The sequence below is a fragment of the Dryobates pubescens genome, chromosome 1 (genome assembly GCF_014839835.1).
Source record: "Dryobates pubescens isolate bDryPub1 chromosome 1, bDryPub1.pri, whole genome shotgun sequence".
Lineage (NCBI taxonomy): Eukaryota > Metazoa > Chordata > Aves > Piciformes > Picidae > Dryobates > Dryobates pubescens.
In genome coordinates this window covers 28,110,841-28,255,019 of record NC_071612.1, presented here as the reverse complement: position 1 = coordinate 28,255,019, position 144,179 = coordinate 28,110,841, and the positions used below count along the sequence as shown (strand labels likewise).

Sequence of the window (144,179 nt, the reverse complement as noted above, 5' to 3'; positions counted from 1 at the left end):
AAACACATCCTCCAGCTCCTGCCTCGAAATCCAGCCCCACAGCAGAGACTACCGGTGCCCCGGACATACCCATACACGTTTTGAAACCACCGCTCCCTGTCATCTTCACAGGTTAGCTGCAGACTGCTTAATAAGCACAGAGGGAGAGTGGGGGAGGGTAGAAAGAAGAAACGCCAAAAACGAACAAAAAAAGGATCCGATCCTTCTCCTTCACTTGCAGCAGCAAGGCCAGAACTGAATCCCGGAGAGCCGCAGCTACCGCGGCATCGGCTTCTCCCGGTATGCCCCACCGCAGGCCGGGCCCCGCAACGGCCCCGGGCTTCCCCCTGCGGCCCCGCCGGCGCTGCCTCTGCCCCGGGCTGGGGCCGAACCCTGTGTGACACCTGCGGGCACCGAGCCCCTGTCTACCCCACCACAAAGACGCTGGTGTTGGTGCCCCCCCCCGCCACCCGGCCGTCCTCGCTAATCCCCGCAGCTACTGAAGTGCAGCTCCCGGGGAGCAGCGCAGAGCTGCGGCACCGGCAGCCCCGATCCGCCACCACCACCACTGCAGCCGCGCCGCAGGTCGGCGCAGGGCGGCCGAGAGCCGCCGCCCCGCCGGCAGGGAAGGCGAGGCCAGGCGAAAGGAGAGGGACCGCCCGCGCCCCGGGGCAGCACCTTCTCGCATCACCGATGCTCTCGGGAAGCGAGGCGGCCCTCCCCGCCGCGCACCCGCACCCTCGCCCGCCAACCACCACCACGGGGTACCCGCATGCCGAGAACCCGGCGGCGACCCGCGGCCTGTGCCGGCAAGGCGAGCCCAGTGGTACCGCCCAGAGAGTGACGACGCGTTACCTGGCCGGGCTCCGCCAGCGCCCGGGGCGCTCTCCGTCCGCCGGCGGGGGCAAGGGACCCTCCTGGCCCCCTGCGGCGCCGCCACCGCCCTGCTGCTGCGCCGGGTAGCTCCCTGCGTCGCCCCGGCGTAGGGTGAATAATCCGTGCGGGGCGGCGGTAGCACCCCAGTCTGTCAGTCTGTCCGGCAGCCCGTGTCAGTCAGTCACTCACGCTGCGGCCGGGCGCGTGTGTGTGTGTGCGCGCAGCGGGCGGATTGGCGGCGGGCGGGGGCGGGCCGGGGCGGTGCTTCCGCGCGGAGCCGATGCGGGGAGTGCTGCGAGACGGCCGCTGCGTGTCCGCCCGCCCGCGAGGAGCGAGTCCGTACGTGTGGCGTGTCGTGAGGGGATGTCGTGCGTGTAAGCACGCGTGTCTCGGGGGGTGCCGGGTGCCCTCGTGTCCGTTCCTGGCCAGGCGTGTCCTCCACCGCTGCGTTGCCACCTGCCGGCTCTGCCCGCTGCCGCTGCGGGACCGGTGAGGCGCAGTACCCCACCGGGCTCAGCGCCAGCGCGGGGGCGGCCTGAGCCAAGCGGAGGAGCTTCCCCGGCCTCCACAGGCGGGAGACGAACGGGTGGGGGGAGGGGGTAAACGTCGGAGTCTCCCCGATAGGAGTTCGGCGCCGCTGTGGTGTGTTCACACTCACCATCTGCTCAAGCATTTGGATTTATTTTTTTCCTTTTCCCGTAAGGCGGTGGAGCCGTCTGATTTCACTTCCTGATCCTCTTTTCTGTTACGTGTTTTGTAATTTTCCAGATGCGTTATCGCCATCCCAGGGCATCGCCGATCGTAGGGAAGGAACGAGGAAACGGTGTTTTAGAAGCTGTCTTCATGCCGAGGGCGCGTCTGGTCCGCACCGCTGTAATAGCAGGAATGATTCCCCGGCAATACTGGATTAGGGCATTCAGTTATCTGTCATTTAAACGCATGAATTAAGTTTTGTAATTCAGAAAGAAAAGGTAAATCAGAAGAGTAACCATGTTCTCTGCAACTAATATTAAGGAATATGATTGAGTTTTCATCCTGCTTTTCTTGCCAATTTGTAGAGGATCCTTCCTGCATCATATACCAACCTGATCTATTGCCTTAGGAGGGACATCATTCAAGTAAAAGGAGTGACAGTTCATGAGTGACAGACTGCAGGTGCACCCTGTCATCCCATATTACAAAAAATAATATGCAATTCAATGAACTGAAGAATCACAGAATCACCCAGGCCAGCAAGGACCTCCACGATCATCCAGTCCAGCCATTTAGCCCACTCCAAGTCTGTCACTACACCATGTCCCCAGGCACCAGATCTGGATGGCTTTTAAACACATCCAGGGATGGTGACTCAACCACCTCCCTGGGAAACACATGGACTTTGCAAACTTAAATCTCCACGAGAACAAAGTACGCTCTTCGTTCTGTAACATTGTTGCTCATCCTGAAATGGAGCAATCTAAAGAAATTTTAACTACTAGGCTTATTCAGAAAAATACAGATCAGAACAGAGTTAATGAGAGTTGTGAAGAATTTTGAGCAAAACACATTTCCACAAAATACAGTTGCAGTGTAATAGCAACAAGATTCTGCTTAAATTCTAAATAAGAACTGTATGGCAGCACAGAAGCAGTTGTGTCTGTGTCACATTTGGCATGAAAGTATCAGGAAACTCAATCTTTACAAAAAGCTAAACTTTCAAACAAAATATATCTCCTATCAATCTGTTCAACATGGTCACAACACTGTTCTATGAAATGTAATATCCAAACCTAAAGCTGTTGCTGTTTCTTCTTGGGACAGGTAATAAACCTAAACCAGATAAAATGTTCTATGGTCATGGAGGAAGTTTTGGGGTACACAGCACACAGTGGAACCACAACAATGCTACGTGAAAAGAAATAGATTTTTAGTAACCTGGCATCCACATGTAAAAGGAAAACAAATCTCATGTGAGACTGGCTCAAGAGTAGATATTCGTTATTGTAAGTACCTACCTTCACAGTTTGACAATTCAAGCTAGCATATAGTGACAAGATCATTTCACTGAGAGCTAGCTCACAGCTCAGCAAAGCATTTAAGTGTGTGCTCCTCCTCTCCACAGGCATGAGTTGCCTCAGTGAAGACTAGGGTGTTCATTGTAAACAAAATTACGCCCCTGTTTAGCCACTTTATTGAGACAGCCTGGAAGTTAGAGGCAATCATCTTTGCTGAATCAGGGTGCTCCTAAGAGCTTTATGTGATTGCCAAAGTCGTCTCACTTCCTCTTTCTTCCTTGTATTCAGCAGAAGATTCCCAGAGCCTTCTAATGTTTATCTCTGACTCTCTGGGCCATCTCTGTAAGCTCTCCTGCCTGCCATTGCCCTGAATGGTGAGTCCCTATGATTAAGCGGTGCTTCCAGAAAGTGATGCTGAGGAGGCTTTGATCAGCCCAGTGACACAAGCAGCTAGAGGCTGTACAAAATAATGGCAGCTGTTCCCACATTAAATTGCATTCTAGTGAACTGGGTGGGGGGGAAGCCCCAAACATTGTAATAACCTTAAGCATCAAGCAGTAGCTGTTTTGAAGTGGGTTTGCTAATTGAGAACCCAATCGATCACTATGGAAGCTATGGAAAGAGGAACACTTGTGGCCACCACACCCTGGACCTGCCCAAGCACATGCATGGAATTGGGAGCTTGCCACCACTACAGACAGTCCACATCAGGTAAAACAGCTTTACCTGTTTTGTAGGAGCGTTTTATGACCCTCAGAGGAACCCCTTCTCAGAAGACAGCTAATTATGTCAAGCAGTGACTCACAGCCATTGTCTGGATAGCACTGGGCCATCCTGGAGCACTCTTGGAGGTCCAAGGGATGCATGACTGTATTGACTTCACTAAAGGTTTTTCTCTAACAGTATTAATTGGGACAGGTTGGCATTGGGGTTGTTGCTACACCACAGCAACCATGGCCAGATCCCGGTTTACCTTACCACCACAAAAGAGGCCAAAGCTGTCCTCCTGTACTTAATTGTTTCCTAAGAGTGGAGGCACCTGTTCAGTTGAGCATTGTCACTGTAATCAATAACTATTGGTTTTGTATTGCATACAATCATATCCACTTATGCTTGTGGAGCAAGGATTAATCAAGTGACCTTTCACTTGCTGTATAGTCCCATGTGAGTGCACTGTACTGAATAAATAGGCACCCAGACTGATCTGTTTGTTGAAAATGATGAATTTTATCATGCCGACACTGAAATCTCAAAGGAGGTTCAAGTCCACGTTAGTTAAGAATAAAAGAACAGTAATCTGAAACAGTTTTAAAATGGATGTTTGTGGGTTTTGTTCCCTGCATTTAAACAGGCTGTAAATTGATTTATGCTCTCTGTCACTGGGCTCCCTCAGCATCAATGGCACAAATGACACCATGTTTTAGGAATATAATCACCGTCACTACCGAGGCCACAGAGAACAACTGCCAACAGAAATACAGAACTTCTATTCATCCAGTAAGATCAACACTCCTTACATTCTCAACATTTTTATTTTTTTGTTCAATTTAATAAACTAATTTGACTGTCTGCATAGTGAGACTGCCATGAATTTACCTTTGATGAAAATTCTCCAGTTTGGCATTAAAAAGTGGTCAATCCTCATACCCTTGCTTTTCCCCTGGATGGGTCTGTTAAAACAGCTTAATTCATGTACTTTGGCTTTGCTGTTTCTTTTCAAACAGTGAACACAGGTAGTGTCATTTTCATTTCAGGAAACTCTGATGTCAGTGAATGTGTAACTGCTGCAGAAGGGCTGCAAAATGATTTCTCTTTCACAAGCCAGCTTTATGGATATGTGTTTTTTAGCCAGTTCAATTTTAAGCACCTTAATAATGCAAACTTTATGCATTACTGTTAGCAGTATAATCAAAATGGTAAAAACTTGATCTGTTCTGGTATTTGTATAAATTGGCTTAACAGTATAGTTTGTTTACAGTTCCACATAGATAGCTCATAGCCAGACAATGCAGTTTTATTTAACCATAAATGTATTTCAGTGTTTCACTGGCAAAACTCTCTGGGTGATTAAAAAAACCCACATTCCTAACTCAGAGGGACATTTTACCAGTAAAATCTGTGCACACTGGATGAAGGTCTGATCCTGCAGTAGGTGAGAAAACTCCTGATTCTCCACTGTAACACCTGAAGGATGAATACATAAATATGAAGGACTCCAAAGAAGTTGAATATTGTATTTTCTCAAACAGTATTTGATAAAAGCATCCGATGGTTATCTTATGTGTTTCCATGTAGTTTCATGTGGGCCACAGAAGTCTGCATGAAGTCAGTTTTACACTTTATTCTGACCCCTTTCACTTAGAGAATCTCCATGGCAAAATATTTCAGTTCTCCAGGCTACCATGGTTTATTTGTTTGTAATTTGTCTGTTCAGCTTTGTAATCTTTGTACTTGACTTGTGAAAATATTTTGGTTTGTGTGAGGATTTTTTAAAAGGTTCTTCTTATAATGTTTACATGTTTGGAAAAATTGAAGTTGACAGGCATTCTTTTCAGCCTTGTTATTTCTCTGTTGTACAAAATGGGAATAAGAAGGAAACCTGCTGAAAGGGAAAAGTGTATTTTATTTTAAACAGATTGAGTATTAGCACTGAAAACAGTCTGAAGATGGTATTCTGTCAGAAAATAGAGGATTAAAGTAAGAATAATGTATGCATCCTTTTATCATATCTGTGGCTGTAATGCATCATCACAGCAGGAGCTTTCCACAATACCACTGAACCTGGAGGGCTAAGCAAATTGTGCTTTTAAGACTCATTAATTAGATTTGCCTTAGGCAAATAGCACCTAAAAGTTGTTTGTTAGCATAAAATTTGAAAGTTTTCCTCGTGTTTAGTAAGCAGCATCTTGTATAGAGGATGTCCAGCTGTATAGATGAATACATTGAAGTGTGTGAGTTACACCCATGTATTATGCAGTGTAACACCTAAAAGTTAATAGAAAACTTCCAGCACAGATGGACTAAGGGCCCTAAGGGTCCGTTGTTACAGCTTTTACAGGCACTCCAGACAATGGTTTTGCTCAGTACCATTCACCCAGGCAGAGCAATGCCACCTTTCAAGCACCCTCTTCCCAAATTCTCCTTTCACTTCTGCTGTAAATGTAAGTTCTCCCCTGAATTGCCCATTCTATTTACTCATCAACCAATAAAGACTTTACAGAGCAGAAAACATTCATTTCTTCTTTAGCTTGGTAAGTTAAAACAAACAAACAAACAACAACAAAAAAACCCCAAAAAACCCCAAAACACCAAACCCATAAGTCTGCTAGTAAGAAACTAGAGAAAAACATCAGCTCCAAATCTCCTCAAGCACAAAAAAAAGCACATTTGTTTTTTAGATCTTTAGTAATTACACAAACAAACCTATAACAGACCTTGAATGTCAATACAACAGTACCCAAGGTACCCAAGTCAAAAATTCAGCATTAGCATTCAGACCTAATCTGATTTATTATTTTTTTTAGTTCAGGAGGCAGATTGTTTATGGGTTTCTACAATACAGTGTTTGAATACTCAGCAAGCAGATTCTTGTGTCCTGTCTGAAGCTGGAGCTGGACAGTGGACATATGGGACTAAATGAACTGCCAGCCTCACATTGAAAGCTCCTTGCTGAGCAGGGATTGTAAGAAAGCATTCTCGGTTTGACCCTCCTGCCTTGTCCTCAGCACCATACTTGCTTGGTATTTGGTACAACATGTAGTACAGTCTTAGGCAGATATTTATAGAGGGGCACTGCATGGAGATTTCCAAATTTTATACCAAATTCTGCAGGAGGTTGGTGCCTTTCATTTAACTTCAGATTGTTATTGAGCCAGGGACAGCTCCACTTCATCAGCCATTGCACTAGCTCATGAGATCCCAAGGCTCTGGGAGGGAAGGCGTCAAACCACAAGCTCTCACAATGTGCAGTGAAATGCAGATACAATGACATGCTAAGAGGCATCCATATTCTCATTCATATCTATTATACCTAGGTTCATATTTCATATTCATGGAAGAGGGCATTTTCTTTATTAAAACTCATTTTAGAGTCAGTTCCCAAAAATATTCTAGTCTCTACCAGGGATGGATAGTCACTGAAACTCATGCTGTGATTCTGATTGAAGCATGAGGTTTGGTGCTAGTGTCTGGAAATCTAGTCTGCTTAATGAATTTATTGGGCTTTGGCTCACATCCTAAAGGATATTTATTGCTCCATGATGTACTCTGTTATTATATATTATTATTGTTATGAACATCACAAGCACCCATGATGTATGGCTCTCTCACAGTCAGTATGAGGAAAAAATCAGCACACTTCCCCAAATATAGAAGCACTCAGTGTTGCCTCATGCGCTGAATATTTGAACAGGCTCATATTTTGGCTCAGGTCCCTGAAGCAAATATCTCTTCCCAGGGTGCATACATCTGGGGAAGAGGATCTACAGTAACAGGACAAGTCGGGTGTTTAGCAAAAGGCACCAGCTCCTTACTGCTCTTCTCCTGTGGAAGTTTCTTTCCGAATGGGTGATTGGTTTGAATGATCAGAAGGATGAAACCAGACAGGTCTGTTAATCTCAGCTTGGACAACTTGTTTGGTAACTGGCACTAAGCAGCCAAATACTAAGTAGTGTGGATTTCAAAAGCATTAGCAAACACAGCAACATAGGGGATGCATGTAGAAAGGTACCACAGGCTGAGTTCCACAGTGCCCAAACATTGTGAAATACATGCACTTCATGATTTGATCAACGCAAAAAACCTTTTCAAAACACAAAACTTATTATTTTACTAAAATATAGTGAAAAATAATTCATGTGTCACAATGTTTCCTGACTTTTATATCCCTATTTACTCCTCCCCTGAGTATAGTTTTATATTAATCACAACCATCTTTGAATCATATACAGATAATAAATAATCTCCTTCTGAGATACATTGGCAGAGTAGTTATGAAATAAACATAGATGTTTTTCACCAGCTCTATGTAATGTACTGTGGTTTTCAAATTACTTTAACTCTTCTGTGCCTAGACCACAGACAATAAGTGCCACAGGAATGGGTGTTAAATGAAAATGGAAAATTAAAACCTGAGTGTTGTGGTGAGTAAATGTGCCAGTGTATTAAATACGTGTTCATTAACACACAGAAATGCAGAGGCTTTCCTCTCCCAAGGGCAGCAGTAAGTTATGCCTGAACAAGCAACATGGATTTATGTCCCTAAATGCTTCTCTCTTCAATAAACATTTGTATACCTGCCATGAAACCTGAGGAATCACATGTACTTGAGTTAATTCCAAGATACTGAATCAATCTTCGGGAAAGAAACCCCACAACCAAACAACACAAACCCAAAAAAACCACCCACCAAAAACTACTGGATTTTAAAAAAATTATCTTAACAAAATGCTAGGGTGAGACAAAATATTCTTTGAAAATATTCTTGAAAATATTCTTTTCAAGCAGACATCATCACTTATCTCTGTTTTAGTCCAGCAGGACTCTGATCTTCAATGAAAATTTTGGGGAGTGAATAGGTCTGAGAGATTCTGGACAGTATATAGGAGCTAGGGACCTAAATCCTATTGAAATACTGGGAATTGGATAGTAACTCCCATAGACTTCCTCGATATTCCATCTGGAATGGATGTCCTCTTTAAGAGAACACTTTATATGGACTCTGTATCTTTTGTAAAGGATAAGCCTTTTGAAAATACCAACTGGTGACCTGTGGTCATTTGAGGCTGTGCCTTTAAGAACAAACACTGCTGGAACACACTGGCTAATGTTTTCGGTACTAGAACCAAAAACATTCTGATATTCTAAACGAATTTCATTGGTGGATAAACAAAAATTCAACTTTAGATTGTGAAGATTTGAAATTTTTTTTTCCCTCAGTTCAGTTTTGTTTGGGAGTTGGGGGGGAGTTTCAGCCTGTTCTCCCTGCCTGCTTCTTCTGCGAACTGCTGGAGCTGGCCTTCAGATAAGCAAAAACTAATCCTGCATGGGCTTTTGAAGCTTACTAACAACTCTTTTCCTTAGTAACTTGCCTTTCTCTCTCTCTAACCCCTTTTTGGGGAAAAAGGGAGGTAGGGGGGGAGAGAGGGGATTCCAAGGAGGGGATCCCTTCCTTGGGGAGGGATTTTTGTCGTGTTATTTCTCTTTGCTGTGTATTTCTGTGTATATATTGTAAATACCTGTATATATTGTGTTATATATAACCTGCTTTCCATATACGCTTGTAAATATATAGCTTGCTCTTCGACTGGGCTAGTTGTGGTTTCTTACTCTGTGGAGGAGGGAGAGCTAAGCCCTCTCTCAACCTACCAATTGACCATAGATTTTATTTAGGAGTTATGACTGTCATCTGCATTGTAAGATCACAACCTTCTAGCCCTTGTAGAAGATACATTGACTCAGTGAAAGAGAAAGCTTGCCGTGGAAGCTCAGGAGCAAAGATATTTTACTAATATTTAAATGAAGAACACAAACTTGTATCTGCTGAGCTTGATGGCAAAGGTTCCACTAACTTTAATGGGAGCAGCACTGGAGTCTCATCAACAGATGAATAAACGCAGCACTAAACACATACCCTGTGTAAAGATGGTGCTCTAATTGCAGTCCCAAGATTTTCTCCCTGCCTTTTTGCCAAACAATGGAATATAGGCTTTAGCTATTAGGAACAGAGAAGGCTTGAAGCTATATTTTAAGCTATCTATCATACAGCTAGAACAAAAAATCCAGAGGAGATGGTGATTACACTCTAATAGCTTTAAAGAGGGAAAGGCAATTAAACATATTTGGGGCCTGATCTACAGAAAGCACCCAGAGTTACTGAACTACCATTCCTTGGCTCCCATTGCTCCCACAGCAGAAGAGGTAGCAATAAAGATTAGATGTTCTCCTACAATGATGACTTTTTAGTAATTAAAAAAAATACTAGTAAGATATAAAAGTTTATTTAACTCTATGTGAATTCTAAATCAACAAATACATAGAGCACATTTCTGTAAGCAGAGGCAGAATTTTATCCTACTCCAGCCTATGCCAGCTAGGTTTTCCACAAAGACATGCCCTCAGAAGCACTGAACAGAACAAATGATTTATGATTTGCAAATGGAGAAATGTGTCTTTCAAAATTACTTAAACTTGCCTTCAAAATGAATGCAGAAATTCCTGAATTATCATTGATAATACATGCTGTGTTCAAACAAGACACACTGGTAGGCTCAACTATCAACACTACTATGTTTTAGCCTTTAAATAGTGTGAAAAAAGAGGGTGAGACAAGAAAGGCAGCAGAAGTGCTAATGCAATTGTTTGATGTGTATATGCGAGAGGCAGAGAGGAGGAGGGAAGCATTCTGCTAGGCGGGCTGCTGGCACTGGGAATCACTGTGCTTTATCCTTCTCTGGCACCTTCTTTAATGGAAAATAATTACAGTTGTATGTAAAAATCATACTCTTGACTTTATTGGTCTAATGTTGCCATTACTTAGATCTTCACTGAATGGTCCATTCTACATGTTTGTGTTTTTTCTGACCCTCACTGTATGCTGTAGCCACTGAAGAGAGCTGTGGATGCATCTGCCCCTGCACCATTCAGTATGGCAGCTTGCCAGTGGAGAGTGACTGACTTCACTTCAAAATGTTTTCCATTTAATTAGCCTGAAAAAAACCCAGCAGCCCCATTATCTAAAAGAACCATGTGGGTTCTCTTCACAGAGAGGAAAATAACACCACGGACATCCTCTGGTGCAGTTGTTTTACCAGAAGACTGATCAGTGTATTCTGACAATAACAGGTTTGGCTATAAAGCTTTGACATCCATGAGTGGCCTACTGGAAGGATATTGTGTTAGAATTTCAAGCCCTTAAAGCCTGGGTTCAGTCCGTTTTCTTACAAGAAAGCTTCCTCATAGCCTGATGCCTGAACCTTTCTCATGCCCCTGTGCAGCTTTAGAAACCCTCAGTGAGACACTGGGTAAAACACTTCAAAGGAGTCAGCATTTGAGGCCTAGCAAACAGGTGAGGAAATATGAATCAAGTATGTCTTCAACACAGGGTCTGGCTTTGCAGTGCCCTGTATCTACCAAGTGCAATTGGAAAATTACCTTTTACTTCAATTTTGGGTCCCCTGCAATCTATTTGTTCCTTAGACTTGATCTAGATTCACTTGTTCCAATTCCTCTTACTTTAATGTAACTACACATGAAGATGGGCTGATGGCTGACGCAGGTTGAGCAGAACAGTTTCTTTTGTTCTAATAAAATGCCTAAACATATTGTTTCTGCATGTTGTACATAAGCCAGTCCCCTGATTAAAGTGCACAATTTGAAATGCACACTGAAATGTTTTACTTCTGCAAGCCAGAGGAAAACAAAACAAGCAATTGAAAGTGGCTTTCCTCTGCAATAGAAAGCCCACTAAATCAATACAATAAGTGTGCATGTGTGTAGAAGTTTTATGCAGTATTGTCTAGAACTTCCTTATCACAGTGTGGGAATGTGCCCTGACCAACCACAGGATGAACTTCTGGAAACTCAGATTCTATGATTTACCCAGTACTTAAAGGAGATATGATAGTCAGCACTGGCTAGAAAACTCATTTGTGCCCATTCTTGCAACATTTATAGAAGAAAGCTTCCTGACACACACTGCAGAGTAAAATTCTATTTAAAACAAAACAAAACACCAAAAGCAAGAGCAAACACAACAAGCAAACAAACCAATCAACCTACACCACAAAAACACAGGACAAAGCACAGGGTTTCTGTGAACCAGGCAGGACAGGAAGGTGAATGTGGCCTCTCATATGGCTTTAATCACAAACCACTGGAGAATGGAAAATGTTGTGCTGTGCCCTTCCAACCAGTCCCCACTGGGCAGGAATACTATAGGTCAGAAGGGATCTCAGGAGGTCACCTGGTCCAAGCCCTGCCAAAGCAGGGCCAACTTCAAAGATACCTACCTAATGTCACAGTTTGGAACAATCTCCCACTTTTGATTTCACCTAAAGGAGTGGGTGATATGTTCTTTCTTGTAACTTCCAACCCAGATCAATCTATGAATCAATAAACCTTTACATTTTCCTTCTGCACCAGCCTTGTTTCAATAGAATAGAATAGAATAGAATAGAATAGAATAGAATAGAATAGAATAGAATAGAATAGAATAGAATAGACCAGGTTGGAAGAGACCTTCAAGATCATCGAGTCCAACCTATAACCCAACACCATCTAATCAACTAAACCATGCAACCAAGTACCCTATCAAGTCTCCTCCTAGACACCTCCAATGTTGGTGACCCCACCACCTCCCTGGGCAGCACATTCCAATGGGCAATCACTCTCTCTCTGTAGAATTTCTTCCTAACATCCAGTCTGAACCTCCCCTGGTGCAGCTTGAGACTGTGTCCTCTTGTTCTGATGCTGGTTGCCTGAGAGAAGACACCAGCCCCCACCTGTCTACAACCTCACTTCAGGGAGTTGTAGACAGCAAGAAGGTCTCCCCTGAGTCTCCTCTTCTCTAGGCTAAGCAACTCCAGCTCCCTCAGCCTCTCCTTACAGGGCTGTCCTCCAGACCCCTCCCCAGCTTTGTTGCCCTTTTCTGGACACCTTCCAGCAACTCAACATCTTTCCTAAACAGAGGAGCCCAGAACTGGACACAGGACTCAAGGTGTAGCCTAACCAGGGCTGAGTACAGGGCACAATGACTTCCCTGCTCCTGCTGGCCACACTGTTGCTGATCCAGGCCAGGATGCCACTGGCCTTCTTGGCCACCTGGGTATACTGCTGGGCACACTCCTCACTGTTCCAAGCACTTGGCTTGGCTGATTTTAGAGGATCCCTTCCTCAGAATTGTTAACATTTTTTTTACCCCAGCAGGGCCTGGAGGCCAAATTTAGGCCCAAATGCTGAATACATATGAAGTGTTGAGACCCAAAGCAAAACCCCAAGAAGGCATCTCTGACCTACTGAGCACCTTGGCTCATCTGCAAGTGCTGCAGCATCATGGAGCAGCTTTACCATGACAGACGTGGCTGTTAGCCATCCAAGATGTTGAATCAGCTTTACTGGGTAAAGTCATTAGGCAAAGGAGAGACCAGAGTCAGTGGCTCTGGCACCAGAGAAGTAGCATTGCTTTTCCCTCTGGTATGCTCCAGCAAATAGCAGAGTCACTGTATTGGCAGCTTTTCAGGGTGCTTTTGTGAAGCACACTGCTTGCTGATGACCAACATCAGCTATTACAAAAAAGTTTTACAAACCTGAAGAAATCTTCACAATGGAAAGCATGGGCTGAAACCTCAGCTAGGAGCTACCCATTTGGAAACAGGCTCAGACCAAATCCCATTACTACATGAATTATTATTTGAATTAAGAAATTGAAGAACAGGGTGATGATTATGGTAGAGAAATTGTAGGTGCAGTAGGAGAAAGTATGACTCAATACTTCTCACCTTAATGTATGACAGACCTTGTGATTTGGTAGCGAGCTGTGGAGGAAGGGCTGTGAACTAACCAGGCTCTTCATAAGCTGACAAAAATTCTCAGGAAACTAAGGAAAAAATAACTAATAAAACTATTTGAACATTTGAAGGGTAGCTATGCAGCTAATAAATTACAGTGGGATAGGAGCAAGGGATAGAAAGTTTCAAACTTTCACATAAACTTTTTCCTTTTTTGGTTGCAGAGCCCGAGCTCCAGCCAGAGACAAGCTGAATCAACCCATGCTTTATGGCACAACCTTAGATGAGTCAGCTGATTATCTTGTTTCACAAATATTTCACCTGCCTGAAAATCTGTGATGATTTAGTTCACAATGCAACTATCAAAAATAATAGACATGCAAGAGAATTTGATGTGTCTGGTTATTAACAAACCAGTTAATAGGGAATGCTGATCCAGTAGCTAAAAGGTTGTTTTCCCCAAAGGGGTAGTGAGCAATGCTGAAGGTTTGGTGCAGATGTAGTAAATGTGACAGCCAGAGCTCACCACTGCTCTGCTGACACACAGCCGTGGGGCAGTCCTGTGCCAAAAATAACTACTCTTTGATCTAGTTAGTGAGCAGACTGTAAGCCACGGCAGAACCAGATATTCAAGTTTGCCCACCTTCTGGGAAACTGAACACCATCTCTTTGACCCGATCACCTCCTCTCACTGAAGAAGAGGCCAGGCTGGGTGCATAAGATGGGTGCTTGCGTGGAGAGGAGAGGAGGGTCCCACTCAACCCTCAGGGCTGGAAAGCTGCTTTGCCCTGGATGTGCTGTCAGTGTTTACTGCCACCCCACTGATCTAAGAGTGTCTGAGCAGAGTTTCTCACTGTCCAGCATCCTCCTCACCCTTCAGATGTGCAGGTTGAAGACAGAATCTAGGACAAACCTTCAAACCAGAAATCCCTTTCCAGCATTGTCAGTGTATTTGTGTCTGGACAAATGGCCTCATCTGTGGGTCAGAGCTGTTAAGTGACCCTCTCAAACTAGTCAACCAGTAAGTAACCAGCATCCAAATAACTTTACCTTTTCTACATTGGTGGGGAGAAAAGTGCAGGTTCGACACAAAGCTCAGTGTTTCTATTTGAACCATGACAACACTGTGTTGACAAATGTGTGCTCCCCATCCCCTCTGCAGGTGGGGAGCAAAGACAGCAGGGTCTGTTGTGCAGCAGAACCAGATGCCTGAGGAACACCCCTGCCCCACACAATGGGCTCTCCTGTGAGCCCTACAGCCACAGAGCAACTGGGAAGCAACCCCACGATCATAGAAGCAAGGAGTAAAGACAAGGCGGCCCTTCAGGAGAGCCTGGGAATGGGCCAGAGGAAAAGCTCTGGCTCCAGTAGATTTTTTGTTACCAAACCCTAATGAGCTTTAAGAATCAGTTCAATCTTACATTTTAAATGATGCAAAACTTGTACCTGACTTTTCCATAGCATCTTCTAATTTCTTCTTAAATGATCTGTGACACATACATTTGAATCCCATTTATGGAGGGAAAAGGAAAAAAACCAAAAAACACCACTAAACCAAACCAGACTCTTTCCTGAAGAACATGTCTTTTTTAGGAGAAAGAGAACACCTAACAAGCAAACTGATGCAAACCCGTGTTCACAAGTAACAGCTAGTAACAACACTGCACGTGAGAGGTTTCCTTCTGTCTGCTAACCCTGAGAAAAGTGAAAGTGTTTCTGTGGTATGAACCAAAAATACCTTTGGAAAAGAAAGGCTATGTATTTAATTATTCTATGTCACTGTGCGTTCAATTAAATCTATCATAGCTGACAAAGCTAACTTTGCACCTTCGTGTTGTTTTGTAATTTAAATCCACTATGTGATTCCAAATAATTGTCAACCACACAAAGGTGGTTTCTTTGACATTTGCTAAGATATGGCTGCAAAATCTCTTTAGTGTGGATCATTTCACCTCACTGAGTAGAACTACTGCCTGGAAACTAAGCTTTAAAGCATGACCCTTACCATTGTGCCTAATGTGAAAATGCAATATTCCACATAGCTTAGAGGATGATATTCCCTCTGCCAGACAAAACACACACAAGCACATATACTCCACTCTCTACCCCAGGTTCATGCTGCAATGTAACAAAGAGCTGTTCACAGATACTTAAATTCTATTCACAGGGAGGGGGAAAGCTAGAGAAGAAGAAAAATTCTAAGATGAAGATAGGCACATCTGCCAGCATGGTTTTTAGACTATCTCAGAAAGACAATCTTTGAAGTCCAGTTATATTGAAAGCCCAGTGGTAATTCCATAGCCATAAAGATATGGAGCACTTTTTGGTTAAAATAGCTTCTGGCATATAGGTGATGTTTCATGGCTAAATAGGCCTTAGAGGCTGAGAGAGAAGGAACCTCAACCAGGTTCTCTGACTTGGTTCTCATTTTCCAGTGTTGCACATAATGAATTCCCAAACAAAAAGTACAGCCTTGTAGGAATCTCAGATTTTCCTTATTTCATGAGAAAAACATTACACATTAGACTCTGAAGCACACGGTTAGGTAGCTTGCCAGTGGTTATCTGATTGTGTGCAACAACTGACAGTGATTGTCTATGAAGCTAATCACTTTGCAGTGTCATCAAAATTAGCCGTTCAAGTTTTATCTGACATGCAAATTAAGAAGCATGAAGAAATTAAAGCAAAAGATATTGCAATTTTTAAATTTTTTTTTTAGTAAGAGGCAGATGCAGGGAGAATCTCAAAATGGTGTTTCATCTTTTCCTTTTTGTTTTATGCCTACAGCATGACTATGTTTTACACAGGCTTCCTCAGTCTACATAAAATAACATAACTGAGATACTATACCTTAGTGCCTCCAATAGAGTACCAGTTGGGCTGTGCCAGACGGTGCTTAAAAGGACCAAGAAAGATGCCTTCCTGCAGTTTTCTTTGGCATTCAAGGTTCTCAGAGCCAAACCTGTCCTTGGTTTCTGCTACAGTTCATGGGAGGTGATGATGGTTTGGGGGTCTGCACATTTTCCACTGTTGAAAAGGAATACAATAGTTCCTTTATTTATAATCAATATGTCAATATTAATCAAGATATTAATAACCTTTATTAATATGAAAATTGCCAAAACTTCTTAGATGGGTTGGATGTACAGCTAGAATATATTTACCATGGGAATGTGCAGGATTTGGGCAACTATAACAATTTATCCATTTTATGCAAACCAGGAGGAATATAACAGAAAGAGAACACCCTGGGAGCAAAATGGCTCAGCCACAGTGGGGTAAGACTTGATAAGAGCCATTAAGCCAAAAAGGCAATGAATTAATTACTCACAGCTGGCTGTAGTCAAGTAGGGAGTGCTGTTGCTGTGTACTAGAGGCTTTGGGGTGCTCCCATGCACCAGGCACAGCAGGTTGCAGGCAGGAAGGCCATGCGGTCTCGGGGCTGGTCTGGCTCCAGCGGACAGTGGGCTGCTAACGACGCTGTCACGACGGGTGTTTGCTTTGTCCTGGGTGAATTGAGGCTTGGCTCTGGCTCCTAAGCTGGTGGCTTCTCTTGTAGGTGGTGGTGTGCGTGCTCATGGCTTTATCCCTGGCTCTGGACTGGGCAGCTCGAGGCTATGCAACTCGAGGCAACGCAACTCGAGGCAACTTCAAGCCAGACAAGGTCCAAGCAGGTTCAAGTACGCAAGGCTTCAGCAAGGCTTGAGCAAGGGTAAGCAAGGCCTTAGCAAGGGTAAGCAAGGCAAGAGCAAGGCACAGGTGACTAGAAATCGATTGCTTGGACCAGTAGGGCATGAAACCAGTACATAGTTACCCAATGAGAAGGGGTTCTGCCAGGCTGTGTCCAGAACCCCTGCCCTTACCATAGACCACAGGGTTGTTTACCAGACACCCATGGTCCTGTCCCTCTGTTCCTTTCCCCGCATTACCCCAACTTTCTGCAGGAAGGAGGGGGGAGCAGGGGACCATGTCTAGACACCTGGGTTTGGGTTTGTGCTGGGGCCGTTTGGCCCTACCATGACATCCACCCATAGCAACTTCCCTTCAGGTCAACTCACAGAAGCATCCTTTGTGCCTTGTCTGGAAGAAATAGGCATAATTGCAGAAAAACATAGCACTGGTATCCTCTCCCATTCCAGGGCAAAGCAGAAGCTTTGTATTCTGAGCTACAAATACTTCTTAACCTTGCCTTTGGTTTTCCATCTTCTTTTTCAATTTGCCATGTTTTCAGTGTTGGTCCCTGCACTTAAAGCAATTACCTCATTAACAAAGGCCAAGTACCAGATGTATTTTCTTTAGTGCCTAAAGTCCCAAGTTTTGCAGTAAATCTGACTGCTCAGCTAACCTTAAATAACCATAAGCAGCTACTGCCACTGCAGCTACTGTGTACTGCTTTGTCCACAACAAAACCAATCTTGCAGATACTGGCTCACGAAAGAGCAGCATTTACTATAACAGAAGCAGGGCTGGACCATGTGCCAGGTGTCTCTTTTTATGCTGCACATGCTAAACTGTCAAGTTAAGCAGTCATCACTGCAGATGAGTAACAAAAATCCTGTTTCCATTATTCTTTTTCAGTCACTTATTTTCCTGAAAGTTCAAGTCTTATATTCTTTTCAGAGAACTACACCTCTTGAAGACTTTGTTGTAAATACCTGTGGTATGGAGTACGCTAGCGAGGGTTAGTAATAATTAAAGCAAATTGTGGCACTCAATTATGAAGAAACAGAATAAACATCAACAGCACCATCTACATTGAAATACATTGTTGATAGCTGTGGTATAGAAGCATCAGATATTTCTTGTAGCTGCCTGTGGGCTTACCACTTAAGCAATTAAGAGTATGTATGAATTCACAGTAAACTATTTTAAGAGTACAATGATTAGTGCTGCTATGTAATTGCACAGCACAAGTGGCAATGCAGCCAGCATGTGTGTAAGCACGAGGGACAAAAAAAAAATTAACAATCAGTACTGTTTCAGGACCATACCAGATTAATTCATTTAAGAGAGACTTAAATTGTTATGCCCTGCTTGTGAGTTCTACATTTGCATCATCAGACAAATGCTTATCCTTGGAATTCATTCTGCTCAATACTCTGCTTTTCATAAAGCCGGCAGCTTGCCTTCATTCATGAACTACCCCATTGTGAACCAGATGACACTTGACAAAGCATCTTTATATTTCATCTTTTTAGCAAAACAGAGCATCAGTTGCCAAAGATCACCAAGTCAATATGAGAATGCAGATAAATGAAAGCACAAGGATCAGCAGAAAATGCGGTCAACCACTTCCATTGTTATTTCAAGCAGGTGAGGAGACAGCCCTGCATTGCAGGTCTGTAGTTCACACTTCCATCTCATGGTTACCGAGCTGAGCTGAGCTGATCCGTGCGGATGACCTCAGGGTGACTTGCAGTCACAGGCACAAACAATGGCTGGGAGCTACTGGCTCTGCATGTGGATCTTCCACCAGGACTGGCAGCAACCTTCATGTACGTACCTCTGTTTAAAATTGAGCAAAGACACTGCCTCGTCTTGGCAAAGCTTTTCATGTTTCAGTAAATGAGATAATATGCATTTTAAATAGTACTGTAAATGGTAATTTTGTATTTACTGGATTAAAGTAGCAGTAAGAATACTTATGATTTTACTCTTTTTGATCTGATGCAGCTGTAAAAAAAAAGGCATAAAAAAAAGTTAGCCAAGGATCAGACCATCAAGTTACTAACTCTGGTAGATCCATGTGTTAATAGGTTGGAAATATCCCACCAAACCAACTGAACGAGTTGAGGTAATGGTACAAAAAGCTTTAGAAGTTCTACCAGAACCTGGAAAATAAAAATTTGAGTCTAGTTTGTTGTTTTTTTCCAAATTATATTTTATCTTATTGGCAACTAAAAAGTAATTTAATTTATATCTATCAAATTGCATCTTTGTCATAGTATCTGGCTTCCTCAGAGCTCTCCCAGTGACCAGATTTAGAGATTGTTCAACAGCACTGCCTCAAGCATGACCCCAATCATAGCCGGAGGCCATTGCTCAGATCTCCAGCAACAGGAGGCAGCTTACAACAAACACAGACAGACATTTGCAGACAGACTGTCAGCACCAGGGTGCCAGGAAGCTTCAAAGAAGCTCTGTGCATGAGAGGAAGCTGGACATGAAAGGCAAGTCCACAGCCATTCTTACTTCTTCCTGTTATCACTGTACCTGTACGTTGCCCATGTGTGTGCTCAGAAGCACCTGTTGGGAGAAGAACTATCAATAAACCCCCTCAGTATCAATATCCCAAAGATGGTTATGAGAAAAGGGGAACGGTCCGTTACCAGTCTTAGCTGGTAAATAGGAAAATAGGGAAATAGGGAAGGGCTGGTGGGTGATGTGGTCAGAGGATGTGTAGGCTCCAGCAACCATGAAATAATTGAATTTTCAGTACTCAGTCAATCTGAGAGGGGCAGCAACAAAACCTCCACTCTGGACTTCCAGAGGGCGGACTTCAGGTTACTCAAGGAATTAACTCAGAAGGTTCCTTGGGAAACAGCCCTTAAAACCAAAGGGGTCCAGGAGAGCTGGACCTACTTCAAGAAAGAACTCTTGGAGGAACAGGAACAGGCTGTGCCAATGTGCCAGAAGATGAGCTCAGGGGCAGACAGCCTGGATGGGCAATGAACTTCTAAAAGAACTAAGGGGGAAAAAAAGAGGGTGTATCATCTTTGGAAGAAAGGGGATGCAATCCATGGAATGTTTAAGGATGTTGCTAGGTCATGTAGGAAGAAAACTAGGGAGGCAAAAGCCCATTTAGAGCTTAGCCTGGCACTGCTGTGAAGGACAACAAAAAAACCTTCTATAAATATATTAATAGCAAGAGGAGGGCAAGGACAACCTCCACTCCTTGGTGGACATAGAGGGGAATGTTGTAACAAAAGATGAGGAAAAGGCAGAGGTAATTAACACCTTCATTGCCTCAATTTTTAATAGCAGGACAGAATGTCTTCTAGACAGCTGGCCTGCAGAGCTGGCAGATGGAGCCAGGGAGCAGCATAGTTTCCCTGTGTTCCAGGAGGAGGTAGGTGGAGATCTCCTAAGCTGTTTGGATCCCCACAAGTTCATGGGACCAGACAGGATCCATCCTAGGGTGCTGAGAGAGCTGGCAGATGAGCTGCCAAGCCACTCTCCATCATTTTCCAGCAGTCCTGGCTCACTGGAGAGGTCCCAGAAGATTGGAAGCTGCCAACGTGGTGCCCATCCACAAGAAGGGCAGGTTGGATGAGCCAGGGAATTACAGGCCTGTCAGCCTGACCTCAGTGCCAGGCAAGGTTATGGAACAGGTCATTTTGAGTGCAATCACACAGCACTTACAGGATGGCCAAGGGATCAGGCCCAGCCAGCATGGATTTAAGAAGGACATGTCGTGCCTCACCAACCTGATCTCCTTCTATGCCCAGGTGACTGCCTGGTGGACGTGGGGAGGCCTGTAGATGAGGTGTACCTGGACTTCAGCAAAGCCTTTGACACTGTCCCCCACAGTAAACTGCTGGCTAAGCTGTCAGCTCGTGGCTTGGACAGCGACACTCTGTGCTGGATTAGGAACTGGCTGGAGGCTGAGCCCAGAGAGTGGTGGTGAATGGTGCCACATCCAGCTGGTGGCCAGTCACCAGTGGCATCCCCCAGGGATCAGTGCTGGGCCCCATCCTCTTTAACATCTTCATTGATGATCTGGATTTGCAGATGACACCAAGTTAGGAGCAGATGTTGGTCAGTTAAAGGGTTGAAAGGCTCTGCAGAGGGACCTCGACCAACTGGACAGATGGGCAGAGTCCAATGGGATGGCATTTAATAAGTCCAAGTGCCAGGTGCTGCACTTTGGCCACGGCAACCCCATGCAGAGCTACAGGCTGGGGTCAGAGTGGCTGGAGAGGCTCCCAAACACAGAGGGACCTGGGGGTGCTGATTGACAGCCACCTAAACATGAGCCTTCAGTGTGCCCAGGCAGCCAAGAGGGCCAATGGCATCCTGGCCTGCATCAGGAACAGTGTGGCCAGCAGGAGCAGGGAGGTCATTGTGCCCCTGTACACTGCACTGGTTAGGCCGCACCTCGAGTCCTGTGTCCAGTTCTGGGCCCCTCAGTTTAGGAAGGAGGTTGACTTGCTGGAGCAGGTCCAGAGAAGAGGAACAAAGTTGGTGAGGGGTTTGGAACACAAGCCCTACGAGGAGAGGCTGAGGGAGCTGGGGTTGCTTAGCCTGGAGAAGAGGAGACTCAGGGGTGACCTTATTACTGTCTACAACTACCTGAAGCGAGGTTGTAGACAGACGGATGTTGGTCTCTTCTCCCAGGCAGCCAGCACCAGAACAAGAGGACACAGTCTCAGGCTGTGCCAGGGGAGGTTCAGGCTGGATGTTAGGAAAAAGTTCTATACAGAGAGAGTGATTGCCCATTGGAATGGGCTGCCTGGGGAGGTGGTGGAGTCGCCATCATTGGAGGTGTTCAGGAAGAGACTTGATGGGGTGCTTGGTGCCATGGGTTAGTTGTTTAGGTGGTATTGGATTGGTTGATGGGTTGGACGCGATGATCTTGAAGGTCTCTTCCAACCTGGTTTATTCTATGTATTCTAATGGGAAAGTTACAGTTTCACTGTCCCTGGAGGTGTTCAAGAGGAGATTGGACGGGGCACTTGGTGCCATGGTCTAGTCATGTGGTCTGTGGAGACAGGTTGGACTCGATGATCCTTGGGGTCTCTTCCAACCTTAGTTATACTATGATACTGTGAAAAATGAAGTCTCTCTGCATTTGCTATGACTCTTCTGTCTAAATACACTCAGCTCCTTCCTTAGGCTGATCCCACCTATGATATAGGAGTAGAAACATTTGTGTATCTGTCACTTAATATGCATTTAGGTGGCTGGGATTTATTTCACTCTTTCCCAATATATTTAGAAACAACTCCGGTTTGCCAGTCAATAGAGGATCACACCAGCCCTAACCATAGATGTTTTCACTTAAGCATGTGATAAACAAAAGAATTCCTTAATACATTTATTTCAGTAGCAGACAGTATTCAGTGTTGAAAAGAAGCATAAAAAAAAAACCTAAAATCACCCCCAGAAGTGTGCAAAGCAACTGTGTGTCCACACAAAGCAAGCTTTAAATCATTTTCATATTCTGTAGATTGACTCCCCAAGTCCACACTCTTCACCCAACTGTCACAGCACAGACTCAGACTGAAGGACACAGGGAATTTCAGACCTACATCTCCTCTGCCCTCTCTCAGAGAGGTCAGTGGCACATGAAATAGTGTAGTGACAATGTGACATACAAGAGTGTCTGCATAACACAAAGGAGATTTTGCATCTGATTCTATAGGGACAAGCACCAAATACCTTTGAAATGCCCATTATCCCATGTGGGCTGTCAGATGCTTGCTGATGAACAGAGTCACTTGATAATAAAAACATATTTTGTCAGATAAGGCACAGGGATAGGGAAATGTTTTCACTAGGCACTTAAATCACTCTTTTAGAACTGCACAGCCTTTTTCAGTTTGTGATGATGCCTCTAGATCCTGAGCCTAGGAAGGTCTCCTGTGTTAACCAAAGCCATTGATGTCACACAATATTTTTCTCAAGTTCAGATAATTGTTTCTCAGAAGTTTGTACCAACTATAGTAGACAACTCTAACTTCTAGATAGCTGCTTTAACTGGCATGGGAAACAGCATTTCATCCTGCTTCAGAAGTGTAAGCTGGCAGTTCCCTTCACGTATCAAAGAACAAAATGATATCTGTGATATTTTTAAGTTGAGGAGTTATGGTGAGTATTTCATGAACTCACGTACTTTCTTAGATTTGGTATTAAAATCTGATCTAGAAACACCTACATTAAAAGTAGCCTTTGTGTAAGCCCTAGCTTCTCCTTTAAAAGATACCCACATCAAAGGATGGCAAATGAACCCAAATCCATTTTTTTCCTGCAGGCATTTTTATTGCAATGGCTAATTGCTCTTAAAAAATAAATATTAAAATTTGTAATTAGCTTTCTTGATTACTGAGAATAGTTTGACCCTTATGCTATTCATTTTTCATGTTCCTTTTAATAAGCAATAGGCAGGGGAGCTGAGGAGGGGAAGCAATCTATGTTCTCTGAAGGAGGAGAGTGAAAATGAGAAAGTCTCCAGAAAAAACCAGATCTGATACCAAATGACATGATTTTCACAATGTGAAAACCAAGAGAGCTCCACAGAGCTCACTAATTTCACCAATTGAAAACAAAATCTTGTTATCAACTAGTCTTAATCCCTAGGTTATTTGGGTTTCTGCAAGTACCCATCAATGGATGAAATACCTGAGCAAAGTCTGGAAAAAGGCTTGCAGCTTTTCCATTGACATTTCTGTAGCTTGCAGAGAGTGTCCCAATAATCACTTAAATTTACTCCAGGTGGGATTTTCACATATATATTGGCAAAGGACTCTTGTCATATATATATATATCCACACACATATATACATACATATATATATATAACATGGATGCTCACATAAGACACTTTCTTAGTCATAGTTCAAATCAGCTTACAGAGCTCTGAAAATGCAAGTTAAATCTGGAGAGTTGTAACTTCACAGGTTTGAAATGTTGTACTGTTGAACAGTAATTCACACACTGCGATTGCCCTATATAATTAAGCCATACACCACTCTAGAACCTGAAGGCTGTAGAGAGGTTGAAACCCAACATTTAGCTCCCTACATCAAGAAGCTGGTGGAGGAGCAGGGAAGGGATCAGCAGCTTTGTCACTTACTAGAAGAGAGGTATCTGTGATAATGACTGGTTAGATATTCTCCAGCTTCAACAGCCTTTCACAGGCCAGTGACTAAGAATAAATAAATAATAAAAAGCATGGGTTATTTCACAGGCTCCTGTCTGCACGTGTGCCTGCTGGAACACAGACAAATGATCACGTTTTCAAAATAGGAATGATATTTTAGCAGGAGCAGCAGCAGGATTGTTCCTGATGGGGCCTGTCTTTTCAGAACAGGCAAAACATGGCAACTTGGGTCCCACAGAGTTAATGGCATACTCATTTTTGGCACCTCAGAGTTGTGCAATATGGCAGAAAAGTTAGGGTGCTTTCCTGCCAATTGGTAGATGAGTTCTTGTTTAAATCCACATTAGCAAAAACAGTTACTTTCTAGCACTTTCAGGAGCTGGAAGCATTGCACATCTGAAGTAACAGTAAGTGGAAAGTTTTAGAAAGAGCTGATGAACTCATCATCTATTTTCTGCAAAAATGTCTCCAGCAAGCAACACACATCCTTCATTTTAGACTCCATCACTCATTGCATACGACATGGAGGGGACAGACGAACCCAGTGCAGAAGGGAAAGGAAATCCATCAAGACCCTAAGACTGGGGTAACTTTTCTGCAGGAAGGAGTCACATGTCAGGTAAGGAGATCCTAGAAGACAGAGCCTTGTTTAAGTATCATCTCTGGTGATGCATACAAAAAAGTAGGATGATCTATATGTACATGCATGCTACACGGCAAACGCATTTGGTGTAGGTACACAGCTGAACTCCAGAATAGCAATCTTTTAACTCTATGATTGTGGGATAGGAGGGCAGCCAGAATAACTGATTCAAAACACAGGATTCACAGCTGCCTGGTCTTGTGAACACTTGCTTAAGGGGTGCTTTGACTAGGGTGGTTGCCCAGACAAAAAGCACTCCTTCTAGATCTGGTTTTTCAAACCTACAATATCTATGTTAGTGGCATTAACTTCACGGGAAAGCCTTCCTAACTGCTTCTGCAGAGAAGGGAGCTTAGGCAGCTCTTCAGGCACAGCTCCTCTCCAAGCTGACTCTCCAATACCTCGATTTATCATACCTCATTTCAAAAGCGGTTTGTAGGGATGGAATGTTAAGAGGCAACACTTTTCACCACATCTTCCTTCCAGATTTCTTCTGTATTCTCATTTCGGTTCTCCTAGATAAGCATGCATTTTAATTTCACATTCTCCTAATTAGCTATTATCATAGCTGGAATATTACAGAAGAAGTTGAGACTGGTGTGAAATTTCACATCTCCTCAGCATACCAATTTGTCAATTAGGCAGCACATAAGCACAGCCTTGCATGGTGACTGTGCAAACACTCCAGACTGCCAACAGTTTTATACAGAAAATGCAACTAATGCAAAAAAGTGTCTACAGGAAAGTGTAACTGTTTGCTACTTTCTTCAATTATTTTGCTGTGGTTACAACCCAGTCCTTGCATGCCAGGCAAGGTACCATTTCTTCATTGATCCCTTTTTGCCTGACCAAGGAAGACATTCTCTTTTCATCGTTCTTTAGATTTACCTTTGCACTGCTGTTTCAGCATTTCTGTGTGCATCAGTAATACTCACAAAGAGCCGTAAAGCAAAGCGGTTGACTGCTTCTAGTTCTACTTTCTAGATGCTGAGAGCAATCGTAAGGGCCTCTTCCCACCCCACTCTCTCTCCTCTTTGGGCCTTGCTTATGGTAGGTACAGGTATGTATGAGCTCAAGCCTACTTATCCCATTACACAGCAGATAGAAGACACACCTGCTACAGAGCAGTTAAGCAGTAAGAAAAGTAAAATCTCTTTCAGCTGTTAGTAAGAACCTGGTGATGCAGCCATGTCTTGCTAGTAAAGACATCAATCAAAACACCAGAGCACCTTGAGGAGACAATACTAAAACTCATTTCCATTAAAAAAAATCCCTCCCCAATATCTTTATAAGCTGGAACAAAGCTGATCTAACTTTTGCCAGGCATCACAATCTGAGAAAAAATTCTTCCCACCTGAGATTTGTTACAGCTTTTAACTATTCCAGAACTGTAAGCACCAGGGCCAGCCCACTTAGGCAAACCTTTTCTCCACAAAACAAGTACAGCTATACCTGCTTTGAAAGAGAGGAGAAAGACTAAAGGAATAAAACTTTTCTTATCCTCATTTGGTCAGTCCTCATGGTAGCCCTCAAGTGATAATATAGAAACTGTCCTATGAGTTAATATTAAAGCAAGACCCAAAGGCTTCTCAGCTGAAGCAGCACCCTGTTTGAATCTCTCAGTTGAACTGATTCACAGCACCCAGGGCTTATTTTATTACAGACCAGGACTAACTACTCAGTTGTGGCCATTTTTAGCTTATTTCAGGAACAAAATGGGTTATTGCCCTCAAGTCAAATTTGACAGCTACATTTGCCATAAATCAGATGAGCAGAAGGGGAAATGTTTTGGAAAATAAAGAGGTTTGCAGATCATTTAAAATGGATACAGCATGTTCATTTCATTCACAAAAGATGGCTAAATAAGCTGAAAGCAAAATTCTTCATCTTGCAGAGAAGAAATGTTTGACATTGGGCAACACTTCTATTCTTCATTTTTGTTTGTACTTCTTGCCTTTTTTTTAAGTTGTGAATGTGAAGATCAAATCATTAAGATGGAAAGAAATCAGATACTACAGAAGGTTGGGGGAGTGAAGGCTGGAATCTCATTCCACTAATACTTGGGTGTAGTGCAGAAATTAATTAATTTTCATTGTGTTCTTTTTGAGACAAGGAGATGATAGTATCTCTCTTACACAGCAAAGGAACTGGAACACAGAGACACTTTCACCACAGGGATCTCGTTTGATCGATGTAGCAGATGATTTTTCAGAACATGCAGCATTATATAGCACTCAGTGTAGTTAAAGTCCTTTACAAACTGTTTTCTCTTTTAAAAGTACAACACGATCAGTCAGCTCTTGTAAACGGTGTGTTCAGAGCATTCTCATGCCAGAAGATGAATTAACAGTTAATTGCAGAGGGCTTTGGAAAAAAAAAATTCAGACTAAAAATGCCCCCATCGTTTCTGTAACCCTTGAGATGATCAAGCACTTAGTAAAGCAAAAGGAAAGACAAACTTCTGCAGACAAAACATTCTGCATGTGACTGAAGGCTGGGTGGTCTGCTTTTGGTGTGGGCTATCCCTCATTTGCTGAGATCTGTATCTGATGTTAAAAACACCATAGGAACTAATTAGTGGATAGTGGAGTGTGCAGTAGGGAAATCCTACCTTTTGCCCTCCGCTTTTCAAGTTTAAACTCATGCCCATTCCCTTCTAATTGCATAGTATGGATTACCTAAATGCCAACATAAGCTGCGTGAAAAAGATAACACTGAACTGGAAGATGAATGAAAAGGATCTGACCTTCTTAGTCAAGGTCATTGGTGGTGCTGTCATTCTGACAAGCTAGGCATAAAGATGTCCTGTGCGATCAAGACACCCAGGCTATTCAGCTGCACAAAAACACACTTCAGTTCCCACTATATAATCCATGCACACACTTTTAAAATGTGTATGGTAGGTTAAAGCCACCCATCCTGAGCTGTCTGAACACAGGGCTGTGTACCAGGGTGATCCTGCCCAGGGAAGAAAGGAAGGTACTGGAAAGAGTTGCTGCAAGCAAGGTTGCTGTAAACATCACTCCCACTGGACAAGCAGGAGAATCCGGGTCTGAATTTCTCAGCTTTATGCAGGAAATTTTCTGCTCTCTGCTTGTCACTGAGCTCAGGAAGATTGGAGATGTGAGTGATACAGCAAAGCAGCCTCAGCCTCTGCTGCAAAAGTGTCAGTGAAGATGTGGAAAGCACCACTGAATTCCCCAGAGGTGATGTACCAGAAGCAGGATCAAACTTCAGCTGCTGTGCTACTTCTCAGGCTGGGGCCAAAGCCAAGGGCGAAACAACTCTCAGTGCCCACCAGAAATCCTCCTAAAGCCTTCTGTAGATTCTCACTACACTGTCCCACTAGTTCTCAGGCAAACTGTAGCAAAACTAAAACACCTAAAGGGAAATTGTCTGCTCTGTGCATCTGGGACTTTGCAGAGTCAGATTAAATGAGCCCATGTGGGTTTATTGTGGGGTGTAAAGTTCAGGGGAAATTACTCTCACTTTCCCAACCAGTGGGTTGAAAGCAAGCTCAGCCCTCATAACAATCCCTGAATTTAATAAAGCCTTAATCTTTATTCTCAAGGAAATCTCTTATATATACACAGTTGACAGGACAGAATGCAAAGTTGCACTGAACTTGAGGTTTGCTGCACATTTTTCATTCCTTAGGCTCTACAAATAAATGTCAACATATCCAGGAAAGACAATATTATATTGTGCAGGTTCCTGTAAAATCCAGGCAAGCATTTTTAGTACATAGACAACACACCTGTGTCTAAAAGACTGCAGCAAAGTAACACACAATTGGCAAAGCTTGCAAGGACCCACATCTAACACAGGGACAACCACCATGGGCTGCCCAGGCTGACTGGCAGGAAATTACACACCGAGCGCACTGGGATGGCTGTCCCCAGTCAACACCAGCAACTGGGGAGAGGGCTGGGCTGCCAGTGGAAATGCAGCCAGCTAGAGCACGAAAGGCATCAGCCCTCCAAGGGCAATGGGAGCCTCCCACCAGAGCTGAAAGCAGACCTCTACTCGTGTGGAGAAACTGGACTGCAAATAAATAATTCCTTGGGATTAAGATTAAATGAAAAGAAGTTGATTCCATTGAACAAAAGAAGTGATTCATGCTCTTGAGGTTCTACTAAAAATCTTTTGAGCTCCTATTTATGCTGCAGCAATGTCAGAACATGTATTTATCTGATAGGGACAATCTTTCCAGCTTCAGAAGGAAATGCAGAGTTCCCCATTGCAGATATCAAAATTATATGGTGGTCTCTGTCTTGTTCTGTGTGTTTGCTTCTCAGTAATGTAGTATCACCTGTGCAGTAGCCTCTGGGCCAGGCTAAACGTTTGTGCGTCCACACTTGATATTCTGATCAGCACAGCTCCTCTGCTTCTGTTTATTCGTTCACAAGTGTAACAGAGGATCAAAGAATCATAGAACTGTAGAATCACAGAATGGTCTGTGTTGGAAGAGACCTCCAAAGGTCATCCAGTCCAACCCCCTTTGCAGTCAGCAGGGACATCCTCAACTAGATCAGGTTGCCCAGAGCCCTGTCCAGCCTCACCTGGAATATCTCCAGGGAAGGAGCCTCAACCACCTCCCTGGGCAACCTGTTCCAGTTTTCACCATCCTATTGGTGCAGAACTTGTTCCTAACAAACAATCTAAATCTGCTCTGCTCTAGATTGAAGCCATTCTCCCTGGTCCTGTCCCTGCAGGCCTTTGCAAAGAGTCTCTCTCCATCCTTCCTGTAGCCCCCTTCAGGTACTGGCAGGCTGCTATTAGGTCTCCCCAGAGCCTTCTCTTCTCCAGGCTGAACACCCCTAGCTCCCTCAGCCTGTCCTTGTAGCAGAGCTGCTCCAAGCCCCTGATCATTCTTGTGGTGCTCCTCTGGACCTGCTCCATCAGGTCTCCAGATCCTTTCTGTATCAAAGGCTCCAGACCTGCACACAGTACTCCAGGTGAGGTCTCAGCAGAGCAGAGCAAAGTGGCAGAATCACCTCTCTGGATCTGCTGGCAACACTGCTTTGGATGTAACCCAGGACGTGATTTGCTTTCTGTGCTGCAAGCTCACACTGCCTGCTCATGTCCAGCTTCTCCTCCATCAGCACCCTCAAGTCCTTTCCCTCAGGGCTGCTTTCTATCACCTCCTCCCCCAGTCTATATTGATAGTGAGGATTGTTCCAGCCCAGGTGCAGAACGCTTACTCTTGTTGAACCTCATGAGGTTCACCTGGGCACCACCTCTCCAGCCTGTCCAGGTCCCTCTGGATGCCATCCTGTCCCTCTGTTGTATCAACAACACCACTCAGCTTGGTGTCATCTGCAAACTTGCTGATGGTGCCTGGATCCCTCTATGTCAGTGATACAAATATTAACCAGCACAGGTCCCCGTATGGACCCCCGAGGGACACCACTGTCACTGCTCTCCTCTGGACTTCAAGCCATTGAGCACCACCCTCTGGATGTGACCATCCAACCAAATCCTTATCCACTGAACATCCACCCAGCAAATTGACATCTCTCCAACTTGGCCAGCAGGATGCTGTGGGGACAGTGTCAAAGGCCTTGCAGCAGTCCAGACAGATCACATCCACAGGTTGTCCCTTATCCACTGACACAGTCACTTTGTCATAGAAAGCCACTAGGTTGGTCAGGCAGGACCAGCCCTTCTGGTTGCCCTGAATCACTTCCCTGTCCTCCACATGCCTCAGCATGGAGTCTAGTAGGGTCTGTTTAATGATCTTCACAGTCACAGGGGTGAGGCTGACAGGTCAGTGGTTCCCAGGGTCCTCCTTTGTACCCTTTTAAAAATGGGCGTGAGGTTTCACAGTATCACAGTATCACCAAGGTTGGAAGAGACCTCGAGAATCATTGAGTCCAACCTGTCCTTTCTTCCAGTCCCCAGGGGCTTCACCTGACTTCCAGGACTTTTCAAATGTCATGGAGAGTGGCTTGGCAACTACATCAGATAATTCCCACAGGACTCTCGGATGCATTTCTTCAGGTCCCATGGACTTGTATATCTCCAGGTTCCTCAGCTGATCATGCACCTTGTCTTCACTTACAGTGGGAGGGACTTTGTCTCCCTGGTCTCCAACTTGTAGTCCATCAACACAAGAGCTAGGAGGAGAGGGGTTGCCAGTGAAGACTGAGGCAAAAAGCTTGTTGAGAATCTCAGCCTTCTCCTCATCTGTTGACACAAGTTCCATCCTGTTACTCATCAGGGGGAAATGTTCTCTAACCTTCCTTTTCTGGTTTCTGCACCTGTAGAAGCCTTGCTTGTTTTTCTTTACATCCCTTGCCAAGTTCAGTTCCATCTGTGCCTTGGCCTTCCTCATCCCTATGCAGCTAGGCAATGTCCCTGTATGCTTTCCGGGATCCCAGTACCTCCTTCCATTTCCTGTGTAGCCCCAATTTGCCCTTTAGTTTGACCAGAAGGTCACAGCTCAGCCATAGTGTTCTCTTGCCCTCCTTGCCCAATTTATTACATGTGGGGATTGAGACCTCTCATGCTCTGTTTAGAGCATCCTTTAAGATAGAATAGAATAGAATAGAATAGAATAGAATAGAATAGAATAGAATAGAATAGAATAGAATAGACCAGGTTGGAAGAGACCTTCGAGATCATCATGTCCAACCTATCATCCAACACTACCCAATCAACTAAACCATACAACCAAGCATCCTGTCAAGCCTCGCCCTGAACACCCCCAGCGACGGTGACCCCACCACCTCCTCAGGCAGCCCATTCCAGTGGGCAGTCACTCTCTCTGTGTAAAACTTCCTCCTAACCTTCAGCCTAGACCTCCCCTGATGCAGCCTGAGACTGTGCCCTCTTGTTCTGGTACTGGTTGCCTGGGAGAAGAGACCAACCTCCGCCTCACTACAACCCCCCTTCAGGTAGTTGTAGAGAGCAATAAGGTCACCCCTGAGTCTCCTCCTCTCCAGGCTAAGCAACCCCAGCTCCCTCAATCTCTCCTCATAGGGCTTGTGCTCCAAGCCCCTCACCAACCTTGTTGCCCTTTTCTGGACAGATCTGCCAGCTCTGTTCCCTTTCCTTGTCCCTGAGGGCCATTTCCCACAGGGTCCTATTTACTAACTCCTTGAAGAGCTGGAAGTTTGCCTTCCTAAAATTTAGAGTCCTAAATCTGCTTCTTGTAGGCTTCATCCCCTTTAGGACAGTGACCTGCACCAGTGCATGATCACTGCAGCCCTGGCTGCCTTCAACTCTGACATCCCTGATGACTTGCAGCCCCTCAGGAAGGGCTGTAAGTAATGCAGCAGATATTTAAATAAATGGATCTTCACACTCTAGTGGAATGTTCCTCTCTCTGTGCCTTCACATTTATTTCACAATCTTACCAGCAAGGTCTGTAGCTGCTCATGGTGCTTTCACACACCCTCAGGAATGTAATAGATGTACCAAATAAGCAGGTTGATGGATAGAGATTTACAATGCCGGAGAGCAGACAAGGCACATCCCTATTCCTGAAACTCCTAAATAACATTTTTTATATATTAAAGAGGTTTTTGCTCTCTGTGAATCCACTGAAGCTACAAGCTGAGACTCAACAGCTCACAGACAACACATTTCATCTTATTTTCAGATCTCGTTTATCATGAGTCCGAAGGCAGAAAAGTCTAAAATTCACTGCAAAGCTAGGAGATCTGGGAAAATAATCTCGTTGGCCGTTTAATTTTCACTTAACTGCAGTCTCAAGGACAAGATGGAACATGTGTTTTTTCCCCAGTGACCTATCCACTTTAATCCTTGCCTACAGTTTATCAACTATTCTTCTCAAGCCTGGCATATTTGAAATAAAATATTCTCTCCTCTGATTTCACACAGATATACTCTTTCTTCTGGATTTCAGGTCAAGGAAGGCATTAACTACACTCTACGCAACAGAAGTCTTTGAAATGCTATGTAAGCTGTTAGGAAAATTAATGTATTCAACTCTCTGCAAACCTTCTTCTTCCTTAATCCTCATTTTGAGGTTGGTAAATCTTCTTTTCCTTGGTGACTCTACCTCTATAGATAATCCGAGACATCCAATATCATATATGTGACAACACAGAAAATGACTTGGTTGCTAGGATGGCAGCTAGGCTGAAGGAAGGTGGTCAGCAACTGTGCTAGTTTCAGGCTGTGACTAGAAAATGTTCCACAGATCTTGAACAGAAAGTGGTAGAATGTAAACAAATCACCATTGGATGTAAAAAGAAAAATAAGGATAAACTCTAAATAATCCCATTGGCCAGATAACAAACTAACTTTCTCTCTTTCCAGCTTCCTCGCTCTGGCAGATACCAGCTCTAGCTTCTGCTGGCTTTGCTGGCCTTGGGTGCGTTGCTTTTTTTGAGGCTAAGTGCTAACAAACAATTCTCTGCTCTTTTTTTCTCTCCTTTACCGTGTGCAGGTTGGCGAAGGGAGCAGGGAAGGGGAGCTATCAGTCGCCCCCTGGTTTTGTCCAGGGGGGCTCTTGTGTTGTATATGTATGTAAATATTATATATTTTGTACCTGCTCACTGCATTCCATATTGTAGTTTTGCTTGTAAATACAGCTTCATTAGCTTTCCAACTGCACTGGTCTGGGAATTTTATGCTGGGGGGAATTTTCAACCCACCACAGCAATAGAAAGAAGTCCTGTGTTGTTTTCTGCATTTGGAAAAATTCAAGAGTCATAAGCTTAAAAAAACATTAAAAATCTGGCATGCTTCAGATTTCGTTAGTTACATGCAGTTATGTTAACTTCATAACGAAAAGAAACCAGAAAAAAACCAACCACTTCAACTTTATTGTGAAACCTGCCTTCAACTTACATTCACTTTCTGTCTAGATTTCTAGAAATCACTTTTCTCCTGCTTTGATTGTCAGGCAGAAGGCTTTCACTGCATCTCTGTACAACATACTTCATGGCAGCTGGGAATCTTTCAGTGCTATAGAAAAAAATCAGTTAAAGACTATTACTTTAACAGGAAAAACACACTCCACAGGCTTTCGTGCAGAAATCATCCACCGGGACTAATCTGAATACATGAGAAAACAAATGGCTTCTGAGAGGTACAGAAGTAATCAAAGGAATTGCCTGGATTGGAAAGGGAGTCAAAAGCAACAACAGACTCTCTGTGATGGACTGCTGCCCATGCAGGCTGAAGATTATATTTGAAAGGTGCTTTTAGAGCTGCTAAAATGATGAAAGATTGCTGTCCCAAATGAGAGAGCATTTCTGGACTATCACTAGGGAAGCAGCATCTGAATTTACCTTGTCATTTGGCTCATGCTGGGCAGGGCTGAGGCGGCTTGATTTTCTGAGATGTCCCTCTCTCTGCCTTGCAATAGTTATGTCATTACAGCATGCTGTACACACAATCCTCTTTGGAGGTTTTGCATGTTGGATGAAGAAAAGTCAATATATTCCTAATAATAATAATTTTCAAAATGGTTAGCCAAGTTGCCTTTAAAAGCAAGTCCATGTTACAATTACGTTGACAGTGACAGACATTTCATGAGCTGCCATGAAAACATTTGATGGGAGGTGCCTTAAATATGGTCCTCCTGTGATACTAGCTGTTGGTGTATTTCTGCCCTAGATAATTATGCAAGAACTTCCTTCCCCCCATCTTTACTAAATTAGACTCTGCTTCACATTAATCTGCTCCATATGGTCATTAGCTGAGTTGTATTTCTTATGCAGGATAATAAGATGAGATTTATTGTGGATATACCACAAATCCAGATGTGGCTGCATGGTCATGGGTTGAAAAAGTCAATTTCCCTCTGTGCCTGCGCTTCATTCCTGTGTCAGATTTTGCTTCTGAGTAGCCAAGTAATACAGCAATGCAGTCTGACAGAGGGCACAGCTGAATGCACACCATAAATGCCAAATTAATAAAGCTGGAGGTTTTTCAGATGAATAAGGCCAGAGGCTTGTTTTCAGATCTAAGAAGGCAAACACAGTGCAAGTGAATGATAGGTATGGGTGGAAGGATTACAAATTTCTCAGTTCCACACAAATTGCCTTAATTAGACAAGGCTTTCTTCTCTCTTCATCTCTCCCTTTCTTGTTTGCAATTATTTTGCTCAGCAGTGAGTATATGCTCTGTCTGCTACAGGGTAATGAATAAAACCAGCTGTGTGTCTGTGTTTCCACAGCAATTGAAGAAAAAGGCAAATAGCATTTTGTTTTCTCCTTTTGCAGTCATGCACTTCTGATACAAGTAGTGGGTTTTAGACATTTAGCCCAGTGGATGGCAAGAATGTTACAGTGATTAAATATTGTCACATCTGCTTAGAAGTGATGCATAGTTCCTAAAAAGAAAATCTAGGTCATGATAGCTTGTTAGCCACCTTGTTAGCCACCACTGGCAGGATATGGTCACTTACAGATCCATGCTAGAGACTGAAAGTCAAGGTGAGATGTGGGAGTTGTTAATAATAGGACTGAGATGAAGTCTTGCATTTGCAAATAGAGATCTGGTGCAGTGTCTCAGCTAGTGTGCAAGCAGGGAATGAAAGTGGAAAAAAAATACACAGCGAGAGGATTAAGCAAATAATGATCCTGTTATAAGCATCATGCAGCCATGTCATGAACTATGACACTCTCCCCAAAAATTAAGAGCTCTCTGCATATTCAAGGTTACCCTACCAGCCATGGTGCTCTGTGAACAATACAAGTGCTATAGCAACATCACCTTCACCGTGCCTCCAGGTTCTGGGACGGGGCATTTTGTGTCTGCAGCATCCTTGCAATTGAGGAGAAGAGTGGGCAGTTGCTGCAGCAAAAACAAGGGAACTCCAGAGCTGATGAGATTTTATGTGCCTCTGGTCTGTATTTCCTGCTGTCAGTTTGAAAACACATTTGGAAGAGACAGCGTATGGTAGGAAGAAGGTCATGATGTTTCCTTTTGTGTGGATTTACAGAGAAAACACCAAATGGCTCCTTGCTCTCTACAATCTACACCCACACAGAGCAGGTGAATCAGTGCTTGCCTTTGCCTGCTTGGGTTTTCACCAGCAGTTTGACAGAGAGCAACTCTCTGGATAAAGAGAACACTCATAAATCTTTGCCAGCCATAGGTATTTGAGTAGAAGAGGCTGACACAGATGCAGCTGATACAGCTCTATGCTCGTGGGTTTTCCTTCCATTCCACTTGGGGGGTGTCTTATTTTGCTCTTTTGTGATTTGTTCTCCTCTAACTACCAATTTTAGAGATTGGGAGGTTTCAATATGATGAGAGCTCTAGGGAAATAAGCAACAGAATTGCTTATGCCATTTCCTTTGGGATTACTTCTGTGTTTTCATTCTAATACTAGTGATTTGGTCATGTAAATAGAGACTATGTGAAAGAATACAGAAGATGTTAAGCTACAGAATTTCCTCCCTCTCATGAGCACAGACTGGCACCTTAGCTGGAAATCTTTCAGATGTAGGAGACTGAGAAGGGGTAAAGGAGATTTCTTTTGAATGATGTAGACTGGTCTCCATTTTCAGATTTCAGTCTGATCACTCTGGTTCACAGCAGCAGTGAAGAGACCAACCTCTGGGGGAAGCTTCTGTAAGAAGACAGACCTGACTGCCAGTGTGGTGGCAGCCTCTCCAGCTATGGCTCTGTCAGTACCAAATCTATCAAGGCCTTTGTGTCACATTGAAACTAATGGCAGGGTTTAATTTTTCCTTGAACAAGAAGCAGGCATTTCATAGGAAAAAATTATGCAGCAACATGGAATATGCCATCAAACATGGCAGGATTCTGAAATACTTTGGAATATCTTCTTTCCTTCCTCCATGATAAATGTGCCTCTTCTGTAGTCTCATCTTTGTGGTTCTTGATTTACAATGTGAACACATTTTCAGCAGTAAAAATGGATAGAGCTCACATTTTGCCAGCAGTAGAGAGCAATTACTCCCGAGGCTGATGTGCTCTGGACCTCTTTAAGGGGTCACAGGCTGAAGAGTGAAGGAGATCTGCGATGTGTTCAGGGTACACCTCTGAAGTTCTCCTTATTTTCAGAGCTACCCAAAGAGAAGGAAAGAACCACCATATGGTGGCTGGCTAAAAACACACATGTACCATTTCTTCACAGAGAGCTGAAAGGAAGAGACACACTTAAAACAGAAAGAGAAAAATAAGAACAAAGCAGAAAATAAACAGCAGTGGACAGGAGAAGGTCGAGAAAGAAAAAGATGCATGATGACTATTGCCTTCTAACAAACTAAGGGTGATAATAAAAGCCTGTTTAATGGAATGAGCATAAAAGAAGCAGCAAGGAAAAGCAGGTCCACTGATAAATGAGTGGGATAATCAAATTAACAAGAATTTTATAAAGTCAGGGTTCATGAACCCTGGGTTCATGGATCACTCAGAATAGAAAAATGGGGAAGAAGTATGAGAGATTGTGCATTAATGAAGACCTGGATGATAGGAAAGAAACACCTGACCCAAGTGAAGCAATCATATTGTGGAATTTTTAGGTGTATTGAAATCTCCATCTTCACCGTTGTTCTAATTCAAGCTACAAAGTGTTCAAGCAAGCTAAGAAAAAGTGCTGCCATGAGAAGGCCCAGTTCAAGGGCTGATAGAGAGAACAGTGTCCATTATCACTGTTTCCTGGCCTTCAGTGGCTTTAGATTCACACCTGAGCAATTGAGCTGGTCATGATGGGTGTTCAGTCCTGCAAGGGGGAGACATCTCCTCTGACAAAACCAGCACTGCAATGGGCAATAAAATTTAAATACAATAGTTGCTTTCTTATTTGCCATGTGCCCTGAAGATGCTCATGGTTAAGTGTATGCTTTGCTCAACCTGGGGCTTGATTGCTCTGCAGTTTTCAGGACTGATTGCATCTCAATTTGGTATTTTCACCTTCCCAAGTTTTGTAGCTTTAATTTCTGGTAGCTGACACACAGAAGCTGCCATGTTCTGCAATACACCTTTCCCAAAAAGGGAGGAGAGAATTAGGATGATAAATACATTGTTATGAGAGATGAATTTGATTTTTCTTCTCCCACCACCCCACATACTCATAGCAGGAGCCATAAGCTTCTGATCAAGGTAAAACAGAGTGCAAAAAGAGAAAAAAAAAAAAAAAAAAGAAAAAGAGAGAGTAACTGGTAATTGGTTCTTCTAATAATACTTTTGGGGATAGCCAGACTTCTTGAAGCACATTGTAAGTGAACATCAAAACAGTGGTTTCTGTAAACAGAGGTTTCTACCTATGTTAAAAAGAAAATACATTGATGCTTGTTGAACTTCACACAAGAGGGTTTCTGTATTTGAATTAGAAATGTGCAAAAGAGAGAATAGTAGGAACTACAAGGCTGCTTTGTGGCTTGATACTTACTATATATGTGGAATTGACAGACAGATTTGTGATTGCTAATTAAGAAGGTGACAATTCCTTTGCTATGAAGACATATCTATTCAAATTCATGTATTTGCCCATTAAAAGGGGATTATAACATTATTAACCTCTGTATGTCCCAGTTAGCAATCATATTAAAAGATTTCTATGCCCTGCTAGGAAAACAATTAGTATAAATAGTTTTCCATTTGCAAACTATTACAAATAAGGCAGTCTGGCAAGCTGAAACTCAGATCATCACCCTCATGATCCCTCCAAGCCAGCTGTTTTCTTTACAGAGGAGAAAGCACACATAGACACGTTTGTCCCGAATAGTGTAAGGCTGCTGGAACTGGAGGGTGGTTTGTTTAGGGATTTTGGCTTTTTCTAAAATGTGGATTGTCCTGTAACAGATTACAGCTGATCTCAGTAGGAAGCCTGAGGGAGTTCCCTGTGGAAGCAGAGCTGCAGCCTCTGGCGCTGCTGGCTGGTACTTGGTTTAGTCCCTTCCCTCTGCCTATCACCATCCTCTTGGTCAGAAGGGAAGCTGGAGACAAACTTGCTATTTTCCAGCAGATCAGCTCTAGTGGTTGTGCTGTATAATGTCCTTTTGCTCCAAAAGTTTGTCTGGAAGGCCTTAGATTCACGCCTAGATGTCTATAGCTATGTCACCGCACTGTAGAGCTGCTCCGTTGCTGGACCACTAGCATGTCTTCTTCAGTGAAGAGGGACTATGTGTATAACACAGTAAACCAATGCCTTAGTCCTGCAAGCCTGATTTCATCCTTTCCCCCAATACTTTCATTTCAAGCAACTCATCAGTCTGATAAAATGACTTTTCAGTTACTGGAAAGGAACTAGTAATTAGCTCCACTAAGGACAGGTACTAATTCTTCCACAAGAATATTTTAGATGGTGCTTACTAGGCTCAAAAACAAAGCCAACCTAATGATCCCATTCAAGAGGCAGTCATGCCAGAGAGATTTGCAGGTTTCTGACCAGTAAGAAGCTTGTGAAAACCTGCCAGAAGTCCCAGGTTAGTTTAACACTAGCTTCATGTGAAGTATGAGCACTCTGGGATTGCACAAGTGGAATAAAATTGCATCTATTGAAAAATCATCTAACAATTTTACTCTGTTTGTGTGTGCGTGTTAAGACTATTGCAAAGCAGAAACTCATTTATTACCAGACTAAAAGAAAGGAGCATAGTCCCTGGTATTTCAAATGAATGACTGTTTGCCAAAAACCTGATCATCTAGGGAGCTATCCTTGCTTCTTTTTTTCCAGACAATCTCCTGACAAAACAATTGTATTGCATCTTTTATGAAATACTAATTCATTTCAACTGACCTGTCTTCTTTTGGTTGTGTTTTGGGGTTTTGGTGGTGGTGGTTGGTTTTGGTTTTGGTTTTGGTTTTTTAATCAGCAGTGCTGTCCGATAGAATTTCAGAAATTCCTCTTACCTGATCTGAGAGCAAAGGGTCACTATATATTTTTAAAATAAAATTTAAGGAGGACTTTTGTATCAGCCTCTTTTCAGCAGGATTTATAATCCACTCGCCTAGATTTCTAAAATTATTCCTGTCTAACTACGTGTACTAATTCAATGCAACTTTTATTTGAAGTCTTAGTTTTCTGTTCCTCATGAAGACAATTGAAAATTTAGTTCCAGGACTTGCTTGGTGGTATTGTGCTGTGAAATGTATCTGGACTCCAGACTCACCAGGTGAGGCATTCGGCTGACGTGGCAATGTGAGAGAGATGGGCACCATTCATTAAAGTGTTGGTGGCTTTCCATCTACAATACAGGACACAGCTTGTTTTACCATGAAAGCTGAGTGTGGAAGCTTAGGTGTTGAGCAAGTAAATGTCTAACAGTTCATGTCTAGGTAAACCTTTTCAAAGGTACAATGGATGCATCCACTAGAGCTCCCATCTGTGTGTTTGAATGTTCTCACATCCAAGAATCACTTACTGGCCTCATTCTGAAATGTGTGAGCTCTCCTGCTTTGTAATGCATTCAGTGCATTCAAACACCACATCTTCTGTTTCTGCTTCAAAGTAGAGGAACAAAAACTTCAAGCAACATTCCTAATACAGAAAAAAGCAGCATGTACTGTCCATCCAGCTTTTCATCTCACTACAATAATTCTTATGCAGATAATTTTGGTAATCTTGGTTGGGTATCTTATGGTTTCAGAATATTTTGAATGCAGCACAGTAGTCGATGGAAAGGCAAGACCTCTGTGGAGAGATATAAATTAGACAGTGAGTGTAGAATGTTCACCTAGAGACTCTATTGATCATAGAAGATTACCTTAATCATAGATGAAAGAATGCCAATACTAGTTAAATGCAAACAATGATTGGTAGGGGGCATGGTGTGTGTGTGCTTTTTATATATATTTTTTTTTTAATTTTTTAAAAAATATTTATATATATATGATATATATATATACACACACAGCAGAAACATATAAAGGGAGAGCTTTATGAATGTTACTTTAGGAAGATAATAATTGCAAAGTAGTGGCACCGATTCTTTCCCAAAATGTCTACCATAAAGCATTGGTACTGTGCTTCTGAGCCTCTAGGGAAAGAGTAAAAGCAGAGCTGTGATAATAACCTGATAAAAATAAACTAAACAGGCAGGGAAATGTAGTTACAGGCCAAGAGGAGAACTCACATTCATTTACAAGTCTTGCATGAGGGTGGCAGGATGAATGTATAATACAAGATCAGCAGATCCTGCTACAAGTCTGAACTAGACCTGGCAAAAGGATGAAATAATTATTTGGAAAGGATTCAAGTAATTAAAAATCCGTCTTGGCTTCAATGAGCTACAATGAAACAAGGCAATTTTGAAATCCCTAGGAAAGGAATATTCTGGGAAGAAAAGTGTTTTATTTGGAAGCTCTGTTTCTGAATAAAGAAAACATTTCATTCTGAAAATATTAGATAAGACAGTAATAAAACTGAAACCGGAAAGAAAAGTCATTACAGTTATAAGTAATTCATTTCACAATGTCAAAATGGCACCAAGCTTTGATCTTTTCAGCATCACTCTTGCAGAACAGGAGGGTGGCAGAGATTTGGGAAAGAAAGAGGGCACCTCTGCTCTAGAGGAGGAATGTACCAAGAGGAATTAGAGCATCAGAGGGCTTCTGATCATGCCAACTGAAGCGGGGGCTGCATGCCTGGAATACTGGGGTTGCAGTGTGAAAAACATAACAGTACCAGACAGCTCTGTTTCTTTCCTTCAAGTGCCTCTCCCCATCCCCTCCCTGTGCATGGTGGGCCACTTCCCCTCATGTGCTCTCATTAAACAGATCTTTGCCTCACGCTTGCACTTCTCACTTAGTGTAGTTGCTGTCACCAGTAATACATTCTTTTTGATGCCCTCCCTCACTTTCTTCTTCCATGGTGCTCAAGAAGACATCAGTAAATTTGCATTTTTATCTTAACAGTGCACAACTCCATAGCAGTGAAGATAGCTCCTGACACACACAGCTGGCATCACAGACAAGGCTGATTTGACCTATGTGCAGGCCCTGCTCCTTTGGCAAAGCACTGCTCTCCAGCCAGCCACACTCCTCTTCAGACTAGAGCCATTCGCTTAAGGGTTTTTCTCTGTCCTCTTAGTGAAATGGGAAAGACATATTTATCATATGCTTGAGGTCAAAAGTGGTTTCAGGCACACCCATGCTGTTCTACAGAAGACACTTCTTACTTGGAAAGCAGTCTTTTGTCTCTTTGGGGTTCCTTATTTTTCCCACAAGTCATTTCCCTTCCACCTTTAGCTTTAAAACATTTCATCTTGAGAAATTATTTATTTTGGAAGACTTTCCAGACTTTCCTGATTGTATCCAAGGGTCTTCTCAGTCTGCCAACATACAGCTGAAGCAACCAAAGCATTTAGTCATGCCAGGACAGTTGCAGGTGTCCCTAAATTTGAGCTTGTGCTTCAGGATTTTGGTGCCTAAGCTGGTGACAGAGCATCTCCAAAGAGTAAAGCCACAATTTCAATGTTCGGTCTCTAAATGATGTTGTTTCTTAGATTAGTCAGTAAAAAGTAACTTTTCCCACTTTGTTTCTTTAGTGTTTGCCAATGAATTTATAAAATAAAGACTACTAGAACAACGTCATTGTACTTCTCAGACTCACATTGCTATAATGGATTGTTTGTCGGGCACAAATGGAGTGACTATGGGGAAAGCATGTCACCTCTGCAAGGAGAGATTTAATCTGAGGTGTGGCCAGCTTTGGCATTCAGACGGATTTTACAGCAGGTGTCTCACTCATTAAAAATACAGCCTTATAAGAAAACTAAAGACACGCCATGTAGTTAATGCAGCCTTGAGTTCACATGCAGATATCCAGCATTCAAAGGGTGCAAATCGAGCTCAAACATTACACAGAAACACAGCTGAGTTCAGTGCAAGAGTAAAATGTAGTCATATCAACACACACAGAGCCCTAAAGGACAGCAAAAAGAGAACTTCTTTCTGGTCACAAGTAATTAGCAGCTGGCTGACGTCCCACAGCAGGAAGATTGACATCCTTTTCTACATTTTAGTCTAATGAGTGCAACTGTAGAAACAGCATTATTGTTTGAGTGGGCCCCAGTCCAAGGCAGCACTTAATCTTATCAGCAGGAATTGTAACCCCAGCACACGGCTGAGGCAAATAGGTTAGTAAGATTAAAGAGCAATTAGTTGTTTGCAGCCACGGTTCAAGAAAGTGTTTGTGTGAGCAAAGAGCACTTCATCACACAGGTTCTGAAGACATCCAGCCCAAGCTTTCTTGTTGGTTTTCATCTGGGAAGGGTGAAGGATTAGAGACAGCACTTGCCAGGGGCAGCTTCCCAGGGACACTGCAGGCTGTTGGAGGTGACTGGTGTAGAAAGAATCTAAACCAACTGTGGCCAAAGGAGCAAGTGGCACAGTGTTGCTTTTCTTGGCTACTGTCTTTGCTTGCCCTGCAAACACCAGCTTGGTCACACTGCTTAGTGCCTCAGGAACTGGAGCCCAAGCTGCAAAGACTTTATATCTTTCTTTGGCTCATCTTTTGGTGGCCTTGTAGCAATGCACAGAAATGACCAGGAAAACAAAATTATGTGTTTACACTTTGGATATGTACTGTAATTATTGATCTGGAAAGGAAATCTGCTGGGGGGGGGGGGGGGGGGGGGGGGGGTGGGGAGGGATGAGAAATGCAAATGAAGCCACCCACTGCAGATTAGTTTTCCCTTCTATATGTCAGTATCTCCTGGAGTGTGGCACACCTTCCTGTAGCTTCACAAATTATCTTTGCTTTAATAGCTGTGCCTCCAAGGCTGTGCCGCAGGTTTCTTTTTGTTCCCCTTGAAATTTCCATCCTTCATATCCACTGTTTGTTTTAATGTACTGCATGGCTACCTTTGCCTAACTATTTGGTCTAGCTGAATCAATACTAAAAAACTGTACTCATTAGCGCTTTTTAAGGTTTTTACCCTGATAGCCTCTTTTTCTAAATGTCTTTTGTAACAGTAGTATTATATTTTTGCAAGACTTTTAAAGTCCTTAATTTGGACCTCATAAAATTCATAACCTTTTGTTTTAAAGTTTTGTTTCAAGATGCTGTTTAATTTTTTATGCAAGGAAGAAATAAAATTACTGTAAATAGAGGGAAATTCTTAAATCATGTGTCCTGCTACTCTAGCCTTCCAACAGAGCTCTGCTATACTACTATGAATCTTTCACTTGCTTTATGAACATTCATGATTATTTTAGAACAATTTAGAATTATTGCCCAATTACTTCATTGCAACACCCCAGCGAAGCAGCTTTTCTAGGTTGTGTGAAGGCTCTGAGTTCACTTAGAAAAGCTGATATGCCTTCAGTGGTGATTTAAATTAATTTGGCCCTCTGCCTTGAAAGAGGCTGTGTTCCCTAAGTCTGTCAGGACACACTGCCTCCAGGAAGGCTGGCAGAACTGACTAGTAGATTAGAACTACACCATCGCAGAAAGACAAGTAAAATTACCTTCATGAAACCATCGATATTCCCATTCACAGTTGCACTTTGAAATGGCTTTCAACTGCCATCTTTGTTCTTTTGCTGTCGGGGACACATATCTGTCAGGTACATGTTTGGTACACACTATTTGAAGGAGTTTTCATTGGGTTCGTGTCTCAAGCCAAAGAACAGTACTAAAGAAACGTACGGTTATGTCTAGGTCAGACCACTATCTCCTAATGTATCACAAACTTGTAAAAGCCCAAGGCACAATGCAGTATCTATTATTACAGTGACTAATTCACAGAGCTGCCTGTTTGTTCTACCTTTTCCCATTAAAAGAAAGACAAATGTCTCAGTATATTTTTTTCCTTATAAACAACTATGAACCCCATAAACCGCTCTGGCCTGGTGCCTTCTGCATTACTGGGACACAAGCAGAAGGGCAGGAGTACTAGGTGTGCATTACTTCTAACTACTGTTACCTGAAGACAAGTCAGAGTTTAAAACACACACACTAAAATGCTACTTGCGGGCAGATTCAAGATCCTCCTTGAATCAAATCAGTGAAGTTTGGTGTCTGAAGTGTCCTGATTTTATATGCCTGTTCATCCTTTCCCCTCCTCAGTCCCATCCCCCCCGAAATACAGAAAGTTATCTTATCTTTTTGTCCCAGTCTTGAATAGCATGTGCTTTGAAAATACTTAACTGCCATTTTTAAGTCAGCAAAGCAAGCACCCTTACATTCTCAACACTCTGGGAATTGCTGGAGGTGCACAGAAGCCTTGGCACACCTTTCAATATCCTAGTGGCATTTTAGAACAAATGTTCTTGACCCAAAAAGAGCCAAAGTTGGATGCTGTAATTGCATGCAGGACGTGACAAGGTGTGCCAATAAGTTTGTTTTTCTCAGTGTCCCTAGAAGGCTGGGCACTCAGTATCCAGTAAGACCCTTGCAGAGACTATAGTGGGTAAAAGAAGACCCTGTGCAAATCCTCTGTGTAGAGGCAAGATTAACTCAGCTCTCCTCTTCACTTGGTTAAGCTCCCCTTGACCCCCAGTTGGGGGACAATGGATGAAGGCCTGTTCCAGGATGAGTTACCTTCAAAAAGACAGGGGAAAAGGACTCCTCTAAGAGCCTGCATTTGAAAATGTCTTGTGTATGCTCTCACAACTGATCGCCCTGGGCAACTTTAAAAGACAAGGATGATGCCAAAGAGCTAACAGGTTTGCAAAGTGAGATTTCTTCTTTCACCATGGGCAGTCATTGTGGTCCACAAAGCAACAGTTTCATTCAAGCTGCAAATATGAGTTCTATGTGCTGAAGAGGCTGTTGTGATGTAAGATTCCTCCCTACACAAAGTGCTAGTCAGCAATACCTGCAAAGTACATACGGCACAGGACATTTTGATCCTCATTCTGAAAGTTATTGAATAAATTGTATGCAGTACCTCTGCTCATTTTAAAATGTATTTCAGATGCACTTTTATACTAAGAACATGTTTTACTGTTCATATGCTTATTGATGATTGTAAAAAACCCAATTACTCAGTTCTCAGAGTCTTAAAAGAAAATAATTCTCATATTGAGCAAAGTGTGGCAATTATTGTAAGAAGGATTCTTTTTAAATTATGCAGCAGAGAATCAACCTGGAAATTTCAAAGCACATTGGTAAATGCCCTGTCCTTACTGATGCTGCAAGGACAACCATCAAGGTGTTAATGATGGGATTTTGTGTGTGTGCATGAGTAGGGATGTATCTATCAACAAAGAATTTTACTAATCTGACAAGGTCACTGTATAAGCAGTCAAAAATCTGTCAGCCTGTAATGACTTCTTCTGATCAATAAAGACATGGGCAGGTTTGAAACTGGTAACCTAGAGGCAAAAGGCTTTGTACCCTCTTACTAATCTCCTGAATTTCCAGACCCTCCTGAGGTGTTGCTTTCTAATGAATACACTCTACATTCAAAATGATAAATGGCTTCAATTAAAAAAAGAGATCTTTGGGAAAACATTCTCCTTGTTGAGCAAATAACTCTGCAGTATCACTCATTTATTCTGTTAGGCCACTGTAGTTCTAGAAATTAAATGTTTCTGTGTGAATCATGAAGAAAGATGCCTGGAAGCCACATTGCCTTGAAACACAAGCTGTTCCTCCTGCTCTCACATTGAAATGGCAAGGGCTACAGAAGGCCAGGACTGAGAGTTATGTGCCCTGAGAGCACTGCTGGTATCTGTAGAATGGAAGCTCTGCCTCTCTTAAGGCTTTATAGTTGTTACAGGTGCTACTTAGGAAAGACAGCAAGGATTGCAGTTGCTGCAACAGTGGGGGACTGGTAAGCTCAGCTACCATGAGAGGGAAAATTTGCTGTCTGATTCATCTGAACCTGTAGGAATGAGGTAGAAAGGGCAGCTTCTGCAAATCTGAGCTTTTCACAAGGACTTTTGCTTCTTTATTTCTCATGTCAGATTATTTTTCATGCCATTACCTGCAACACAAGCACGTTCTTTCAGCCTTGGTTGCTGGCAAAAGACGGAAAGCTAATGCAGGGGTCTAAGTGCACAATAGCCTGCTTTGTGTGCCCCACAGACCTTCTGACCACTGAAACAGTCTGCTTTTCAATGGTAAGCCTTTCATTCAGATATTTAGGGTCTGGTCCTGACATTCCTCTTGAAGCCAGAGGTCAGATGGAAGCTTTGCAGATCTTAATGTTCCTCAGAGATGTACACTCCGAGAGCCCTCTTGAGTACAGAGCAGCAAGTTCAGGAGGTGAAAAGGAGAAACTGTTCTAGGAGAATTCTAAATTATTACCCTGATTTTAGAAACATACAATTATGATAGGCCAAACAGCCACATTTACTGATTCACACAACTTGAGTAGGCTTCAGCTTGCATTCCTGAGGGAGTTGAACAGGGACAGAGGCAGGTACTCCACAGCACTATTGAAGTGTTTTGGCCTGAGCTCTTTACTGCTCAGGCTCAGAGAAGATTTGAACCCACCCCACAGCCCCCAAATCCTCAGAGCTGGTTAGGCTGTGGTTAGCTGTCCTAGCATGACTTGGAGCAGCCTCACCAATTTATATCCTACTCTTTTCTCACAGCTGGACACCACTGGAGCAGCTGACAGATTACCCAGCTTCACTCAGGCTGTCCTGCCCTGAGCTCTGCTGTGCAAAGAGGTCCTCCTCATCTTCCTCTATCAGGTCAGCATTTGAACCTCTGACAGGTTGCACCCTGTTGCGTGTTGCCACTTTTTAAGTTTTCAGGGCAAAATCTCCACAGGACAGAATTTGGATTACCCATCTCTCCCCTCCCTCTCTCCTCTCAGGGAAAAGATAGGCAGAGGAGGTAAGGGGTAAACAAAAGGGCTCGCATGAATGTGCTCTTCTAAAATGGTTCACAAGTTCTTTAACTGGCATAATGGGCACAAAGCAGAAAGCTCTGGGAAATTGTACCAGAGGCTTTAAAGTGGTCCTCTGACCAAGAGGGTTATTCTGTCTGTAAAAAGTGGTCTCACAGACAAGAAATCACATGACTGTTTGGAACATCTTCTGTTCATGACATTGCTGTGAAAGATGAGCTTTTCCACCCTCTTTCCAAACTGTTGAGAGAGTTTTCTATGACTTCACTGAAAGGCCATCTAGATGGTTTTGTCCAGCAGTTTCCATCTGTCTCTTTTTTCATACTGAGGGGTTACCAATACTGTACTAATCCCAGCTCTTTGAAAAGACTTCAGAGATTATGGTCTTCAATTTGGACCAGTGAGTTTTTTACCTAGTGAGCTCCAACAGCAACAAGTTGGATGCTTCATAAGGAAACATTAATAGAATGTGAAGATGATTCTTGTTGCCAATGGAATATCTGAAAACAAAATCCTACACTACTGCCACAGTTCTGCCTCCTGTCTATGCTAATTTCTGTAGAAAAATACATTGCATTTCAAATGAGATCTGGATCAGCTGAAATCCTCTAGGCCTGATTGCACTCCAACTCCAGGAAGATTAATATCTACAGGACTTGTTCATTAGCAGTGAATGTACCATTAAAGAAGTTGTTTAAAGAGGTCAGCATTTCTATAAACTGCATGCCTATGATGACACAAAATTAGATGTCACTACAGCATGTCCTAAATGCTTAGGCAGTATCATACAGTTTTAAGAAATGTGCAATTACCTACCTGAATGTCCACAAGAAAAGCTGTGGCTATCATGTAATGAAAGGGCAGAAATTGTGAGTTCTAAAAAGGCAGTGAGCCAATAGCAAAAGATCAAACACCACGCTCCTAGCTTAAGAGTCATACTCTGTGGCTTCAAACTGTAACAATGGCAAATCTACAACAAAGTTTCCATTAGTAATCTGGGATGCAATACATCTGGGGTATCTCTGGTTTGCCTTTTGGCTAAACTCTTTAACAGGTTGCATTATCCTTCTGTGCCTTGTACATAGGCAGGGGGGTTGGTTTGTACATAGGCAGGGGGGTTGGTACGTACATACACAGTGCTTCTACACTTAACCACTGACTGAATTTACTGAAAATCACTCTGCATTTACAGGAATCCATCTAAGTGAGAATTTCAGAGGTCCATACAGCATATCACTCTGTTAAAGTCTACTACCCAAAGCAGATACAAATTCTTGTCCTGAGGAGTTTTTTTGGCTCTGACATTGAAGATCTGGAGCCACCTTAGCACGATGTGTGTGCTATAATTTATGTTAGCTTTGTTACAGATTTGAATTCTCTGATACTTCCACTGTATGAAAAGTTGAGGAGTCTGTTCAGATATGCAGTTCAGTGATCTGTGCTGAAAGTATGTATTATGATACACAGAGGGATGAATGGGAGGGAAAATTGTCCATCAGCACTCTCAAAGAGGTGAAATTCTCAAGAACAGCAATCATGAAAGTTATAAACCAGCTATGTTTTGCAAGTGTAGATCTGAGAACATTTTCCCATCAGCTCTAGCAAATTGCATCATGCTTGGGTGTATCTGTCAGTACATTAATATCACTATTAAACATGTGATAGGAACAGGGCATCTGCAGAATCCGAGAGTGAGAAATGAACACCACCAGCAGGACAGCCACGCACTTGTTTGCATTTGGAAATAACTACACAAACCAAACTGAAATGTAATTCAGAGATGTTACATGCATTCAGAAGGCTTGATCCTGAAGAAGCACCAAATATCACAATGGTTACTTACACAACAGTCCAAACTGCCATGTAAGAAGTAATTTAAAAGTTTAAGGTTGTGCAAGGATTTTCTTTCTGCTCACACCAATATTGTCATGGCACCTGCTTTATAGCTTACTACTATTTTTTGCATAATTTTTGTAATGAGGATTTAAATTTAGTTGTAGTTGTTGTTTTTAAAAAAAAAATTATTTGAATTATAACCTAAATGCAAGGAAAAGTCCCATGTTATATATCTTAGGAAAATCAAGACAAACTTGTGCCAGTTTCAATCCTATAATCTTATGGAGTGTGTAGCTGGTATGATTTGAACTCAGCTTGTCCATCTCCCTGAAGAGATGCTCAGAATCAGGATCCAAAGGGTTGACACTTTTTGAAATTTCATTTTGCCTTGCAAGTGCTGCAGAATTGTCTTAGCGATTAAAATGTGAATGACTCTTCTGGACACATCACATGAATGCTAACCAGACACTACCTGCAGTTTCTTCATGAAGCCCAAGTCTGTACCTCAACTGCTCCTTAGTAGCTGGGATCAAGATTATTGGCAACAGCTGCTGATGTATTTGATTGTTATCATGCTCAGGGGTGGCACTGCTTCCTTTCATATCAGTCAGCACTTAACAGACAATAACAGTTATTTGCAATTAGTCACCATCATTAGTATTCAGTATCACTAAGGTTGGAAGAGACCTCAAAGATCATTGAGTCCAACCTGTCACCACAGACCTCATGACTAGAGTAGGGAGGACACTACTGCCCACTGCAGGCTTGAACTCATGACTTTCCCATTAAGGGTCTTAATGAACTACCAACTGAGCCACTTTTTACACCACCAAGCCCCAACTTGATTCCATCTTCCTGGCTGAAATACTGGCAGCATGTATAAGGACCACACATTCTCTACTCATTCTTCCCAAAACCAGGGAGGCTGTCTGCTTTCCTGGGTGGGATCAGCAGGAGGATCCTTGGTGCTAACGTAATTCTCAGTGCTAGAGGTACAACATCAAGAGAAACAGAGGACAATAAAAAGACCTAAATCTTATCTGCCCCTTCTGTCTTGCCCTGTGTGCTATGAAACGGCACCTTGGTATCTCACCAGCCACGGCAGCTCATTGAGGTAGAATAGGCATCTCTGGAAGGTCCCTCCTGCATCACTATCTCCCATTCTTGTGGCTCTTCCAAGCTACAGCTGTAGGCAAGGAATGGAGACTTCAGCCTTGTTTCCAAAGGAGAAACATCTGAATCATGAGTTATTGCAACTATTATCAAGTATTTCCTGCATCAACAAAGCCCCAACCTACTCAGGATCTGCAGTGCAGGATTTAAAGTGCACCTGTCCTGTGCAAAGATTTACATGTTGAAACATTTCAGAGCATTAGCTCAGACAGCTGACAGTGTAATCACCCTGTTGAAAAGCAGAGATAGTATCGCAGTATCACAGTATCACAGTATAACCAAGGTTGGAAGAGACCCCAAGGATCATCAAGTCCAACCTGTCCCAACAGACCTCACGACTAGACCATGGCACCAAGTGCCACGTCCAATCTCCCCTTGAACACCTCCAGGGACGGTGACTCCACCACGTCCCTGGGCAGCACATTCCAATGACAAACGACTCGCTCAGTGAAGAACTTTTTCCTCACCTCGAGTCTAAACCTCCCCTGGCACAGCTTGAGACTGTGTCCCCTTGTTCTGGTGCTGGTTGCCTGGGAGAAGAGACCAACCCCTTCCTGGCTACAACCACCTTTCAGGTAGTTGTAGAGGGCAATGAGGTCACCCCTGATCCTTCTCTTCTCCAGGCTAAACAATCCCAGCTCCCTCAGCCTCTCCTCACAGGGCTGTGCTCAAGGCCTCTCCCCAGCCTTGTTGCCCTTCTCTGGACACCTTCAAGTGTCTCGATGTCCTTCTTGAACTGAGTGGCCCAGAACTGGACACAGCACTCAAGGTGTGGCCTAACCAATGCAGAGTACAGGGGCACAATGACCTCCCTGCTCCTGCTGGCCACACTATTCCTAATACAGGCCAGGATGCCATTTGCCTTCTTGGCCACCTGGGCACACTGCTGGCTCATGTTTAGGCGGGTGTCAATCATCACCCCCAGGTCCCCCTCTGTTTGGCAGCTCTCCAGCCACTCTGACCCCAGCCTGTAGCTCTGCATGGGGTTGCTGTGGCCAAAGTGCAGCACCTGGCACTTGGACTTAAATGCCATGCCATTAGACTCTGCCCATCTGTCCAGTCGGTCAAGGTCCCTCTGCAGAGCCTTTCTGCCTTCTAACTGACTAACATCCGATCCCAACTTAGTGTCATCTGCAAACTTGCTGATGACTGACTCAACCCCCTCATCCATATCGTCAATGAAGATGTTGAAGAGGATGGGGCCCAGCACTGATCCCTGGGGGACACCACTGGTGACTGGCCGCCAGCTGGATGTGGCACCATTCACCATCACTCTCTGGGCTCGGCCCTCCAGCCAGTTCCTAACCCAGCACAGAGTGTTGCGGTCCAAACCACGAGCTGACAGCTTAGCCAGCAGTTTACTGTGGGGGGATGGTGTCAAAGGCCTTGCTGAAGTCCAGATAGACTACATCGACAGGCCTCCCCACATCCACCAGACAGGTCACCTGATCATAGAAGGAGATCAGGTTGGTGAGGCAGGACCTGCCCTTCCTAAATCCATGTTGGCTGGACCTGAGCCCTTGGCCATCCTTCAGGTGCGCAGTTATTGCCGCCAGGATAATCTGTTCCATCACTTTCCCTGGCACTGAGGTCAGGCTGACTGGCCTGGAGTTTCCGGGTTCCTCCATCCGTCCCTTCTTGTGGATGGGCACCACACTGGCCAGTTTCCAGTCATCTGGGACCTCTCCAGTGAGCCAGGACTGGAGGAAAATGATGGAGAGCAGCTTGGCCAGCTCGTCTGCCAGCTCTCTCAGCACCCTAGGATGGATCCCATCCGGTCCCATGGACTTGTGAGTGTCCAAGTGGCTCAGCAGGTCCCGAACTAATTCCTCATGGATTTCCAGGGCATCACACTGCTCCCCGACCCTACTGCCCAGCTCAGGAGGCCACTCATCCTGGACTCCTACCTTGCTGTTAAACATTGAGGCAAAGAAGGTGTTCAGGACCTCAGCCTTTTCCTCGTCTTCAGTCACAGTGTTCCCTTCCAGGTCCAGTAAGGAGTGGAGGTTCTTCTTGCCCTTCTTTTTAGTGTTGATATATTTGTAACAATGCTTTTTATTGTCTTTCACAGAGGTGGCCAGCTTCAGTTCCAACTGGGCCTTTGCCTCTCTAATTTTACTCCTACATAATCTAACCACTTCCTTGAACATACCTCGAGAAGCCTTCCCCTCCTTCCTCTTTTTTTCCCTTAATTCCTCCAGGAGCTGCTTGCTCATCCAGGCCGGTCGCCTTCCCCGCCGGCTCATCTTTTGGCACATGGGGACCGCCAGTTCCTGTGCCTTCAAGAGCTCCTGTTTGAAGTAGGACCAACCCTCCTGGACCCCTTGGTTCATGAGGGTTGGTAACCAGGGAACTTTACAAATCAGTGTCTTAAACAGGCTGAAGTTTGCCCTCCAGCAGTCCAAGGTGAAGGTTCTGTTGGTGCTCTTCCCTATCTCCCTGCATATTGAAAACTTCATTATCTCGTGGTCACTGCACCCTAGGCAGCCTCCCACGGTCACATCTCCCACCAGCCCTTCCCTATTGGAGAACAGCAGGTCAAGCAGAGCCTGTCCCCTGGGAGGCTCACTTAACAGCTGCATCAGGAAGCAGTCCTCCATTCGCTCCAGGAATCTTCTGGACTGCCTCCTCTCTGCTGAATTAAGTTCCCAGCAGATATCTGGCAGGTTGAAGTCACCCACAAGGACAAGATCTGATGATCTTGAGACAACCTCCAGTCGTTTGTAGAATAATTCATCAGCCTCCTCATCCTGGTTGGGTGGTCTATAACAGACTCCAACCAGGATGTCAGATTTGTTAGGCTGCCCTCTGATTTTAACCCACAGGCTCTCAATTCCCTCATCTGCCACCTCAAGTTCTGTGGCAGAAAGTGACTCCCTAATATACAGAGCCACCCCTCCTCCTCTTCTCCCTCGCCTATCCCTCCTAAAGAGCCTGTAACCCCCCAGTGCAGCACTCCAATCGTGTGTGTTGTCCCACCAAGTTTCTGAGATGGCGACTATATCATAGTCGCCCTGGTGGACCAGGACCTCCAGCTCCTCTTGCTTATTGCCCAGGCTGCGTGCACCGCAGCTGGGCTCCCGACCTCTCAATTGACCCTACCTTGTGCCCTACTCTTTCCTCTGCAGAGGGACCAATATCCTCACACCCCCCCCCCTTCAGACCTAGTTTAAAGCCCTCCTAAATGAGCCCTGCCAACTCTAGTGCTAGGACTTTCTTACCCTTTCTAGATAAATGCACCCCATCAGGACCCAGCAGGTCAGGTGCAGTAAAAGTTGCCCCATGATTGAAGAAACCAAAGTTCTGCTGCTGGCACCATCCCCTGAGCCACTTGTTGATGGTGTGGGTTCTCCTGTTCCTCTCAGTGTACTCCCCTGCTACTGAGGGAACTGAGCAGAACACCACTTGAGCTCCTGCCCCATCAATCAATTGTCCAAGGGCCCTGAACTCCTTCTTAATCGCCCTGGTGCCCTTCTTGTCAATCTCATCACTCCCAGCCTGTATTACCAGCAGAGGGTAATAGTCAGAGGGATGGATCAGCTTTGGGAGTCTCCTTGCGATGTCCCTTACTCGCGCCCTGGGTAGGGAGCAGACCTCCCTATGGGATGGGTCCCTCAGTACCCCCCAGGAGAGAGTCCCCAACAACTATAACCTTTCTCCTTTTCTTTGTGGATTCGGTCAATAGCTGATGGGGACTGCTTGGCCTTAGGCTTGGCCTTAAGCTCCTCTCTGGAGCTGGTCGGTACAGCTGGTGAGGACCGCTTGGCCTTAGTCTCCCCTCTGGATGACTGCTCCTCAGCCCTCTTATCCCCACCACCCTCGGCCTGCAGGACCTCATACTTATTATGCAAGAGTGGCGGAGGAGGAGAGGGCTGGGGTGGATTTCTCTTGCCACCCTCGGCAGGGACCTGTATCCATCCCTCTCTGTTTCCAGGGGCCCTTCCCTCGGCAGTGGAGATATGCAGAGCTTTCTCCCAAAAATCTAACTCCCTTTCACTTTCCCTTATTGACCTGAGCCTAGACACCTCCTTCAGCTTGGCCACTTCATCCTTCAGCTCTGCCACCAGGCTGAGGAGAAAGTTCACCTGCTCACACCTGACAAAGGTGTCCTCTCCCTCTCCCTCTATTCCAACTGCCAGGCTGAAGCACTCTCTGCAGCTGGCAGCCTGGACTCCAGCATGCTGATGAAACAACTCTGTCTGGGCAGATGCTGATTTTCTACCCTTTGTCTGAGTAACGACCATGGTGCAGCGTATGAGTGAAAACAAAATGGGAAAAAAAAAAATTAAATTTTTTTCAAGCAGCCGAAAGGCTCTCGAGCCAAAATGGCACTGCACGTACAGCCTGGCTGGGATTTAAACCTCCCGCCGCTAGCGTCAGGCTCCCGTTCCTGTGCATGCTAGCGAGAGCACGGTCCCGCCTCAACCCCTGCCCCCCAGGACTCCTTCCCGACCCGCAAAACCCTGAAAGCAAGGTGAAAAGCCAAGCAGAAACTCACAAACCAAGCGGTGCTGTCCCGAAGCAGTGGTGCTGACCGTCTATCGAGCCAAAATGTATGTTTCCTCCACTGTTTACCAGTTAAACTTATATTAACCTCTACCTTACTTAACTCTTGAGATCCACCAGTGACTCCCAGAATAGTTATAGATTCTGATCCCTGATAATTTGATGGCATTATGGTGCACTGAGCTCCTGTGTCAACCAAGGCCCTGTACTTCTGAAATTGTGAAGTGCCAGGCCACTGGATGTACACATCCCAATAGATTCTGTTATCTCTATTACCCCTCTCCTCCCCCTGGCGGGAGGCAGGGCACCCCTAGTTATGTGGAACATGTTCACATGTGCAATAAGCACACTGTGCAGTGTTAGAACTGGAGCAAAAATATTGCAAACAGTTTGGTCTTAAAAGTGCATGACAAAATACCCCTGGGGAATCAGCTAAGGCTGGCTGTTCAGTGTCTGCATTGTAACTCAAGTATCAGTATCTTCAGGGACTCACAGCTCATTCAGAACTGATTGATTTTGCTCAGGATTTCCAAATCCCAGTGGGAAAGCTTGTAGGTGTACATCTGGTTGCAAAGGGATTCCTATCCTCACATAACAGCCAGGAAACAATACAATTCCAAAAGTCCACAAGATAGAGGCTGGACCACCAGAGATACAGTTGAATGACCTTCAGGCTAGCTGACTGGACAAGGAATGCTGTGGTCAACATAAGATACCAATCAGCTGAGTGTCTCTTGTTTTCTTTAACCACAGCAGTGGAGGAAAGCCTCCCATTTTTGTTGCTGCTTCTGACTAGATGCCTGTAGTGCTACTCCACCCTGAGCAGTGGTAGATTCTGAAGGAATGTCTCAGCCCCTCCAGCACCAAGCACTTTGCAACCACTGCCATATGCCTGCTGAAGCGGCTAGTGCTGATTGCCCAACATGGTGCCACTCCCCCGCTCTCTTTGGCCTTATTGAGAATCCCTTCCACAGCCTCCTCATTACAGCCCACTGTGGTGCCCTGAAATAACACCTTTTTTTGTGTAGGTCTAATTGGCCAATACAGAGTAGCTGGTATTGGCTCCTTTGAGTGCTTCGACAGCACACTGGGCGTGCAGGCTTGTAATTTATCACATCAAACTCATTTTCCTTGAAATGGTATTGTTCCTGCCTTTCTTATTCCAGAGAGTTATTATTCTGCATGGATTTTCTTTGCTTTTAAGTGGCTTGGTTGCTGTCCCCAGCTCTGGAAAAATGACAAAAGATAAAAATGAAGGAGGCACCGCCTCAAACTGGTTTGCATTCAGCAGGGTTGCCTGCCATTTGCAGGGACCAGCAGATGTCAGCCTAAATTGAAAGATGGAAAAGAAATCCTGTATCATAATGTTTGCATCTCCCCTGCCAGATGGGAGCCGCTCGCAGCATGGCAGGAGCAGTTAGCCAGCAGTGGTTAAAATTCAGCATCTGAACAAGGATGGTTACGCTGCACGCACTCAGAGTATATTTTGATTACAGAACTTAATTGTATCATAGATCAATGATAGTTTAATTTATGAGGATTGATTTTGTTAATTCAAGCAGTTCAGAAGGCCCTGTTAAAGCTTTAGTTCATTTAACTGTATCTGACTTAAGCTTTGCTCAGGCTATCTGAAGATAAATGACTGTATATAAACTCACACCTTCACACCCCTTTGTGTATTTATTTCAGCGTCTGTCACTGACTGTGAGTTACATTTAAATGCAAAGTGTTAGTTGGGCAGTATACAGCACTAGGTTTTGAATACTTAAGATCCAGTCACAGAAGCATCCCATGAGCAAACTCCCTGGTACTGATGGGTGACTTCAATCACTGATATTTGCTGGGAAGCTCACACAGCCAGGCACAGTCAGTCCAAAAGGCTCTTGCAGTGTATCAATGATAACCTCTTGATGCAGGTAGTGGAGGAACCAACAAGGAGAGGGGCACTGCCGGACCTTGTATGAACTAATAAAGAAGGACTGGTTGAGGACATTAAGGTCTGGAACAGCCTTGGGGACAGTGATCACAACATGGTGGAGTTCAGTGTCCTACAGGGTAGAAGCAGACCAACAAGTACAATTACATCCCTGGACTTCTGCAGAGCTGACTTCGTACTCTTCAGAGACATACTTGCAGAAATCCCATGGGCTAAGACCCTGGAGGGTAAAGAAGCCCAGGAAAGTTGGTTAATTTGTAAAGACTACTTCCTCCAAGCCCAAGCTAGATGTGTTCCCTTGAGCAGAAAATCGAGTAGATGTGTTAGGAGACCTGCATGGCTGAGCAAGGAGCTCCTGAAGGAAATCCTAAGGAAGAAAGAAACTTACAATTCATGGAAGAAGGGAATTGTCACTTGGGAGAACTACAGGGAAGTTGTCAGGGCATGTAGGAAGGCAACAAGGAAGGCCAAAGCCCTCTTGGAACTGAAAGTGGCAAAGGAAGTAAAAGAGAATAGGAAGGGCTTCTTCAAACGGAACAGGGAAGGTGTGAGGCCACTGCTGAACAAGGAGGCAGCCCTGAGAGCTGAGGATGCAGAGAAGGCAGAGCTGCTGAGTGCCTTCTTTGCTTCACTCTTTACACCTAGGACTGAACTGCCCTATGCACTCCAGACCCTGGATGAAGGAGAGGAAGCCTGGAGGAGGGAATGCTCCCCACTGGTCAGTGAAGACTGGGTTAGGGATCAATCACACAAATTGAACATTCACAAGTCCATGGGCCCTGATGAGATGCACCCAAGAGTGCTGAGAGAGCTGGCTGATGTTATTGCTCTGCCACTCTCCATCATTGCTGCCAAATCCTGGCAGACAGGCGAGGTGCTGAGCACTGGAGGAGAGCCAAAGTCACTCCAGGCTTCAAAAAGGGCAAGAAAGAGGTTCCAGGGAACTATTGATCAGTCAGCCTCACCTCCATCTCTGGAAAAATGATGGAGCAGCTCCTTCTGGAGGGCATCTCAAGGCACTTGAAAGAGAAGGTGGTTATCAAGAGCAGCCAGCACGGCTTCACCAAGGGGAAATCCTGTTTAACTGATAGCCTTCTATGCTGCCATAACTGAATGGGTAGATTCAGGAAGACCTGTGGATGTGGTCTACCTTAGCAAGGCCTTTGACACCATCTCCCATGACATCCCAGTGAGCAAGCTCAGGAAGTGTGGGATGGAAGAGCAGACAGTGAGGTGGATTAGGAACTGGTTACAAGATAGAGTTCAAAGAGTGGTGATCAATGGTGCCAGGTCCAGCTGCAGAGCCCCAGGGAGTCCCCCAGGGATCAGTGCTGGGATTGGTGCTGTTCAACATCTTCATCAATGACACTGATGAGGGAACAGACAGAGTCTGCTCAGCAAGTTTGCTGATGACACCAAACTGGGAGGCTTGGCTGATACAGCTGAAGGCTGTGCAGCCATCCAGCGAGACTTGGACAGACTGAGAGCTGGGCAGGGAGGAACCTAATGAGGTTCAACAAGGACAAATACAGAGTCCTGCATCTGGGGAGGAAGAAAAAACACCACCAGTACAGGCTGGGAGGTGATCTGCTGGAAAGCAGCCCTGGGGAGAGGGACCTGGGAGTGCTGGTGGGTAACAAGTTCTGCATGGGACAGCAATGTGCCCTGGTGGCCAGGAAGGCCAATGGGGTCCTGGAGTGCATTCAGAGGAGTGTGTCCAGCAGAGCCAGGGAGGTTCTCCTTCCCCTCTACTCTGCCATGGTGAGACCTCACTTGGAATACTGCATCTAGCTCTGGGCTCCCCAGTTCAAGAGGGACAGGGATCTGCTGGTGAGGGTCCAGCGGAGGGCAACGAGAATGATTAGGGGACTGGAGCACTGCCTGGTGAGGAGAGGCTGAGGGACCTGGGATTGTTTAGTCTGGAAAAGAGAAGGCTGAGAGGGGATTTAATAAATGTTTATAAATATCTGAGAGCTGGGGATCAGGAGGGAGGGGACAGGCTCTGCTCACTTGCTCCCTGTGGTAGGACAAGGAGGAATGGATGTAAGCTGCAGCACAGGAGGTTCCACCTCAACACGAGGGGGAACTTCTTTACTGTTAAGGGTCACAGAGCACTGGAACAGGCTGCCCAGAGAGGTTGTGGAGTTTCCTTCTCTGGAGGCTTTCAAGGCCCTGTCTGGATGTGTTCCTGTGTGACCTGAGCTAGATTGTAGAATAGAATAGAATGGAATAGAATAGACCAGGTTGGAAGAGACCTTCAAGATCATCGTGTCCAACCTATCATCCAACACCACCTAATCAACTAAACCATGCAACCAAGCACCCCATCAAGTTTCCTACTGAACACCTCCAGTGATGATGACTCCACCACCTCCCTGGGCAGCCCATTCCAATGGCCACTCTCTCTGTGTAGAATTTCTTCCTAACATCCAGTCTGAACCTCCCCTGGCACAGCTTGAGACTGTGTCCTCTTGTTCTGGTGCTGCTTGCCTGGGAGAAGAGACCAGCCCCTGCCTGTCTACAGCCTCCCTTCAGGTAATTGTAAAGAGCAATAAGGTCTCCTGTGAGCCTCCTCTTCTCCAGGCTAATGTATGGACCTGCTTTGGCAGAGGGGTTGGACTTGATGATCTCTTTGAGTTCCTTCCAGCCCCTGACATCCTGTGAGCCTGTGATTATTTGCATATACACACTTACTGATTCTTCTGATGTTTTATTATTGCCAAACCCCTGCATTTCCTAATAGATGATGTTTCATTCATATTTGACAGCAACATGACAGCCAGGAATGCTGTGTCAGAAGGAAAAAAGGTTGGACAGGTCTGCTCAAGACGCAGTTTATATAGACTGCTACTTACCACCTATGGTACACAAACTTGACACCCAGGACAAGCAAATATAGTGTACATTTCCAAGAATCTCATAGGACTCTTTCTTGAAAGCACAGATCACAAAGCCTGGGTTTACACAAAATTCTTAACATTTGCTCAAAACTACCATTTCCCTCCAGTCCAGCCCACATACATTTCCATCCTTGATTCTTCAGGCAAAAGATCTGTGAGTTAGAAAATCAGACAAATAAAATCAAAATGAAAACCAATCCAAGTTCCTGATTTTTATGCAAATACAGAGCATTTTTGTGAGCCCTGAGAATTCTCACCCTAAATGTGGATTTCCCGAAGAATCAAATGACAGGGAGGGACTGGCTTGTAAGCTTTAAATAGGCTGCTTTCAAGGAAAAGACTTTGTACACTCACCTTCATTTCACATTATGTTTGCTTCTTCCTCTGTCTCCTACTGAATCTGATAAACACAGTCAATACTTACTCCACTCTTGTTTGGATTATGATGAGGCAAATGTGTGCAGGATGCACCTTGCTGCAACCTCTGTACTTCTCAGCAACTCTGAGTAGACTTTTGTCACCACAACCATCAATCAATAAACACTGGTCTTCACTTCATTTTAATCTTTAATCCCATGCTTATCCTGTATCACTTACAATGGAGTTGAGGGAAGGAGTAGAATCACAGACTACCTCAAGCTGGAAGGAACCTGTATATTGATCTTGTGAAAAACCAAGAAAAGGCTTATTTTTCTGCAGAGACCCAGTGAATCAGGAAGACTTCACCATGTGACAAGCATCAGCTGGACAGATGTAATGGGTTGGGGCAGACCCCCTCCCCACCATGCGCAGAAATAACGACTCAGACAAACAGATTGCAAAAGTGATGGAAAAGTTTAAATAGAGAACAGTGAGTGTGTACAAAAAAGAAATATAATGACAAGAAAGAGATCAAAATAGACCCAGAAAGATCCCAACCCCACCTGAGGGTGCACCCAAAACCCCCAGGGCTCCTCCTTCCCCCCCCTACTGCTAGGCTAGTCTCAGCTGGCCAGATCTGAGACTGCCCATCCCCCCGTGGCCTTGGGCCTGAACAGGCCCATGGCTGGGAGATCTCTCCCCCAGTCACCAGGTCTTGGAGAGGAAGGAAAAGAGGAGGTGCCAGACCCTGCTGTAAAATGTATAGTGGTGCAAGGGATTATGGTAGAAATACATAATTTCCTGTGTCCACCCACTGGGCTGGACTTCTGGACACAGGAAACACCCCTGTAGCAGAGGGCACCCAGCCCAAACTACAACAGCAGAGATGCTGAAAGTTTTCTAGATGAAAAAACATTGGTCAGAAGTGTTGATCTGCTTGAGAGTAGGAAGGCTCTGCAGAAGGATGGTTCAATGGCCTAAGGCAAACTGTATGTGGTTCATGGGCCCCAGGGAGTTTTGTTCTTTTTTTCCAAGCTTTATCTGGAAGGAAAGCCCATCCTTTGTTTCTGCTCCACTTCCCCTAAGGCATACCTTATCTCTCCCTTTCCTATTTCATGTAACATGAGCTATAAAGCATTGGATCAGTAGGAATGGAACCAAGTAGTGTAAGAGGTTTCTACAGAACAGCACAAGGACAAATTGATCTGGCTTAAAAAACATCTGGAATGTATCTGGAATAGAAAGATGCTTCCTCAGTGTCTTTCCTGCTCTTTGCTTTATCTTGCTCACCATCTGGACTCATTTCCCCTTCCTTGAGAAGACCTGAATACACTTTGAAGCAGACTTGGAGCCCAGCATTAGCCCTCTGAAAGCACACAGATTCTATTCATGCTGGGTGATGAGTTACCACCTACCATATTTGTTCCTTCTATCTTAGTCCTGTATTTTTTTTCCTCTCTGTTTTTCTTTTCTGTTTCAATCTATTTTGTCCAATATTATTCTTCCTTTGTTGCTTGCTGCTTTCCAGTTCTGGATGCTCTCCTCCAGCAGCACAGCAGCCTTCAGCTCACGCCTTTCATCATTATCAGGATGCATCTCACAACTTGGCTTTTAAAGGGTGGAGTGGTTTTGTTACACATTCTCAAGACAGTGTCTGCTTTTCTCCCTTTCCCACTTTCATTAGCTGGTGACATTTCCAGGCTTGGATCCTACCATGCAGCCACCTGTTAGGAAGCAGAGAGCAGGAGTATCTGGGGAATGAACTGTTTGATACTTATCGGCTCAGCACTGAGTTAGGGTGGTGGGCAGGTGGTGAGCAGCTCAGCGCAGCACGAGCGCAAATGTACCAGGCTGGCAGCAACCTTGCCACTGTTTAAGGGGCATGGATCTTGTACAAGAGTGGAACTGAAAATCTGAAACAGAGCCACATGTCTGCCTAAGGAAGGTAAGCAGCTCTTGACAGTGTAATTATACTCACCAGAGCACTCAAAAATAATTGCTATCCTTAAGAATCAAGCTGCTTGTTTTACTCTTAATGAGGAAAACTGTTTTAAATTATACTGGTACAAAGGAAGGGGTGGTCAGACAAGGCAAGACACTTCCCTTTTGTCCTTATTTAGTTTCTCCTTAAGTCTTGAATTGTTACTCTTCTGTATATTCTGCACAATACAATAATTACCAAACTGGCTGCTGTAAATCCCAGACTCATTCCATATGGTCAGATAAAAGGATCATGAGGACACAGGCCCAATAAAGACATTGAATTCAGAGGCCTTTAAATTTTCAGGAATATCTGGCAATTCATCTAAAACTGGCAGCCTGCAAGTATCAGAGCAAGCTTCCAAAGCAAGATGTGACCGTTTCCTGAAATATTAGAGCAGGGGGAACTGGGTTCACAGCCCAGGAGGATAGAAGGAAGCTTTGTGACTTCAAAATGTGCAATTAGGACAATTAGTATGGTAGCACAACAGTGTGTGAAAACCAGGAGGTTTTGAAAAAAGAGATGCAACTGTTTCTGTGAAAGCAGTTACTTGAGCAAAGCCTCTGTGAATTTTAAAGTGCTTAGAGGAACACACAGTTTCAAGCTAACTGCTTGAAATGCTGTGACAAACATTGCCACTACAACAAAAAACTGCTGGACATCAAAGTGATCCCCTGAGGAGAAGAAAAGAGAATCATTTAATGTATTTGAAATAATTTTCAGAATCAAAATGCACAAAGCCACATATGGCACCAGATCAGGAGCTACAGCCTCTGCAGTAAGCACTAAGCATAGCTTCACTGAAGTTAGAAGCCTCCTACGTGTCTTAAGCTCTGGGTGCTTGTGGCACTTTCAGGTTCCACATGAAACTCACCATCTAGGAATTTTTCCTGTTCACAGCGCTCTCAGGCCAAGTGTCCTCAAGCCAGGCATGAAAGCCCAGGCTGGTGATATGGACAGTTCAGCTGTAATCCCTGTGGCACAGAAAAAGATTGCATCTGCCAGAGAAGTGGGGAACAGAAAGCTGTTCTCATGCAGCCTTGAAAGGAAGCTATGCCAAAACGAGTTTCATTTTTAAGGCCCCTGTGGATCAGCTTTCTAGGGGTGACTGAATCAGTGTGTTCACGGACCAGACCCTAACCAGCTACATGGGAACACAGCATGTTTGTAAAGTTTGTAAGATAAAATGTATCAATGATGACACAACACACATCTTTAAAAACAAGCACAAAGGTGTGCTGAGGTGGTAGAGAGACAGATCTCCTTTTACACACCTGGATTATGGAATTAATAGGACTTAAAAGCAAATTCCCAAGCACTTGGTAAGTAAACCATTGAATCATTAGCATAACAATGATGGTGGAAATAATTTTGTGTGCTGCCTGCTCCAAAGAAATGTAGAAGATCAGAGCAGCATGGATGTAAACACCCAGCCCTCATGAGATTTCCATGTGTCTGGAGTGAAATGGCAGGGAAGAAAAAAGCAAGTAAAATAAAAGCAAGTAAAAAATGCATGAAACTCTGTGGGATTCACTACAGAAAGATCTAAATACTGCAGAAGTATTGACCACTTCAGAGGTGAACTGCTGTGACCAGTCCTGTCAGGTTTGAGAGGTAGGTCCAACAACATCAGCACTTGCAGCATGCTGTTCTCAGCACACATGAATATGTGGCTGGTGCTTTGATTCCACAAAGGTTAGCTATCAGGCTAGGGAAAGAACAAAACCCAGTCAAAAATTTCTCATTAAGGATGTTACCCGGAGAGCAGCTTCATAGCCAAGCTGTCATTCCCAGCACTTTTGAAAATAATTGTGGAAAGTACGAATGGTGGGTGGTGATGAAACGTTACACCAGGACAGTCCTTTTACCATCAGACATCATTATTTTAGTCAATAGATGGTAAGGAAGAGTTACCCAGCTTACAAAGCCAGCAGCGTAACTCATTATAGGTGACACTTCATCCTGAGATGACTGATCCACCTTAACACTTGGTTAGGCTTAGGAGCAAGTTGCCAGCATTCACTAGTTTTGGTCACACCCTTTGCAGATGGCAAACAGACACGCTGAGCACACTGGTCACAAGCTGTGAGACACATAATCACATCTTAGAATCACAGAATCATGGAATCATTAAGATTGGAAAAGAAGGTGAAAAGGTATAAACACAACAGGACACCTGCATGAAAACTTGAGTGGGAGCCCGGCTCTTAACCTCTCAGTGCTGTCAGACACTTTTTCTTCTCTGATACTTCACCTTTTTGTATGCCTGCTGTAAATATTTACTCTCCTCTGTCACACACATTATTCTTTTTGGTACCATTGCAGTAAAGCACCTGCCATGCACATATTGCCCCATACACCCCTGATACATCAGACAGGAAGGGCCACACACTTCAGTGTTTATTCACTGCCTGAATCACTCAGCCTGTGAATGAAAACTGAGAAACTTGGGGCTCTTCAGTCTTGAGAAGAGAAGGCTGAGAGGAGATCTGATCAATATCTATAAATATCTGAGGAGTGGGGCAGCAAGATGAAGGTGCCAGGCTCTTTTCAGCGATGCCCAGTGACAAGACAAGGAACAGGTACAATCTAGAACACAGGAGGTTCCATCTCATCGTGAGGAGACACTTCTTTACAGTAAGTGTGGTGGAGCCCTGGAGCAGGCTGACCAGAGAGGCTGTGGAGTCTCCTTCTTTGGAGACTTTCAAAACCCACCTGCATGTGTTCTTGTGTAGCCTGCCCTAGCTGATCCTGCTTTAGTAGGGGTGTGGGACTTGATAATCTCTGAAGGTCCCTTCTGTGATTTTAAGAATTTTACACTAATCCTGCCACTGGCACTGCTCTCTATGTGCAGGAAGAAGACCCTTCCTCCGTCCTGTGAGCAAAATTCAGTAATCAGAACTAAAGTGCTACAAAACCAATTCCCTATTTAAAGTTTTCTTCAATATATTCTGAAAAATCAGTGGTCCTTTTTTGCTACAATTTGAAAAGTCTGTCTTGGGACATTTAACTGCAAAATGTAATCTCTCTATTTTTTAAAATGTACTTTTAATAGGTGCACTTGGCTATAATTCATCTGAATGGTTCTCTTTTAGATAAAGATTCCGGTTTTTCCACAGTAAGTTAATACAAAAGTGCATTCAGAACTCCAGGCAGTTGACATCAGGTAATTTAAGAGGAGTCAGATAGTTTACTCAAGGAGCTAATTTTTCCCAGTGCTTGTAAGCCAAGGGAAGTTCTGTATATACACAGCAATGCACAAGCTGGAGTTACGTTTGTAAGTTACACCCTAGTTTTGTTTTAACTCCTGCAGAAGGCAAAACAAGAGCTGAGATTGTCTAGGATGCCTTAGATGTCTCCAGTTTAATCATCTTCTTCCCAGTAACCAAGCAAGCACACTGTTCAGGTCCACACAGATTCAGTTTTGCTCCTCACAGCAGCTTTCTGGGGAAGTTTCAGAAATCACAGGATTCTTTTTTCTGCAAATCCCTTCCCTTCCAGGTGAACACCAAAATTTTACTTGTGTTTAGATGCTTTTATTGTAAAATGTAACTTTACAGATCCTTTGGCTTGCTGTTCACTGTCTTCACTAAACAAGAAGCTTTTCTCATCAACACAGAAGAGAACTTTCTACCTGATTCTCAACAGTGTTAGAAAGCTCTAGAAACCTGTCCTATACACCAGGCAACCAATTCCCCTACCAGCTCTCAGCTAAGTCTTCCTGCAATCTCTTTCATTATTCTCTGGTTTTAACTTTCCCCTTGTAGCTTCATATCCTTGAACCTGCTCCTAATTCTGTTTCAAAAAATAGACCAATGTCCACCTGCTGGCTATAACCTTCTGCTGGGCAGCATTGCTGGGCAACCATCAGTATATGCTAACCTGAAAGGATCTCCAAGTGCTTTTTATTGTTATGAAAATATTTGGAGATTATTTCCCTCTGTCAGTACAGAGCTTCATTAATGTTATCTCATTAGCAGTCTCTGGAAAAATAACCTCAGAAAGTTTCATCTTCTCATTTTCATCCCTATTTTGGAAGGTCTATTATTATTATTGGCACATTTTTGGTAAAGCTTTTGGTAGTTTAATTTTGCAGATGTTTGCAGACTGCCTAATACGTGGTTGCTTGTAAGGTACATCAAAGAAGCAAAAGGGTAACCATTTATTTCATCTTATGCTAGGCACAAACAGGGCCTGGTTATTTCCCTGGTTTGTGCATCTGTGCCTTTCCTTCACAGTTATTTAAGCATCTGAACTTCCTCTGGGGATAATGGCCATGTGTACTAATTAAGGCCAAGTCCAAACAGGTGCAAACAGGATAAGCTCACAAATGGAGTGGTGGACCTAGATCTGTACCTTCTGCTCTAGAAGCTCATATTGCCGTTTACTTCACATAAGAAATTCAACATGGAAAGGGGCAATCTTTAGCATTTTTTGGACAAGATAGGCTGTATTTAGCACATTGCTGATGGCATTCTACAGTTTCATTTGCAACCTTTTAACTTTCAGTGAGATTTCTTTCCTTTTCTTGTAAGCACAGTTGCTTTTTTTCCAGAATGAAATGTATTATGACAGTGAGTGCCTATAAAGATGCCGTAACAACGCCCAGGTATTAGGCAAGGTAACAGTGATCAGCTTAGACACTAGAAACTAGTGATGAAAATTATAATTGAAGTTTTTAACTAGAATGTGTCAAAATGCTCAGCCTAAAAATTGCCTCTTGCTTGCATGGGCTGGTACTTTTGAAAAGGCTTTTGTTATTTATAAAGATCTTCTGGGCACTTCAGATCATTTGTATGGTATCTCCCAACTCTTCAGATTCCAATAGTGAGCTTTCTGGAAGTACTTGTATGCTGTTTGCAAACAGCCATGATCTGTTTTTCTTGCAACTTGTATTTTCTAAGATAAGACTCTTCAACAACAACCGCTACAATAAATATTTTCAGTAACACTTCAGTTTGTTTACATGTAATATGTGAATGCAGAAGACTGCTTTCAGCTAGCAGCCACCACAGATTTCTGAGGCTGGGGAAGCAGGGCAAAGAAGTTCATCACAAGCCAGGATGCTGGTTGTGTAATGTATCTGTAGCAGCTTCAGTTAGGAAGCAGCTGTTAGTAAAATTTTCCTACCAACCACTCTTGACTGGAGTCCCATCTAAAGACAGTGTTTCACTATATCTCACTGTTGACAGCTCTCCTGCCACCACTGCTATCATGTACAAGAATGGGGAATGGCAGGTCTGCAAAGAAAAAAAAAGACAACTATAATGGGACTTGTACTGCACATCATAAATGTGAAGTGGTGACTTATACTTCTTACAGAACCCTTGTTACATCAGGAAGATTTAGTAAGCAAGTACAAAACCTTGAAGAACATTCCCATCTGCTGCTTTTGCTAATATCCTAGCAGTCAGTTGAGCGTAGAAAGGAGTGTGGTCTAAGGAAATTCAAACCGGATTTACCAATGCAACCCTTGTTAACACTGTGATACGTCTGATGGCCTGAAGGTATTAACAAAATCCACGGAGCTACTAAGCCATAGTTCCTGCACCCATGCAGGACCAGTGAAAGATGTGCAAAACCATAGTATAGCTTTGTGTTCCTTGGAAATGTCAAAAGTGGAGGTCTTATTCTTATTTTGTTTTTGTTGTTTCACATTCTTCTGCTCACCTGCCTGAATTTAGCCACTAGGAAGATTCAGTTTTGCAACTGTCTGAAAGTGCTTGTTAGCTCTCTGTCAGAAGCATGCAATCAGCAGGCAGCCACTGGCTTTGGGCATTAGCTGCAGTGTTGCTTCTACCAGAGGCATTCAGGTCAAGATTTTAATTCAGAAATAATGGCTTTCTTCCTGCTTGCTGCCAGTGTAGGTGTCATTGACTCTGAAGAGAAAAAAAATCATTGCACAAAAACATCCCCAATGTCTGGACAGAAGGCGATGCCCATGAGTCAGCATCAGGCAGTGTGTTAGCTGGGAAGTTAGGCATGAACTGGAGCTGAGCAGGGTTCTGGTGGCTGTTGAGCTCATAAGGGGATGTGAGGGAAGTGAGCTGCTCAGGTGCACGAGCACTAAGTGTGTGAGGGGCTGGAGACTGCATTCAGTGATAACTTGGTTGGTGTAGGTGTGGAAATGATAATGCAAGCTCCAGAGTAAATTGGATGGGCTTGTCAAAGCCAAACCAGACAAAATGTTGCCATGGTTATTGAGTCACCCAAATAAAGAGAACACTGCTGTCTCTGAAGTACAAAGGCTCAGGATGGCTTTGTGGTCCTTCGCAAGGGCTGTGGGTAGAGATGAACATTCAGATCTGTTGCCTGCTGTCATTAGGGAATGCAAATCAGAGTGTGCAAATGAAAGCAGAGAGGTGACAAGGTGCCTCAGGAACCACCTTTCCTGGTTGATGCCTAAGAAGTTCTCCTGGGAGTTCAGACTGATTATCTATTCTGCATAATGTGTAGGCTGACTGATTTTATTAATTCTCAGTTATCTTTCAATATTATTTGCTTCATTAGTTCAGGCAGCCCAGGTACATGGCCACAAGCCCATAAATAAGCCTCAATGACCAATGCAGACCTGTCTTCATGGAGAATAATCCGCAGTTTAGTTTGTAACAATAAACAAAGACAAGCAGATTTCATCCCATTGTATTTAAGTGAAAATTAAATGGATTATTGCACAGTATACAAAAGGGGGACTGGGGTGTATTTATTATATTTTTAAAAATATTTCCCCCATATTTAAAATAGTGCTTCAGTACTATTGTCTACTAGGGAAATTATTTTTCTATGTGGTAGTCCTACAGATGTGTTCTCTAAAAGAATTCTTACTCTACTCAAATGAATTTGGAGTTTTGTGAGAAAAAGAGAAAAAAAGAAAAAAAGGAGAAAAGTGGAAAGAAACTCAGCACAATGACATAGAAAGTATCTAGCTACCAGGGGAAAACTGCCTGTGAAGATGAGGACCCAGCTTGAAGAATTTAGTGACAAGGGCAGCAAGGGCAAAGCAGGCCACTTTAAAACAGAGATGCAGTCTCTGGTGAGTCATTTGAATTTCATCAGCAGAGCAATTTTCATGCCATTTAGCCACAGCCACAGCAGGAACACAGAGGACTAAACATGTTAAAATTACAAAATACTACAAGAAAGGATTTGGACTTGTGGTCATTATATCTGACACAATACAGTGATGTGGGATGCTGAGTTAGTGCTGTAGCAAGGATTTTGTGTTTACAGAAAAATGTAGTATGCAACAGGAGAAAGGTCTGTAGCACATTCATTTCCATGTTTATGGTACATTAAGAATCCATCAGATACCAAGAAGAAAAGATTTCTGTCTCAAAACCAAAAAAACCCAAATGAAACAAAACAGCAAAACATCCCACACTCTTAGCAAGGTTTAGAATAATGACTCTTTTTTTTTTTTCTTCCAGACCCTTAGAGGAAACAGGGAATATTTTAATAATCATTTGTGTGCTGCAAGATCTTTTAACAAGTAATTAACAAGTGGATTTACGGCCTCACAAGAAGCATTTGGATTGAAAGGTTTAATGAATTCTAAACTGCTGTCCTCAACCACAACCTATGGTAGGATGCTCCCCCTTAAACTGGGAGAATGCCTTTCAGTGCTGCATGCTTCCGCAGTTCAGCCAGCCAGTGCACACAGGCACTCCACAGACACGCTGCAGTGCCAAAGCTCTTGGTGGAGAATGCACATTTCAGCTATGAACAACAAAGTGTAGCTTTATACTCCCAAGGAAAGACAGCCTGTCATACCTGGCACATACAGCATGGCAGTATTCAGTCATGGCATGGGCATTCATCTTCAGACCTGATAAGGTACATTAAGTAGTACTAAGAGGAGAGCTGAAGATTCTCATGTGTTTACAAAAAAATGTTTCTGACAGTAGAAAATAAAATCATTCAGGGAGCTTTGAAACATCCTTGGCTTTAATAAACTATCCTAGATGACTAGAGCACACCTAGATAAGGAGACCAGATGCTCCTTTAAGGGTAGCTGGGCAAGAGAACCATGAACAGGAGCAGCAGAGACAAAGCTGATTCACACAGGAGGGGAGCTAGTTGTAGCTCTCCTATCACAGAGAGGTCCTCCAGGAGCTCCAGAGGGGATGCAGGGAGTTGTCGTCTTTTGTTACTTCATCCCTTCATGCCTGCATCTACTCCTCTGGAGAAACAGACATTACTGTCTTTGCAGCCTTTTTTCCTCTCATTCTCCTCATGGTCAGACCATATCTCTTGTTTGGTATTTCAGGGAGGGTTTCGATCCTGAGCGCCCTGGTTTGCCAGGAGGTAAAAGCTAATTTCCTCTGAGCCATTTGGGACCTGAGGCTTGGGGGGGTAGAGAGTAGGGCAGAGGGTGGGTGTGGGGGGGTTAGGGGGCGAGTAGGTGGAAATTGAGGCCTGGGGTTTTGGCCTAATCGGGGGAGGCTTTGAAAAGGGTTTTTGGCTTAAAGAGGTTGTTGTAAGCCCCAGTGGAAGGACTGGGCTGAGCCTGAATGTGAATTTCGGCATTTTGACATTTCTGTATAAAGCTGTGAATAGTACTCCCATTTAAACTTCCAACTCTTTCCATGTGAGAACCTTTTTATTTTACTTCCCTTGAGGGGTAAAATGCAACTTCTGTCTGCTCTTAAAACTAAGCCAGTAGTGATGACCACAAACCTGGTCGGTAGCACTGATTGTTGGTAAGGACATGTGAGAAAGTTTGTTCACTTTGCAGCTGGGATGCAAAACTCAGTCACTGTTGACCAAAGCAAGAACCAGAGGCAAACCTGATCAGTAACACTGGTCAGTGAGAGAGCAACAAACTGCAGCTACACAGGACTTGCAGCTGATAAGGATATGAACTTGAGGGTTTATTTTTGCAGGCAGCCATGGCATGAACTAACAATATTTTTTTTTTTGGCTTGGTTCTTGGAAATCACATTCTGGTTTACACAGATTGAAACAAATTTTATCTTGCCTCAGTAGTTACTGAATATAATGCAGGAACAAAAAAAGTATCACAGATTGATAGAGCTGAAGCTTAGAAAGTACTGGTGTCACCTCTTTTAACCTTATGTAGTTTGTAGGCCAAACTTTACGTGCTAAAATCTATGTGAAGCCAATGTTTGCTCAAAAACATATCACCTAAGGAAAATCCAGCTGTGATTTAAATACTTCAAGCAAAAGAGAGACACAACCAAATCCCTTGTAATGTTTTCCCTATGACTAATTATGATCAGTGCTAAAAATAAAGACCTTATTACTAATCTGAATGTATCAACATGCAACTGTTAAGTATTCCCTCTGTGTTTGTTTTTTTCTGCTAAAAAAATCTGTGTATTATCATCCCAGTTTCATAAAAAATCATGACTCAATTAAACACCAACATGCCAAAGTAGGTGGTGAATAATGCCAGGCAAATCAAAACAGAAATGTATTGTATGCCAAACAGGATAGACACACATGGTAATCACTTGGTACAAGGAGCTAAGCAGTAACCCAGCATCTGAATCATCAAAATCCATCCATCACCTTATGTATGTGTTCAGGTTTTAGAGGAATAATCAAAACCAGCTTTGATTTGCCTTAACTGATTCTCAGCAACCTTTTGCAAGCATGTTTATGATGTGTAAATGTAGCTCATAATTATATATGTGCTTCCCAGTCATACTTGGTTTTTCCCCACCTCTAATCTGTGGATTCTCTTTATAGATATCCAGGTGGCTATAGCCAAGTGACTTCTGGGAGAATTAGTACTTCAAATGCCATTGCATGGTTACTTTGAGAAACTTAGTGCTCTTAAACACCCAAAGTATTTAAAACAAAGATAAATTCACATGCAAGCTGCTTCCTTTTTACATTTGGACTGGTTTAGGTACGATATAACAAGTAACCACTAAAAGTAGTTACTGGTGGATACTTGGCTGGTATAGAGCCCGTTGCCAGTCTGAGCCAGACTTCTTGACCATAGTTTAACTCTAATAAAGCATTTCCAGTAATGACTCTGTCAGTGAACTTGTTACTATTAATGTTTTCAGCCTGAAAAGTGAGTTTGTCTATTCCATCAATGACCAGATAGCCAGAGGCACGTGGACTGAATGACTCAATGGTGTATTCAAAAACATAGACGCCCAGATATGGAACGTGGAACTTCCCAGTTGCTGGGGCAAATGAAGCTCCGTAGTTGATGTCCAGATTGTTAAATCTGATGGGTCCTGGAGTTGTCATTCCGTATGTATGAGAGGCAAAAAAAGCCACCATAGGTGCGTATCTGTAAGATCCTTTTGAAAAATCTATGCAGGGAGAAAGGAAAATGTCAAGCAGTGTTACACTGTAGAATGGCAGCTCAGACCAGTCAGACCTGAAGCAGCCTTTCTGAAGGCACACAACCTAGCAGCTTCAGCAGCTGAAACACTATTTCCGCATCACTGCACAGAAAGCCACTCTCTCCACAGCACTGAGTATATCCACAACAGAATAATTCCAGAAACAGCAAGAGAACTTTGTGTTTGTCTACACTATGCTATCATTAGGTGGTTTTGTTTTTCCCTTCCCCCTTTCCCTCTCCACCTCCCCTCTCTCCCTCAAAGTTTTCCTAACCCCAGGTTTTCTTTCATTGTTCATACGTATGTGCTGAAGCCAAGAATTTTCTCCACAAATCTTAGAGAAGCACTGAGGAGGTTTAGCACTCCTGATGTCTAATGGTGGAATAAAAGCATATGTTTTCCTCTTCAAGCTGAGCCTGCACACTATGTGTCCCTGCCACTGTACAAATTATTTTATTTGCCATTCATATGCTGTCATGAGTGAGAAACAGCCAAAAGGCTGCTGAAAGCTGCATAAAATTCACATTCCATGTGGCCTGGATGCAAATTATTTATTTGTTTTATGGGCTGAGTAAGCACAGTTTGCACTTTTCTTTCTGAAATGTTTTTTTCAAAGGCTTCCTGCTTTGCTGGTGAAAACAAGAGGCAAGACTAAAAAGACTTCTTGAGGCCAAAGTCCTGCCTGTCATGGTAGCTACTCATATGTATGGAGCATTTATGGCCATGCTGAAGCTAGTACTCTCCACTGATGTGATTTTATCTCCCTCTTTGAATTCCCTATTGTCTTCAAAGGCATCTACTGCACACCCTCCTACTTTGCACAGCTCAGTGGGGAGCTTTCCAGCTATCAGTGCTGCTCCCAGCTCAACTTAATCCCAGCGTCTAGTCATACTACAGCAACAGATCATGAGCCACAGATGGAGATTGATGTCTTCAGCACACAGGACACTACTAGTTGAGTTTGCACTCATTAAAATGAAATGTGAGAATTTTGACCAACAAATGTTGGTTTAATTAGGCCCTGGGGCAGAGACCCATACTGCTGTTATATTGCACTACTAAATTGTTTACTTACCAACACTCAAAGAAGTGTCGCTCACCAGCTTGGTACTGCAGTTAACTCCTCCAAAGGGATGGCGACAAGCACAAACAAAACTCTGTCTGTCATTGATACAGGTTCCTCCGTTCTGGCATGGGGAACTAACACAAGATGAATACTGCCCTGTGACATTGGGAGGAAAACCAACAACCTCAGTTGCAATGTCATTACAGTGATACATCCCAGGTGCCTCTTTGTCAGTTCATAAAGCCGTTGGAATTTTGCTGAGGTTCTGTGTGGAGGCCAACTTTAGATCCCTTCCAGCCTATTCAAACTCCTCTCTAGTGTAGCCTCCCTCTTTGCCACACCCTCAGACAGCCTCCAAGATATTCAGAATTACCTATAAATGCTGAGTTCTAGTCTCGGGAGTATCTCACTGATGAGGATCATCAAGACATTGGGGATATCTGAACATCTAGGATAGTACAGACCAAGACACCCCTGTCAGCAAACGCCAACCTCCTTCATTTCTTCCCCCTTCTCCTCCATAATTTAATGACCTCCCTGCAATGTCAGTTTAAAGTGTGGCTACAACCAAGCATTAGGAAGTTCTCCTTCTGCTGCTCCCTACACAAGTCTTTCCATAATAATCTAAGGCAAGGTAGCCTTATAGGTGGCCCTCAAGACAGATTGAACCTGGAGAACATAAGGAGATGGGAGACTGAGAACCCACTCCTCCTTGCCATGGCATGACACAGAGACCTGTCTGCCCAACACCAGCTGCTCACTTCCCTCTTCCAGTTGGTCATGGTAGGCTTTTCGCATTGAGCCACACACAGCTGGCTCAGCCTCCTTCTTCCCTTCTTGTATGGTAGCCCTCAGACACTACAGGAAGCCAAGACACAACACAAGCTCCAAGCTTCAAGCTCCAAGCTGAGAGACTTTGAACTGATAACACTGCAGAAGTCCTACAGAAAGAAATGGCAAAACTTGGAAGAGACAATACTGACAAATCCAATGGTATTTCCTTCTTTTGGCAAGACAGAAAAGAAAAAGACATTTTCCTGATGGTTCAGGCAAATCTTTGCTTTGGTTGGTTTCACCAGATAAGGCACAAGAAGCTGGTCTGTTCAGACACAGTTTATCGTTGGGGGTAGCAAAACACAGGTTTTATACTGCTAGTGTGTAGGCTGAACTTTCTGGTCTATGACATTAATCAGCTAGATGTGTCACAATCATTGCAGGATAGTCTGGTTGCTGCTGCTGCAAGATTATAAATGTTATCCACAGCATTTTCAGTACTTTTCCCTGCCCATAAATAACTCATTTCCAGAACACCTACTAAGATGTCTCTGCAGTCAGCAGGGACATCCTCAACTAGATCAGGTTGCCCAGAGCCCTGTCCAGCCTCACCTGGAATATCTCCAGGGAAGGAGCCTCAACCACCTCCCTGGGCAACCTGTTCCAGTGTTCCATTACCCTCATGGTAAAGAACTTCCTCCTAATATCCAATCTAAATCTGCTCTGCTCTAGTTTGAAGCCATTGCCCCTTGTCCTGTCCCTGCAGGCCTTTGCAAAGAGTCTCTCTCCATCCTTCCTGTAGCCCCCTTCAGGTACTGGCAGGCTGCTATTAGGTCTCCCCAAAGCCTTCTCTTCTCCAGGCTGAACACCCCTAGCTCCCTTAGCCTGTCCTTGTAGCAGAGCTGCTCCAAGCCCCTGATCAATCTTGTGGCCCTCCTCTGCACCTGCTCCATCAGGTCTCCAGATCCTTTCTGTATCAAAGGCTCCAGACCTGCACACAGTACTCCAGGTGAGGTCTCAGCAGAGCAGAGCAAAGTGGCAGAATCACCTCTCTGGATCTGCTGGCAACACTGCTTTGGATGTAACCCAGGACATGATTTGCTTTCTGTGCTGCAAGCTCACACTGCCTGCTCATGTCCAGCTTCTCCTCCATCAGCACCCCTAAGTCCTTTCCCTCAGGGCTGCTTTCTATCACCTCCTCCCCCAGTCTATATTGATAGTGAGGATTGTTCCAGCCCAGGTGCAGAACGCTTACACTTGTTGAACCTCATGAGGTTCACCTGGGCACCACCTCTCCAGCCTGTCCAGGTCCCTCTGGATGCCATCCTGTCCCTCTGGTGTATCAACAACACCACTCAGCTTGGTGTCATCTGCAAACTTACTGATGGTGCCTGGATCCCTCTATGTCAGTGATACAAATATTAACCAGCACAGGTCCCAGTATGGACCCCCGAGGGACACCACTGTCACTGCTCTCCCTCTGGACTTCAAGCCATTGAGCACCACCCTCTGGATGTGACTATCCAGCCAATTCCTTATCCACTGAACATCCACCCAGCAAATTGACATCTCTCCAACTTGGCCAGCAGGATGCTGTGGGGACAGTGTCAAAGGCCTTGCAGCAGTCCAGACAGATCACATCCACAGGTTGTCCCTTATCCACTGACACAGTCACTTTGTCATAGAAAGCCACTAGGTTGGTCAGGCAGGACCTGCCCCTAGTAAAGCCCTTCTGGCTGCCTCGAATCACTTCCCTGTCCTCCATGTGCCTTAGAATGGCAACTCTTCCTGACATGTGAGCTGGCCAGATAATGCCCAGCTGATAGGGAGAAATCTACCAGTCAGTGTTGCTCAGTTCTGAGGCAGTAAGTACTGAATTTAGCTGTGCAATGTATTGTCACAGTAGTTTGAGAGGAGGAGCACCACATTAAACTTGCTGTGAAAATTTCTAAACACAAAGTGTTCTCAAGCCATACATTTTTTATTTCTGTGACTGTGGTCAAACAGAAGTCAGTTGTTTTAGAAAATGACCATTTGCTTTGCCAGGAATCATGTGCCAGCAGAGCTCTGAAAAGAGGACTCACGGTCCGGTCATGGCAAACCTAGATTGGTAGGTGGGGCTGAAAGGGCCTTCCATAAAAGGGTCTACTTATTTCCAGTGAAATGTTGAACTGGATCTTCACATAGATGTTTCAGTAATGCTCACAGTTATCTTCAGATTCCCACCCAGCCATGTCACAGACTGTTGCATTAAGGTAAACTGTTTCCATGAGAAATTGCAGAGCGCTAGAGCACATTGTAGGGATTGCATTTACACTGATGGAGTATAGGGACTTCAACACAGCAGTAATTCTTTTTGCAGAAAATAACATCCATCCCATAATGCCTCAAATCAAGAAATTTAGGACAGTCATGAGTGGGGTCATGACAGCTGCACAGGCAGCTGGACTTGAGAAAATGATGTTTTTCTTCTCAGATAGTAGTTTTGCTGCACACTTAATTGAAGTTATTTTTCACTCATATCTACCAAGTATCCAGAGCATTTCACTCGCATTTAGCAAGCATCCACATGTTTACCAAGTGTGAAAGGAAAGCAGAAAAGGAAGGCAAACAGCTGATTGTGCTGACTGTATCTCATTCCCAAAATAGAAAAGCTTTGTGTAAGAACACAACAGTTCTCTGCTAATTTGCCTCTGCTTACAAGAAGTAAATCCAAGAAACAGGAAAACAATCACAAAAAGGAAATGATAATGAGATTGAGGGTAGTGTTTTACAGTCTGCTGAGAGAGGACTGTTTGAACTTAACCTTGGAGTTAAACCAAATTCAGACCTAGCTTTATCTGCACTAAATTAACCCCCTAGGTACAGCTTTGCTTAACAGCAGCTGAGGAGCCTCATCCATTCGCTAGAATTAGGAGAATGTGTGAAGAGGTTTGAGTCAAGTTAGGTTTTTCAGAGTAGAATACATAGAATACATAGAATAAACCAGGTTGGAAGAGACCTTCAAGATCATCGCGTCCAACCCATCAACCAATCCAACACCACCTAAACAACTAACCCACGGCACCAAGCACCCCATCAAGTCTTCTCCTGAAAACCTCCAATGATGGCGACTCCACCACCTCCCCAGGCAGCCCATTCCAAAGGGCAATCACTCTTTCTGTATAGAACTTTTTCCTAACATCCAACCTAAACCTCCCCTGGTGCAGCCTGAGACTGTGTCCTCTTGTTCTGGTACTGGCTGCCTGGGAGAAGAGACCAACCTCTGCCTGTCTACAACCTCCCTTCAGGTAGTTGTAGAGAGTAATAAGGTCACCCCTGAGTCTCCTCTTCTCCAGGCTAAGCAACCCCAGCTCCTTCAGCCTCTCCTCGTAGGGCTTGTGTTCCAAGCCCCTCACCAACTTTGTTGCTCTTCTCTGGACTCGTTCCAGCAAGTCAACATCCTTCCTAAACTGAGGGGCCCAGAACTGGACACAGGACTCAAGGTGTGGCCTAACCAGTGCAGTGTACAGGGGCAGAATGACCTCCCTGCTCCTGCTGGCCACACTGCTCCTGATGCAGGCCAGGATGCCATTGGCCCTCCTGGCTGCCTGGGCAATGTCCTAGATCCCCACTGAGCAGGTCATTTCCCTGTACCTTTCATGTGCTGTTACATCAATGTGCTTTTGCTGTCATTTTTGGCTGAGGCTGCTCGTCTGCCCAATATTTTCTTTTCCTTTTCCCTTGCTGAAGGGCACCTTAAGACACTACATCCATTTTCTCTGCTTAAGGTGAAGGTGCCAAGAGATTCAGATTAGAAAAATATTTCCTACTATATTACATGGCCTGTTTTTAATTAATTAATCTGTTTTTAATGGTAAAAAGAACCCTAGGGAAGGTGTGGGCCCCCTCAGAAAGGGAACAGGTGAGCTGCTGATGAGTGACATAGGGAAGGCTGAGGTTCTCAAGGACTTCTTTACCTCAGTCTTCACTGGCAAGGGCTCCAGCCACCCTCCTGGAATAATGGAAGGTGAGGGCAGGGACTGGAAGAAGGAACTGCCCATACTGAGTGAAGATCAGGTTGTGACCATCTAAGAACCTGAAAGTGTTCAGGTCCATGGGACCCAATGGGATACACCCAGGGGTGCTGAGGGAGCTGGGGAGGAGGTTGCTAGGCCACTCTCCATCATATTCCAAAAGTCCTGGCAGTCTGGGGAGGTTCCCAGGGACTGGAAAAGGGGAAACATAACTCCCATTTTCAAGAAGGGCAAGAGGGATGGCCCAGGGAACTATAGGCCAGGCATTGTCACCTCTCTGCCTAGTAAAAGCATGCAGCAGATCCTCCTGGAGGCACTGCTGAGGCAGAAGAATGATGAAGAGGTGACTGGGCACAATCAGCAGGGCTTCACCAAGGGCAAATCCTGCCTGACAAACCTGGCGGCCTTCTGTGACAAGGTCACAACATCAACAGATGAAGGCTGAGCAACTGACATCATTGACCTGGACCTGAGCAAAGCCTTCAACACTGTCCCACACCACATCCTGGTCTCCAGGCTGGCGCAGGAAGGGTTCCATGGATGGAGCATTCAGTGGATAAAGAATTGGCTTGAGGGCTGCACTCAAAGGGTGGCTGTCAATGGTCCATGGCCAAGTGGAGGCCAGTGACAAGTGGAGTCCCTCAGGGATCAGTACTGGGACCAGGCTTGTTTAACATCTTTGTTGTTGACATGGACAGTGGCATTGAGTGCATCCTCAGCAAGTTTGCTGATAACACCAAGCTGTGTGGTGCAGCTGACAGCTGGAGGGAAGGGATCCATCCAGAGGGACCTGGACAGGCTGCGAGCAACCTGTTGTGGTGTGAGGTGTCCCTGCCCATGGCAGGGGGGTTGGAACTAGATGATCTTTGAGGTGCCTTCCAACCCTAACAATTCTATGATTCTATTATTTCAGCTGAGAGTCAGATAAATAAGACACAGAAAATGAGAATGAAAAGAAATTACCTCCCTCTTACATGGCTGCACTATTTAAATGCATAAAGTTGCACTCTCAAGTATTCATGTTGGTAGGAGGGTGGCATAGAATAGAATAGAATAGAATAGAATAGAATAGAATAGAATAGAATAGAATAGAATAGAATAGAATAGAATAGACCAGGTTGGAAAAGATCTTCAAGATCATCAAGTCCAACCTATCACCCAACACCATCTAATCAACTAAACCATGGCACCAAGTGCCTCATCCAGTGATGATGACTCCACCACCTCCCTGGACAGCACATTCCAATGGCCAATCTCTCTTTCTGTGAAGGATTTCTTCCTAACATCCAGTCTAATCCTCCCCTGGTGCAGCTTGAGACTGTGTCCTCTTGTTCTGGTGCTGGTTGCCTGGGAGAAGAGACTAACCCCCACCTGTCTACAACCTCCCTTTAGGTAAGCCACAATTAATACAAGACAAGCAACAAGAGAGTGCATTCACCTTGGAGAGCAAGGCAGCCTGGAGATTCTTGAGAGAACAGGCAGGACACTAAATGGCAACAGGAAAAGAGGAAGTGAGATAAGCTGCCCTCAAGCTGCATCATGCATTTCTGCAGAACAGTGCATTGGAAGGTAGGAGCAGACTTCATCCAGCACCAAAACTAACTGAAGAGTTCACTGTATGTTTTCTTCTTTGAAGGCTGTCATTTCCCATATGTTAGATACCAGAAGTTGTCTTAAAACCATCACTTTTCTTCACCCTGGTCCGCCATTACAGTTAGTATCATCCCCCATATATATTGCAGCCTCTAGCTGACATAAACCTTTACTTTTGATCATTCCATAGCATGAGAAGTCTTCAAATCTTTATGTTCCTGCATATGGAACACAATCTTGTCGCAAGAAGGGGTCGGCAACGATCAATATGATCCACGAAATCCAACTTTATTGAGCGTCAGACACTTCTTATATACAGCAGCCTAGCTGACAACCCCACCTTCTGCGGTTAAACATCCTGCTTTCCCATCCTGATGAGATAATCACAAGAATTCTGTTTTACATTCTTCTTTACTTGTTATCGCCTGTAAGGGCTTAGTGACCTTGCTTTGGTATCCTGTTATCCTTTGCAGGCAGCTGCAGGCACAGCTACAAGGCCATGGTGGCCTGGCTGCATCAACACACTAGCTTACTGGGAGCAGTAAATAACAAGATGGAGTGCGGCCTACATACTCTTGTTCAAACAGTTGTTCCATAGAACCATGTCTTTGCAAGCCATTCCGCAACACAATCTCTCATTGTTTCTCTTTGATTTCAACTAATTACTGTGGAAAGTAACAGGGCAAAGTCTGAACACATTAAAGCCAATTAAAACCTCAATCTCTTAGAGCAGATTCAAATAATGAAGACATTGGAATCAATGACAATTGTCATTCACCTCCTTCTAGAATTCTATTCTCATCTTGTTGAGTTAAAAAGATGATGTAAGATCAAATGCATGGTATAATTAGTCAGTTATGCCTTAGGGTTTCCTCTGGAAACTTTAGTAAAGTCAGCACATATCTCTGGATGGTCTCCTGGAACTTGAGGGAAAAAGGTTTCCTAGAGAAGTAAAACCTATGCAAGCAGAAGATGGATACTTGTTAGTCCTACTCCTGTAACTTACAGAAGAGTAAGGTATGACTTTGTTCAGCACAAAATACCATGGAGTGCAAGCACTGCATAAACATTGGTGTGGAGAAACCTTGCTGAAAACCAGGGCTTGTCAACACCTGCAGAGATCTGCACTTTTCCTGTGAGTGAGAATATAATCAATGTTATCAAGGAGGCTATTTGTTAAAATTCATTATGATATAAATAATAAAAATGAAATTTATTAATTTATTAATGTGGACTAAAAAGCAGAGCAGGTGGCAGCTTCCTGGGCTCCAGGCAGGTCGCACTACAGATATTTTCCAACAAAGTAGGACACTTGGAAAGGATCAAACGAATCCCTTAATTTTATTTCTGAAGAAAGGTTTTTGATTTCCATTCTGTGTAGTGGCAGGAACAGGCAGAAAACAGAAACACAGAATCACAGAATGTTAGGGGTTGGAAGGGACCTTCAGAGATTATTGAGTCCAAACCCTCTGCCAAAGCAGGATCACTTAAGGCAGGCTACACAAGAACACATCCAGGTGGGTTTTGAAAGTCTCCAAAGAAGGAGACTCCACAACCTCTCTGGCACACCTGCTCCAGGGCTCCATCACCCTTACTGTAAAGAAGTGTCTCCTCCTGATGAGATGGAACCTCCTGTGCTCTAGATTGTACCTGTTGTTCCTTGTCCTATCACAGAACACCACCCAAAATAGCTTGGCACTTTCACCTTGCTGCCTACCCCTGAGATATTTATAGATGTTGCTAAGATCCCCTCTCAAACTTCTCTTCTCAAGACTAAAGAGCTCCAGGTCTCTCAGTCTTTATTCTTAGGAGAGATGTTCAAGTTCTGCAGTCATCCTCATGGCTGTCCATTGAACTCTCTCCAGCAGATCCCTGTCTCTCTAGAATTTACATAATATTCCAGGTCTTAGCAGGGCAGAGTAGAGGAGTGGAAGAACCTCCCTAGCCCTACTGGACACACTTTTCTTAATGCACTCCAGGATGCCGTTTGCCCTCTTGGCCACAAATGCACATTGCTGAAATGACATTGGCCTTTTTAACACTAAAAAAAAAAAGAAAAAGGCATTTATAATATAAACTATTCAAATTACTTTGCAGTAAGAATGTGACAAATCTTGGTGCATTTTAAAGTGTGACTTTCTGTTGGAATACCTGTGTACTGTATCATCTTTACCTGAAAAGATAACCAAGAACTGAAATCTTTCAGTGGGGGTGGCTTAAACAGAAGCTGAGCTATGCATGGGACTGGGGCTTTAGAAAACATCCTTTCTATTGATTATTGCAAAGTGCTGTGCCTAGGACAGGAGAAGATAAAGGGGGGAGAGGATGAAAGGGAGGAAAGAGGTGTTGAAAGAGAGAGGGAGAAGGAGATTGCCCATGGTGAGCACATGAGCAAGAGTGGCAGTTCTTACTGCAGGCATGCAGGCATCTGCTTAAAAGTGTATTGGGTTTGGATGAGCTGGAGTTAAATCTCTCCAAAGCATCTTTCTACTGCTGTGTTTTGCAGTGCTGTAGCTGAGTGTTGATACCACAGAAGTGTTTTGGCTACTGCTGAACAGAGCACCCGGGCTGTGCTTCTCCAACATTTCCCCCCACAACTGCACACTGAGGAGTGGGCAAGATCTTGGGAGGGGAGATGGCCAGGCCAGGTGACCCAAACTGGCCAAAGGGGCATTCCATGCCAGGTGATGTCAGCTCAGATCGAAAAGCTAAGTGAAAGAAGGCAGTGTGGGGGCATTGGTTGGTGGTGTCTGTCCTGCGGAGCAACCACTACAGGTGTTAGAACCCTGCCTCCTGGGGGTGACCAAACACCACCTGCTGATGGGCAGTGGAGAGCATCAGCCTGGTTTGCTCTTGCTTCTGCAAGTGGCCTTTGCTTGTGCTTCCCATTATTAAATTGCTTCTATCTTGTTAGGGGCCTTTAGTTATATTTTCCCCTCTCCCCTGTCCATCTAAGAAGGGGAGTGGTAGAACAGCTATGATGGGCATCTGGCCCCCAGCCAGGGCCAAACCACCACAAATAGGGACCAAATATAGTTTCAGAAATGTTCGTAAGTCTTAGAATGCTTTCCAGAAAAGTTAGGTATGGGTCTTCAAAAGTATCTGAACATCTATCTGTCATTTAGGAATCTGTCTCACTTTAATAAGAAATAGAGTCTCCTGAGGATTTCTAGTCATTTAACCACTGCTAGATTTTCCCAGAAAATCTATATTTCTCCAAAACATTCACCTGTGCTATTGATTTTCACTCAAGTCTGATTCCAAAAGTTATAACTCAGAGTTTGTACTTCTGCGAATTCTTCCGTATGAGTTTATGCCACACGATGACCTTTGCATTTAAGTTCAGCATGGAATGGAAGCTCCTGCTCAGCTTAGCCATTCTCCAGATGGACTTGTGTCAAACCTACTTAATTGACTGGGCTCCTGATTCTGCAAGAACACACTGATGTAATTGTAACTGCACTAATAATCTCAATGAAGTGCTGAAGGAGCTGTAAAAAGCCTCATTACATTCATTTGGTGCATTCATTTGCTTCAAGTTTTTGATACTTCTAATCCCTGCTGACACTGCAAAGTACTGATGCAACTCCAGATTTCTCTCTCAGCTCGTGTGTTTTTTAACTGCAATTGCTAATTGAGATGCAGGCACAAAATTCTTTAGTTCTGGTTGTGTCTAAATTGTCAGTCACATTTGAAAGGTAAGGTTCTCAGCTGAGTGTGTGCCTGCACAGATATGTTAACCTCAACAGATGTGAATTCATTAAGGAAAAATAAATGGAGCTTCTAGATGGCTTAGTACAGTCCCCTCATAAGAAAAAATAAATTCTCTTGCAAGCAAGAGACTAGAGTAACCTGAAGTTCCTCTGAAACACTCTTTATGGCAGCCTTTGGACTTTTTATCCACTCTCAGTCAAGTTCTGCCACCTCATGGTTACAAGAGCCTTTGTTACAAAGCCTCTGATTTTGAGCAGAATAAGATGCATTACCTGGATCTATGGCGTTATCTGTGTTTCTCTGGCTCCGGCTTGCCAGGCTAATGGTGACATTTGCTGCTCCTTTTTTCACTGGGGCTGGTTTCATTATAACTGGTTTCACTTGCTTCTGAGGTTTGGTGATGTTGTTCATTGCATTTGCTACTGTTACACCAACATGCTGTGTTAAATTTGTCAAGATCGCTCCTGCTTTTATTTCAAGCACAGATTCCATGAGGTCTTTCAGGCCTGTCTGTAGCAGGGGGATATCTGGCTGTGCGAGTTTAATCAGCACAGGGATGCTGGCATTCACTTTTTGGATGCTGCTGTTGGTATCCTGACACAGCCCCCAGGCCTCATGGGCAGTCTTGTTCAGAAGCAGTATGCTGTTTGAGAAGCGGATCGACTTGGCTTCCAGGGCCTTGACCCTGGAACTCAGGGACTGGAGCTGAAGTGAGACCACTTGTTCTTTCTCTGTCGAGGCAGCTTTGGCTTTTTTCAGCAAGTCACAATTGTTTGCCAAAAACTTGGAAATTTTTGACTCCACATTCAGAAGGCGAACCTCGTGGTCCTTCGATTCCTCCGCAGAGCCACGTATTTTTTCTTCCAGCCGGATGATATCTTGTTGTTGACTGCCTACTTTTGATGAAGTATCATTTAAAACAGAGAACACTCTTCTGAAATTGTGGAGGATGCTTTTGTCAGACTCCCTGTATGGAAGGTCAGAAAGTGATGGCATTACTTGTGGAGTGAATTCATCCTTCTGGCCAACACGCAGCGTCTGGAGGGACTCATTCAATGGATGGAACTGGAGAGTGAAAGCCAGTTTCTCAGTTCTGCCACAGCAGACTTCATTCTCATTTCTTAGAGCACGTAGAGTGTCTCTCAGTACATAGTTATCTTGAAGAGAATCGATAGCACTGTTTATTACTGTCATGGTCTTGTTTAATCCATCCTCTATTTCCATGGAGCATTCATTAACACGACGCTCAAACAGTTCCTGATAAGCCTGAGATTCATTTTTAAGTCCTTCCTGAGATTTGGAAAGCTCCTCAATTGTGGAACTCATTTTGTCAATGACAGTAGTGAGATTTTGAAGTTTCTCATTGATTTCTTTGTCTTGCATTTGCTGTTCATACTCTGGTGTCAGACTGAAAGGTACCCCTTGTTCAATCAAGGGTTGCAGGATCTCCATATCATAGCACAAATCATTAATTTGCTCAGTCATTTTGTTCATCTTACTGTCCAAAGGGAGGACGAGGTCAGCAAGACTTTTGTTCAGGACAAGCACATTCTCCTGGGCTGCTGCCAGCTGTGTTTGGAAATCCCTTCTGCTCTCTGACAACATGTCATCACAGACCCCCAGAAGAGAGTCTTTCTGAATTTCCAGTGCAACACTGAGATTGCTGATCTTGCTGTCTTGGACTCTTAAGTCATCATAGATCTGCAGCACCATCATACCTTGCTTCTTGACTTTCTCATGCAGTGTGATGATGTACCCTGTAACATTGTGATCTGTGACTTTATCTGCCGAAGGGATGTTTTGACTTGAAGACTGTTCAGCAGATAGCAATTGTTCATGAGCATTTTTCATTTCAGTAAGAGTCCTATTTAAAGATTCATAATAAATGACATTTCTTGACTGCTGATGCTCCAGGTTATCTTCCAAGGATTTCTGCTTTTCCTGTAAAGCTTTCATAGGCTTGTCACAAGTAAGAGTCATTTCCTCTTTCATCTGCACCATATGACTCTTTAGCTCCAGAATGTCAAGCTTTGTTGGCCCACTGTCTTTCTCCTGAGCAAATTTCTGTTGTATTTCATTCAGATATTTTAGTAATTCTTTTGCATTTTCAAGATCATCTGACAAACTAGACACAGTTTTGAAAACTTGAGCTGTGCTCTCTTGTATTTCACCTTGAAATACTTTCAAGTGTTCTCTGACAATGTCTTTGACTAATTCATTAATACTGCTGGAGTTGAGACCTTTGGGGAAGGGAGAAATACAGAAACAATCAAACCAATTGGGTTAACAACATCTGATGTTTTTCTACGATGTGAGGAAACACAGTGCTGCGCAGAAATAAAACATACATGTCCCTGCCCCAATTTACCCACCCAGTAAGCAAAATTTAAACCTGAGAGATGTAGAGGCTGGCTAATAGCACTTGACTTATTCCTGTTTCTACTGAAATGAATGGGAGTTTTGCAGTTATTTTGAAAAGGCAGTTTTGGACTCTGCATGTGGTAACAACTTTGATTCCCAAGCTAAGCTGGTTCTGAGTACTACAGTGAGGATATTTGTGTGCTTTTGTGGCTTGCTCACACAAAAATGATGTGTCCCCTCTCCAACAGGAATGTAAGAAAAAAACATCTGTTTGATCTACATTATGGTCAAGAAGTAAAAGCATGTACTGTATGTGCTAGGTGATCATACAACCCACTACAGTGAGAAAGGAGCAGGATAAAAAGAATAGCAAAAGTCAGACATTTTAAACATGCAAAGCTTTAGTTAGTTTTGCATGCTACAACTCTTTAAACAACTCCTAGAAATAAGTTAGGAAGAAGTGAATGTAAATAGCATATAGCCCTAAATGGGTTAAGAGAGTCATAAAATAGTGTTCCTTAAGACTGCTGCATAACATGTTTGAATTTAGTGAGAGCAGTAGGTAATGCTGTGGTATGAGATTAGAAGGATGCTTTTGATTTGTTCTCCAATATCCAGATAAAACACTGAAGCATCCTTTGCACAGTTTTTTAAACCCTATGAAGACTTGCAGCCAATTTGTGATATCATGGTTAAATATTTCAACCTCTATAATGTCTTGGTGACCATCAGTTTGCTAATTACAAGTATATTGAGAAAGGTAGAAATTCTGTTGCCTTCCTGTATTTTCCTTTCAATTACTGGGTTTTATTGCTTCACCTCTAAAACAGCATGGCATGTTTTGAAACTTTATTTGAAAGCACATTCTCAGCAAGAGCAGCAAAATGGCAGGAAATCAGATTCATGAAACCCATCTCAACTTTGGGCTCCATGGGTGCAAAACAATTCCAAATAAAAATGGGTTTGTTCAGCCAGCTGGAAAGAAGCATAGTAGTTTTTTCTATTCAGGAGATCCACTTCAATTGTGAGCATGTTTCCAGCTGGAAACAGAGATAAAGTAGTTGTTAATATTAGCTTTTTATGAACTATAAATGAGGCTCAGTCTTCATTATCTCTGGTAAAATGGACAGTAAACATGCCTAGGGAAGAAATCAGTCACCTGTTCAGCTAGTGCTTTTTTTCAAGGCAGGATAGAAGAGGCAGGTACAAGTTTGTTAGTCTGAAAAAAAGACCCACTTCAGAAATACAGTATGGAGTTTCCTAAGCAATAAACTTAATTACTGTCAACTATGCTCACAGATCTCAGCATTTTTTACACAAAGAATAAACCTCACCAAAGTGATAATACTGAGATTCCCTTTATTATTTTACTTTTTGCTACCTGAACAGCAAGTAGGAAGTAAATGATTAGACAGACATACACACACAAGAATGCATATGAACAGGCACTGTTACACACAGAGCTTTGCAAGTGAGCTTCAGTGAAGGAAAACCAGTAACATGTGATACTTGAGAATAAGGATGTCCTGGCAGCTGAGAGGAGGAACCAATATATGAATGCAAGTAAAACCTCTTGCACTTTTAATGAGATTATAAATTTTAGTTTTTATTCCCTGGGTGAAATCCAAAGTGTGTAATCACTGTGAGTCAACATACACTCCCTTTGAGGTTTCAATTATTATTAGAAGAATAATATACAAAATAGGTGTATGTACGTGGGAGACTGAGTTAAGGTTATATATCCAGCCATAAGTGACTTGGAAGTGATTAAAACTCAGTTTCTTAGTTCATTTTTAAAAGAGTGTACATATTAATAATGAAGAGACAAGGAGTCTATAAAAAGGCTTGATGTGGAGTGAAAGGAGGAAGAAAGAATATTCAGAAGTAAGCAGAGTTTATTAAAAAGAGAGCACCAAATTATTTTTCCTACTTTCCACTTAAAGTCTTCTGAGTACTTAAAACGATTCAAAAAATGCACAACAGGCTTCACTAATCTAATTAAAGGAGCATATCAGATACTCCAGTGAGTGTTGCCCTGTAACAACAAATGATGGCTTTGCAGGACCAAAGTCTATCTACAGATGAAAATGAGAAATAAAGACTTGGTAAATTACTGAATTGCTGCTTCACAGAAGCAGACCTTCTGAAAACCCTGGTACAAAGATGAGTAGTCATAGAATTGCTGTGATAAGGAAAAAAGGTGATTAATGGATATGGGCATCATGGGAAGAAAATGGAAAAGCAGGGTAAGAAGGACAATATCTGAACAGCATGAGGGAATTAGAGACTCAACTCTTCTGCAAGAGCACATTGCTTCATGATGGCAGTGGTAGAGGGGAAAGTTGTGTTTTGCCTCAGGTGAGCTTCTAAGAGTAATATTTAGCAAGTGTGCCAAGACTGTGCAGCTGTACCAAGTTAGAGGACACAACGGAAACTCCTTCCAGCTCCTGCCACTCTAGGATGCTCTTTGCCCAGCTGGGGTATGCCTGACTGATACTTAATGGACAGGGGACCCAGCAATCGCATTTGCCCTGTGACATCCCCTATAAAAGCCAACAGAAACATTAACCTTATTCTGCCTCCCCTTCCCCTACATTTCTGCTGATTTCCTATGTACTAGCCAAGAATAGCCTGTATTTGAGTGTCCATAATTAAGGAGTCATTGAAAGTAGCTGGTAGCAGCATTTTCATTAGAGCTGCTTGACTGGGAGATAGACTGAAAATGTAAATCAAGAAAGGCCCAGCAGCTGGAGATTTCATCTAAGCAGGTATAGTATAGAGCACTGCAGATAAAAGCAATTGAGGCTTGAAACATGTTTGCAGAAAAGCATGAAATAATTGGGGGTGGGGGGCACATTGCAGTACATATTTTAATTAGAACTTGGATCCTTTAATACAGCTAGGGGAATGCAGAAGCAGGAGAACAGAATGCAGCAAAAGACCTCTTGGAATAGTATAAAAATGGCAGAATGAGTGGAATATAAAAAACAGAATGAAGATGAAGGGAAATAGGAAATATTCTAAAACAAATTTAATGTATGCTCAAAGTCAAGAATGCCATCTAGCAGTATGTGGAGAGGTGAAAGCAGGTCACTGAGAGATAGGATAAGCTTGATCCAGGGTACAAGAAAGCCATCTAGCATGTGGCACAAGCAACTCAGGAGACAAACAACTAAAACTACAAGACATGGGACCATACTTGGATAAATTTAAGGGATATGCAAAAGCACTTATTGTTCATTTCATTTATTTTGTTTTTCTCATGTAAGGAGCTTCAGTTCCCTTGTTCTATTTTTAAACAAGACAGACATCCTCTGGACTCCAACACATATAATACAGTTTGGGGAAAAGTCCTGAAAAATATTGCACATTAAGGAAATGCAAGCTTCTGCTCTAATATGTTTGTCAAGCACCATTTGTAGTTGGATAACGAAGAGATCTTGCCGCAGGACTCGCAAAGAACGGGTGCATAATTCTGCTGGGAAGAGTCTGCCTAACATCCAGATCTCAGGATGTTCAATTCTCATCTACTGAACATGAGTAGAGATGTTTAGTCAAGGTTGCCTAATATGATCAGAGGCAGATTATTCAGCAGGATGTTTGCCATGTTACAAATACAACAAGCACAGAATTCCTTATAATTTTTCCCCTGCATATGTGAATTATGGATTAAAGATTATTACTTAGATTTGGTACCAAAGCAAATGCTATGTTCTTTAGCAGCTGTCAGATAAACAAAAATCAGAGATAATATTTGCAGATGCTCTAAGTAAATAAAAACACCTTGGCAGTGGCTTAAGCTGACCATAAAGACAATGTAGCACCCAAGAATATAATTTTTATCACTATAAAACACACTATAACAAATGACAAAAAAATAAATCCTTTTACTATGAAATGAAACAAACTAAATAAATAAACAAAGAGTCCAACCTATAAATGCTGGGTAATAGAATAGGACAGTCTATGAGTCTTTTTAACTTTTTTTTTTTTTCTGGCACCTTGAAGAGGGTGAGTGATTACATTAATTTATTTGTCTTACCTTTTAGAAAGGATTGGAAGTCTTTGCCCTTATCTTCATTGATTTTGCCTTCCAGAAAAGAAAGCATCTTGCTCACATCATTCATTGCAGCAGCAATGCTGTCAACCTTCTTTTGTAGAAAAGTCAGTTTCATCTCCTGGTTGCTAATCTTCTCATTAATTCTTTGTGTAAGTGCTTGGTCACAGAACAAAATGAGGGAAAAAAAAGGTACTGTTAAAACATTGTAGGGGGAAAGAAAATAAAACGTAATTGACTTGAGAGACATCAGCTGTAAGCAGGCTGAAAAGTTTCTGAACTTTCAATCTTGAGTGAATTATCTTGATTTCTGTCATGTATCTTGTAGTAGTGACTTGCAGCAGCAGCTTAGCAGTAAGTAATTATTGAAGCATCTATATCCATTATGAAATATTTATAATTCCACAAGAGTATTTTCAATAGTTAGCATATTTTAATCATCATAATGCCATTCTTCCTCCATTTGGAACCCTATGGAATACTCTGATAGCTCTTATATAGTCTATCTCCTTTGACACAACCATGAAAGCATTGATTTGTTATTTACCATTTATAACATAACTTCCTGAATTTGCAAGGCCAGTGTCTAAAGGAATGCACAATCTTTTCAGGGTTGGAGTCAAATTTACTGATGATGGACTCAATGCCCTCATCCAGATCATCAGTAAAGAAATTGAACAGGATGGGGCCCAGCACTGATCCCTGGGGGACACCACTAGTGCCTGGGTGCCAGCTGGATGTGGCACCATTCACCACCACTCTCTGGGCTCAGCCTCTAGCCAGTTCCTAATCCAGCTCAGAGTGCTGTTGTCCAAGGGAGGGGCTGACAGCTTGGCCAGGAGTTTGCTGTGGGGGACAGTGTCAAAGGCCTTGCTGAAGTCCAGGCAGACTACATCCACAGTCTGCCCCACATCCACCAGGCAGTCACCTGAGCATTGAAGGAGATCACTTTGGTGAGGCAGGACCTGCCCTTCCTGAATCCATGCTGGCTGGGCCTGATCCCTTGGCCATCCTGTAAGTGCTGTGTGATTGCACTCATGATGACCTGTTCCATAATCTGAGGTCAGGCTGACAGGTCTGGAGTTTGCAGGTTCCTCCTTCCAGCCCTTTTTGTGGATGGGCATCATATTGGCAGTTTCCAGTCTTCTGGGACCTCTCCAGTGAGCCAGGACTGTTGAAAAATGATGGAGAGCGGCTTGGCAGCTCATCTGCCAGCTCTCTCAGCACCCTAGGATGGATCCCATCTAGTCCCATGGACTTGTGGGGATCCAAGAGGCTAAGGAGGTCTCTAACTACTTCCTCCTGGATCACAGGGGAACTATACTGCTCTCTGTCTCCATCTACCAGTTCAGGAGGCCAGTTATCCTGCAGTCCTCCTGCCTTACTGTTGAAAATAGAGGCAAAGAAGGTATTTATTTAGGTATTTACACTGCCTTTCCCTTCTTGTTCCTCATCTGGGTCCTCACCATGTAAACTGCAAGCTCCTTTGACAGTATGAAGAGAACACTGCTAGATAACTTGCATGTAATTTGCCTCAAAAATACCTGACAAATGCAGTCTCACACACTGGGGAGTATGCTAAAAGCAGAAGATCAGTTGTTCAAACAACTTCTTTGGTCAAGAATGTTTCACATATTTCTTTTGTTATTATTTAAACACCGTATGCTGACTGTTGGAAGTTCTCTGAGTACTCAGACATTCTAAATAATTCTGTGTTTCTCTGCACCCTCAAAGTAGGTGGTACAGGCTGGAATATCATATAGTCTGTTAACCACTTGAATACACATAAATCATGGATACCTTCTCAGATTTCTTTATAGCAAACACTTTATATTTGAATCATGGTTAAATCAAAGGATCTGATAAACCATTATTATTTCTGCTGCTGGTTTAGTAATTGTGCAAACACACCTTGCATGGATAAAATTCCATTCCTATGAATACTTATGCAGACAACTATTCAATTAATTTCCTGGAACGTTGCTGATATGCTAAATCATACAGATTATAATGGAAAATAAATATAAAAGGAAGTGAGCAGACCCAACAATTCTAGAAACTAAGAAGTACAGGAGCTTTGCGTGCAGCAGTTAGGATTACTTCTCAGTTTGTTTAAAAGCATTACTGGTCCTAACTAGCTCTTACAATGTTGAGGACTGTAGGTACCCTTGCAAGAAAGTGCTGACTTTATGGTTCAAAACATTATGGCCTAGACATGACCTTTGAGGTAAACACAGTAATGAACAAATAAATAGTGCAAGAAGGAACAGTCTCCAACATCTGTGGTATAAAGCTGCAAACTTTTCTTCTGTTGATTTCTAACCAGTCATCCTAGAAGTAGCTTAAAACACACCTAAGCTATATTTGCTAAAGTTTGAAGCATCATAGTACTGGTTTTGACTAAAGCACCAATGTTTATAAGAAAATTCAGAAGAGTAATCACATATTCAGAGAATACAATTTTCTCTTATGACCAATGCTAGTCTATACTACCCCTAGATTTGGGATTGGAATTTTTTTTAGGCTTTGTTGTTTTGCCCCACCTTTTTTTTTAATTAATGAATTTTACTCAGTAATATAATAGCAAAATATTTCTGTGCATAATTACATTCCTGGTTTAGTCACAAGTCATGCTATACATGTTAATCTATTGGTAGCATTAAATGCAGTTTCTTCTGTCTGTCTTTACCAGAGAAGTGTGCTGCTGAACCATGACTGCTAGAACCTCTAACAGTTCATTCAGATCCCTTCATCAGATAGGGATTTTTCTCAAATGGTTTTTGCAGGGATCTTCACTGTCACATGGCAGTGGTTGGGCTAGAGGTGATAGCAATTATAACAGCTGACCTGGCCCACTGGGGTACTGAGAAGCTCCTGATGTCCTCTCACTGACAGTTCTGCTATTTTCAGCCTGGTTGCTGTGTACAAGAGATGGTTGTTCTTGAGCTAAAAGAGGGAGAAAAAGGAGAGGATGGGAGTGACACGCAGAATGTGACCATCAGAATTCCACAACAATTGCTTTCTCGATCTATTCCGAGTCAATTTTACCAAAACACAATCACCTGTGGTGATTCTCACTATCTGCTAAGCTCATCTATAAGACAGTGCCACGAGCTGAGTTGAATCTGCTGCTGTTACTCAAACCATCCTGCCTCATACCAACTTCAAAACTGAAAGCACTGGCTGGAGCAAAGTATGATGGGGCTTGAAGTTCAGATTGTAACAAGAGAGGCTTCCTGTTCTGGTGGCTGCTTCTGGGTTCCTGGGGGTTTTGGGTGTGCTGCTTTTCCACTGCGATGGCAGTGGGACAAGTGGCTTCCTGGCTTGGGCTTTCAGCTCGGTTGTTTCTGCTTACTGCTGCTTTGCACCGCGCTCCTTCCACAAACAGGCTGAGGTAATGATGCATTCTGTACTATGATTGTCTGATTTTGCTCAGTAAATATATCCTTCTTACGTTTTTTGTCTCAATCCTGAGGTTTTTTTGTGTTACTTTTCCCTCGCTTCTGTGCTGGGAAAACAGACAGGCTAACCCGGCGGGTCGGTTTGACCAGCTTTGTTCTGATTTAAACCATCACAGGTAGTGTGGGACCACATCGATGAAGACAGTAAATGTCTTCCTGAGATTGGCAGGAAGACATTTAGTATACATTTAGTATTAATACTAAAATGTCAAACTTGCCCTATAATGACCAGAAATCCAAAATTTCCGGGGCCAAACATTCTAGAGAAATATTTTAAACCAATATAAAATGTAAGTGCAGAGGTAAAACAGAGATTGCCATTTATAAAATTAAATAGGGGATATTGTACATACAAAATTAGTCAGGTTTGTTGAAACTGACTATTACTAATTTTACACAAATCTTCAATCATGGCAATCTTCCCACTAAAAGTAATGGTGACATTGCACTGTTGTGCTGCCAGAAACATAAAAACAATTTCAAAACATAATCCCATTTGAACAAATATCACCTGAGATTTGCAATTGGTACATATATTAAAGTACTTCCCAAAAGTGGTAAGTTTGTAAATATTTCCTCTGGTCGTGGCAGACAAGATGTGCTTATTTCATGTCTCAGGCAAAGATCTCTGAGCAATTTGTGAAAAAAAGCTAGAGTAACATTATTATTATTTCAATATTACACTTGAAGAAACTGATGTCTAGAAATGTAAAGTGACTTCACTCACAAGAAGTAGGGAACAACCGATAAGATAGCTTGGAACCACAGTGAGATTTCCATCTTCTTGAATTCTCTAGCCATCAGTCTTTACAGTTTTGTTTTAATGTCATTATTGTTTAAAAAATCCCATGGAAATACATATAAAGCAGGTTGTAAATTTGCTAGTGTAAAATCATACCATTATTTAACTGCTTGCTCAGTTCATGAAGCATTATGAAGTGGATGTTGTTCCAGCTGGAGCTTATCTAAGGAATGCAACTTACGTCGCACTGACATGATTTCCAGTCTTTAGTACAGTACAAGCAGAGTAACTTGGGTATGGTGACATTATTTTCCAGTTCAAATATCAAACAGTGGTCTAGCTATAATGTGTGTTTCTAAGGAAACAGAATAAAATGCTGAATCAAGAAATACCCTGTTTTATCAGCCCCTTAGCAGTTTAAATGAGGATGAATACATTACATTTAAGGATGATATGAGGAGGTTTATGTTGTAAATTAAGGCCAGGGTAGGGTGGGGGAGTAACAACTAGGGTAAGAACTCAAAGGAAATTATCATATGAAATGATAAGTTCATAGACTTCATTTAAATTGGCATGGTTATTGACAGAAGTGAAATACTTGCATTCACAGTATCACAGTATCACCAAGGTTGGAAGAGACCTCAAATTCATCCCAAATCATCACAAAGGATTTATCAGGTAGCAATGTGATGATAGAATCTATGACAAGGGAGTCAGTTACTTGCCTGTGATAAAGACTGATCATTTATTTTTTATTCTTTCATTTACCTATCATTCTGTTGCTCCAATATATCCACTGCCACTGATAGTGCTGCAGACACAAGACTTTTAAAACACTATTCAGCTTATCTTTCATCCTCCATATTGGGCGGTGTTGGATTGGTTGATGGGTTGGACGCGATGATCTTGAAGGTCTCTTCCAACCTGGTTTATTCTATGTATTCTATGTATTCTATGTATATTAAATCAGTTGCCCCACTCACAGCTTCACATTGCAGAATACCAAACTCTTACAGTTTTACTTGCTTTTAGAGTTTCAGAGATAAATATTTATCATCTGTGTGCTTGTTTTACTAATGCTTTAAACTGTTCTGATAATCTAATCCTTATAAAACCCATGACACAGTATTGCTCTGTTGGAGCTAACCAATGATGGAGAGAGCAAATTTATACCTCTCCTAAAAGCTACAAGGAATGTAGCCAGGGATGCACACACAAAAAAGACACCTGGAGACAATACCACATATTGTAGTTATAAATTTCATCACTGTGTTGGAAAGGTATTTCTCAGACAGCATTAAAAATGCAGGAGTTTAATTTGTGAGACAAATTCAGAACAGTCACTGGCGATACAGCTTCTCTTCTATTACTTCTCCAGTGTAGCTCAGTCATTTTCCTAAGGAACCACTCTGACACATCAGATGGTGGTTATGTCTTATGTGCTCCTTGGCCACACAGCTGATCGTGTTCCTCATCCTAGATGCTGAATAGCAGCAGATATTATGGGAGCACTGGACTTAAACTTTGATATATGTACTCTTTAGGGTAGAAATAGCCATCAAATGACTAGCATTTGAGACATTTAAAAAATTGGGTATGCTATCTTCTGTTTAAGCTAAAGGTAAGCAAATAAATAAACAAATAAGAAGACCATTCACAAGAACAAAGCAATACTAACAAAAAAAAAAAAAAGAGCAACAAGGGAACAAGGGTTAAAAGTGGTGAGCAATGGGTTCTTCCAGTTCCTCCAGGAGCTTTCCTGTCCTCAGCACTTCAGAATATCAGGTAAGGCACACAGGAACTTAACATTATGCTGCTTTCATTGAATATTTTGGCCTAGATGTATAATTTATTGTCCCATGTATTTTTAAACACTGTGTGCAAAATTATTTCAGTGAATAATAAAATATGGAAATCTCTAAACATATTTTTGCTGAAGCGGGAGTAGCTGAAGGGGAATCCTTTGGCAGTTTCCTCCCACTCCCTCTGTCTCAAGGTAAATTGCTAGCTTTCATGCCTGCATTTCACCCCACGCCAAGGACAGCACTTGCTCCTGTCTGGAACATGATACAGCCATCTGCTGGAGAAATGACATTGCAGCTGTGCAGAGGATTTGCTGCTAATATTGGCCGTGGCATGACCAGCAACTCTTGAGAGCCAGCTATTTGCCATGAGCCACAGATGGGCAGATGGAAGAGTTCACATACATTAATCACCTCAGTTTCACCCCACAGCAGAAGTGAATTTAAACACATGATCTTCAAATGCAGATCTTCTTGAAGTCATCCATGACCTAATACAGTGTTCAGGGACCATGCATGTGTGAGCAAACTGTGATTTCTTGCCCTCAGCTACGTGCCCTACATGCACATAGTTTTCTCCAGCTTAAGGATGAAAAGGTAAAATACAGATGTGTGACATCACAAACTTTGCAACTCAAAACACGAGCTCTTCCATTTCATCAGTTATGCTGCTAATTAAGCATTTGATATTCCCAAATCAAAACAATGATTTGTTGAATTGAGCAGCCTGGTGTAGTGGAAGGTGTTCCAGCTCATGGCAGGGGCTTTGGAACTAAATGATCTTTAAAGGTCCCTTACAACTCAAACCATTCTATGAATCTGTTAAGTCTTTTCATGAGATGTGTAAGACATCATGTCTACATCTTCCCCCTCTTAACAAGTTTCTTCTGAAATTGCATTGTCCATGCTGGACAAGGACCCATGTCTTAGCCACTTTGGTCACGTGTTGTCACATAGGAGGCAAAGTTAGGGACAGTGAACTGAAGCCCTACCTTCCCCAAGGCTCTTCTGTCTGGGTCACCACTGCACTACCCTGCAAAGCAGCTGTAACCCAGCACTTACAACATGGCAACCAAAAGTGCTTCACTGATGTCTAGTAGTAACTATCAGATAGTGACAAGGGTTTCCTCCTGCCTAGACTGGAATAATTAACATGTGGTTTGCCTTGATTTAAGAGAGTGGCTGAGCCAGGAGGTGTTTTGAATTAGCATTTGTTACAAGTAACCCACATCACACAGTACCTTCCCAAGATACAAACCATATTGTTAGAACACCCCAGCTCCCTTGACACAGAAACCCTCCAGTAACAGCTTTATTCTTGAGCAGCTCATGCGCTGAGAGGCCAAGCAGAGAGCTCCGGTCAAAGCTTACAAAGTATCTCCCCCCACCACAGTGGAAATGGAGTGCCTGAAGACAAGGCTGCTGTTCATTAGCTGACAGCCCTTCAAGGGAATTGAATAATACAGACAGAGCTTGTGCTGGTGGTCTGCTCCTCATGGGAAGGAGGATTCCAGAAGCAGGAAAGAAGAGCCTTTCTCACATAACACCTTTCATCCCAATCTCTTTAAGCAATTCTACAAGCATTAATTAATTTAATATCCCAGTGCCCCTGTGAGATAAGTGTCATCTCAATTTTCTAGATGGGTAAACTTGGGTATGCAGATTATAAGTGGCTTCCCCAAATTATTCAGCAAGCCAGAAGAGGTTTGAAAATAGAACCCAGGAGATGTAATTTCAAACTCCTGTAAAACTCAACAATAATTTCCTTTATTCTTATTTTTACACAGATGCCGCTACAAGTTGAGTTATACATCTTTCTTTGCCTGGTCAGTGCTTCCCTGTTGTATGATGCTCTTTCAATTTTATCAGCTGTGGCCTTCCTTTTCAGAAAGCATTTTTTATTCTATTTTTGCTAATGATCACATTTTTTCAAAGCAAACCTTTAAAATATCAGATCCATGCTCACTGGACAGCCTTGCTGACTGTGTCCTGTGTTAATATCCAACTGCACACTCAGCTGCACAGAAGGGAATTCTGTACCTGCTGAGATTCTGGCTCTTCAGCCTTGAAATTCCCTCCTGGATGTGAATAACAGTGATTTCTCTTCCTTCCTTTACATTAATTTTTAATCATAGCCTCTACTTTACCACTACTGATTGAATTCTCTACCACATCTAATGGTCTTTCTTGTAATATTCATTCATTTATAATATGTATGCTGATGCCATATCTTATTTTTCAAGGCTGCTTGTTTAAGGCCAGCAGCAAAGAAATAGCTATTATGCAGATTTTAAACTACAGTATGTTGCCATATGTTTGATCAGCAGGGCAGAGGTAAAACACTCCACTGTCAAAAAAGGGCACAGTTATAAGGGATCATATGCAATAGTATAATTCAGTCACTGATGAAACTAACAACAAAAGTCCAACTCAATTCAGAGGGAAATAAAATTAATGCAGTATTTTGTTATGTCTAAAATATATTCTTAGAGCTTGAAACTGAAAGCCAAAGGAGTCACAGGACAGTAGATGAATTTTAATGCAAGTATTTGACAGAGAACCTGAATTTCACATCTCCAGCACTGCCATACTCAGTAACTAAAAGGTTGAAAGTAGAGACACAGTGAATGTAAATCCCATACTTTAGCAAAATGAAATAAGGCTGAAGATTGTATGAGTTTTATGGAAGAGAGAAAAGGATATCCTGCTTAGGGCTCTAGAAACTTGTGTGCGGGGAAGAGCCAGCATCCCAAAGATCACTGCACCTTTTTTTCTGGTTTTAGATTAACAGGACACAACTCAAATTAACAGCTCACAACTCAGATTGCATTGTTTTCTTTTGTTGAAGTGAATAGTTTCAAAACCTTGCAACTCTACTCACCTCTTAGCTGGCAGTCCTGTCCACTGTATCCAGGGCAGCACTTCCACTCCAGCGATGTTACTATTTTATGTTTGATTCTGTAAGCTTGGTGAGCTGTTGCCTGAGACCTGCAAAACAAGAACATTTTTCACCTATTTCAGGTGACCACACAGGATTTGTAGGAAACGTCTAACTACATTACTCTATTACACATCAAATGCATCCTTGTCCTTCTTAAACTGAGGGGCTCAGAACTGGACACAGGACTCAAGGTGTGGCCTAACCAGTGCTGAGTACAGGGCAGAATGACTTCCCTGCTCCTGCTGGCCACACTATTCCTGATACAAGCCAGGATGCCATTGGCACACTGCTGGCTCATGTTCAGCCTACCATCAATCAGTACCTCCAGGTCCCTTTCTGCCTGGGTGTTCTCCAGCCACTCTGACCCCAGCCTGTAGCTCTGCATGGGGTTGTTGTGGCCAAAGTGCAGCACCCGGCACTTGGACTTGTTGAATGTCATTGTGTTGGACTCTGCCCATCTGTCCAGCCTGTCAAGGTCCCTCTGCAGAGCTCTCCTACCCTCTAACAGATCAGCTCCTGCTCCCAGCTTGGTGTCACCTGCAAATTTATTGATGATGGATTCAATGCCCTCATCCAGATCATCAGTAAAGAAACTGAACAGGATGGGGCCCAGCACTGATCCCTGGGGGACACCACTAGTGACTGGTCTCCAGCTGGATGTGGCACCATTCACCACCACTCTCTGGGCTGAGCCTCCAGCCAGTTCCTAACCCAGCTCAGAGTTCTGCTGTCCAAGCCAGGGGCTGACAGCTTGGCCAGGAGTTTGCTGTGGGGGACAGTGTCAAAGGCCTTGCTGAAGTCCAGGCAGACCTCATCCACAGCCTGCCCCACATCCACCAGGCAGTCACCTGGGCATAGAAGGAGATCAGGTTGGTGAGGCAGAGAAGTTGTCTTCTTAGAGAAGTCACTTTAGAATGACCCTGTTGGTGTAGGACATAGAGAAGAAACTAACTACAAGTGTACTTTATACAGAATTGCTTGGTTTATATAGAATCAGAAAGTCATTTTGGTTGGAGAAAACCTTTAAGAGCCTCTCCACATAGTGTGCTGCTAAACCATGTTCCCCATCTACACCTCTTTTAAATACCTTCAGGGCTGGTGATTCAACCACCTCACTGGGGAACCTATTCCAGTGTTTGGTAACCCTTTCAGTGAAGAATTTTTCTTTTAGTATTCAACCTATACATTCCCTGATGCAACTTGAGGCCAGTTTTTCTCATCCTATGTTAAATACAAAGTTTGAATAAAAATAATATAGCACAGTTCTGCTAGTTGCTAAACACTAATACGAACACCTCAAATATCAGAAAGTACAGGAGAAACTGGTTACAGCATTGTTTTGGCCACTCATTCCCTGCCCAAATCATTCCAGAAATGGGGACAAATTTGAAGGCTGTCAGACCAACAAATGCCACCTGGTTTTACACTAATCTCAACACTCCTTCACAAGAGATGTAATATTATAGATATTAAAATTCATAGTAGCTGGCAGGTTTGTATGTGTCCCAAACCAGCTTTGCCTCTGAGAAACAGCTTTTCGAGCAATAAGAACTCAGTAAAGATAAACATGAACTGAAATCAAGAGAGTTCTCAGCTCTTTGGCTGTATGGATGGTCTTATTTTATGATAAAACTACCTTATTCTGTATTAGCATAATCCATTCCTGAAAGCACTCATAAAAATGAAGTGTCCACAAAGGGAGTAAATTAGAAATAGCTATTTCAAATAGAACTCTCTACGTAGACAAACCTCAGAAATACATATAGGAGATATTTATTCACAGGAGCAGCACAAGGAGATAATTTTCCCACAGAAATCAGAGTTATTGTGAATCTTCAAGACTGAATTAGAGTAAGTGGCAGCATTTCAGCGAAAGGGTCCACTCCACAGTTCTGTACTACCATCTACTATATTTCAGCCACCAAATCCTAAGGATATTCTCTGCTCCTGGTTTCACTTCCAAGGCTTAAGCGTGCTCTGCCACACCACCTAGAGGACAGTTCTCAGAACGGTCAAACTGGCTTACAGGAGGCTTTTGACTTTTTTCAAAGGAAAAGCGTTACACTCCGTTCTATTGGAGCTGTTTCAATTTGCCATTTTGCAGGCCCATGCATTAAAGCCCAATTTCATTTACTCCTGAAATGCATGGAGAATACAACGAGGCACCCAAACCACAAAGGACAATCTGAATACATGTAATAGGGTTGCTATTTACAAGCTGTATTCAGGGCCAATTACTTTTCTACGTTCAATGCATGACCAAAGCTGTGCCAGAAGTAAGTGCCAAGCAGAGAGATAATAACAAAAATATTCATGCCTCCCAGTGGAAACCTTTTGCTCTGTCAAAGCACAAGCCTGGCAAAGTGCACAGAAAGGATTTTCTTCCCCGCATGTGCTTTAACGCTTTGTACATGTGCACCTTTCCTTGCAGTACTCCAGAGGAGGGAGCAGGCAATGGGCTGTCATGAAGGCTTTAAAGTGAGCAGAAGATGCGAGAGTGAAGGTATGCCAAATCGTGAACTTCTACGCTTGTTACAAGGACACGTGAAGACAAGGCCTGGAAACATGCTAATCTACTCCGTCCTGTTTTCATTTGCGTTTCAAAAGTCATGGTCGTATTAATTATGCAGCTGGTGATAATTCAGGTACTTGCAAGCACTCTTTCTTCTTACTTTTACACACCTCTGAGCACAAGATCCAATATGCCAAGTGCAAGGCTTCACTCTGCCTGATGAGAAGGTTTCCAGGTTGTCCACTACCACTGTAGGTAGGAGTCTGCTATGGACATAAGCACACCAGTTCCTGTAAGATACAGAAGGTCAATACAATGGAAAAACACAAGTAATATTTGCCATAATATGATGATACATGATGCTCAAAGGGGAAAGTTGAACCCATTATTTAGGGACAGGACAAAGCTATGAAATTGAAGTTTGGTTTCCCTCAGAATGCTGATGTAGCCTGGGGTAGTTCTCAGTCTTTGTCCTTCAGCTACTCATTAACAATAAAGAAAACAATCACTTCTCCATCTCTACATAATTTATATTGCAAATCTGAATTTTTCTTTGTGAATGTTTGTGGAGCACCAAGTCCAAAAAAGCTTTTCTAGACTGCAGTAATTACAAGTCTTGAATTTCAGACTACAGAAACTGTTTATCCAAAATTCAAAGGATTTTTTAGTAAGATTTTTAGCCACACCTAACTTTCTCTTTATGGATAGACATTTCCACTCTTCCTTCTTTTCTCAAGCAATCATTTGAGTAGATGTACAGTGGGTTTTGCAATGCACATTGAGGTCAAAGACACAGGCAGCAATTATGTGCCACAGCTCTATGATTAACTGTGCCTCTGGCTACCCACCCAGAGAAGGAGGTCATATATGAAATGATCAAACACTTTCTCACTGCAGCACAGGACACAGGAGCTGGTGAGTGTATGGACAAGTTTGGTTTTTTGAAAAGGATTCTAAGGAGGCTGCAAGAAACTAAAACTATTAAATTGGAATTTCTATAGCTCTGCATACAGGTTGATTGTGAGGTTTTTTTGAACATGAAGTTGTAGTTATAACCTCTGCCTCAGGAAGTCCTCCATCTGCAGATTGGAGGGCATGCTGAAGAAAGTATCATTGCCTTTCTGCCAGGGGAACAAATGTCTCTTTGGACTAGTAGTAATTCCTCCCCGCCACCTTGGTACAGCCTTTCACAGGGTGATATATGATTCACTTATCCAGGCTGTAACATATTTCATTTTTGACTTGGCAAGTTAATAACAAAGCACTGTTTCAGTTGTAAGGCCGGTGAACTTGCAAGTACTTCCATACAGATGTTTTCATACGAGAACTTATGTTCACATGTGATCAGAAGACACCTGAAGTGGTAACACTACCACAAGCAATTATGCAGTACCACACCTCTTCTACTGTTGCACATTAACTGTCTGGAAAGAGTGGAACAAAGAGCTAAAACCTTGGACAACTGGTTGCTAAGCTCACCATCTCTGCAAATAAAGAAGTCAATACAGGAGTCAGATTTTAAAATCTGGGCTACAAAGGTGAAGTTAAGACTTGAGCTCCTGGCTGCCTACTCTGCGCTCTACCCTCACACGCAGACAGAAAGGGATTAAGCAGAAGACATACAGCAGTGGTGTTGGTGATGACCTTTTCTGCAGTGCATATGGTTGGGGTAAAATATTTTGTAATTTAATTCTATTTTACATCTGAGCTGATGTGGTCAATGAAAAGGTAAGAACAATAAAAACAGGCATAAAAAGCAGTTGTAAAATACATGAAAGCCCCAAAATACAGAGAGTCCAGTTTAAAAAACAAACCAAAACAACACAAAAAAGCCACCAACTTTTAAAAATTCATAATGTAAGTCCACTAATGATCATTACTATGGAGGATGGCTAGCTTCAAGGTAACAGCTATTGGAACTTGCCCATTTGGAGATACCCTTCAAAGGAAAACAAGGTGCAACAATCTCAAATGTATCGGTGAGGACTGCTCTTCGTTTTCAAAGGTAGCGTGAACTCAGCCTGTGGTGCTTACCAAAAATTTAACTTGACTCGAACAGATTGTTTCTATTTAAAATGTTTAACTCATTCTTAAGCTACATGAGTACAATAGCTGAAACTGTGGTTCTCACTTGGCCCAGCAATCTTTGATCAGGCTAAATTGGAGGAAATATTCACAGCAAAAGAGCCCCTGGTGTGACTCATAATTAGGTTTACTCTACCAATGAAATAAGCTCATTAAGAGATGTTAAGAATGTAAATATGATTTACATTCTAAGCTGTCAGCTCGTGGTTTGGACCACAACACTCTGTGCTGGGTTAGGAACTGGCTGGAGGGCCGAGCCCAGAGAGTGGTGGTGAATGGTGCCACATCCGGCTGGCGGCCAGTCACCAGTGGCGTCCCCCAGGGATCAGTGCTGGGCCCCATCCTCTTTAACATCTTCATTGATGATCTGGATGAGGGGGTTGAGTCAGTCATCAGCAAGTTTGCAGATGACACCAAGTTGGGAACAGATGTTAGTCAGTTAGAGGGTAGAAAGGCTCTGCAGAGGGACCTTGACCGACTGGACAGATGGGCAGAGTCCAATGGGATGGCATTTAATAAGTCTAAGTGCCGGGTGCTGCACTTTGGCCACGGCAACCCCATGCAGAGCTACAGGCTGGGGTCAGAGTGGCTGGAGAGCTGCCAAACAGAGAGGGACCTGGGGGTGCTGATTGACACCCGCCTAAACATGAGCCAGCAGTGTGCCCAGGTGGCCAAGAAGGCCAATGGCATCCTGGCCTGTATTAGGAATAGTGTGGCCAGCAGGAACAGGGAGGTCATTGTGCCCCTGTACTCTGCATTGGTTAGGCCACACCTTGAGTACTGTGTCCAGTTCTGGGCCCCTCAGTTTAGGAAGGACATCGAGACACTTGAACGTGTCCAGAGAAGGGCAACAAGGCTGGTGAGAGGCCTTGAGCACAAGCCCTATGAGGAGAGGCTGAGGGAGCTGGGATTGTTTAGCCTGGAGAAAAGAAGGATCAGAGGCGACCTCATTGCCCTCTACAACTGCCTGAAGGGTGGTTGTAGCCAGGTGGGGGTTGGTCTCTTCTCCCAGGCAACCAGCACCAGAACAAGGGGACACAGTCTCAAGTTGTGTCAGGGGAGGTTTAGACTCGAGGTGAGGAAAAAGTTCTTCACTGAGCGAGTCATTCGTCATTGGAATGGGCTGCCCAGGGAGGTGGTGGAGTCGCCGTCCCTGGAGGTGTTCAAGGGGAGATTGGACGTGGCGCTTGGTGCTATGATCTAGTTGTGAGGTCTGTTGGAACAGGTTGGACTTGATGATCCTTGGGGTCTCTTCCAACCTTAGTTACTGTGATACTGTGATACTGTGATTTTGAAATAAAATTGTCTGAAAAAATGTAGATTTGGAACTAGAAGATGAAGCGTGGTGGAAGAACTATGACAGGCTGTGTTAATGCAAAGGCAAAACAGAAGAGTACTGATTGGCATAACAGGACCTTAAACCTGAAAATCCTCTTTAGCCTCTATAACAATATATTCCAGATAAGCTTCTAACACAAGCTTGTAACATGCAGATTTTGTTGAGAGCTGCAGAATCCTCGTGTTTCTTTTGTATTTAGCCAGGTTTCAGTCAGGAAAGCTGTATTTACAAACAAAACAAAATCCTTGCAACATATAACAGAAATTCAGCCTGGAGAGTGGTGCAAGCCCCCAGCTGGCAAAAAGCCCACATGACAAATTTGTATACACTGACCAGGAAAACTCACTGGCAGCACAGTGTGGGAGAGTACCTCTGAGTCCTCAGGCCTTTGAAACAGGCTCTTTGCTTGTGATATTTTCAGCAATATTTCCAGTTTGAATCAAAGTACTGCTGCCCCAGCTTTGCATCAAGCACAGTTTGACTCTATCTGAGAAGATGGTAGGAAGAGCAGCATGTTTTCCTTTTGCAAGCAATCAGCTGTGCCTGCTTTGCAGCCTGGGTCGGCTTCTGGGCTTTATGGCTACTGCAAATTCAAAGCTAATATGCTGTGGAGCCTGCCACAAAGCTGGAGCAAAGCACCTACCACTGGCAGGGCATTAGTAAGTCCCAGATGGTGTCTTTAAGCCTGCCTTTAGCTTTTGGGATATTACTATGTCACATACAACTTAACTAGAACTTGTGTTAATTCCTTCCAGGAAAAGTTTTCTTCTCTTCTGCTTATACCAGTCCTGTTTCTTTTTCCACAGAGAAAATATTCCTCTGAAACATTTCTTCAGTTCCACAGTCAGGCAGAAAATAGAAAGGATGCGTCCTGGAGATAACTGTGAAACAGAAAGAGCTCTGGGGCAATTGTCAGCAAGGTCTGTCTGCTCTGTGTCTGTGGCAAGTCCAGTTTTCACTGAGGATGTACCAGTAATACATCTATTTCCCTCAGCTGAAGAAAAAAACCAAGAAAGAGATTATTTCTGACAGTGCAAGACTGCTTACTGTGTTTGGCTGACTCACCCCTCACCCATCAGCCTCCCAGTGGGAAGCTATGTCCCTGTATTTCTGGCCCTAATGGTGTCAGTTACTGAGCAATGTCTTGCCACTTCAGAGGGCTCCGAGTCCCTGCAAACAGCTGCTTTCCTGTCTGCCAGATGAAAACATGGACTGCAGAAACCTGCCCTGTCATGCAGGGCCAGCAGACCAACAGTGGGCAATGTCTCACCAGCTGTTACTTACTAATTTTTGTTTAGATTTTCTTAAGACACAAATATGGTGTCTTAATTCACTGTGCAGATTTCTGAGGCTGGACATTCTATGATGGAAAATGCCCTGCTTGGTCTGGAGTACAGGGTCATGCTCATATATGTACTGCCCTGCCTGCCGGTTCGGGGGATGCTCAAGAGCCCTTCATTGCTTCACTGGCCTCTTGCCAGCACTCAATCCCCTCTCCTAATTGGCAATCAGCAGGCTTCTGCTCTGCTCTATCACTTCCTTGGTGGCAGTTTAGGTGTCGGCCCGGAGAAGCGGCGGAAGGCTTGCCCCGTCGACCCTGCGGGCTGCCACCACAGTGCGGGAACCATCGTCTTCTTGCCGCTACCATCTAGCCGCTGCCTGCAGCCGGCGCCTGGTCGCTCCCACTCCACGCTTCAGAGCGCAGCCGACGACCGGCCGTGAGGCGCCAGAGGCGGAGCGCTGCCGGGCAGCGCCAGCAGGTGGCGGAAAGCCGCCGGTGGCGACTCCGGGCCCGGCGTCTGCTGGCGGGGGCCAGGCCAGGCCGGAGCTGCGGCCGTGTGAGTCGAGGTACAGCCCGGCGCGGCGCTTGGCGCGGCGCTGCTCATCGGCCCCAACGGCCAGCCAGAGCCCCGCCGCCTCCCGCGGAGCTCGCAGGCGTGATGAGGGAGAGCAGAGGGCTTGCGGAAAGCAGGGCAGCGAGAGAGAAAGATTAATGTGTTCGTCTCCGAAGGAGACAGAGCGATCTGCTCTGTGGCAGGATTGTTCTGAATATATTCACCAACAGTGGAGATGCTGAACTGCAGCAGGCTTTGAAACAGTCCTCCCGATGCTGTGATACCCAGTGTTGCTGAAAAGCAAAGAACAATTTACACTAAAACCAGTGGGAGGGTGAGTGGGAGCGCCAGGACCTTCCAGCAGCACGTCTGCAGGGCAAGCTGTGCCCTGCCAGCTGCAGGGTACCTGTGCTGCCCCTGTGCACCATCGCTCCCACCTGCAAGCACAGGTCCTTGCAAGTGGTACTAAAGATGCTCAACATCAGTGGCAAATGGACCATGGCGGGTATAGGTTTTGTTCTGCCCTTTTCATATTATATCTGAAAAGGAGCAATTTTTTTATCTGTCAGTAAATTAGATTACCTGGCTTCTAATAAGAATGCTATTGAATCAGTGCAGCTGAATGTCCCTGAATCATGAAAATGAGATTATTGTGTTGCTGAAGAAACACAAAAGGACCCTGAGCTGCAGCCATTGTTAAAGTTGGTGCATGGCTTGATCACTGTGCCTCCTTCACACTGTGTGCAATTTATTCATATTTATGTTTATGAAATAGTTTATGGAATACTAATCTTGATTCTACACCTGTTTTCATTTTGTATTGTCCTTTACACCGTGTCAAAGAGGATGTACAATGATGCTATGACCATCTGAAGTTGGTAGATCACAGTAAGTTTGGAAGAGACCTTGAGGATCATCGAGTTCAACCTGTCACCACAGACCTCATGACTAGACCATGGCACCAAGTGCCACGTCTAATCCCCTCTTGAACACCTCCAGAGATGGTGACTCCACCACCTCCCTGGACAGCGCATTCCAATGACGAATGACTCTCAATGAAGAACTGTCGTAGTTTGGGCTGGGTGCCCTCTGCTACAGGGGTGTTTCCTGTGTCCAGAAGTCCATCCCAGTGGGTGGACTCAGGAAATTAGGTATTTCTACCATAATCCCTTGCACCACTATAAATTTTGCAGTGGGGTCTGGCACTTCCTCTTTCCTTCCCTCTCCGAGACTTGGTAACTGGGGGAGAGATCTCCCGGCCATGGGCCTGATTGGGCCCAAGGCCACAGGGGGATGGGCAGTCTCAGGCCTGGCCAGCTGAGACTAGCCCAGCAGAGGGAGGGGGAAGAAGGAGCCCTGGGGGTTTTGGATGCACCCTCAGGTGGGGATGGGATCTTTCTTTGTCACTGCGCTTTGGGTTTTCTGTAACATTCACTGCTTTCTATTTAAACTTTCATCACTTTTGCAATCCGTTTGTCTGAGTCGTTATTTCTGCCTGTGGTGGGGAGGGGGTCTGCCCCAACCCATTACATTTTGGGGGAGAAATGAGAGTATATTTTACAAGGAAACAGATTCTATGTAACACAACAAACACAGGTATTTTACAGTATATACAGGAATATACAGCCAATTAACTCAACCAGAAACCAGACCCCCCACAGAGGGGGCTTCCCCCTGTGCCCCCTTCACCCCCCTACCTCCCTTCTCCCCCAAAGAGGTAGAAGAAGAGACGAGGATGGTTAGCAGGACAGGGGAAGAAGCAGACAGGACTGTTACAGGGAGGAAGTTAGTTCTTATCTCTTGGCAAGAAGCCCAGAAGCAGATCCAGCCGAAAGGGACAGCGAAGGAAGGAAGACTGAAAGTTCCCAACTCCCCTGGGTCCAATCTCTCCTCCCACAATCCTACCAATGAAATTCGTTTAGAATACCAAAATATTTTACAAACATTTAGCCAGTGTGCCCCTTTCTTAAAGGCACAGCGTCAAACGGCCACAAGAACTTTCTCCTCACCTCGAGACTAAACCTCCCCTGGTGCAGATTGAGACTGTGTCCCCTTGTTCTGGTGCTGGTTGCCTGGGAAAAGAGACCAACTCCTTCCTGGCTACAACCTCCCTTCAGGTAGTTGTAGAGGGCAATGAGGTCACCCCCTAGCCTCCTCTTCTCCAGGCTAAACAATCCCAGCTCCCTCAGCCTTTCTACATAGAGCTTGTGCTCAAGGCCTCTCCCCAGCCTTGTTGCCCTTCTCTGGACACCTTCAAGTGTCTCAATGTCCTTCTTAAACTGAGTGGCCCAGAACTGGACACAGGACTCAAGGTGTGGCCTAACCCATGCTGAGTCCAGGGGCAAAATGACTTCCCTTCTCCTGCTGGTCACATTATTACTGCTGCAGGCCAGGATGCCATTGGCCTTCTTGGCCACCTGGGCACACTGCTGGCTCATGTTTAGGCAGCTGTCAATCAGCACCCCCAGGTCCCTCTGTGTTTGGGAGCTCTCCAGCCACTCTGACCCCAGCCTGTAGCTGTGCATGGGGTTGCCGTGGCCAAAGTGCAGCACCTGGAACTTGGACTTGTTAAATGCCATCCTGTTGGACTCTGCCCATCTGTCCAGTCGGTCGAGGTCCCTCTGCAGAGCCTTTCAACCCTCTAACTGACCAACATCTGCTCCCGCCTTGGTGTCATCTTGGGGGGCAATCACTGCACACCGGCAGGATGGCCAAGGGATCAAGTCCAGCCAACACAGATTCTGGAAGGGCAGATCCTGCCTCACCAACCTGATCTCCTTCTATGCCCAGGTGACTGCCTGGTGGATGTGGGGAAGGCTGTGGATGTAGTCTGCCTGGACTTCAGCAAGGCCTTTGACACTGTCCCCCACAGCAAACTCCTGGCCAAGCTGTCAGCCCCTGGCTTGGACAGCAGCACTCTTGAGCTGAGTTAGGAACTGGCTGGAGGCTGATCCCAGAGAGTGGTGGTGAGTGGTGCCACATCCAGCTGGCAGCCAGGCACCACTGTTGTCCCCCAAGGATCAGTGCTGGGCCACATCCTCTTTAACATCTTCATTGATGATCTGGAGGAGGGGATTGAGTCAGTCATCAGCAAATTTGCAGATGACACCAAGCTGGGGGCAGGAATTGATCTGCTGGAGGGTAGAGAGGCTCTGCAGAGGGACCTCGACAGGCTGGACAGATGGGCAGAGTCCAAGGGCATGAGATTGAACACATCCAAGTGCCGGGTTCTGCACATTGGCCACAACAACCCCATGCAGAGCTACAGGCTGGGGTCAGAGTGGCTGGAGAGCGGCCAGGCAGAGAGGGACCTGGAGGTACTGGTTGATGGTAGGCTGAACATGAGCCTGCAGTGTGCCCACATGGCCAAGAAGGCAAATGGCATCCTGGCCTGCATCAGGAAGAGTGTGGCCAGCAGGAGCAGGGAACTCATTTTGCCCCTGTACACTGCACTGGTTAGGCTGCACCTTAAGTCCTGTGTCCTATTCTGGGCCACTCAGTTTAGGAAAGATGTTGAGATGCTGGAAGGTGTCCAGAGAAGGGCAACAAAGCTGAGGAGGGGTCTGGAGCACAGCCCTGTGAGGAGAGGCTGAGGGAGCTGGGGTTGCTTATCCTGGAGAAGAGGAGACTCAGGGGTGACCTTCTTGCTCTCTACAACTCCCTGAAGGGAGGTTGTAGACAGGTGGGGGCTGGTGTCTTTTCCCAGGCAAGCAGCACCAGAACAAGAGGACACAGTCTCAAGCTGTGCCAGTGGAGGTTTAGGCTGGATTTTAGGACAAAATTCTTCATTGAGAGAGTGATTGCCCATTGGAATGGGCTGCCTGGGGAGGTGGTGGAGTCACCATCATTGGAGGTGTTCAGGAGGAGACTTGATAGGGTGCTTGGTGCCATGGTTTAGTTGATTAGGTGGTGTTGGATGATAGGTTGGACATGATGATCTTGAAGGTCTCTTCCAACCTGGTCTGTTCTGTTCTGTTCTATTCTGTTCTATTCTATTCCATTCCATTCCATTCCATTCCATTCCATTCCATTCCATTCCATTCCATTCCATTCCATTCTATTCATCTGCATTTGGCCTGTGCAGATTCCAGAAGTATATCAACATAAATGTCAGAATTCTGGGAAACCACAGTCCCTCTCCCCTTAAAGAAATCTAAATCAGATTAAACTAGCAGACAGATTTCCCTATATATAGTGTGGGTTTCAGTGTTTTGGTTTTTTTTTTTTTAAGATAATGATAAATCTGGTTAAATATTTGAAGAACAGCAGGTGCCAGGACAGGTTAGGGAATGCCCTGCTGGGGAGCAGCTCCATGGAGAAAGACCTTGGAGTGCTGGTGGGCAGCAAGTTCTGCATGGGACAGCGATGTGCCCTTGTGGCCAAGAGACCCAATGGGATCCTGTGATGTATCAGGAAAAGTTTGGCCAGCAGGGCTAGGGAGGTTCTTCTCCCGCTGTACTCTTGGCTGCTGAGACCACACCTGCAATCCTGTGTCCAGTTTGCATTCCACAGTTCAAGAGGGACAGAGACCTGCTGGAGAGAGCCCAAGGGAGAGCCAGGAAGATGCTTAGGGGACTTCAGAATCTCCCCTATGAAGAGAGACTGAGAGCCCTGGGGCTGTTTAGTCTGGCTGAGGGGGAATCTCATCAATGTGTATAAAGAGGGGTGGGTGTCAAGTGGAGGGGGCCAAGCTCTTCTCAGTTGTGAGCACTAATAAGACAAGAAACAACAGGTTCAAGCTTGAACATATATTTCACCTCAACATATGGAGCAGGCTGCCCAGAGAGGCTGTGGAGTCTCCTTCTTTGGAGACTTTCTAAACTCTCCTGGATGTGTTCCTTTGCAGACTCCCCTGGGTGATGCTGCTCTGGCAGGGGGGTTGGACTGGATGATCTCTGGAGGCCCCTTCCAACCTCTAATGTACTGTGGTACTGTGATACCTCAGTGGATCAAGTCTTCAGCAGTGTGGTCTGATCTCACACCTGGCCCTGCTGTGAACAAGAGGTCAGCCTAGAGACTGCCAGAGGTCCCTTCCTATCTGAATGCTCCTATGGTTCTGTGAACCCATGATCTTTGTTTGTTATACAAATCACAGTATCACCAAGGTTGGAAGAGACTCCAAAGATCATCAAGTCTAACCCGTCACCACAGACCTCATGACCAGACCACGGCACCAAGTGCCACATCCAGTCCTCTCTTGAACACCTGCAGGGATGGTGACTCCACCACCTCCCTGGGTGGAGATTTATTTATTTATTTATTTATTTATTTATTTATTTATTTATTTATTTATTTAATATACACATATATATATATATATTTTAAAAATTATTTATTTATCTCCTTTATATATATATATCTCATATATATCTATATTTATCTCCTCTGGGTGATATGATTGGTCTTCTGAATGATGTAAGCAATGTGAATTGATATCTAAAAGCATATAATGACATGGTGTGGAAGAAATATTTTTTTTTCCTGTTTGAAAGACTGAAGCCATGAAGATCAGTGTGTAGGTCCTGAATTTAGTATGTATAAAGCTATATTGCTGTGGTACATTTTCAGTTTGCTTTAGACAATCTGCCAAGCTTGGCTGAAGACAGGTAATAATAACAAAATGTAAGCACTCAGAGTATAAGTATAGAGAGCACCCTCAGAGGGTTTTTTGTTATTGCCTGGGGGTTTTGTTACTGCGTGGGGTTTGGGTTCAGCATCTTCCTCTGAATTCCACTAGGGGGCTACGGAGCCCTCTCACGGTTTTTTTGACAATGATACAGTACATTCTGTAAATGAACGTCACTCATCTTCCAAAAAACTAAGTTCTAGTTCAAAGCAAAATTATAAACCCCAACTAAAATATTTTTTTTTTTTTGGTCACTGCCTAACTTCCTTTGCTCTGAGATGTGTGAATCTCAGCTTAAATAAAAATTCACTAGGGACTGACCATAAACAAATCAAATTGGGAAGTCTCTTTTACTTGTTGATTGGAATGGAAAACCTGAACAGCCTCTGAAAAGTGTATTTTATATGCAATAGTTTGTGATGGTTAAATATGTTGAAGGGTATGTTTCTGTACCTGAGTAGCAGCTGACTTGTTGACACTGAAGTATCAGGTGGGATGAGTCCCACAATTTGTTTAATGTGTGTTTTTCAGGAGTCAGGGTCCTGACATTTTTTCCTGCCTCTTGCAAAACACACATTCTGCTTTTGTCATTCATTTCCTTTTTTTTTTTTCTTGTGTAGGTACAGTGCTGAAGCCTTGGACTGTGGACAGCCAAGCTTTGAGGTTTGTTGTGACCAATTTTGTGTTCTGCTTCATGCTGCAAAAATTAATCCAGAATTTTCACTTGTTCAGCACTTTGATGTTTTTATTTAAAAAGCTGTCTTGTGGTGAATCAGATCAGCTCTTTTAGATGTTATCTCCCTTGCTGTGTTCAGAGCCTATCAAAATAATCAAACTTTCCCCCAGACAGTATTTAGACTTTTGAGAAGATATGCATTAATCTGTTTTGAGAATCATTGAGGAAAATGTATTTGAAAACCCAGGCAAACTTCTCTATAAAAAAGCCTTAATGCTTCATTTTTCCCTCTAGAACATAAATTTATTTCCCATCATTTAACTGAACCAGAATACATAGAATACATAGAATACACCAGGTTGGAAGAGACCTTCAAGATCATCGCGTCCAACCCATCAACCAATCCAACACCGCCCAAACAACTAACCCACGGCACCAAGAACCCCATCAAGTCTCCTCCTGAAAACCTCCAGTGATGGCGACTCCACCACCTCCCCAGGCAGCCCATTCCAATGTGCAATCACTCTTTCTGTATAGAACTTTTTCCTAACATCTAGCCTGAACCTCCCCTGGCGCAGCCTGAGACTGTGTCCTCTTGTTCTGGTACTGGCTGCCTGGGAGAAGAGACCAACATCCGTCTGTCTACAACCTCCCTTCAGGTAGTTGTAGAGAGTAATAAGGTCACCCCTCAGTCTCCTCTTCTCCAGGCTAAGCAACCCCAGCTCCCTCAGCCTCTCCTCATAGGGCTTGTGTTCCAAACCCCTCACCAACTTTGTTGCTCTTACAAAATTCATTAAGCTAGTTCTGGTCTAGTTTATGGTTGGTGCTTCTCAGAGGACCTTCAGTGGTAAAGCTCTTTAATCTGTTTACAGTGTTGCTTTGGGCAGCTTCTCATATTTAGCTTCATTAAATGCCTTGTCAATTGCTTTGTACCTGATTTGCCATTTAACTCATGCAAGAGCTTCATCTTTATACTGTCACTGATTGATTTCTTACGGGACTCTTGAACAAAAAGAATGTGAGGTCCATGGAATTCAAGGTGATTTTTTTTTCCCAGGCTTTTCCTCATGACCTGTGGTGTTATTTACCACAGTGTAATATAGAATAGATACTTTGAGACTTGGCGAAAAACTGTCTCTTACAACACTTTAACTGTCAACAGAGGTAATCTTTTGAAAAACATATAGGGCCACCTTGATGTTGTTTTTTTCCCCTTGCCTATTGCTGTCAGTTTTCTAAAATGTTAATTACATTCAGATTTGTAAGGATACACATTTTCTGTGCAGACTGCAGCAGATGTTTCCGGTGCACCTTAAATGAAATGCTGCAAAGGGCTGAATGTTTGCAGTGGCTGGGAGGTAAATCCTAGCACGGGTTACAGTTTGTTATGCTAATCCTAATCTGTGCAGAGGGGTGAAAAGACTTTAGTAGTGATGGAAAACAGTCTGTTCCTAGTCCTCACTCTCATAGTGGCAGATGAGCAAGAGCAAAGATAAGCATGAGCATTACTTCAGTAGTTAGGGTAAGGAGATGAATGGAAACTTTTACTACCATCATTAAAACATTTCAGAAGTAATCTGTACACAGCAGTGCTTTATGTGAATCTGATCACATTAAAACTAAATAACCAGACTCTAAGGAGGTTAAGAAAAGAAGTTGCTTATCTTTTTTCCCCTTTATATGTACTCTGTGAGTGTCTCAAACACAGCCTGAGTGTAGACTTTTTTTTCTTCCTATCCTTGTTTCTTACACTACTGAAAACAGTCTGTCATGATTCTGCCCAGCCATCATCACTGAAAGGTGGTCTCAGAAAACCAGAACTTTGGATTTTATTACTTTCTGAATTTTTGTCTGTTTTTTTCAGCAGTTATTATCATCTACAGTACAGAATTGCATGGACATGTGTTTACCACAGCCTACAGGATCTCTCTGGGAGGCAGTGCAAGATGGTTAAACCATCTCCTGCAATAAATTCTTCCCATCTCAGGACTGGAACCACTTGAAAAGTGACCACCACATTGGGGCAAACAGCCCCTCTGATTCATTCGCTGCAAGGTACATCAGCAGTGGAAAAGTATTCCTCAGTGCACGATAAAACCCTAAAAGTCTGTGAATGACATGGACCTTGTGTTCCTCTTGCCCTATGCCTTTACCTAATCTTCATGAGATAGTGTGGCTAATTTACAGCCTGAATGAATATCTCACGTATTCAGGAGATGTCTTGAAGAGTAATTGATAAAATTGGGTTCAGAGTGGAAAGATGAATGTGTCAGTCTCAAGGTTCTGCCTCAGACTTGCTCTGTAGCACCACTGTTATTTGAGCTTCTTTATACAGTGAAATACTGCATTTGTCTTTCTCCTCAGGCTAAACAAGGTACATCTTACATGAACTCAATTGGAAAGAACACATCAGCAGTTTTATTCTTTGACACCAAGTTGCTGCTCACATTTAATGCCACCCAACTTTGAAAAAAACTCTCTGCTGCTGAAGCACAGCTCTAGTTTTCCAGCATTTATTTATTAATGAATATGGATAACATGAAAATTTGAAGATAGGTAATAATAATAATAAATAATCATTCACAGAGACATGAACCCTACATTTCAGAGCTTAAGTCAAATTCATTACTGGGAGTGAAGACGGGAATTTTCCTTCAGCTCAGTCCTTTTTGGATCTGGATATGCTTCCTAGGAAGTTTCCTTACCTTTCTGAAAGCTTTGGTGCAGGCCCTTCCAGAAGCAGGGATACCTTACCAGAGAAACCACTCTCCTGAAATGATTTGAGAACAAGTAGCTACAGAATCTGTGCATTATGTCCTCCTGTACCCATTCTTAAAATTGTTCCACTTGGCTGCGAAAGAACAGGATTTAATTGCATGTTCATTCTACTGATGAATAAAGAATGGTTTCATGTTTTTAGAGATAAGGATATGCCAAACATTTAGCACTTAATATATCACATCTAATACCACATCAATAAGCTTTGCCTTATTAACAGCAGAACCTTGAATCTGGAGCCTTTAGCCCTATAGACTGTACTTCTCATGAGTTGACTGCATGTTGCAGTATGTCTCTGCCCCAAGAAGTTCTGCTAGAACCTGAAAAAACAACCTGAGAGGAGTTCTTTAAATAAAATTGTGGTCTTTGGTAAAGATTATTCTGTTTCAGTAGGGAAAAAAGCCCTATTCATTTCTTCTTATAGTTCTAACAGGGTGTTTCTTTCAAGATTAAATGGCAACATGTCAGTGCTCTGATGACACTTGTGGATCTTGTCCACCCTGACCACCCTGACCCTGCCCACAGGCTCAGGACCCCCACTGAAGTTCACCCCGAAGCTGCATTGTACTTGTGCTGATCCAGACCTCCAAGCTGACATCCTGGCCTGACTTTGACCTTGCCCTGTGACTGGGGACTTGCCCAGTGGTCACTAGGCTGTGTCTTGTGCTGGTCACCATCACCAGGCCTGATCCTGACTCACTAATGCTTTGTCCACTTGATCTTGGCCCTGCAGCACCAGCACCACTCTGCCTGGAGATCTGGGCTCTGGGGTGATGCTAGCTGCCACATCTAGGTGTGTCCTGCTTGCCACACTTGGTGGTGGTCAGAAATATTCTTCAGCAGCAGACTTTGAAAATCCATGGAATCTTTTCAAATCATGTTCTTCTGACATTTTAACAGGAAATTTCACAATACCAGAATGAAGCAGTGGAACTTCTTTCAAATCTAGTATTCATTTGATGTATCTGTATAATACTGTCCTCAGATAACCTAGGGTAGAGATAGCAAGGGATAGCTGTGTCATAAAACACAACCTCCTTCAGAAAGGGGTATTTATACCATGGGCACATATTGTACTTTGTGGGTGACCTGACAGCAATGGAGACTCTCCAACAAAGTATATATATTGCTATTTTTAAAATTGTGGTAAAACCTAAATGCTTGTTCTTTTCCATTTTCATTCCTCTTGTCTCTCTCTGACCTCTCTGATTTTCTCACTGTTGTTTCTTCTATATGGAGCCTCTTAACACCAGCATCTCTGCCCATATGTTAGCACAATGGGTTGCCATAAAGGATTAGAGAGTCCTGCAGTTCCTGCAAGGTCACTCAACAATTCAGTTTGGAATACAGTTTTTAACAAAAGATTTGTTTCAATTCCAACACCCCAAACCAAATTATGCTTCCATAATCCCTTACAAGTAGAGCATTTTACAGCTGCGAAATCTGCTGTTGACTCATTCATGCTGTGCTCAGGCATTAAATGAGTAAAGCTGGAAGAAAGCTGTATGTCCTTGCTGGAAGTTTTACATCATCTCTTTCACTTTATTTACAACAAGGATGCTATCTTAGAATAGAATAAACCAGGTTGGAAGAGACCTTCAAGATCATCGTGTCCAACCTATCATCCAACACCACCTAATCAACTAAACCATGGCACCAAGCACCCCATCCAGTCTCTTCCTAAACACCTCCAATGATGGTGACTCCACCACCTCCCTGGGCAGCACATTCCAATGGGCAATCACTCTCTCTATGAAGAATTTTGTCCTAAAATCCAGCCTAAACCTCCCCTGGCACAGCTTGAGACTGTGTCCTCTTGTTCTGGTACTGCTTGCCTGGGAGAAGAGACCAACCTCCGCCTGTCTACAACCTCCCTTCAGGGAGTTGTAGAGAGCCTCCTCTTCTCCAGGCTAAGCAACCCCAGCTCCCTCAGCCTCTCCTCACAGGGTTTGTGTTCCAAATCCCTCACCAACTTTGTTGCCCTTCTCTGGACTCGCTCCAGCAAGTCAACCTCCTTCCTAAACTGAGGGGCCCAGAACTGGACACAGTACTCGAGGTGTGGCCTAACCAGTGCAGTGTACAGGGGCAGAATGACCTCCCTGCTCCTGCTGGCCACACTGTTCCTGATGCAGGCCAGGATGCCATTGGCCCTCTTGCCTGCCTGGGCACACTGCAGGCTCATGTTCAGCCTGCCATCGACCTGCACCTCCAGGTCCCTCTCTACCTGGCTGCTCTCCAGCCACTCTGACCCCAGCCTGTAGCACTGCATGGGGTTGCTGTGGCCAATGTGCAGAACCCGGCACTTGGATGTGTTTCAATATCGTGCCCTTGGACTCTGCCCATCTGTCCAGCCTGTAGAGGTCCCTCTGCAGAGCCTCTCCTACCCTCCAGCAGATCAACTCCTGCCCCCAGCTTGGTGTCGTCTTTGTTTTGTTTTGTTTTGTTTTGTTTTGTTTTGTTTTGTTAGAAAGCAGACACTAGAAATGGATAACACCTGTGCATACTAGGTAAAAATGCTTGTGTTCTTATGCATAGTTATTCAGCAGCACTTCTCCAGGTGTTTCATGGCAGTGATCACTAACAATTGAGCATTTTTTACCTGGCACTTTTTCATGACTTTACTGACAATATTTGAGTCAAAAGTAACTTTGTTGTTCTTCCAGGTCTGATTCACAGAGAAAGGATGATAGAACAGTGAAGGCAGCCCAAGTCAGTGGCAAACCGGAAGAAAATCTCAAGACTAGCTGATTGTAAAAACACTTCTATGTGGTAGGAAGACAAGGCTTGTAACACGAGGATCTTAGCGTGGAAAGGATGGAGCCACACCTAGGACTGCAGACATCTGCCAGAGGAAGGCTATGGTGCCCAGCAGTAGAGGAAAGAGGGTAGGGATTTGGCGTTCTGTTTTCTGCTGTGGTTTCATGCTGCTACACATTGCAGTAACTGGTACACAATCCTAGCTTTATCATTTTCTTGCTCAATGAATGCTAAAACATAAAAATTATCAATAAATTTTAAAAAACCAAACCACAGCAAAAAGCCCTTGATGCATCTTACACAGCAGGCTGCTCCTCCTCATGAAATAAGGTGCTAGCCCATACAAGATCTACTCATCTTGCCTTTGTGCAGTTGCAACCACATCCCATTATGATAAATACAACATGACACCCTCTTCACCAGAGACTCATTTTTTGCTTCCTCTTGTGTCAAAAGTAGAAAAACTGCCTGAAAATTCACGGAATTTTCTGATGATTGGTTTCACCAGAATACTCTTCTTGCAAAAAGCTGAGAAAGCTACAAAGACTCTAAGGTTAGCATATGTTAAGGGCTGTTTGATTTGAGATGCGGTTATCAGCTCTCACTCGTAAAGAGAACCCATTTAACTCACATTAACTTGAACGGTCTGCCAAAGAGGGCAGCAAGGGTTTGTTACAGATGATGTCTACAACTGAAGAGGCACACTAGGAAACCTGTCTGGGAAACACATGTCCTTACTGCATTGGAGGCAAAGGGCTCCTTTGTTTTGAGTCCTTCTGCATTATTTCACTTATGTGATCCAAGATACGCCCAGGTCAATGGGAGTCTTTTCTCTGAATTGAAGGAGTACTAGCTCTCAGACACACAGAGACAGATAATTGCAGGAGAATTTCTGAGGGCTGATTTCTTCTCTTTTGTGTGAATTTAAGTGGAAGAGGTTTTCGTGCTCTTCAATTCTAACATATGGGCAAGTACTATCAAAAGCAGAAATCATATACTGAAACCCACTCACCATAAATCCTAAGGGAATAAAACAATCACGTCTTCTTCCATTTTCCACCAGTATCAGAATATATATCATATATATTTAGTGAACCTTGCAACAGTCAGTATTAACATCCTCATTGATAACTGAAGACACTGGGGAACAATGAAACTGAGTGAGTGTTGCAGAGCTGTAGAACTAGACACCACTATTTGATATACTCTGTTATGCATAGCTGTGATGTAGTAAGTTCCACAGTTCTGCATGCACATTCACCTGCAATGCCTCTTCTCTATGTTTTAGCACAGAGCAAGGTGTTTCAAATTGCCAGGCACTTAATTGCTTGTATTTTCATTTTACTGGAGGAGCTTGCAAACACAGTCAGTCATGTAGCCATTTTTTGTTAAATAGACTTCAAATGACAAAGTGAATTTACGATTCCTTTTCCCCACAAGAAAAGACATTTAAAAAAAAAAAAAAACAGCTGAAGTGTACTGTGCATAAACCAGGGAAGCACCTATTATAGTCCTGTCCTGCCCATATATTTGGCAATGACATTGCTGTTGGTTTTGAGTTAACTAAACCAAGGAATAAACCACTGCAGTATTTCACTCTGTTACAGATGTGTGGGTTTGACAGTAAATACTGCTCCTTTGGTTTCTTGCTTGGTTTAGATGGTCTTCCTTAAGCCCAGAAAACTATCTTACTGAAATTACTTGGACTTTTGCCAATTTGGAACCATTTCTAAGCAGTACCTAGGAGACAAGAAAAAATAAGTAGCTTTCCTTACTTTCCCCTGGTAGTTTCAAAGCCGGATGCTTTGGAGCTGGCATCCTTCTGGGCGCTGTGGGATGACTGCTTGAGAAGTCTGTTCACTGTAGCTGTATCCTGGCTTGTAGTGAGCTCTTGCTGAAGGGGGACCTCTCTAGCATTGCTCTGTCCCCTTTTGATGCTAGATGAGCTCCCCATCTTATCTTTGTCAAAGTCACTGTCACTGTGTCTATTTGACTGGCTTGCAGTAGAGGTTGTAGGATTGGAGGTTTTCTTCACCGCTTTCATTCCCAGAGACTTCCCTGAAGATGGAAAAGGAGGTGAGGCACTCACTTCAGCAGCTTGGATCTCAGAAGGGGGTGACCCCAAAACTGTGGTTGGAGATGGAGTCACATCTGAGTGACTTGTTCGGGTTTCACCACCCTGGCCTGTGTTCCCAAGCTTCCCTATAATATTAAATCCAGTACTTTCATTCTTTAAGTGCAATAGGAGTAGCAGGAAGATTACCTCCTTCATTCTGATGATTTGTGAATGCTACAAGCTCTCTCACATTTATTTACCAAGCAAGAGACCCTGTAGCTTCTCCCTCCTCCTGACTGTTGCTCATACAATGTGCCTACTCAGAGGATGCCCTGACAGGCTTTATTTTTGCAGAAAGGAAACAGGTTTTGGTGTTTCAAAACTGACTGAGGAAGCCTGGTTTCCTGTTTCTGTGGATTCCTCTGCAACCTGTGACCCCTTGGAGAGTGGGAGCCTGGCAACCTTTGGGAGAGAAAAAGAGGTTTCTGCAGGAGACAGAAAAAAGATAAAGATTAATAGCACAGTAGAAATGTGGAAAAATATGGACTGTGAAGTAATCCTGTGGGATGAAACCTGAAATTATGAGGTAATTTTCCTTTCACATGAATCCATACAGAAAACAGAAGTGACTTGTCACATGCCTTTTGGATGGTTTGTACTAGTGACCCTTGCCTTGAAAAGAGAATTGGCTACATATACAAAGCTGAACGTTTGCAGTGTCTTCTCTTTTTGTTTAAGTACACTGCTACCAAAAGTGGGGAGGTCATAAGGAAGAGGTTCACACTGTGCCCATCATTATACCACAAGCCTTTGAATAAATCACTTACCTGCAGGCCACTGGCTGGTTGTGCCACATCCTGTTCATGTAGTTCATTTAACGATGTGCATGAACTATTCCCTTAGCATTGCCCATATGTGTCTGGTATAATTTAAAACTCTCTAAAGTTTGAGAAAAACATACATGGGCTTGGCAGAGATGGCAGATGATCTATGAGAGAGCTTGCCCTTCTGCAGCAAGGTACTTGAGGTGATCTCAAACGGTGTTAAAAGCTCACGTAGGAGCAGTTGAATCCATCCTAGATCCCTGTTGACTGTAACTGAAGTCTGGCTGCCTAGTTCACATGCAGATCCATATTTATGAACCTATAAATCCATATCTCTATGTAGGCTAGCTGAATCCCACCCTTAGATGAGACTGAAAGGAATATTGTGAATCACTAAGTCCATTGCTTCCCTTTTATTCTGTACTTTTACAATTAATTAATTGCAATTACTATTATCCTAAAACAATATGAATTGCAGCTAAATATTGGTAACTTGACCTGCACAGAAGATCTGGGGGGATGGATATTCAGCACAAAGTGTAAAGGTAGGTTTTACAGCAGAAGGGTAGATGAATACTGGAGCAGATTATCCAGAGAGGTTGCCAGATCTCCATGCCCCCAGATACTCAAAATTCTACAAGACTCTGAGTAATGTGATCTAAGCCCTGCTTTGAATTTGGTTTTGAACCAGGTGACCTTTGGATGTCCTTTCCAATCTATACTACTCTGTGAAATTCGACTTAGTAGCTGCAAGGTTGAATATTGCAGTCAGGGGAGAAGAGAAGCAATCTTTCCTTCTCTACTGCCATTCTCCAGCTCTCTGAGACTAAAAGTTAGTTTCTTGTTGAAGGAAAAGAAAGGGTAAAGGTAATTGCTGGAGAAATCACATAGAGAAGTGTAACATGAAATTTTAAAGTAGGGACAAAGCAGTAACGGGAACCAAATAGTTCTGAGAGGGTATTGTCAACCTGTTCCAAAACCTTCTAGCCACTGACACAAGTGCTACACTAAGAACTATGGATGATGGTTCCATGAAAGCATCCTTGCACACCCAGAAACAGAACAGCATCTTCCAGGCATGTTTCCTGTTCTTGAAGATTACCTCCTCTCAAAAACAGCAGCACAATCCTCATTGCATGGGAATGTGAAGATTTAACAGTGACACTGTGGAGAAGCCAGCAAATTACTTGCAGTTCTTTTCTGGAGACGCTTTCACCAAACTACCAACCAATAAGCAACATCACCAGATATGGAGGATGAACCACTAGCTCATTGCAGTCCAATAAATCACTGTGACGGCTGTTCCTCTTTTGAAATGTTTGGATAACAGTGCCTTGATTTCAGTTCCCAGGCGACAGTCTGGCCTTTTAGGTGTTCTAAATGATTGGGCTTTCCTTTTGTTACAATTTTATCTTTTGTTTATTGTCTCAGTAAACTGTAGGCTTCTATTGTGCAAGTAAAACAGATTTCATGATAAAATCTGTTAGAAAAGAAATGCAGTTGTGCTCCCTTTCGGAGACTGTATCTCTCATCCCTTCTCTTATTCCTGTAAATGCCAGGTCAGAGGAGAAAGTCTGATACACAATTTCATTTAAAGGCTAACATAAACTATTTCATGTAAGTGTTTCTTTATTGAGCTCTATAGTTGAGATTTTACATTAATACCAGTACTTGAACTAGTGTTTGTTTTCCCATATTTTCAGAAATCCCAAGACAAAATGAGGGGTAAATTAGAATTGTCTGTATTCACAAATTAAATGCAAACTGGTTGGAAAAAGAAACATCACAGCAGCTGTGTACTGTGGTTATTTATACAGTTAGAGTGCCTAGAAACAAACAAAACCTGGATCCTGCTTCAAGTGCAGAACACTGCAGGTGTTAATTCTACCTTTAAATTCAGGGAAGCAACTGCAGATTTCCACCCATAAGGTGTGGAAGAGTCTAGCTTTTGGTGGTTGGTGTCTTTCATTACAACAGTGCTTATTTCATAGTATCATAGTATCAGTCAGGGTTGGAGGGGACCACAAGGATCATCCAGTTCCAACCCCCCTGCCATGGGCAGGGACACCCCACACTAGATCAGGCTGGCCAGAGCCACATCCAGCCTGGCCTCCAGGGACGGCACTCCAACCACCTCCCTGGACAACCCATTCCAGGGCTTCACCACTCTCATGCGGAAGAACTTCGTCCTCACCTCCAGCCTGAATCTCCCCACCTCCAGCTTCATTCCATTCCCCCTAGTCCTATCACTACCTAATATCCTGAGAAGTCCCTCCCCAGCCTTCTTGTAGGCCCCCTTCAGATACTGGAAGGCCACAATTAGGTCACCTCGGAGCCTTCTCTTCTCCAGACTGAACAGCCTCAACTCCTTCAGTCTGTCCTCAGAGGAGAGGTGCTCCTGCCCTCTGCTTATCCTCGTGGCCCTTCTCTGGACACCTTCCAGCACATCCAGATCCCTCTTGTAATAGGGGCTCCAGAACTGGAAGCAGTACTCCAGGTGGGGTCTCACCAGAGCTGAGTAGAGGGGGAGAATCACCTCCCTTGACCTGCTGGCCACACTTCTCTTGATGCAGCCCAGGATCTGATTTGCTTTCTGGGCTGCAAGTGCACATTGAGAGCTCATGTTGAGCCTCTTGTCCACTAGCACCCCCAAGTCTCTGTCCTCCAGGCTGCTTTCCAGCCAGTCCCTGCCCAGCCTGGATTTGTGCCTGGCATTGCCTCGACCCAGATGCAGGACCCTGCACTTGGTCTTGTTGAACCTCCTGAGGTTGGCTTGTGCCCACCTCTCCAGCCTGTCCAGGTCCCTCTGGATGGCATCCCTTCCCGCCAGCGTGTCTGCGGCACCACACAGCTTGGTGTCATCAGCAAACTTGCTGAGGCTGCACTCAATGCCACTGTCCATGGTACTGACAAAGATGCTGAACAAGCCTGGTCGCAGGACTGATCCCTGAGGGACTCTGCTTGTCCCTGGCCTTCACTGGGACGTGGACCCATGGACAGCCACTCTTTGGGTGCGGCCATCAATCCAGTTCTTTATCCATCTAGTGGTCCACCCATCAAACCCATGTGTCACCAGTTTGGAGACCAGGATGTAGTATGGGTTCCCTGTCTGAATACTGCAAAATAAAACTTCATTGTTAATATGATTTTATTGGTATATGTCTCCACTGATGATTAAAAGATAAAATTGTTTGAAATTGGTTTTATTTAGCAAAACAATTTGGAGCTGTAAGAAACTCAGGACATCCACTTTCAGATGGCTGCATACTGGATCTGAATCCCAAGCTCATTTTAGATTGTATTTCAGCATTAGGTCACATCCAAGTGCCGCTTGTTTCAGTACAAATTGAACCTAGGAAGAGATAAGCACCTGGATGCATTTGCTGAAGCCTAGGCAGAAAAAAGTTCAAAATTACCTTGAAAATTCCCCCTCCACATGCTACCTGCTCCCCTGTGCCAAAATTCATAGGTACCAGTGTTCCTGAAATCCCTGCATGTGGGGCCAGCCTCATGGGCTTTTGCTGTAAGGTACAAAGGCTGACCTTGGAGCAGCAACTGGATCTCAGGTTCCTAAGCTTTGCTCCCATCCTAGAGTCTACAGTCACACTTGCTGTTGTACACACATACTTCCACCCAACGAGTCTTGACTTTTATACATATTGGCATATTCAGCGGGAGGGATGGAGAAGCTCTCACCTCCCATGAGAGCACAAGATGGTAAAAGAAGTGGTTTCCTGGGAGGCAGAAATAGAATCTGAAGATGCAGCTGCCTTCCTGGGGGGCATTGAAATCAGCAGGCTCCATTACATCAAAAAGCAGAACTCTGCTCACAAGAGTTATTCCTGTTTGGTACTGTGGTAGAAAGAACAGCAAATATTTTCAGGGTCACAGCTGTGCCTCTTCAGATAAGGCAGGATGAAGCCTGAGTAAGCTGACCAAAGTCTGGGATTTAAAAACACATTTAACATCTTCCAGTGTCATATGCTGTGATTTCAGACAGATCTCTGCTCATCTCATTGACCAACTTGAACCATCTTCAGGGACTTTCAGCTCACCCCAAACACTGTAAAAGGAGCACCAGACTTGTTCTTTTCTGCAGTTATCAGAATGCATAACCACTTAGAGCTACTGTGGATTCTCCAGATTGTTTAATAACTTCTATAAGCTCACCTCTGCTACTCAGCCATGGTCTGTCTCACAGCTCTCTTATCATCCTCACTCTTTTAGGTTTACCACTAGTAAAGCTATCCTGTTTTAGAGCAGCCCAAATCCATGGGATTAGGCACTCCAGAACTAGTAGACAAGAATATTTCTTCATAAAAGTCAATGCAGGAAGTTCACATTTTACATCTAAAATAAGATTCAACGAATCAACAAAATTTCTTTAGGTTTATTTCTATTGCATAACACAGACCACTGTGTTCCTCTCAGAAAATAACTCTGTTGAATCTTACTTTGCTTAGAATAGTAGTAACAGCGAAAATCATCACTTGGTGTAGAAAGGACAGCAGCAGAAGGATTTTCCAATTAAAGCTCAGTGTGTGAAGTTTGCATGATTACAGCATGAGTTGTTAGTGGGTTTGGTGGCTTAGCTGCAAAATAGATCCACCTAAGGCAGGGAGTCATATTACATCATCAGCATCACTCTTGACAAAATAACCTACAGTATTTGAGTACAGCTTTGCTGAGGTGTCATGCAATAGCTGTGATTTTAAAGCATATTCCAATATATTCTTTCCCTTTGCCTGTAAGCAAGTTTTTAACCTTTAGAAACATTTATGTATCAAGGGAATTGTGGCAGCTGGTGAAGGAGATAGTTCTCTGCTTTAGCCTAACTTCAGCCTATCCTTGAGGCAAAGCTGGCATCAGGTAAACAGGAATTGGCAATGATCTGGATGGCTTTTTAAAAAAAAAAACTGTGACCCCTTCCCAGAATTTCCTTTCTAGTGTTGATTTTTATATGCAAGCATACCAAAGAACACTGGGATTTTCCTAAAACAAAAGAAATAACTCATTGGGCCAGAGCTCCAACCTTGGCCATTTCCTTCCCTGTCCTGCCTTGCAAGTGTGGTAGAGGCACTGATCTTTGGTGAGCATTGTAGATCCTTATGGCAGCCTCTGGGGGATGGTGCTTTTAGATCCCACAGTAAGAAAAGCTTGGCTAGTCCTTCAGGAGAATGGGGCAAGCTGGAGGCTCAGTAATCATTTCTGAAGGACAGAAACTTCCTGGATGCACTTTTCATCTGTCCAGTAATGTGACATTCCCACACGTATCTGCTATTGACACAGCTTCATTTGCAACACCCTGTGAAAAACAAACTGGTGCTGCTAGAGATAAGTGCTGAGAAGCTCTCATGCTAGCTCATGCCCTTGTGCAGCTATCAATAATATTTTGTGGAAACTAAAAGGAAGCCGGGGCTTCAGCTAAAGACAAGAGAGGGAAGAATTTCCTCTCTTGAAAGCATTCCTTCATAGCTGTGCTGGGCTGCTTTCTGACAGCTGCAGGTGGTTGCACAAGGAGGGACCAACCATCTTGAACAGCAGCACTGCAACTAACCAGAGAAGCAGCACTTACTGAACTTCGGAAGCAGCCAAGCTCCTTGGCATTCGCATTAGGCTACTTAATCCCCTGGAGCATGAATCGTCTGTTCTGCAGAGCCTGGTGCTAACAGGCTGCATTCAGCATGTGTGTCTCTTCCCTTTGGCAACAATGGCTACTTAGTTTGGCTGGGGTTTTGTTCATGTGAGTCGGAAGGAGATTGGGATGCTTCCACTACAGCTTTGGTAGCACAAAGAAAGGAATGGTGAAGGGCAAGAGAGGTGACTGAAGAGGAACAGAGCATCAAAAGGAAATTAAGCTGACAAGCAAATTGAGGCAAAGAACAGAGAGATAATTACAGATGTGGTGACACCTCTGGAAATGGAACTCACTATTAAAATTCAGATTTGCAACTTTGATGTAACTTTCTTAGAGCTTGGAGCTGATTTTCATGTCCAGGTTTTCATGATATGAATGAAATAAAAGACTTCCAAAAGTAGAACACCAGAATGCAGCCTGGACTGCTTTGTCTCCAGAGGATTCTCCAAGGAAGTTCCTCTCCTTCCTTGTATTGTCTTCCTGTTGCAGGGTGTAAAGAAACAGGGAAATGGATAAATGAAATACACACCAGAATTGCTGCTAGCCTCACAAAACTGAGGTGAGAGTCCAGAGTAAGGAGAGACCTCTTTGCACCCTTGCTTTCTTGTTTCCATTTCATTTCTTGTATTTTCTGAATATAGTAAAGGATAGCCAGGGCATTTCAAAGGTAACTGCCAGAAATGACCCATAATTAATAAAACTGGTGACTCTATCAAGCTGCATAAGCAGCAGCTCACAATTTGCTATGTCTTCATGCTGGAAAAATCAGACTAAAGTGGTAGTTGATGTTTCTTCCATCAGTGTGTTTCTTATAACTGCTGTTTCCATGGCAAATATACAGATTTGGCTTCCTACGGTTACACTTCTATCACTTTTCTTGTAGATATGTATTTCATGAGAAAACAGATTTCATTCCCCACTCCTTGATCAGCTCAGTCTGGAGTGAGAGTCACAGCTCCTTTAAGAGACATTTGATTCTTTTTAAACAGAAGGAGCCTTGTGCCAGATATGCAAAGAGCAAGTCTTAATGGATACAATCAAGGAAAAAATCAGCTATAAAAAGTCTGCATGTGATTCCCTAAAACCACAGGTGTTCTGCTCATGATGTTTTGTTTTTCTGCATTTTGCTCATCTGAGGCACCTATGGGTTGATTCAGTTTTCATTATTTTATACACAGAATTGCGCTTTCTGTTTTCCAGAGCTGAGGCCTCAGTGTTGCAACTGGTAGTGCACAGATAAGATTCAGTTCTTCCATTATGCATCAGCTATGGTCTTGTGTCAGAACTCTGCCTGGGGCATTTGAGAAGGTTTAATAGGAGAGAAACCTAAAAGGGAAGGTGATAGAAAATACAGCTGTAGACATTTCAGTATGCATAAATTTAAATGTAGGCTTCTCCATACTTCTGTCTCCTCATTTTTACTGCTGTACTTAATTTGTCCAGGTTTATTTGGATACATGACTAGAGCTTGTTGCTGATAACAGGGTGGGCATGTGAATTGCTCAGGAATAAATGTGTCAATCCCTAGCTTTTGTAGTGATCTTTGGTTTGATAATGATGTTCTAGCTCAGTGGAGAAAGAAACTTTATTTGCCTGGTGTTTCCCAGCTGGCATCTCTGTGGCTCAAAGTGTATTTGGTCAGGATATAGTAATGTTTTAATTTCATTTAGATGTAGCTCAGGGATAAGCTGAGTCCCAGAACTGAACCACTTAGCTGGAGGATCTGTAAAAGTAAAAAGTAGCTCCAGAATGGAGCAATCCTGTGGCAGGGAGATGCTTTTCTAGCTGGATCTTTAAGCAGGTTTTAATATGAATAGCCTTGGCATAGGAGCTGAGGGGCGTGGAATGCCTACACAAGAGATTAATATAACTTGCAATGACTGGCTGGAGCCAATTTCCAACGCAGATTTTCATTTAACATGCATAGACTTTGCTTTATTATCTTTTTCTTCCTTTCCCTCTGCTTATAAAGATACTTGGGGATCTAAGTTCCTTAAGATTTTGCATTTGAAGGTAGGGCAAATTACCTCCACAGGTGTTCAGTGACATCATATTTTAATTTTCCAGTCAGAAAATGGTGTACAGCCATGAGAAAAGCCACAGATTTGTCAGAAAAGGTACACCAAAGCATCTGAAACTTGCTCTTCATTGTGGCCTTTGACATGAGAGTTTCAAAAAGATTCCACTCATCCTTAAAACCTCACTTTCTGCTACTCTATGGAGCCATGGGGTTATTTTCCTGAAAAATATGATAATAAGGGAAACTTATCTGTGTGGGAGGCCTCTCAAAGTCCTCTGATCTTGCAACAGGAGGATGTTGTTCCAAGCTCTAGGAGTGAGCCCTCTGCTATTTATAAAGAAGCTTTCCCCATATGGAAAATAGGTATGAGAGACTTTTCTCTGAGACACACAATTAATTCTATTCCTAGAAAATTAATTGGCAGTCTTGACATGCCCCGGAAGAAAAGGAAAAAAAAAAAAAAACAGGAGGGCAACAGCAACCTCTTTGTTTAATCTCCAATTTGAGAAATTGTAGGGGTTTTGTAGTGACTAATGTTTCCCTCAGAGCCAAGAAGCAAAGAAGAGTTGACTAATGTGCTATGCAATAGTTGCTGCACTTGGGAGTTTAGAGCTGGACTGAAGCCTGAAGGAGCCTAATTTAGAAAGTAATGAGCTCTGGGAGTGAGTACTAAATCTAAATGTTTGTATGTGTGCTTATGTATAGTAGTCACTGCACAATAACTGCTATGTGAGTGCTTGGGCTTGAAAGGTCTCTCTTTGCTGTACCAGTAGGAGGAAAGGTGGAGGTCAAGACAGGGTCAGAGGAGGTAACAATAAGCAGCAATGGCCACCAGTGATTTCATAGGGAAAAGCTGGAAACCTTGTACCAAGTGTACAAGCACATTTTCTTGCTTCTTGATCTGGTTTCTTTGTTTGGTTCACTTTTCAGGTTGAATGCCCAGGACCATGCCAGTAATCTACATAAGAAATTTATTAAAAAAAACAAAAAACAAACAAACAAACAAAAATCTTATTTCATCAAAATGCTTGGGGGGTTGCTGTTGTTATAAAATGTGTCTTCCATTGCCACACCAGCCACTAGTGGTGAAAAGATGAAAGAGAAATAAAAGGAATAGAAACATACCGAATAGCTGAAAACAGGTTTTCAAAATAAAAACATCCTCACAAACCAAACCAAAACAATAACCAATGTCAAATCACTCCCCTTTGTAAGCTAAAGAGTTTCCATTTCAAAGCTTTCTGGGAAACTCTTTTTCTCTCCTGTCAGCTGTGCTAGAAAGGCGATGTCTTGAGCCTGCTCTGTTTTACCAGGTGTAGCTGAAAGGGCCAGCTGCTACCAGATCTCCCAGCAGCTGAGCAATGGAAGACCACAGTATGCACATAGCACCTTGTTCCTACAGGAGGTACCACAGCATGTGCCTGTCCGTCTGCTTTCTGGGGTGCCTTTAAATGCATATGGAAAGATGGGGCAGCCTCCCTGCACCTTGCCAGGAAGGCACTGAGATTTACTTATTTTGCAAAATATTCAGACACTGGAAAAGAATAGGGAAAGGCATTTTCCAAGTATCTAACAACACTGTTCAAACTTGGGGCAGGAGCAGCAAAGTTGCTTTGGGAACACAGCCTCTTAGAGGGCACGATATGAACCCAGTTTGGACTGGATCATTGGAAGAATTCAGAGAACCTTCCCTTCAAGATTAAGTCTAGAGGGAAGAGAAAACATCTCTTACCTAAACCTCTGGGGTTTCACTGGAAGTCATGTTGATGGGCCATAAGCACCAGGATCTTTCAGAGACCTGGAAACAATAGAACAGCCACCAGTTTAGCCAGCTGCTTCCTGGCCTGGGACAGAAGTGACCTGGACATCATGCATTGTATTGTAGTGAATATCCCAAGTGAGAAACACCCTGTAACTTTTCTATGTGATTTTAAGCTCTTTCAATCTAATTTTAATAGAGAGAGAAATCCTGTCCTGCTCTTTCAACATCTGCAGAATTTCTTTCGTCACTGACTCTGCTGTATTGTGCAAGTGTCTTTCCACTCCCAGGGGATGCTGGAACTCCAAGACTTTGTGGACTGATTATTTCTCTCTCTTCTCTTTTTTTTTTCCATTCTGAGGAAGGCAGATGAGCTAGATACCTCTACCAAAAAGCATTTCCAGAGTTCTGGATGCTTCTGGTTTCCTTAATGCTTTGTTTTAACTCATTTCACCCTACAAGTAACTAGCTAATGGCAAGGTAACTATTGATGACCTTGTTTTAGTGTTTGCTTAGCTTTGTGCAGTGGTGTGATGCCACACTTCTTGTTGTCTGTAGTTAACACATGGCAATAGCAAGCAATGTATTGAATGCATTATTTATGACCCTCAAATTAAATGAGGTGTAGAGGATAACAGGCATAGGATGAGAGCAGGAATTTTAAAGCACAGGTGAAGTATCACGTCAGTAGATCCACGACTCAGCACTGGTCAATTATTAGTTATCAAAGGAAAGTAACCTTGGTAGCTGGGTACAACTAGTTCTAGTGGTAAGGTAAAAGAACAAAGAATTAGTATACAATGTGCTAGGCACACAAACATGGCTGTAACATGATACCAGAAACCACGGAAGAAATAGCAGAATGCAGATGTTAGCAAAGGTAAAAATTATTCCAATCCCAGATTCAGAGATGAGAAGGAAGAATTCACATCCCACTTCTGCCAGCAAGGAGATGCTGACTGTGTTGTAATAACATGTCCCTTGCCTGAAACCACCAACCCTTCCAACCCAAAGCGGCAGTGCAAGGGTGAGCACAGTGGCAGAGCCAGAGGCAGGCCCTGTAAGCTTGTGTGGATAGCATTTTTAACTGGGTTTCATTTGAACTGGATACGTATTATTGCAACTGACCAATTACAGCTCAATTAAACTAACTTCCTGGGTCTGCATAAAAGATGTATTCCCCTTTTTGCTCATGGATTTGGAGTATAATGATGGAGAATTCAGGCAGTTTAGTCTTTAACATGGATGCAACAAGCTGGTAACACAGTGCAGAGCAGAGTCTGTACTGTGAAGTAGCAGACTGGAGGCAGCAGGGGAAAAAACATCAGTGTGTGCTGCAGTCCAGCACCTCACTTGCAAGTAACTATCGCTGTTACCTGATTCCATCTGCTGGAGCTGGGGGTTCAGTGAATGAATTCCTAGTGAAAGGACTCACTGTCAATGACATGTGTTGGTGGTGGAAGTACAAAGGAAATGCGGCAGAGCAAGGCAGGCTCTGTGCCCAGCTTCCTGGGGTTCCATGGTTCTATAAAATGGGTTGTGAGGTCTGCTGGGAAATAACAGGCTTGACAAATTTATGAGGCACAGTAAAATGAAATGATGATGACCTACTCCTGGCTTTTCAAACCGCTTTAACTGAGATGTGCATTTTACTGTGACATGGCAGGCTGGGGCCTATGGTGCTTGCTTACGATTGTGTGAGAGCTGTGCTCACCCTCTGCAATAAGAATGTTTTCCCCTGTGATCTCTGTTTCAATTTCTACATGTTCTGCTTCACTGTTGGTTTGCTACTGCCAGCTACATTTTCTGAGTCACAGTCAGTCCTGACTGATGAATTTGTGAGGCAGGGTCAGGAAAGAGAGCTGTACTTGGGGACAGGAGCGGTTGCTGTGCAACAAAATGTGCAGATCCATAGCAGCCAGTTCCAGCCTTCCTACTTGGGTAGGCACTGAAAGGCATGTAAAAAACAGTGGAACACCTGACTGAAGGTGCATTGTGATGCTGAGCAACCCACAGTGGCAGGCGTGTGATAAATTGAGTTAGTGCCCAGAATCTGTCTATGTGTAGAGCTTCAGGACATAGCTCAGTGGTCACAGTAATTGGGTTAGGGTTGGACTTGATAATCTTAAAGGTCTTCTCCAGCCTTAATGAGTCTGTGATTCTATACTCCCTTTATCGTGCCCCAGTATTCAGCCTCACTGCTGTCTGGATCAGGTGTGGGGTGGCAATGTGTCACAGCTCCCCTAGCCTGAGTGCCGGATATCCTTTGGACCACCAGTGAACTAATGGAGTGGCTGCGAGGTGGCTAGGGCCCTGTGATTTGACCAGGTTTACATTTTTGTTCTTTCTCCCACTTCATATGGTGAACTTTAAGACAGTAAAAAAGGAATGAACCACTTCTTTATCCAAAGAGAAGTAACAGGGGGAGCCTCAGAAGTCCAATCCACTCTGTTTCAGTAGTATGTTTCTATGTATGTTTGTAACTCTTTTTCTTTATAACATATGGAATACCATTAAAAATGAAAGTGCGATTGTTCCTGTACAACTGGGCATACTGTAGACATGGATGTGAGGAAACATTAATTAGATATACTTTTAATATAAATTACAGTAACCATTATTTTAATTACCCCATAATTTCATCAGGTTCTCCTCTAACTCCAGTGTGCTTAACCTGGGCTGTGGTCATTTTCCTGTATGCACAATAAATGGGACATATGGGCTTACAGCAGTGTGAGAGACTAAAATCTTGTCTCTTCTGATGTGATTAAACAAAGATAAAACCAACTTTGCTGCTTGCCCAGACAATAGCTGATGTGTATTGGGCAGACCACTGGAATGACTCTTGGGGAAGGTGCAAGGATACAGATTGCTTGCTGGACTACAGCTGCCCTGACAACAATGGACCGAGGTCACTGCTATCGATACCTTTGGGAATATGCATAAGACAAGATCATCTCCACCCATCAGGTACCCTGGAAAGGGAGGACGGTGAGACAATGGATTCACCACCTGGCCCCTGATGTGTATTGGGTGTGTGGGCAGGTAAATGGAGAAGGAGGAGGTGGAGCACCCCTCCCCCACCCCCACCCCCTTCCTCCAGACCCCTGTCCAAACAGAAAGGAATACACAGGAAGATTTCCTGGGGAACAATACCTGGACACTTACCTAAGGACAATTTCCTGGGGGACAATACTTGGACACATACCCAAGGACTAAAAACCGTACCAAAGGACTTGAGCAACTACTGGCTCAGTAGAAGAAAAACACAGGAGAAGGAAAACACAGGAGGAAAAGACCTGGACAATGCTTCCAAGAAGGAAAAATGGAGAGAATACCAGGACAGAGACATCACCATGGAGCCTGGAAGAAGCAGACCAAGAGGAACCCTCTCTCCGTGTCCTAAGTTCCACCTGCTACAACTCATGGAGCTGAAGATGCTGCTCAGAGGACAACACAGCCGAAGCTGCAGCACCCTTCTTCTACAGCCCAACATCTCCTCTACATCCAAAGATTCAACAACTTTCCTCCACAGACTCAAACTGTATTGGGGGTTGAGGGGTGTGGTAATATAATTCCTTTCCTCTTCTCTCTCCCTATTCTCCCTCTCACTCTCTGTCCTCTCTCTCTCCCCTTCTGATCCATCCACTTCATTTGTGTAATAAATGGTCTACCTGTTGATATTTTGGCCTTGTTTGTGCCTCTAGTTTCATAACACGGGAATATTCAAAAGAACTGAGGCTCTTTCCCTCTCCAGACCGAGACAAGCAGTGATAAAGTTAGTGCAATGGTCTGCCTTCAGATTGCTCAAATCATGGATTTTGTGTAAAGAAAACCTTACTCCCTCTCAATATCTAAGTTTGTGGGGTTTTTTATTGTAGGGGGTTTTTTGTTGTTTGGGGTTTTTTTGTCTCCTGCAGAGGGAACATTGTTTCAATACAGTTTTACAGAGATTTTCACTTTTGTCCTCCATAAATTTAACAAGTCAACATTATGATGTCTTGTCCTTGAAGTCTATACCTCTCCCTTCAAATTTCAGCTAACTCTGGTGGGATCAAGACTATTTGTGAAACAGGATATGATTTTGAACATGTATAAAAGAGAGATGATGAAATCAAAATGTACTAATACATTTCTTATGGCTGCTTAAGTTAGCTGTTCTTATGCCCTTTTTTCTGTATTGCAATCATTAGGCTTCATGGGGAGCAGTCATCTCTGGTGGGACAATACTCATCAAAAAGATGAAAACACATTGTAGGTGCAACCTTCAGACAGTAAAAGTAGTTAACTGGAGAAATCATTGGTGGTGAAAATGCAGCTGAACCTCTCTATTTGTGAGGGTCCTGGGGGCATAAAATGGCCTTCTCCCCCCTGCACAGCCTCACCTGCCCCCACTTGAGCACCAGTACCCAGCCTTAACCCCAGCCCTCTAATAGAGTGTCTGATGCCACTCTTGTTCCTTTGCACTGCTCTGGTTGTCCTTCAGCTTCCAGGAGCCTGTGCTGCCACCAGCCCTGTCCTGCCTCTTAGCAAGGTCCATAGCAGAGCTACTCTGCATACCATCCCACTGCTTTTGTGTGGGGTAGCCCTCATACCTGCTGCTCCCGAATGATGAAGTCAAGTAAAGCTTTGGGGACTGGGACCAAGCTTAAATAGAACTCATAGATTTTTGTACAGAGCATATGGGATGGGGGCCCCAAATTAAGTTATTCTGGGCATTTAAGGTTATTGGTGCCCTTAGAACCATAACACTGCTCTCATTAGCCATGCAAACATTCAGACAGCCTCTCTATAATATCCTGAGATCCAAAATGTTTGTTTGTTTAAAGATTGTTCCCTGTTCAGAAGGAGCTTTGTTGCAGTGAGGCAGCCATGTCATGTGCACCCTTGTAAATCTGAAGATATGCCAGAACTCAGATACTGTACAGAAATCTCACACTGAAGATGGTGACAGTCTGAGCATGCACAAAGAAAATTACACATTTGATCATGGAGCATTCACCCAAATACTAAGTATATTGTCTAAACTATAATTCAGGATTTGAGACTTTTTCCATCTGCCTACTGTGATTACAGATTGCAGATGGAGAGTCTAAATGTGATGGAGACAGAGAACTGGGAAAGCCAGAGCAGTTTGAAGGAACAGCAATGGATTTAGCATTCTCGGTATAACCAGCAGAAGAGTGTTGAGCAATACAACAGGAGGATCCTGGTGCAGCAGCTCTTTGTAATTGTAAAGAGAGACAAAGATGCTTCCTGCAACAAAACCCTATCAACCTAAGTCCACAGAGATAGGATTGTTCTTCTAGATGACAATATGGTGAAGACCAAACATGTTTTTTTCAACATGTCTGCACAGGCATATGTAGAAAGACATGAATCTGCTGGAGAGAGACAGAACAGTCTATGAGCCTGTACAGCAAAACTCAGGCCTGCTTAGAGATTCAGATCTAAGCAAGCCTGAGTGGAAACAAAAGGACCCTCTTGAGCCAGCAGTATTCTGTGTTTGCAGGTTTGGCTAGGGAAAAAGTTAGCTTGTTTGTGTTGCTGCAGCCTGTCTAAAACTGGTAGTGGGTCTAATTTACAAAGCAGGTGAGAGTAGTCTTGCCTGCTTCCTTGTCTTGCCACACTTCGCCTTAATGTCATGGTTTAACCTCAGTCCAACCATTAGCTAATGCTACCAAATCTGGTGATAAACCATGTTCCTCAGCACCACGTCTACGTGTCTTGTAAACACCTCCAGGGATGGGGATTCAACCATCTCCCTGGGAAGCCTACTCTAGTGTTTGATAACCCATTCAGTGAAGAGGTTTCTTCTAATATTCAATCTCATCCTCCTCTGGTGCAATTTGAAGCCACTCCTCATTCTATCACTTGTTACTAGGGAGAAGAAACAGACATCCACCTAAACTTCCCCTGGCACAGCTTGAGACTGTGTTCCCTTGTTCTGGTGCTGCTTGCCTGGGAGAAGAGACCAACCCGCTCCTGGCTACAGCCTCCCTTCAGGGAGTTGTAGAAAGCAAGAAGGTCTCCCCTGAGCCTCCTCTTCTCCAGGCTAAAGACCCCCAGCTCCCTCAGCCTCTCCTCATAGGGCTGTGCTCCAGACCGCTCCTCTCGAAGACTTCCTCAGCAGTTTCACCCCAGACGATGATATCATCAATGAACTGGATGTGTTCTGGAGCACCACCTTCCTCCAGAGCATCGTGGATTACTGCATGACAGATGCTTGAGATGTGGATCCAGCCCATTGGCAATCTGTTGAAAGTGTACTGGATTCCTCTCCAGGTGAAAGCAAACTGAGGCCTGCATTCCTCTGCTATGGGAATAGAGAAGAATGCATTAGCAATGTCTATGGTAGCATACCATTTGGCCTCTTTGGATTCCAGCCCGTACTGGAGTTCCATCATGTCTGGTACTGCTGCACTCATAGGCGGAGTTACTTCATTCAGGGCTCGGTAGTCCACTGTCAGACGCCAGTCTCCATTCGGCTTTCGCACAGGCCACACTGGACTGTTGAAAGGTGAATGAGTTTTGCTGATGACTTTCTGACTCTCCAACTGGCGAATCAGATTCTGAATGGGCAACAAAGAGTCACGGTTGGTTCTGTATTGTCTGTGATGCACAGTCTGAGAAGCAACCGGCAATTTAATGTCCTGAATCTTGTGTTGTCCCACAACTGCAGATTCATCAGAAAGCTCAGGTCTAGCAGACAGCTTGAGCTTTTGTCCATCAATTTCTACAGAAGCTACTCCAAAAGCCCATTTGTAACCTTTAGGGTCCTTGAAACGCCCTTCTCTCAGAAAATCAATTCCCAAAATACAAGGTGCGTCAGGTCCGGTCACAACTGTATGCTTCCTCCGTTGTTTACCAGTTAAGCTTATATTAACCTCTACCTTACTTAACTCTTGAGATCCACCAGTGACTCCCAGAATAGTTATAGACTCTGATCCCTGATAATTTGATGGCAATATGGTGCACTGAGCTCCTGTGTCAACCAAGGCCCTGTACTTCTGAAAGTGTGAAGTGCCAGGCCACTGGATGTACACATCCCAATAGATTCTGTTATCTCTATTACCCCTCTCCTCCCCCTGGCGGGAGGCAGGGCACCCCTAGTTATGGGGAACATGTCCACAGGTGCAATGAGCACACTGTGCAGTGTTAGAACTGGAGCCACTGTTGGAGCTATTAGAGTTGTTCTGGGGAACTGTGGAAGTAACAGCTACCCTTCTGGTATTGCTACCTTGAGTTCTGCCACTTTACAGTTCCCTCAGTCTCCTGAAAAGATTAGAGGTTGGTTGACCATCCCACCTGTTCATGTTCTCACCAAACTAATCACGCAGAGTAATCCAAATAGTCCTACGTGATTGCCTTGGTGGTCTGTTTTGGTTTGGCCTGTTTTGGAATGACTTCCTTGGGGGACGTCTGTTCCTCACAGATGAAACTTGTATCCCTCTGGATGAAGAAATGGAATTATCTCTTTGTGCCAATTGATATATGGAATCTTTCAGCTCTTTCATGCAATCCTCAATTTTTCCAGACAGAGTTTCAATGGCTGAAACCAAAGAAACACGTGTCATGCTATCCTCCAATTGTCTCAGTTGATCAGTGAATTGGCCAACTGTAGGAGGAGCTCCACCATAATTTCTTGCTACAATTCTGCTTGCCAGAATGTTTGCATAATTAGAAGGAGCAAGCTTGATGAGCTTTTTAGCAAGACCAGTTCCTACAGGAATTTCATCAGGATTCAGTGTTTCATGTTCACCATAGAGTATCTCTCTAACAGCAAATTCTCTCAGATGCTTAATTCCTCATCTATGGTAGTCCAGGGCTTAGGATTCCAGGGAAGATCATCTCCGGAAGGGTATCTCAGGAGAACTGCCATTAAAAGGCGTATCCACAGATTAACCTTACTGAGAGCCTTGCCTAGATGTCTATCTATTCCATTATCCTTTGAGAGAGTTCCTATCTGAGCTGCTGACTTGTCTCCAGCCATTAGAGCTGGAGCACCTGTATCATAACATCTATCAGGCCAAGCTAGAACTGGCTCCTTATCTGCTCTGATGTAATCCTTACGCACGTTTCTCAGCTCTTCCCAAGAACGACATTCAGAAATATCATCTTCTTCCTCCTTTGCCTCCTCTTCCTCAACTTGTTGTCCAAATAATCTTTCTGTCACTCTCTCAAGGATCCCTTTAAGCTGAGAAGTACCACCACTAGCTGCTGTCCTACCAAGAGCTGCATCTCGATCCTCTGATGATCTCAATAACTCAGCTATATCTTTAAGACAAATTTTCTCTTCCTCCCCAGCAGAAGTACCTTGCTGTCTTCCCCCATCAGCTCCTGGATCGGCTTTGGCCTTTCCACTCCTTGTTTGTTAAAGGCACAGCCTCAAATGGTCACACATCTAAATGAAAAAGCCTATCTAAATAAACTGACCCAATAGCCTGGTTTTGCTGGCAACCAATTTAGGGCTGTTACAGGTTACAATGCAGCCTTCCAGTACCTGAAGGGATTCTACAGTATTATTTTCCCTTTTACATCCAATGGTAATTTATTTGCATTCTACCACTTTCCTAGTCAAGATCAGTAGAAAATTTTCCTAGACACAGCCTTAAACTGCCACAGCATACTTCAAGGCTCCCTTACAGCCTGTCCTTTCCTAACCAGCCACCTCCTGTCTGCTTCCAACAGGCCAGTTCTTGCCTCCCTTCTGTTAGGTGCCTGTACCACCAGGCAATTAATAACTAAAAACATTTCAGGCACTCTCCCCCAGCAAGCTTCATGCATGAAAAGTCATTCTGCAGAAACCTCTGCTTAGCCCACTGACACCTTACAATTCCTTTCTAGACAAACACCTTACTGAGATGCCTACCCAAATGTGACTTGAATTTGACTGTGGCCTTTCAATGTGACTTTTCACTATGTTTGCTGCTTTGTCCTCCCTTTTCTCCTTTCCTAACTAACTTGTCGTTTACTTAAATGATCCTTTGAGTCTTTTTCTTCCTGTCTCCTGGGCATCACTGCAAATTTGAATGCTTCAAACTGCTCTCAAATTGAAACAAATTGGAGAGCATACCAGGAATTAAATGTTTCTAAGGTGCTTTTTTTTTTTTTTTTTCACGATCTGAGCTTGAGGCTGCAACTGGAATGGTAATTTAAATTAAATTAAATATACAGGTACATGTATTTTGTGCATACATATGAGAATAAATAATATTTTTTCTATTAATTGCCTAAGTCTGTGTATATATTCCCTTGTGAAGAAACCTGAAATGCTCCTTGCAGGCACTCTGTGCCCTGCTTAGTGCTGCATAGTGATAAATCTTAATCACTCAGCTGTTGGTGATTGGAGTGGCAGCAGCAAACAGCGTCTAAGGAACCTGTTTGGCTGGGAAGCATTCTTACTGGAATCAGAGAAATGGCAAAACATAATAAAACAAACTATGTGCTCTTCATGCACTTGTTCTGCATGGCATCATTTTTATATATAGCTTTGTGTAGCAAATGTTGGTGAACATCAAATACACAGAACTTTTGTCTGTGAAGTGTAGCAGATAACATACTTCTAGCAATAAGGCAAATGTGCTCACAAGCAATATGAAAACTAAAACGTATGTGTCTGGATTGCTTATATGCATCTGTCCTGGTTTGGTGTGATGTGCTTTCCTCTCCTTCACAAGAAGCCGATGGGGCCACAGCCAAGACAGGCACCTGAACCAGCCAATGGATATTTGATATCATACTGATGGCATGCCCACTTTTTAAGGGAAGGCCTGGTTGGGGTAAGTCTGGCTTGACCAACAATCACCACTGATTTTGCCAGGCACCTTTAGGTCAGTCTTGTCTGATATCTGGATTGGTCTGAGATTAAGGGCTCATGCCCAAAGACATCAAGGATGTCAATCTGAATTTCAAACAAACCTGCTGCAGCCATACTCACATCTTTAGTCCACAGCTGTATAGCACGACAGTGGACATCCAGTGACCCAGCCCACAGCCAGCACCCAGCTGTATCTATCAAAACAGTTTAGGAGCAGAAATCATTGCACTAGGAACAAACTGGAAATACAACTGCTGCATAATAATGGATATGAATTTAAAATTAATACAGAGAATGCTCCCAATGGAAAACGAACTCTGAAATTATAACTTGCAATTTGATTGTACAAAGGCTTTAGTACATGTGCTTAATTTTCAGTGAAATATTGTGGTGGTTTGGCCCAGGCTGGGGGCCAGATGCCCACCAAAGCCACTCTATCTCTCCCCTTCTTGGTCAGGGGAGAAGGCAAAATATAACAAAAGGCAGCAATAAGATAGAAGAAACTTAATAATAATGATAGGCCCAAGCAATAGACTGTGCAGAAGCAAAAGCAAAAGGATGTTAATCTCCACTGCCCATCAGCACACAGCAAGCAGTGACTCCTGGGGAGCAGGGTCCTATGTGGAACAGTTCCTCTAGAGGACAGACACCATGGATGAATGTTCTCACACTGCCTTCTTTCACTTATCTGAGCTGATGTCATACAGTATGGGATACCCCTTTGGCCACAGCTGGCCTGGCTGTATCCCCTCCCAAGAGCTTGCCCACCCCTCAGCATAATTCTGGGGTGGGGCAATGTTGGAAAAGCATGGCCAGAGTTCAGCAGCAGCCAAAACCCTGCTGTGTTATCTGCTACAGTACTGCAAAACACCACACTGGATTCTTTGAGGAGAATTAACTCCAGCTCAGACAAACCCAATACAAGTATGCATCACTGGAAACACCATGCAAGTGAGGCACATGTAGGCTCTAGGGTGCTACATTCCAACATTTAGAAGCACGGTAAGTATTAAGATAATGATGTCCTATATCTCAGGCCTACCTGTAAGCAAATGAGAGGTCACAATCAACTTTTTTTTTTAAACTGAGCATATTTTTGAGTTCTCCAAAATTGCTGATGCAGAGAGCATGGTCAGTGATGACAGCAATGGCCTACAGAGGGACCTGAGTTGGAACAGAAATTCAAATGGGTCTCAATGGTCTGATCCCCCAGTTACCTCTAAAAAGCAATGCACATAGTAAACTTTTTTTACAGTATCACAGTATCACAGTATAACTAAGGCTGGAAGAGACCTCAAGGATCATCGAGTCCAACCTGTCACCATAGACCTCATGACTAGACCATGGCACCAAGTGCCACGTCCAATCTCCTCTTGAACACCTCCAGGGACGGTGACTCCACCATCTCCCGGGGCAGCACATTCCAATGACGAACAACTTTCTCCTCACCTCTAGCCTAACCTCCCCTGGCACAGCTTAAGACTGTGTCCTCTTGTTCTGGTGCTGCTTGCCTGGGAGAAGAGACCAACCCCTTCCTGGCTACACCCACCTTTCAGGTAGTTGTAGAGGGCAATGAGGTCCCCCCTGAGCCTCCTCTTCTCCAGGCTAAGCAACCTCAGCCCCCTGACCTGCATGACCTAGCAACATCCTTAAACATTCCATGGGTTGCCTCACCTTTCTTCCAAAGATGGTACACCCTCTTTTTTGCTCTTAATTCACCCAGAAGCTCATTGCCCATCCAGGCTGTCTGCCCCGGGGCTCATCTTCTGGCACACTGGCACAGCCTGTTCCTGCACCTTGTAGAGTTCTTCCTCGAAGCAGGTCCACCTCTCCTGGACCCCTTTGTTTTTAAGGGCTGTTTCCCAAGGAACCTTCTGAGTTAGTTCCTTGAGTAACCTGAGGTCCACCCTCCGGAGGTTTTGTTGCTGCCCCTCTTAGCTTGATTGAGTACTGAAAATTCAATCATCTCGTGGTCACTGGCCCCTAAACAGCCTTTGACCACCACATCACCCACCAGCCCTTCCCTGCTGGTGAAGAGGAGGTCAAGCATAGCCTTACCCCTGGTAGGCTCACGCAGCACCTGAGATAAGAAGTTGTCCTCCATGCACTCTAAGAACCTCCTAGACTGCCTCCTCTCTGCTGTGTTGAGATCCCAGCAGATCTTTCACAGCTTTTCAGATATTCAGAGGTACCTTTCTTCTGAGTAAGATCTCCAATAAGAGTCACTCTGAATAAACAGGGAAGAGCTTTCAATGAAGCATCAAGGGGAACAGTTTTCCAGCAGAATATATTTGGGAGTCTTACATTTGCATTTTTTTAGCCTGGTGATAGTAAATTCTGATCAGCGTTAGTGTTGTGTGTTGTCCAGTTGCCTATAATTGTTTTCATGGTGACAAAGTAGATTAACTTGATCACTAGCAGCTAAACCAAATGTTAGCCTGTGACACAAGACATAGAAGATAGACCGGAGGAGTTTTTAGTGCTACTGAATTGATTTTTGCTCTAGATGCTCATGCAAAGTGAACAGTGTCATTAAATAAAGGTTCAGTTTAAATGCAATCAGCGGGCAATCTCTGCTTGCTACTATTCTTTCTTCAGACAGGAACTGCTTCAGGGGAGAACTTGCTGTTATACTAATAGTACTGAGGAGACAAACTGAAAAAAAAAACCATCCAGCTGTTGTAGACAATGTGCTTTAAATAGGAATTGCCCTGGAGATGTGATGCTAATTCCGTACCATATTTAATTGTTTTCCACTGAAGTCCCATCCATTTTTGTAATGAATTTCTTGTGTCAAGGTTCATATTACTTTTTTTTCCTTCTGTGCTTCTCTCTCTGAATTTAACAGCTGCCTGCTTTGAACACTACAGCTGAAATGTTAAGCTTTGTTTCTGCTGTGGTAACTGATCCTTCTTGCTTTTACCTCTCTATTTCTAGCTGCATGATTTTATTAACTGACAAGCTGTTACTTTGTTTAAGAGCAGAATATAATGCCTCGCTTTGATAAACACAAGGCAAAAAAAGAATCTTTGCAAAAGCTGGCAGCTGCAAAAATCTGAGCTGTTTGTTGTAAAGTTTTCAGAAACACAGACACAAATATACAAATATATTAAAAAGCCTATCCAGACATCAGCATAATAATATATTATTATTATAATAAATATGATTATAAATATTATTATTATTATATAATATATAAAAAGCCTATCCAGACATCAGCATAATAAAAAGCAACATTTCATGCTCATAGTTGCTTGCATGCTAGAGAAACAAAAAGCTTCTTTAAATCTGGAAGATAATACTTACATAAAGAGTGCAATATTCACTTCAGTTCTGAGGGAACAGATTTCAATGAGTCAGCAGATGTATGAAGGTATATAATTGA

At 43.6% G+C, this 144,179-nt stretch overlaps 2 protein-coding genes across 2 annotated transcripts in view; both read right to left on the bottom strand.

Moving 5' to 3' along the window:
• CCSER1 (coiled-coil serine rich protein 1) overlaps positions 1-1,107 on the bottom strand; it is a 903,890-nt gene extending 902,783 nt beyond the window's left edge. The window contains exon 1 of the mRNA XM_054163290.1: positions 835-1,107. The gene's annotated coding sequence lies outside the window, so the exon portion shown is untranslated. The remainder of the gene's footprint in view (positions 1-834) is intronic.
• A 70,980-nt stretch (positions 1,108-72,087) lies between these two features.
• Positions 72,088-120,949, bottom strand: MMRN1 (multimerin 1). Its single transcript, XM_009905656.2, has 8 exons — positions 120,453-120,949; positions 101,752-101,871; positions 99,010-99,116; positions 92,971-93,069; positions 90,109-90,282; positions 83,978-85,945; positions 73,618-73,764; positions 72,088-72,509 (listed from the first exon to the last, which is right to left on the bottom strand). The coding sequence occupies exons 1-8, from the start codon at positions 120,947-120,949 to the stop codon at positions 72,088-72,090; spliced, it is 3,534 nt and encodes a 1,177-aa protein (XP_009903958.2).
• Positions 120,950-144,179: the final 23,230 nt, after the last annotated feature.

Excerpts from the sequence above, each read along its gene's own strand:
- MMRN1 (XM_009905656.2), bottom strand. The coding sequence starts at position 120,949 with ATGAAGGAGGTAATCTTCCTGCTACTCCTATTGCACTTAAAGAATGAA. Across the intron at positions 101,872-120,452 it reads TTTGAAACTACCAGGGGAAA|GAACTGGTGTGCTTATGTCC; the intron begins GTAAGGAAAGCT and ends TGTATCTTACAG. Across the intron at positions 73,765-83,977 it reads AGATAACGCCATAGATCCAG|GGCAGTATTCATCTTGTGTT; the intron begins GTAATGCATCTT and ends CCAATGTCACAG.